At 42.2% G+C, this 131583-nt stretch overlaps 1 protein-coding gene and 1 pseudogene across 6 annotated transcripts; both read right to left on the reverse strand.

Moving 5' to 3' along the window:
• Nucleotides 1-1731: 1731 nt before the first annotated feature.
• On the reverse strand, nt 1732-119092 carry LOC139552199 (erbin-like). 6 transcript variants are annotated; one of them, XM_071363679.1, is made up of 27 exons: nt 118411-119092; nt 91895-91967; nt 59143-59340; nt 58400-58517; nt 53966-54044; nt 53097-53186; nt 49301-49357; nt 36144-36207; nt 35863-35937; nt 34822-34966; nt 33948-34020; nt 27245-27374; nt 26939-27054; nt 25072-25141; nt 22262-22361; nt 19327-19448; nt 18206-18379; nt 17520-17693; nt 17296-17398; nt 16806-16989; nt 14718-16254; nt 11693-11845; nt 9393-9449; nt 6938-7123; nt 5616-5708; nt 5285-5359; nt 1732-5124 (listed from the first exon to the last, which is right to left on the reverse strand). In XM_071363679.1, exons 3-27 carry the CDS (start codon nt 59329-59331, stop codon nt 5017-5019), a joined length of 4272 nt encoding a protein of 1423 aa, XP_071219780.1. In that variant the 5' UTR covers nt 59332-59340; nt 91895-91967; nt 118411-119092; the 3' UTR covers nt 1732-5016. The 6 variants fall into 6 exon arrangements, with proteins under 6 accessions (XP_071219780.1, XP_071219779.1, XP_071219778.1 ...); XM_071363678.1 differs by having other exon boundaries at nt 17281-17398; XM_071363677.1 differs by having other exon boundaries at nt 17296-17413.
• A 2213-nt stretch (nt 119093-121305) lies between these two features.
• On the reverse strand, nt 121306-127767 carry LOC139551693 (neurolysin, mitochondrial-like; annotated as a pseudogene).
• Between the last annotated feature and the right edge of the window lie 3816 nt (nt 127768-131583).

Genomic DNA, 131583 nt, shown 5'->3' on the forward strand with positions numbered 1-131583 from the left:
TCTCCCGAGTACGTACGGGAGAGGCAGCGATGGGACAAGACTAACTACCAATTGGGGAGAAAAAGTGGTAAAAAGTACCATTTTATATACAGTACCAGTCAAAAGTTTGGACACACCTACTCATTCAAGGGTTTTTCTTTATTTGACTATTTTCTACATTGTAGAATAATAGTGAAGACGTCAAAACTATGAAATAACACATATGGAATCATGTGGTAACCAAAAAAGTGTTTAACCAATCAAAATATATTTTATATTTGAAATTCTTCAAAGTAGCCACCCGTTGCCTTGATGACAGCAGTAAATTCACATTTCCTGCAATCCAAAATGCAAATTATACCTTGACATTCAGGGGGTGTCTATTTTGTTTTGTACGGGATCTCCTATGTGAACATTTTCTTTGTGTGCTTTATAGTAGACATGTAATTTCACTGTAAAATGGTATTACCTTTTAATGTGTTATAACCGCAACCAGTCATGCTTTCATCTGATTGTCAAACAATGTGGGTGTCACAGAGTAGGTTACTTGCGCACGTTCGTCTATTCCAAAATAAATCCACCATCCGAATGGTGCATTGTGCACCCGCCATTTGAATTGTTTATTTAACCTTCAATTAACGAAGCAAGTCAGTTAAGAACAAATTCTTATTTACAATGACGGCCTACCCCGGCCAAACCCGAACGACGCTGGGCCAATTGTGTGCCGCCCTATGGGACTCCCAATTACAGCTGGATGTGATACAGCTTGGATTCGAACCAGGGACTGCAGTGACGCCTCTTGCACTGAGATGCAGTGCCTAAGACCGCTGCGCCACTCGGGAGCCCAATGGAAAGGGACATCTATTACAAACACCATAAGTATAATGACATTCAGCCTACAAAGTGGCTTGTATTCATGGATGATGCCAAGAGAAGCCAGGCTCTGTGTTTTATAATTTTCCTTCAATTTGCAAGAGGCTGAATCTCTTTCACCAGAGAAAGCATCCAAGTGAGACAAACAGCGGCCCTCTGTTTTAGTATCTGTAGCCCATCTGTCTGATGTTGTCTGGCCAAAAAGCATATGATGGCATCAGATACATGGGCTAGACATTCTAAAACAGAGGGGCGCAGTTTCGCTCGCTCGGATGCATTCTCCGGTGAGATTGAGGAGTCTTGGTTAAAATTAGGGGGGGGGGGGGGGGGGGCAAATCAGATTTCAGGGAGGGTTACGTTTTGTGGGTGTCACAGAGTAGGCTAATACCTATGGGTCTTGAGTCCATGAAATGGGGTAAGGCTGTACATTGCAATAAGAACTTTTAATACGTACAATAGGCTGACTAGATGGAGCTGATTTCCCAGTTAAAAGTCCAGCAATCAGAGCTAAGACGCGTGGAAACTCTTCACAGTTGTGTTCAGTGGGTGTCACGGAGTAGGCTGATACCCCATTTCATGGACCCATGCAATTCTGAAGTCTAATACATCCACAGATCAATTTCAACTGATTTATTTGACTTGTGTCAAATTAACTACTTGTCCTCTGTTCAATTTATATAAACAGAATTCCAACCTTGTTTAGCATTATCTAGTCCAAATATATATATTCTTAATCCTAATACATGGCTATATTGTTTTAAGAAGCATTTCTTACAACTATCTTCAACATATTACTGTCACAGTCTGGAATGGGGAATTGCCGCATTCAAGACTTTGGGAAAGAAAGGAGAGAACGTCATTCAATGAAGGAAACAAATGTAAAGAGCATTAGTTTATTTCTTATTTTCCACAGGTTAACTAAGAAACAGTATTGTTATATACAAAATCTGGAATGTTGAATGAATGCATATCAATCATCTTACTGTAGCCGTTTCCAGAGAAACCTTTGAAATAGCTATACATTAAACGGGTTGTGTCTGCATTGCAATTTATTGCTGGTTTTACAAACTCAGTGACTAATGCCATGATTAATTGATTTCTTAACTTTTTTTAAAGTATTTACATTTTGATTAGTAAATGTCTAAAAAGTCACAGGAGACTGAGCTAAATAAATAAAAACAAGGTGAGAGAATGAAAAGACCAGTTAAACTTGGATATGGCAAACAGGTGACCCCCTAGGTTTTAGTCCCAGATTGTACAAGGTCTAAATATGACATTGACCCAAGAAATCTCATTAGATTGTTCCTATTCCCAGATAGAAAGTAAAATAACACAGTGCCCACAACAAAACAGCACAAAAGCATAATTACAATGTTCTAATTTAAAACATGATGTACTAACAGTAATCTTGCGAGGGGAAAATGCAGGAGAGAAACCTTAACACGTCAATATGTTATCTCTCTAGGCTAACATTGACCAATGACAAATATCTGCAGTTATGAGCGTGCCACTGGGTCTGCAGTTGCTAAAAAAAAACTATTAAAAAACGGGACAGTTTCATTTGGGGGCAATGTTCAGTTGGAATTCAAAATGGAAAAAAGGGGAGCAAACATCATCGACAATGTTTTCTATTCGAGTCACAAGTTGACAGTAACATAAGTATAATCTTTAGCTCTATGCATAAAGTAACAATGAATTACATGCATAACATTTGGAATTTGTGAAGGATTTGGATAACGACAACGCCATTAAATGTGTGGGGGAAAAAAACAATGATCAATCTCTGAAGTACTTTATATACGCTCTGTCACAATTCAGTGTTTGCATTACAACCGATTTACAAAAAAGGTTCAGTGGGGTCATAACTTGTAGAGATCTTTGAATTGGATCGTTTGCTTTCTATAGGAAATATTTCTAAAAGGTTTCATGGATTCAATTTTCAAAATAGACAATTCATTCGGTGAATTCATGCAAACAACACATACATCTATAGACTGTTGATTACACCAAGTGGACATAGCGTAAAAGCTTTTAAATGCATTTTTATAGCTTGACACTATTCAATTAGAAACATTACAAATGACTTTGCAGCTCGGATTGAGTTTCTTTTACACTGGGGTAAAAGTGATTCATGTTTGCACAGATACACGTAACCAGTTGGTTTGAACAGTTTTCAGAGCAGTCAAGTTTGGGAAAGCCTGCAACTCATATGTAAGCCTAGGGCTGAGTGACGCAAGAGCATTCACTATTATACAATGCAGACTTTTACATTTTACTTTCTTTGCTAAAAATGTAACTTCCCATGTTGTTTTTCATTAGAAAAGATTCTTTACAATATAAAATCCTGTATAACAATCAGCGATCACTAAAAGGGTTTCTTCTTGCGTTTTTTTTCTTTTATAGGTTTAAAAAATGCAATCGGATGTCTTTCTGAATGAAAATAAAGCCGCTGACTATTGCTATTAAACCATTGTGTCGAGTCACACGGGGTGTACTCAAGAAGAGAGCGTTTAGTTTGTTGTGAAGAGAAATATGTGAATATTGCTTGGGTCTCAGGGTAGTCACTCCCTCCACCCCCTTGTTCAAACAGTTCAAGGTCTATGGCACTTAACAGCTCAGTCCCCCCCCAGCGTAGAGCAAAGAGTTCATGCATGAAACACTATCCCAACACAAAAAGAGAGTGAAAAGCCTAGATTGATGTCTAAAAAATATGATTTTTATACACAAAAGGCAAACTATGGTTGTTTTCCCCCACTTAAAACAAAAATATGTTAGACAGACAAACCCTTTTTTAACCTCAAACCGTTTTGTGAGTGTTTTCTAGGTCACCAATGGCTGAGTTGAGGGAGAAGCCCTTTAGAATCTTACCAACATGAGTGGAAGGGGCCCAGAGACCAGGCCTAAACCTGCTCGGAGTCTGACACAGGCTGCATCTCAAATCACAGCCTATATCCTTTGTAAATAGTGCACCACTAGTATATAGCACACTTTGGGGAATAGGGCGCTACTCCCACCAGCACCTCCCCAACACCTGACCATGGTCTCAACAAATGTTTTGGTGACCTGGCATTACCACTCTGCCTCCTGACCCACTATCTCACATAACATCCCGGCTAGGCTAATTAAGGCCAAGCAAAGACATTCCTCTATTGTTACTCCCAGTCAGTTTCCACACAAAGAAATATCATGATCTGTTCCATATCCCAGTCCCAATTCCATTTCACATACAAAGAGTGTTTTACAGCATCCAAGTAGTCAGCAACCGGAGTATTGATTCAGTGACGGAGTGAGTGTCCTCGTCTGTCAGGAGTTCAATGCCGGCACAGGCAGGTCTTTTCAGGTGAGGGATATTCCAAGCCAGCGGTTCCACAGAGGCTACTATAACTGTTCTTAGACTGCGGACAGTATATAATGGATGTATGCAGTGTGTGGCTCACAGGCTTTATGGAGGCAGAAGCAAATTAATTGTCCTTCTCAACTATCCACCATGTACAGGACCTGGTCAAAAATTGTCACAATTGCAAGTAGGCAGGGGGGAGAATTCTTAAACATCGTTCTGAAAGCGCAACCCAGCACTACATTCATCTCCACAAGAAAGCACATAACATTGTCCCCCAGATCAAATGTCACCTAGGTCAAATAAGTGGTCTCAGCATCTATTAAAAATAATAATAATACATGATTTAAAAAGGAGGGCAGAGAGAGAGACAGAGGGAGCCCTGCCCTCTAGTGGTCAACTACAGTTAATGCTCAACTACAGCAACTACAACTCCGTAATGATGTAGGAATATTATTTTCTTCAAAAAAACAAAAGTCTAACGATACAGAAAGCACTTTTTTGTTGTTGATCTCTGTGTCGTTGGAGCACACGCCGTCTCTGCAGCACCCTCTGTGTAAAAAATAACCGGCTATCCCACAGTGACTTCTTTAAGACGACCAAGTCGACTACGCATGCTTCCTGATGTTTGCTCCCCCTCCCCAGGTCCCTCTCCTCCCTTACTAAGTCCACTTGATGCAGTGGTACGCCCCCCGTTATCCCAAAAGCTCTAGAAGGTTCTCTTCCCCATAAAGCAGTTCAGTTCTTCTATTTATAGACCAGGCTCCTCTGTATATAAAAACAAGAAGGATTGGAGGTCGTCGCTCCACAGTCCCGTCTGTCTCTCTCTACGCCGCCAACTCTCGGACGATGATCATATCCACAGTGGTGGGAAATGTCTTCAGCAGGGCCACGGCATTCCCATGGTCAACGTTCACAAAGCTATATCCGTTTGCCTGGGGGGAAACAAGGAGAGAGATAGCTCAACACCAAGATGGCAACTTTGGCTCTGATGTGTATGGTATTTTGTAGTAGGTAAACGTGTTCAGCAAATAATCGATACAGTATCGATTTACAGTGATGGGGAAATAGAGGGAATGGTATTATTGGGTTCACCTGGAGGATCTTGTCTCCAGGCTGGAGTATCTTAGAGGCAGGTCCCTCAGGCTGGACCCTTGTCACGAAGATGCCCTAAGAGAGAAGAGAGCGACGAATCACGCCCATCTGGTTAACACTAGTGACATTATTTACTGACTGATTGTTGCAAAATCCGTACAAATGCAGTAACAAGCTGAGTTGCTATACAGTGAACTACTAACATAATGCAATGCTTAACTTAGAGGCCTCCATTGTGTAAGTGCTTAGATTACATGCCACATGCAGTAGGCTGGAAAAATAGACAACACTATATTGCTATGGGAAAAAGAGGGCTGATGAGTGAACATACATTATCGTCCGGACGAAAGGGGTTTCCCCGTCCTCCTACTCCTCCTGATATACTGAACCCTAGCTCTGGGTTCTTCTCCACTTTCACACGGAACTGAAAAACAGACACCAACAGACATTACTACCTTCACAGGGGACGTTACATTGAATATGAGTTACATACAGTACATTCGGAAAGACCCCTTTCAACGTTGTTACGTTACAGCCTTATTCTAAAATGGATTAAATAATGTTCCTCAATCTACACACAATACCCCATAATGACAAAGTTCTTGACATTTTTGCAAATGTACTAAAAATAAAAAACAGAAATACCTTATTTACATAAGTAATTAGACCCTTTGCTATGACACTCGAAATTGAGCTCAGGTGCATCCTGTTTCCATTGATCATCCTTTAGATTTTTCTGCAACTTTATTGGAGTCCACCTGTGGTAATTCCATTGACTGGACATGATTTGGAAAGGCACACACGTGTCTATATAAGGTCCCACAGTTGACGGGCATGTTAGAGCAAAAACCAAGCCATGAGGTTGAAGGAATTGTACGTAGAGCTCAGAGACAGGATTGTGTCGAGGCACAGATCTGTGGAAAGGTACCAAAACATGAGTGGCCCAGCTAGAGCCCAGACTTGAACCCGATCAAACATCCCTGGAGAAACCTGAAAATAGCTGTGCAGCGACGCTACCCATCCAACCTGACAGAGCTTGAGAGGATCTGCAGAGAAGAATGGGAGAAACTCCCCAAATACAGGTGTGCCAAGCTTATAACGTCATACCCAAGAAGACCCGTGGCTGTAATCGATGCAAAAGGTGCTTCAACAAAGTATTGAGTAAAGTGTCTGAATACTTACGTAAATGTGTTACTTTATATATATATATTTTTTTATAAATGAGCAAAAAAATCTAAAAACCTGTTTTTGCTTTGTCATTATGGGGTATTGTGTGTAGATTGATGAGGGGAAATGTTTTTTAATTAAAAAAAAATCAATTATAGAATAAGGCTGTAACGTAACAAAATGTTGGGTCTGAATACTTTCAGTCTAGCCAGTTAATTGATGTAACAAACAAACCACCATTAACAACTATTAAGTGCAATGCTATGCATGCTTTAACCCAGTGGTCATCAACCCTATTCCTAGATGGTGTAGTTCAAGCCCAGCACTAAAACACACATATGTCTTTGACCTAATCATCATAGTTAATCAAGGTTTTGATGATGAATGAGGTTTGTAGCTGTGGGCTAAACACCATATAGCTCCAGGAGTAGGGATAAGGAGCTTTGTTGAACTGTAACTCTTCATCCATCCATTTCCCCACCCTACCTCCTGCTGCAGTTTGTCGTGGTCGGCCCGTGGTGGAGGGGGCCCCTGGGGCTGCTGGCCATGGGAGACCTTGAGCATCAGGTAGTCGATGAGCTGCTCTCTGGAGGGGTGGCGGGCCATGGGCGTCTGGCACGACGTCATCTGGCCACGCACCGGACCGCCCAGCTGACCGTTCATCGAAGGCACCTGGTAAAACACACAGACAGACACACACAGAGACAGACAGATGTTGTTATAGAGTTGACGTTCCAACAAAATTGATTACAAAAAAAGACATATCTAAAACGCTCACCAGACAATACACTTTGATGTTCAGCAGGGTTTGGGAATACACAGTACTCAAATTCATACTTCCAACAGCACTTAAAACAAGAGAACAAAATACTAGGCTATAATCCAGCAAGAGAGAAAGAAGAAAAATACAAATTTGGCCAAAGGGTAGGCTAAACTGCAGGCCCGGCATACAGAAGAACATGTGACAGAACAAGAGTGCTGATTTACCACCAGCAAGGTGCTCTGTCTAAAGCAGCAGGCCAGGGGGATTGGATCCACTGACTCATTGCCACTGCCCCCAAAGCAACAAAATCATGGAAATAATTGTCCTTTGACTAGTGTGGAGGATGAATTTCAGAGATGAATCAATGAGGTTTTATTAGATGGTGGTGGGGTTTTTGGCAGGTTCCACTGATGTAGGTGGGCCGGCAGGGGTTAGGCTTTCTTCACTGTGACTTAGGGCAAATCTGAAATGACATCCTATTCCCTATATACCATGTAATAGGATAGGCTAGGGCTCTTGTCTACAGAAGTACACTATATGTGCAATAGGTTCTTTACGGAGCGACTGAGGAGTCATTATCAATGCCGGGTCTGAAGGACCACGACAGAGTCCCACTTCATCTTGGTAAACGTCGAGGTAGAATCTGAAAATGTCGACAAGTTTTCACATTTGGTCAGAACTTGGAACATATTCAAATAAAAACAGTTCATTCGATATATAACCCCAGTTCAAAAACATTTGTCCTTAGTATTCCTATTCGACAGTGAGATCCATTTTCTCTCCGGATCTACATCCAGGCAGATAGACAGTAAGTCGAAGAACATTGACTAAATTGAACTCAAACTAAAAAATACATTGCGTTAGTGCGTTCGAAGGAGACATTTATATGAAAGGCCTCATCTAACGTCTGATAAGGACTTGCAGTCCGTATAATAAAATGGCTCTCTACGAGTCACGCTGTGGTTCTCCGTACGACATCTCTTGGAACAGACCATTTCAAATTCTACCAGACAGCCGACTGACCTCATTCTGCGGCTCTGTCTGAGCCGGTTACTGAAAAGAGACAGTTGCGGTACCACGGGAGAACCTGCAGGTGGCAGGAGGAACTCCCCAAAATGTCTAAATTTCTCTCAAATTCAATTCTCTCAGTGTAAATGGAATCGCAAAACATGGGCCTGTTCTAATTATTTCACAGGTCATGGAAAGGGAGAGATTTCTGGGTATCAAATATTTCAAATGAGCCTCTTCACATTCAGTCCTCAACTGAGAAGTTCATATAGAAACACTGTATACTGTACAAACGATAGAACTCTATTAATAGTCTCACATATTACTCTTTTAAATCGCAATCCCTCGACTTGTCCACGGACACCGTACCATACTGTATCTAGCCTAGTGATGAAGGTCAAGAGCCCACTGGGGACTGGACTGAGGAGCTTTACTACGCCGAGCTTCCGCCACCCGTATTCCATCCAGCATAGCTATTAATAATACCAGTATAACAGAAGCAGCGCTCCTCCAAACCTCACTGCGAGGCACCGGGGACACCGTGAGAATAGATGGGCCTGAACAATAATCTCTTTCAAGGCAGATCTTGTTAATTAGAACTCATTAATCACTGGTGGGGAGAAGGATGGTGCTTCTAGGTACTGCTACTGGGTCAATATCTTAATTCTCAGCTAGCTAGCTCTACTCAGGGTATCGGGCTGGGCAACGTTCTACTTATAGCGGTACAGAAAAAGCTATGGGTCAGTGAATGCATGTGCCGAGATGGGACAGTCAGGCACTTCTAGTTATGGTGGGGTTGTATGATCGATTTGTAGAATTATTGCCCTCGTTTTGTTAAACCACTCTAAACTGTACGGGCCTATGACTATTCCATGGGCTTTGTGGTCTGCATTTCTAATATATAGTAGGAAAACAAACCAATTTGAGCGGACCATCTTTTAGAAATGTGAAAATGATCAAATCAAACTATTTGCCACATGCGCCGAATACAACAGGTGTAAACTTCACCGTGAAACGCTTACTTACAAGCCCTTAACCAACAGCGCAGTTCAAGAAGAAAATATTCACCAAGCAGGCTAAAATAAAAAGTCATAATAAAAAGTAACACAATAGGAAGATGGTTGATTGGTTTAGGGGTATCCTCTACATATAGCTCTAGTGTGCACTTACTTTTCGGAGGGTGTCCATGGTGTTGCCCTGCTGCCCTTGAGGTCCAAACACGTCATCCTGAAGAGGGAACGAAGTCAGATGATTGTTAACAAAGCCCATGTCCTGACCGCTGTCTGTCTGTGACAAACACACCTCTCCTATTTTAGGCAAGTCCCTGAAACCGTGTACTATTAGGTAATGTTGAGGTAATTCTTCATGTCTAAGCTGAATTAGTTGACCATGTTCTGATCGAGGCTAATAATGTTTGTCGCATGTTCGGTTAACAAAAATGGAATATGTTGTGTTGACCATTCATTTTGACATTTCTCCAGGTAATTCCAACACCCATGAAAAGTACATCTATAGATAACGTTCTTAACAATGAGGATGATTATTCCCTACGTAGGGCACTAGAGCCGAAAGTAGTGTCCTTTAGAGAATAAACAGAGGAAAGGAAACAACGATTCATTAAATCATAAGACTACACGTTGAGTGGAAATCAGTAGGCAGCCATTTGACACCACGACTCAACCTAACACCACAACTACTTGCTCTTCCAACTACACCCCCCGTACTTACCTCGGACAAGCACAGTGCTCATCTCCACAGAGAAGTGAAAGGGTTATGAGGTGATTCTGAAGTGATCAACAGTGGGAGTGAAGAGGAGGAATTAAAGCAAGCTGATGATGATTGATGAGTCAACGTGTCGTTAAAAGGGGAGAATGAATTTGATTGAGAAGGGAGGCACGCTACCTGATTGGTGGACAAAGCACTGGGATAAGTGAATTATAGTTTGGGAGGGAAACCTTGTTTAAAAAGGGGCATTTTGTACCATGCAACATGCTAATATTATTAAACTAGTGCTCATGATACCAGGTGCTATTTATTTAGAACGTTTCGACCCGTAGGTCTTCATCAGGCATCCATATCCCAGGTGTGGGTGGAAGGTCCTGTATATAGGGGCAGTACAGTGACATCATGCCAATGATCGTTTTGAAGGACTAACACAGTTGGAAAGCCTAAAACCAAAAGAAAAAGCAGAACATGTCCCCCGTTGGGGAAGGCATTTAAGGACATTATCAGGAAGCACTGGTACAGTATTGATACTGACCTACAATTGAAACCCATTTTTAAATATCCCCCACGTATGGTTTTTAAAAGATCTCCAAACGTGAGAGATATTGTGGATAAATCTGAGTGCCCACCAGAGAAAGGGGCAAGGTTCCGGAGGGTAATTACAAATGTGGCCAATGTGCTCAATGCAGCTTTAGTACAAGTGAGTTTGCCTACAACTCCAGCACCTGCGAAAAGTCCCTGGATGTGCGTATGTTCTTCAGCTCTTTTACTACTATTAATCTACACATCCAACTGTACTATTCAACATGATGCTATTTCACATCAACATGATGGTATTTCACATGAGACTTGTAGCATATACAACTAATCAAAGGCCTCCGACGGAATGATGTCACTGGATAAATGAAATTCCTCGACGCCAAGCCAGTGAAACACCTGTTCAGTATCTCACTGTCAATTGCATCCTACCATATGGCCTATAATGACACAAAGCTACTGCCTGACAGAAAATAGGTTTTTGATGAGAATACCTTTATAAGGATAACAACACTGCTTCACCACTATTCAACCCTACTACTGTTTGGATAAGGTAGGCTACTTGTCTGCTGTAAATTGAGAGACTACAAAAATGTTCAACTAATACAACAGACGCAATGTGTTAGTTTAGCCAGGTCTCAATTGCTCTTTGAAAGATGCCCTTCTACAGCGCTAGGACTTTCCTCTAAACGAATCCTTGATAGACAGAGAGATTGTGAGTTTCCCTACAAACAGTTTGTGGTAGAGCGGACTAGTTTATGTGCACAGACAAAGGATGCCCCTTTCAAACAAGTTAGGTTGCGTCACACTACAGCAAGGAGCTATACAGTTCATAGGCCCTGTCCCAATAGGTTCTAAAATGCATCCTTCCTTGAATCCTTCTGTGAAGTCATCCCAGATCTGAGGGTTGAAGCGATGGAAGCAAACAAGGTGGAGAAAACTTGTTTCCATCCAGCACAGATCAATGACAACATCAAGGACTGAACATCACAAAAAAGGCCACGCAACAAAATTATCAATCTTAACTGAGGAAGGCATTGTATTCTGAATGGAATGACAAGGAAGCCAAGGATGCCTTTGAAAAGTATTGGAAAGGGGCCCCAAGCTGAAAAGCAGTATGAGGTAGGAATAAGATCTGCCTGGATAGGAGGCAGCTAGGAGCTAGGAGGCTGAACTGTAGTCTAGCTCCAGTCCAGTCCAGTACTCACACAGTGGCCCTGGGCTCCATAAGGCCGTCCGTCTGCGGCAGCACTAAAGACCAGAGAGCCATGGCTGCCTGAGTGGTGCACGTCCCGAGAGCTGCCGTAGTGGGAGCAGCTCAGCGGGGCGTAATTGGAATTATAGGACCGAGACAAGGCGTTCTGAACAGAGGAGGGCAACACACCACATTACATATACAGTAGGGTTTCCGTTAGCCGGTTATAGCCGGATTTCGTCCAAAATATATTTTTCAAACCGATAAATAAAATTGACCCGGCCAATTGTCCGGGAGAAGAAGAATAAATCCTATTGCAAAATAATGGCTTTTTAGCCTGTTCATTGATAGAAATACATTTGACTGGTCATTTTTTATAAATCTATAGGGCAATTCGCATAATTTTGTGGAATTAAGTTGGTTCGTGTATACAGTATATTCATTATGCATCTTATTTATCACATGCTTACAGCATACAGATACAGAGCCCTTGAGTGGAAAACCTGTCAGACAGCACAAGAGCTGCTGCAGCATCTTCTGGTGCTTTCAAGACAACTGGGAACTCTGAAGAATACGAGGTCAAATCATGAAGTCAGTGATCTTTAGGTCATGAAGTCGGAGCTCTAGAAAGAGGCCCGAGTTTCCGAGTTGGAATTGCAAGTCGTACGACAGTTCAAAAAATATTTTTCACAGTTGAAGCTCGTTTTCCCCCCCTCCGTTCCCAGTTGCCTTGAATGCACTGAAGTCGTAGATTTCCGAGATGTTTTGAGCGGGGCATTAAACGACAATGGAAGCCACACACCACTTTGCAATGAGCTGGAGGAAGTATGCATTTTGAAAACATATACTTAATTGTTTGAAATCTAAATGTTTTAATGCATATTATGAGGCCTAATAAAATACTTTGCTTCAAAGTAGCCTATTAGATCTCCTCTCTTTCTACATTTCGAATGGATATTTTCATCTCTGTCACATGGAAGTGCTCACATGTGCAGTGCCCTTTTGACAACGGTGTTTTCCAGCCAATTGCATTATAGAACAAACATTTGCGCGTAGCCTTCTGCGCATTGCTGCGCTTATAATGTGACGAAATAATAGTTTTAAGTTAGTTTTAACATTTTAAGCTTTCTGATATGTTGAATCAGACTCATTGCTTTAACGTTTAAAAACAAATGTAGCCTAGGCCTACTGGTTGTATGAATTTGGGATCTATCGTCCCACAACTGTTCCAGAGTGTATGGAAAAGGCAATTTCTTTCTCAACAAGCTGATCAATAGAATAGATAGCATAAACTTTTCTACTATAGTAAATTGACATAGGCCGGTCATTTTGCTGTTCTTTTTGGCTGAGGAAAAGTACACGTGGACAGTTATTCTAACTTGTTCAAAGTGTACATCAGAATTCGGTAAGAAGGACCGCAACGTCATTGCATCCTCGACTTGCGTGTCCTGTTAATACGAATGACCATAATCTATATGTGATTTCTGTCATTCTGAGCACCGTGGGTTTGGGATTTCACCAAATGTCCGGTAAATTAAAATGTTGTCGATCAAAATGTCCGGGCGCCACATTTTCCTAACGGAAACCCTGACATACAGCCAACACACACACATACAGGCAACACACACAGATACAATTGAGTGGGCATGCATTTCACTAAGTGGTTATGAATGATAAAACAATGGAAATAATATTGTTAACGTTAACATTCCACATGCTCTAACAGCAGGCAAGCATGCAGTGAATCACAACACATTTTATTTCATACATTGAGTTAGTAGCAGCTTGTTTGCTTGTTACTCCAAACATACTGTTGCAACATAGACATGCTTAAGAAACAATACATGTTATACGTAGACCCGGAATAAGCCCAGACAAGTGCAAACTGTTTACACTTCAAAATGTAGCTTTCCAGTACAAAGCCGTTCCATTTATCAGGAGTCGACTGCCATTGACTACATGTTACAGTCAAACTCAGACCACAGAATCTGTTAACGTGGTTGTGCTCTTTAAGGAGATTTCAGCACGTAGCAAGTTGATGCTCTACAATTTAATTAGGAAGGAAATTGAATAAAATTAGACAAATCTTTGCTTGTGAACAAGTGATTAAATGGCATCTCCCACTCATCATTTTCTCCTCTGTCTGTTCTGCTGGGCCTCTACTAATTAAGGATCAAGTGAGTAATCTCTCCTTTTCAAATCCAGGCCATTCATTCCACATTCTAAATCATATCACTGATTAAACCATGCGTCTGAGATAACATCAGGGCGGTGTTCTAAAAGGTGCCCACTGTGGTGATGAAGTGGACAGGGAGAATGCAGACTGTAGCCCCCCTCAACCTGTGGTACCTAGGGACCATAGAGGAGCCACATCTTCATTACTTGTCCCATTCCTTTGCATAATTCTGAACTGACGTCAAGGAATGGGACAAGTAACGAAGATAAGATAGTGAAACAAACACCACTATAATGTGGGTCATGAGGTTTCTGAATGGACGGTGTGAGGTCATCTCGGCAATGACGTGATCAAATCGAACGGACCTAATAACAACCTGGGCTGCTGACATAACGGTGTGATGATCTTAACACGTTCCCAATCAAAAACACAGGTGACTATTAGAGCTGGGACGATAAACCAAAAACTTAAAATCGGCACCACCCAAACCGACATTTATCGAGGACGTTTTACTGCTTTCGACAATAACAATAAGTAGCTTTTACTAGAAATGAAATGTCTGCTAATATGGGCTATTGCTTACAGAACAATTGATAACTACAACATTCAAAGTAGTAGTAGTTTTAAAGGTAATATAGACAACTGGTGTACTTAATGGTATTCACTTTTTATCGTTGCGATAATTCAGTCAATTTAGAGAGATGGATTTTTGTCCATATCACCCATGTTTGACCTCTTATCGTGGCTGTGCCTTTATATCATACTGGATTTCTCTTAGTGGCAATTAAGACTATTATTAAACATACTGAATGAAAAGTACAATCAAATGGATTGCTCATTAAATATTCATCAAATACTCTACCTTTTCTATCTTCTTGGCCTCGATGTGGCGCATCACCTGATCTCTCCAGTCCACCGGTACCCTTCCTCCTGCTCCCGGTCCTCCCGGCCCATCCAGCAACGAGTGCTCAGACTTCACCCTGGCGTTGGGCCTCTTGCTGGGGCTGACGTGCTGGTAGTTGAAATCGCTGACTGACATGGTCCTCTCGGGCAGCTCGTAGGGCTGTGGCCTGGAGCTCTGGGGCCTTGGGGTGCTGGGCCCGTCAATGCTGTAGGTACGGGCCGACAGAGGCCTCTGCATGGCCTGAGCCATGGCCAGCGGCCCCCGGCCCAGGGTGTGGATGTCCCTGTACGTCATGTACTCTCCCTCGGGCACCTGCATGCGCCGGGGGTCCCCCATGGAGGAACTGCTGCTGCTCTGCCTCTGAAGGGTGCCGCTCCGTGGCTGACTTCCGAGGGGCAGGTGTCTCTCCTTAGCCCACATGTCACCGGGCGTGGGCCCCGTGGGCGGGCCTCTCTGTTGGGCCTGGAGGAGGTAGGGAGGAGCCTGGTTGCGGTTGGAGTAGTTGGTGTTGGCCAGAGAATGCTGGGGCGGAGGAAGGAAGCCCTGGTTGGGGGGGACGGGGGTCCTCTGGGTCCACAGGCCATCTTTGGGCATGGTGCTGCTGGAGTACTGGACGTTGTACTGGGGCGGCGGGCCCATGGCCATGCCAGAGGGGACGGGGTAGCGGCCGGTGCTGACGGGGGGCTTGGAGGAGCTGGAGAGCAGGTCGGAGGAGGAAGCTGAGGAACCGGAGTAGACCTGGAAGGGCTGGTCGTTGAGCAGGGAGGCTGACTTGCTGCGGACGATGCTCTGGCCCTGGGCCCCCGGGCCGGCTCCGGCCATCCTGCCCACTACGCCACCCTCATAGGAGCCCCCCTCAGCGTCCAAGGAGTACAGCTTCATCCCCCCCGCCTCAATGTTGGTGATGCTCTGAGCCTTCGCCACTACAGGAGGGGAGCATCGTTTCTCCGGGGACAGCTCCTCGGTGCTGCGAGACAGAGACATGTTGCTGCTGGCCGTCACGCCCGCAGAAGCCGTCCGCACCACCGACGTGGCAGAGTCCACCCTCATAGGCGACACAGCCAGTCCCTCGCTGGAGTGGCTATTGAAGTGGTCGCCCAGCTGGTTGCCGTTCTTCAAGTGGTCCGTGATGGGCGCCGTAGAATTGTCATTGTTATACGGGGGAGGCAAGTGGTTAAAGTCCTCCTTGGCGCTCGAGCCGTTCGGGCGGTCGTCCGGTTGGACCACCATGTTGTCCGGCTGAGGTGGCAGCTTGGCCAAATTCATGTTGATCTGGTCCCACTTGGTGTAGGCGTCACCCATGCCGTTGTTGTTGCCCTTCTCGATGAAGGCCAGCCTCTCCATGGACAGGTCGTAGTCACCCACCATCTTCTCGGGCTTGGACTCGTAGCCCTGCTGGGTCTTCAGGAGGGCCTGCAGGGACGTGACCGAGCCATTGCCATTCTGGAGGAGAGGGGTGCTCTCCTTCCGCTGGTTCATGTTTACATCCTCTTGCCTGGAACAGGAAGCGCAACATATTGGTTTGTTGTTGTTGACGAGTATTGTGCCATACAGAGTATAAGGGGGCGGCAGGTAGCCTAATGGTTAGAGTGTTGGACTAGTAACCGAAAGGTTGCAAGATCGAATCCCCGAGCTGACAAGGTAAAAATCTGTCGTTCTGACCCTGACCCTGATAACCCACTGTTCCTAGGCCGTCATTGAAAACATGAATTTGTTCTTAACTGACTTGCCTTGTTCAATAAAGGTAAAAAAATAAATAAAAAAAATACAAATAAATAAGTAAACAAACCGACTACCACGCAGCTTAGCAGGAACCCCGGCCTACATCCCAATGACTAGGAAATCCCACCGGCTTATTTACATCGAGTATGAGCACACACTAAGGTATTTTCTGAGTTGAGCCAACATTTCAATGCAAGGGGGAAAATACTTATCTTTCACTAGGACTTTTATAGCTTCTATTTTCAAAGAAATCACATCCCTAATAGCAAGGAAATCACACCCTCCATCCTCAAGAAACCTAGAGAGGAACCATACTGCACCCACCTGCTTTTGGGTAGGAAGGGCATCTTGGCCTCTCTCTCAGGGGTGCACAGGGAGTTGTCCTGGCTGCTGTCCGTGGTCAGAGACACAGAGTCCGACATGCGCGACGGGGACGAACAGTTGCTGTTGTTCTGATTGCTGTTGGCCACCGTCTCGTCCAGCAACGAGTCAGCGTCTTTACCGTCATCTGTCAGACGAAGAGAGAACTCGGTCAGCGTGTACACATTGTTCTGACGGGGTTTAGGACGATTTCGGGGGGGTGTACTACCAAGCTGTGTACCCTGAGGACAGAATACACATGATGTAACGAACATGTCAATACTACATAGAACTACTTAACTCAAATTAGGATTTGTCCATAAGTAACAACTTTGTTACATATGGACAAACCCTAACTTGAGTTAAGTACCAGCGTTCTAGCCATGTACTACTTCTAGTGGTGGTGAATCCTGCAAGGAGCCGCTGGTCTGGGTGGTACCTTTTCTGTTCTTACTTAGGGCCACCACTTTGGGCTGGTTGATGGTGATCTCGATCAGAGGAGGCCTCATCTCCGCTATCTTCATCTCCTCCTCCTCAGACGAAAGCTCCTCGGAGTCCTGCAGAGAAAAAGACTTGACACAGACACATTTAATATTTTTTTTAAATCACAAAATAAATGTGCAAGGGTCAAAATGTGTATGGCCAACGAGGTGTGTAGCATGTTCCGTAGTAGCGTACCTCCAGGGTGTCCTCATGGTTCATGGTCCTGGTGTTGTCGGAGGTTCGGAGAGAGGTCTTTTGGGAGTTGTAGGATTCAGAGGTCTCCAGGGGTGCCGTGGAGTCCTGGACACAGACAGGCGCTTTGGGCTCCATCTCCACTGGCTTGCCGTTGGCACAGGGAGCCTCAATCACCTGGTTAAAACCCCGAACCAACAGAAGGTTATATAAAGGAGACGTGTTTCTATCACAAAAGAGTCATTATTAGGTTATGTTATTTGTTACCCATTTAACACAACCGCTAATTCCTGTTGATCTCAGGTTTATTACGGCTGATTGTGATTTCCAATATATTATGTTTAACATATCAAATTAAATGAAAATATTTGCAAATACTTGTGGACATGTGGAGCAGTCTTTATTTTCTCTCATGCAATCATCCAATACAATACCCCAGGGTTCCCCAACTGTAGGCCCGCGGGTGATTTTATTTGCCCCCCCCCAAGTTTTCTGAGCAAAAAAATGTATTTAAAAAAAATCGGCCCGCAGCTGAATCTAGTTGATCACTGCAATACACTGTATACAAGTTGTTTGTTGTATTTACGGAAAGTAGAAGAGTAGAAACTAGACTAGACAGTGTGTGTGTACACGTGCAGTTTGCACGTCTGCCAGTGTTTCCAGACAACAGGGCTCAGATGGAGGCCAACCTTGACTCCCACGTCCTGTACTCCCACATGGTTACGCTCGCTAGGTCTGGCATCCTTCCCTGACTCGTCGCCTGACTCGTCCTCCTTCAGCCTGTGGGCGACTGACTGGGCCGTCTTCACCATGTTCTTCAGCTCGTCTGGGTACGGTGTCGGGTAGCGCTTCAGGTTGCCCTCCTGGAAACACACACACAGTGGAGAGAGAGCGCGACACGCACATTAAAACCAGTGATCACAGAAGGTCCCTCAACTAGGGGGTAGGAGTTCGGTAGGGAGGGGGAGTTGGGTTTGCCTGCCAAGCGGAGGTGACGCCACCGCTCCTCAGTCAGACTGACCGTTTGAGAGGCGGTGCGCCTCTTCCCAGCAGGCCCGCCTTCTCAGTCTGCTGGAGAGACACTGCAGCCAGGTGGCCATATTGTGCCGGTGGAAGACGGTGTGAGACGGCACAATTGGTGGGAAGGAAATTAATCAGAACCACCGCACCATGAGCTTCCATTTCACAACGAGACGGTAGACACCAAACAACTAAATGGAAATTCTGTAGAACTTGGGTGCAGGCACACACATCTCTCTTGAATACGAGGGACAAAGGGAAAGGCCAATCTTTTATGGGTTGTAGCTTGAAGCACAAGATGACTAACAGATCTAGGCTGCATGCCAAATAGCACTCTATTACCCTATGCAGTGCACTACTTTTGACCAGAGCCCTATGGATTCTGGTCAAATACAGTGCACTATATAGGGAGCTATTTGGTACACGACCTAGATTTTCCATTATAACAAGAGGAGATTGAAAAAAAACTTGCTTTTGTGCCAGAAAGCCCATTTGTAACCCTTGCTCCAGTGTTTTAACAACCTTAACAACTTAGTAATGAGAACTGTGTAATGTGCAAAAGCAATGAGAGTAGAGAGCAGCGTTATTTGACCCTTGTTCTCGACGGGGCCAAATCGACATCGTTTTGTCATCTACTTCCATTAGCTTGCATTTGCATAGTGTCACCCTCAGTTTGTCAGCTACAATCTATAGCACAGCAAGTTAAGAGAGTTTGTTTTTCTTGGCTGTGTGCGTACATAAGTGTGTGTGCGTGTTCGTTTGTGTCTATGCATGTGTGTGGGGTACTGACCCGTGGAGGCGTCTCCCTCTCATCCTTGTCCTCGTCACACTCGAAGGCCACCTGGGCCCGCTGCTTCCTCTGCTCCTCCCACAGGGAGGGGTTAAAGCTCTCACTGTCAGAGCTGGGGATGTCTGGGGAGGAGAAAGACAACCAAATGTCAACCTTTATGCAGAATTCCAATGACATTTGTTAAACATACACCTAGAGATAAAATAATTGAATAAAATATGAAACCTTAGCAGTTATGTACCACTAATTAAAACATCGTCCCCTGCCTAGAGTAGGTTTTTCAGTTTCCCCCCCGAAACCATACGGTATGGGGCCTTAAATGTATGTTTGCGGTATCAATATCACTTGATATCCACAAAAATGTGTGTGTGAGGTAAATTCATAGTGTTGAAAAAAACTGGTGGGAATTCTGTTTGTTTTTGACAGCTTAGCCCAGTCATGTTTCCGGACCAGTTTTCTCTAAGCCTGGGCTGCGCTCGACGCAAAGATTCCACTTCAGAGTAGTACAAAAGTAGTGTTGCTAGGAAACAGGTTAAGACGTTTTAGTCTCTCTCCCTCCAGAATCTATTTAGTTTCAATTTTGGAGATTTACCTCTGTATAGGCAAACAATAGGAGCTAGTGCGTACAGCTCAGTACATCACCGGGGCCAAGCTTCCTGCCATCCAGGACCCGATGATTTGCCCCCCTTCTACACTGCTGCTACTCTGTTATTATCTATGCATAGTCACTTTACTAACTCTACCTACATGTTTTACATGTATATATTACCTCAATTACTTCGACACCAGTACCCCCTGTACATAGCCTCGCTATTGTTATTTACTGCTGCTCTTTAATTATTTGTTATTCTTATCTCTTCCTTTTTTTCATTTTGGTATTTTCTTAAAACTGCATTGTTGGTTAAGGGCATGTAAGTAAGCATTTCACTGTAAGGTCTATCTATACCTGTTGTATACAATATTTCCTTCAGTGGTAGGTTTTTAAATCCAAAAGTAACATCACTCCTGTGGCATATTTTCAGTATTTTCACGAGATTTAATTCTCCCTCCAACTTCACCAGACAGCCGCTGTCAGACTTCATGGTAATTTGATCCGACTGCTATTCGTGGTGCAAAAAATTATGAAATTGCCGCTATTGCGCTTGAAAAGGGCTCGGATTTCTTATGCGGCTTCCACAACACTTTTGACGACCCCTGGTCGTTCCACTTAAGCGGCTGAGTAGATCTGGCGGATGCCACAAAAGCAAATTGTAATGCAAAAGCAGTGCACAAATAACGGATTCACTATTTCCCCTCCAAGAGCTAGCACCTGTGCCTCTCCTGATCACTGATTCTGCTTGTTCATTATTTTAAAAAAGTCATAGGTGAGAAAGAGTCACTACCAGACGTGGATTTAAATAGTTTTTCCTTCTCTTTGCACTTGATCTAGCTTGCATGGCGCAAGGAAACAAATGGAGCTATCCCAAAAGTGCAAGCCTTGTCCACCCAGCCCCGTTCAAATGTCAAGCTAAATCAGCTAAAGAAAAGAAAATATCTAACCTGTAGTATCCTCGACCGACAGGAGGTCAGAGAGAGCAGGCTGGCTAACTGATGTAACAGTACACCTAGCGCCCAAGGTAACAGGTGCAGAGAGGGAGGGGTAACGGATAGTGTTTCTACACGGTCCTCCTCCTCCTCCTCAGAGTAGGCCGTGACTGACATCGATGGTGGCCCAGTTCTATTCGATTGATGAAAGTATTCGGAGGGGAAACATGGCATTCGTGTATCTAAACATATACTATATGTGATTATCTCGAGGAGAGATGCATTGTCAAGATGTTTGAACAGGACTGAGCCTACAGCAGATCTTTTTAGTATTAGTCTAAGTCAGCAACACGCTGCTCTTGAGCCGCATGCGCATCAACCACCTTGCAACTCCCTGGCTATTTATAGATGTAATATATACATATATATACAGTACCAGTCAAACGTTTGGACACACCTACTCATTCAATGGGTTTTCTTTATTTTTTACTATTTTATACATTGCAGAATAATAGTGAAGATATCAAACTATGAAATAACACAAAGAATCATGTAGTAACCAAAAAAGTGTTTAACAAATCAAAATATATTTGATATTCTTCAAAGTAGCCACCCTTTGCCTTGATGACAGCTTTGCACACTCTTGGCATTCTCTCAACCAGGTCAGGAACAAAGGGACAATGTATCCAAGACCCCTTGATAAAGTTGCTTGGATTCCAAATCTGAGTTGTTGACCAATAGCATTACTGTTGAGTTAACTTCCAATCAGATATCAGACCTACAGGATGTTATCACACCAGAACCTACCCAGAGGTGTTAGACAATGGAGGATGGCAAGAGCAACACAGAAGGCTGATTTTCTGAGAAGACAATAACACCTTTTCAATAGAGTGTAAAGAGTCACTTTGGGGGCTGGGCCACCCTACACAGTATAATAAAATATTGATTACAATCAAACCTTCTGTTTGATTATAATAGTTGTGTATCTGGGTTTCATTATTCAATGTCTTGCGGGGCTTGATGTGGGTATTTCAAATAATTACCGAAGAACAATATTTTCTTTGTTGTTAGGTTTTTAAATTAAAAAAATAACATCTCTCCTGCAGCATATTTACAGTATTTTCACGAGATTCAATTCTCCCTGCAACTTCACCAGACAGCCGCTGTGTCAGATTCTGTGGTAATTTGATCCGACTGCTATTCGTGGTGCTGAAAATCAGATATTGCCTCTATTGAGCTTGAAAAGGGCTTGGATTTTTATATGGGGCTCCCTTAATACTTTATCTGTTGGGGGGGGGACGACCCCTGGTCTAGGTTGTCTAGTGTAGGATGTATTGTAAAAGAGAACAGAGCCTACTCCACAGATAGTAGGCCTAAGTATTAGTCTAAGACTCGGTTGTCTAGTACTCACAGTCCTCTGTCCTGGTCTGCTGGGGGAACATGTAGTTGGTGAGTACCGTCTTGTGGGTCTCTGGATCGTCCTCCTTCTGCAGAGGGATGAGGGGCTTCGACTGTGGGGGGAGAGAGAAAGAGACAATACAAGACAGTGCTATAAGAGTAAATGTTGAACATCCTTATGGCTTATGAAAACTGTCAGGAAAACACAATTCCTTGCCAAGTAATAGTTTGTCAAATAAGCAAGGGAGAGGACAGTCATAGGAATCTTTTATGGATATGTATTCCGTGGGGTTGTCACTAGTTACCACAGCCACAAAGTCAAAACAAATATTTGCATTTTTGGTCTTCATTTAAGGTTAGGTATAAAATTTGCAGTGTGGTTAAGGTTAGGTTTCAAATCACAATTTAAGAGAAATTGTAGAAATAGGCGGAATTTATGATTTTTGTGGCTGTGGTAACTAGTAACAAACATTCACTGGTGGAAATAATCCATTTCATTTGGTTTCCAAACCTACTAAAGGACAGTAACATTAGGAGATGATCAGAGCTGTATTTCTTTGGAGGAGTCCTGGTGTGGCAGGGCTGGTCAATATCACATTTGAATGCATGTTTTTACGTGATATTCCAAATGCCTGTATCGCAAGAATCAAGTAATCTTTTGTTTTTATGAGCCTTTATGTCCGCTAGTTCTCGTGTTGTCTTTTTGGTCTCATCTCCTTCGCTCCTTCTGTGCCGTTTGCACCTTCCCATTTACACCAGAGATTTGTATCTAATGACGAGACGCTCATGTCTCCGCAGTATGTGAGCGGAGCGTGCCCAATTTGACTGGAGCGTGGAGCGAGATTCCCAAAGGATGGAGTGTCGGCCTTCTCGCCCGCTCCAATTTCGCTCCCTTCACGAGCTCAGGGCATGCCCGGCCCAGCATGCATTTGTAGTCTACTTGTGTGCTGCTATAGCCCCTTGCTTTAGCTACTGTCATGGAGTTCATAAATATTTTCATAACGAAACTAATAAAAAAAACAGGTGCTAAATCAAGGTGACTTGAGGACCAAGAGCAAGAGAGGGAGGCAAGAGAGGGAGTGTGGTGATGTGTCCACAACTAAAGAATCATTGTGGAATCTGAAAGTATCCCAAAAGCATGATGGTGTACTTACTAGATGCACATGCTAAAAGGAAAGGAACAAGGTGGGTAGATAACTAAGTGTGTCATTGCAGCAAAATATTTAAAAAAACGTTTAGTTCAGAATCTTGTTTCTCATGGTCAGAGTCTTTAGGTACCATTTGGCAAACTCCAAGCGGGCTGTCATGTGCCTTTTATTGAGGAGTGGCTTCCATCTGGCCACTACCATAAAGGCCTGATTGGTGGAGTGTTGCAGAGATGGGAGAACCTTCCAGAAGGACAACCAACTCTACAGAGAAACTCTGGAGCTCTGTCAGAGTGACCATCGGGTTCTTGGTCACCTCCCTGACCAAGTCCCTTCTCCCCAGATTACTCAGTTTGGCCGTGGTTCCAAACTTCTTCCATTTAAGAATGATGGAGGCCACTGTGTTCTTGGGGACCTTCAATGCTGCAGAAATGTTTTGGTACCCTTCCCCAGATCTGTGCCTTGACACAATCCTGTCTTGGAGCTCTACGGACAATGCCTTCAACCTCATGGCTTGGTTTTTGCTCTGACATGCACTGTCAACTGTGGGACCTTATATCGACAGGTGTGTGCCTTTCCAAAACATGTCCAATCAATTTAATTTACCACAGGTGGACACCAATCAAGTTGTAGAAACATCAAGGATGATCAAAGGAAACAGGATGCAGCTGAGCTCAATTTAAAGTCTCATAGGAAAGGGTCTGAATACTTATGTAAATAAGTAAAAAAAATGTTTTGAATTTTTAACACATTTGCAAGAAATCCTAAAAACCTGTTTTCGCTTTGTCATTATGGGGTATTGTGTGTAGTTTGATGAGGAAAAAAGTAATTTAAACTAGTTTAGAATAAGGCTGTAACGTAACAAAATGTGGAAAAGGGGAAGGGGTCTGAATACTTTCTGAATGCACTGGAAGCCACTCAACCAAGACATGCTTTTTTTGTTTTAGAGAGCGCTTCTCCCTCTCTGGTCAAATCTTCTCAGCACAGCGAACTATCAGCGGCTTTCACTTTTCAGCTTTGGAGAAAGGCCCTCTGTGCCATATGGTGTGTCTGCAGGATTAGTCGCCATGGAAGTGTTTTATTACCTTTAATCTGAGTTTTGGCGGGTTGTACTGTGTCCAATGGGATTAGTCCATGGCTGGCTGTCGGGAGCGGCGGGTTGCACCACTATACTTGGGTCGCTCGTTTTCTTGCCCCAGAAAATGACCACCAATCGCCATGCTTTCCACAATGACCACCATTGTGTGTGAGGTAACAGTGGGTAAAGCCATCAATGCCTCCGTCAGCATTGGCTGATTGTTAGGCCTAAATAATCACAAAATTAAATATGCCATGGCATGGTATCTGGAGTTACTGTAGGGGTTTGACATGGTTTTATTACGCCGTTTGAGAAGTAGAGCGACATGGAAGTGCACTGGCTCCCACACGTTTGAGAACATCTCAGAGACCACGTGTGTCTGTGTGTGTCAGACATTCAATTACAGATTACAATTACAATTCTCATGACACTGCAGGGAGGCTTTTGAAACAAGAGGGTCATACAACAAGCACCTTGATGGTCCATACAAACAATGAACAGAGATTTCCCCACGAGTAAATAAATAAGCCTATATGGAATACAGTACGAAGCACTGAAAGCCCCATAGTGGAGGTGAAAGCCAAGATGCTGTGTACACACCTGGTTCTCAGACAGCCACATAGCAGTCATCTGGTTGAGCTTGGTGAAGCTGTAGGGAAGATTCCTCAACCTGGAGACAGAGAAAGTATTACAGTTAAAGTCACCCTGCACATTACCGACCCGAGAAAGATATGGGACAGATATAAACTGACAACGAAAAGCACTATTTAGAGAATAGGGTGTAATATTACGTATCCATAACAACTTAAACAACACTTAATTTTACAGATACTGCTGTCCGATATTAATAACGGCCCAAATCTTTAAGTGCTATTGTCTAACGTCTACAGGATAACTTTTTAAAGTGCACAGAAAATCAGATAAACTATCCTCTTATGTTTGTTGTGTAGTAAAAATGTTCCAGTAAGATTTTTATTTGTTTCTTCCTGTGAAGCACATTGAGTTGCATTCCATGTCTGAAATATGCTGTATAAATAAAGCTTGATTTGATTACATCTTGAACAGGTAGGAAACAGGTGCTGTGTCAAATATGTCTCCAAGGCCAAAGTGGGAATGAGAAATAAGTGGTCCCGGGGTAATAAACAGGTCTCTTTCTCGCTGTAAAAACTGGAGGATAGGAACTCATTTACAGCAGGTTACAGGGTTACTGCTGAGTCATGGTAAAATCTATTTAGTGCTGCTGGCAGTGAGAGGACTGGAGCGGCTAGTGTGTGTGGCCATGCCTGGAAAAACACCTGGAAATAACCCCTATTCCTTCCTGATGGAGGTTTTGTGAGTGTCTGAAATCAATCCACTCAATCTTCCTGGTCCAAACGTTATCTTCCTGGTTCAAGGCTTTAACTCCTGTATCATTAATCACCAATGATTTACTTCCAGGGTCTCCGGGAGTTTGGGTAAATGTGTGCAAAGTGGGGGAATGCATTCTGATTATTTTTCTCCATTGTTGACACACACAGCCCGTGTGTGTTTTTTCAGCGCCTTATATAATCCACTTTGGTGGCGGACGCAGCAGAGAGAGATTGCTCTGGTGCCAGCGCTGGTTCCAATAAGCTGGATGGACATGTTTTACAAGGCACCGTGTGGCAACAGTAGAGTGGCTTTGCACAATAAAGGGAGCAGCTGGTAGACCGGTACCCATTTTAACTACTGTGTTAAACTTGTGTGTCGACTGTTCGAGCGCTCCAATGAAACCCTCTGAGAACACCAGAACCAATGGGAAAAGTTAGAGGAGATCAAATTGATTTGAGTGATGTTCACAGCAACACATAAGCGAAAGTTGCAATAATACATTGTGTCGTCAAGTTCCACGGATTAAAGATTGGGTTAACGTGATGCTGTGAAGCTTGGGCTTTTGCCATGGTACCACATATGGATGTTCAACCATTTGTTTTATCCATAACATCTCCATTTCAGCTGCATGTGAACCAGGCTAAGTAAAGTAAATACTGTGTGTGGAAATGTGTGACGCCTCCCTGGGGGGGGGGGGGTTTAGAGTGCATGCGTAGCCTCTCCTGCAGCGTCTGTGACTCTCCATTCAACCCTGACAAATGTGCTGCTTCCACCCCACTAGTACTACAGATTAATTTTCACTGCAGTCATATTTTCAACAATGCCTATACTCATTTGTAACCCATGTTTAATGTGATTAACGTTCCCCCATCTTAGCTGGGATAAGGAGTGTAGCGGGTTGAGATGGTAGTGACGAGGGGGGATGTGACATGGGAGAGTTGCGCCGAACCTGGATAAGACTGCGTGATGAAGAATGACAGACTTTCTCAATAAAAGAGGCCCCATCAACTCTGATCTCCTGCCTATCTGGCTGCTTTCCAGATTGCATCGACAATCTGACTGGACCCGGCTGAGACGGGAGGAGACGGGAGGAGTAGAGACAGGAGGCTAGACTCACTTGTTGTCACTGAGGTTGATGACCTTGAGCTTGGTCATGTCTCCCATCTCCTCGGGCAGAGACTCCAGCTTGTTGGAGTGCAGGAACAACACGGTGGCATTCTTCCAGCTGCCCATCTGATGTGCAGATAAGAGGGATAGGACAGAGGGATAGGAAATCAGCACACAGCTGGGGCCGGACACGATAAGTTGATGTGAAACACACACACACACAATTTATGTTTTGTACATAAGCACACAGCACAGCGTGCACATAATAACACAAACCGGCACTCGTAAACACACTGCGTGGGACTCCAATGCTCACCTCTGGGGGCAGCTGTGTGAGGAAGTTGTGGTCAGCGGCGAAGGTGCGTATGCTGACACACTGTCCGATGGAGGAGGGCAGAGCCTCAATCTCGTTAAAACTACAGTCCAGCTCATCCAGGGCTGCCAGCCTACAGAGGTGGAACAAGAGGAGGAAGAAGAAACAGAGGGAAAGGACGAGGAGAAGAGAAAATAGGTGTTTAGTGTGGAGAGGGCTTTGGTTGAATTATTCATTCTAGAGGCATTTTATCATGAGGGACAGGAGACAGCTTTATACCATAGTGAGGGAAGTCCTAAAAAATGTATTTTTCCTGCTCGAACTAGCCAACAGTCCTTGGAATCTTTATCCCCTGTCAAATGTCCTATTTTCTGACTGACTCAGCTGCCATAACTATCTCGGACTGCACTACATGGCATATCATGAAAAAAGAGTGAACGATTATTCTGTGACTGGAAGACTCGCTGGAGAAGAGGTTACTCTACATCCAAAACTCTTCCATACTGTATCTGGTTCTCACTATTCTGTTTTTCTCATGCTAGCATACACTGAATATATCTGGTGTTTTTATTCCAGCATTAATACAAAAAAGACATACTGCGTCTGCGGATAGATGTTTCACATGTGAAATTTAAGCTGGAGTTGAGCCAGAGTAGCCTCTGCTGAGAGAGCCTGTGACTCGACTTCCACTTTTGGACGTTATCAAGGCGACACTCAATCTTCACTCTTCCTCCACATTTACTGGATTGGATGAACAGTGCAGGAGAGAACCCCAAAAGTTTTTGTTTCCTTCTCGTCAAGACCAGTATGTGGGGGGGGGGGGGGGGCGAATCTAGTTTCAGACGTTTATTATATGCCAGCTACATTAGATTAAGCCAGAGTAAGCATATGCGACCAAATACGTTGCCATGCGACCAGCAGTTTCATGTTAGGAGCACTGTGCACCCAAAAGACCATCTCCCAGATAATAATTGTTGTAATGATAAGGCTTCGCTGTACCATTGTTTCCGAGTGCCCTAAAGGAAAAACAAAGTGCAGATTCGTTAGCATCATGGTTGCACAATTACTACAGCGAAAACAGCTTGCTTCTAGCCCAAACAGGGCAAAGGATCGGATCCATATTAACAAATAAAAACCTTCCTCTCAAAACCACATTTTACATTCATAAACCATGTCGTGGGCCGTTCTTAAACTACGTGCAAGCCGTTACCCAAAATCGTGATTTTACACAATGTAGAAACTTATATTGCACAAATGACTTCGTAATTTAAATGACAGGTATTCGCATCAACATTTGAGCTTTTATAATAAACTGAAGTATTTACAGTGTTACATATTGATTTCTAGAACACAACATGTTCTTCAAAAGTAGCTAGACTTCATATAGGCTATCTCAAATCAATAAACAATTTGCTACTAACTACAATTTGGGAGCACCAGTGATACCAATGAAAAATATTAATTTAGAACCCTGGTCACCGGTAGGCCAGAAGGCATTACAGGGGCGCTGCAATCAAATCAAATAATTGTATTTGTCATATGCTTCGTAAACAACAGGTGTAGACTAACAGTGAAATGCTTACTTAAGGGCCCTTCCCAACAATGCAGAGAAAAAATTGAATTGGAAAAATACTACAAAAATAATGACAAGGAATACACAATGAGTAAATATAACTTGGCTATAAACACGGGGTACCAGTACCGAGTCGATGTGCAGGGGTACGAGGTAATTGAGGTAGATATGTACATACACAGTAAAGGTCAAAAGTTTGGACACACCTACTCATTCAAGTTTTTTTTTGTTTTTTTATTATTATTTTCTACATTGTAGAATAATAGTGAAGACATCAAAACTGCCAAGAGTGTGCAAAGCTGTCATCAAGGCAAAGGGTGGCTACTTAGAAGAATATCAAATATAACATATATTTAGATTTTTCAACACTTTTTTGGTTACTACATGACTCCATATGTGTTATTTCATAGTTAGTTTTACAATGTAGAAAATAGTACAAATAAAGAAAAACCCTGGAATGAGTATGTGTGTCCAAACTTTTGACTGGTACTGTAGCTAGGGGTAAAGTGATTAGGCAACAGGATAGATAAACAGTAGCAGCAGCGTATGAGTAAAAAAGGGTCAATGCAGATAGTCCAGGTAGCTATTTGTTTAACTATTTAGCAGTCTTACAGCTTGTGGGTAGAAGCTGTTCATGGTCCTGTTGGTTCAAGTCTTGCTGTATTTATGTCGCTTCACACGCGGTAGCAGAGAGAACTGTCTGACTTGGGTGGCTGGACTTCCCGGTATAGAGGTCATGGATTTTTTATATATATTTTTTATATTTAACCTTTATTTAACTAGGCAAGTCAGTTATGAACAAATTCTCGTTTACAATGACGGCCTAGGAACGGTGGGTTAACTGCCTTGTTCAGGGGCAGAATGACAGATTCTTACCTTGTCAGCTTAGTGATTCGATCTAGCAACCTTTCGGTTACTGGCCCAACGCTCTAACCACTAGGCTAACTGCCGCCCCGATGGCAGGGAACTCGGCCCCAGTGATGTACCCAGCGGTCGGATACCAAGCAGTTGCAATACCAAGTGGTGATTAGCCAGTCAAGACGATCTCAATGGTGCATCTGTAGAACTTTTTGAGGATCTGATGGCCCATGCCAAAAACCCTTTCAGCCTCTTGAGGGGGAAGAGGTGATGTCGTGTCTTCTTCACGACTGTGTTGGTGTGTGTGGACCATGTTAATTCCTTAATGATGTGGACACCGAGGAAGTTGAAGCTCTCGACCTGCTCATCTACAAGCCCGTCGATGTGGACGGGGGCATGCTCATGCCTCCGTTTTCTGTAGTCCACGATCAGTTCCTTTGTCTTGCTGACTTTGAGGGAAATGTTGTCCTGGCCCCACACTGTCCGGTCACTGACCTCCTCCTATAGGCTGCCTCATCATCGTCGGTGATCAGGCTTACCACCGGCATGTCGTCAGGAAACTTAATAATAGTGTTAGGTGAACAGGGAGTACAGGAGGGGGCTAAGCATGCACCCCTGAGCGACCCCCCCGTGCTGAGGGTCAGCGTGGCGGATGTGTTGTTGCCTACCCTCACCACCTGGGGGCGGCCCATCAAGAACTCCAGGATCCAGTTGCTGATGGAGGTGTATAGCCCCAGGGTCCATAGCTTAGTGATGATCTTGGAGGGCACTATGGTGTTGAACGCTGAGCTGTAGTCAATGAACAGCATTCTCACGCAGGTGTTCCTCTTGTTCAGGTGGGAGAGGGCAGTGTGGAGTCCAATAGAGATTGCGTCATCTGTGGATCTGTTGGGGCAGTATGCGAATTGGAGTGGGTCCAGGGTGTCTGAGATGATGGTGTTGATGTGGGCCATGACCAGCCTTTACAAGCATTTCATGGCTACAGATGTGAGTGCTACGGGCGATAGTCATTTAGACAGGTTACCTTGGCGCTCTTGGGGACTGCTTGAAACATGAACGTATTACAGACTGGGTCAGGGAGAGGTTGAAAATGTCAGTGAACAGCTGGTCAGGGCATGCTCCGAGTACGTGTCCTGCTGCAGCTGACCCTGTGCCTCAGTGTGTGTGTGTACGCGTGTGCGTGCATGCATGGGTTGGGAAAAGGCAGAAAACAAATCTCAGAAAAACGGACAATAAAGCTCTATTGAAAACAGAGAAGATAGGAGAAAAGGCTGGCAGCTGGCGATTTCTGCGCCATTAAAAATGTAAATGCACGCTTTTCTAAAGGCAAAGTGAGATGGACCTGCTGCTTACTGGCCAGTCACCAAAGGCTGTGGGATAAAAATAGCTGATAGAGGAGAACAACTTGTGTTCTAGTATTATCATTCTCCATATTCTCTATGCAGTGGTTCCCAAACTTTTTATAGTCCTGTACCCCTTCAAACATTCAACCTCCAGCTGTGTACCACCTCTAGCACCAGGGTCAGTGCACTCTAAAATGTTGTTTTTTGCCATCATTGTAAGCCTGCCCCACACACACACACACACACACACACACACACACACACACACACACACACACACACACACACACACACACACACACACACACACACACACACACACACACACACACACACACACACACACACACACACACACACACACACACACACGATACGATACGATACATGTATTAAAACATAAGAATCAGTGTGAGTTTTTGTCACAACCCGGCTCATGGGAAGTGACAGAGCTCTTACAGGACCAGGGCACAAATAATAATATAATAATAATGAATAATTTTGCACTTTATTTAGCCATCTTACACAAAAATAGTGAATAACTCACCACAGATTAACGAGAATGGTGTGCTTGAAAGGATCCGCATAACTCTGCAATGTTGGGTTGTATTGGAGAGAGTCTTCGTCTTAAATCATTTCCCACAGTCTGTGCCTGTATTTAGTTTTCATGCTAATGAGGGCCGAGAATCCACTTTCACATATGTATGTGGTTGCAAAAGGCATCAGTATCTTAACAGCACGATTTGCCAAGAAACTCTGAGCGCAGCCCTATCCAGAAATCTGGCAGTGGCTTCTGATTAAATTACATTTTCACAGAACCACTTGTTGCAATTTAGATGAGGCTCTCTTGTTCAGATATCAGTAAGTGGACTGAGGCAGGGCATGAAAGGAATAATGAATCCAGTTGTTTGTGTCATCCGTTTTGGGAAATTGCCTGCGGAGTTGCACACCCAGCTCACTCAGATGCTTTGCTATATCACATTTGACATTGTCCGTCAGCTTGAGTTAGGGAGTAACTGCTTGCACACGCGTTACCACTCCACTATGTTTCCCTGTCATGGCTTTTGCATCATCAGTACATACCAACACATCTTGACCACCAAAGTCCATTTGATGTCACAAAGCTGCCCAGTACTTTAAAAATATCCTCTCACGTTGTCCTGGTTTCCAGTGGTTTGCGAAAGAGGATGTCTTCCTTAACTGACCGCCCATAAACGCAACGGACATATACCAGGACACGGGCCCGACACGTCTGTCATCCAGCTGTAACGCATAATATTCACTGGCTTGTATGCGAAGCAGTAATTGTTTCAAAACATCTCCTGCCATGACAGTGATGCGTCGTGAAACACTGTTGTTTGATGGCGGCATTGTCTGTATAGTTTTTTTGGCCTTTTCCCCAGCATTGTCCCAGCCATATCTGCAGCAGCAGGAAGAATTAAGTCCTCCACAATAGTATGAGGCTTGCCTGTCTTAGCCACTCGGTAGCTCACCATAAAATACGCTTATAGCCCCTTCTTATTAATGGTATCTCTTGCTTTTATACATGTCTTTATTCTCGCTCAGAAAACTCATGAGGCTTATTTTTCAAATTGTCATGTTTAGTTTCTAAATGTCTGCGCAAGAGTGAAGGTTTCCCGCGAGAGAGTAACGGTTAATGTTATTGGATCTTAATCATTTGACTAGGCTACCTGTATTTGACATTGTATTGTTATCTCGCTGAACACTAGATGGTTTAATTTTATTTTTGGCAGTGAAACGAGACTACTCAGGCGAGAAAAATACCTCATCCAAATGTATAGCCCCGTTGGAAAAAATAAATATACTGTTTGAAAATGTGAAGGAAAAAAAATAATAATACATTTTATTTTTTACAATGTGAATCACATTTGTATTTGGCGTACCCCCGACGGCATTGCACATACCCCAGTTTGGGAATACCTGCTCTATAGCAACCGAGTAAAGAGAGGAATCTGATTCCGCTGCTCAGAAGTCAAGACCAGGGACAAACAAGAGTGTAGGACATCGAATACAACTCAAGATCTAAAGCAAATTGAATGAAATACAAGATTAAATGCATTTACTCAGTTTGCTTTACAATCCTGGTCTGGGATTAAACCACGGTTCCCCTTGCAATCACATATTTATAATCCCGCCAATAAACTTTTCCTAATCCCGGACCAGGAAATACAAGCTAACATACAGGGTAATTGGCAATGTCGGGAAACAAAAACAAAAATGTACCAGAAGGGGAAAAAGAAAAGAAAAATGTCAACAATAAAACAGAAAAATTATAAACCAAGTTGCCAAGATCTTTAAATGCAAGTTGGCTACCACACATACTATGTTGATGGATTAAAATGTAATTTGTCCCTGTTGCTCCATACAGACGATCACGTCTGTAGTCAGAGTTCAAGTCTTACGTTGGTAAATTAGAGTGTGCGGCTTTTCCTTTTCTTCCACAGAGGTCAAATCTAAACTTGGTCAAGTCCCAGCCTGTATTGACTTCCGTGTCACCAGGAAACAGCAGTCAACTGCCAACAACTGGCCTAACCTATCGTAAGTAGTTGAGTATTGGCGAAGCAGACTTAAACGGCGGCTTTAATCTGTCAATACGGTTTTAGGAGGTTCCTGGGGTCGGGGATTACCATTGTACCCATCCACAATAGAGCAGTCAGGATTAGTTCACTCACCTAAATCATTGGGACTAACGCCTCAACCACTACAATCACTGACAACCGTGAATCGTCTCATATCGGGCACATGTGTAGAATGAGGTCGATGGGACAAAGGGCTTAGGTCAATTAATCAAACCTAGCCCTATATTGGTGTACTGTACTGCAGCGTTCTATGATATGATTGGATGAGGATCAATGTGAACCAATCAGGATGGGTCTGGTTGTTTTAAAACTATGGCTATAGTAAAACTCACCCTCCGACAGAGTCGGGCAGATACATGAGCTGGTTCTCATCCACTTTCAGGGCGGTTAGTTTCTTCAGGGAGCCTGAGAGGGAGGGAGGGATGGAAGGAGGAAGAGGAGGAGGGAGGGAAGGAGGAAGAAAGAGAAAAGAGGGGTAGAGAGAGTGAATAAGAGAGCGGTAGGACGAGAGAGATAAAGATTCATAATACATTAGGTAACAGCACACTGCTACAGTGCACACACAAATTGATTCTGATTATCAGCTGGATCACCAAAAGAGTATGCATTACAGTAATGCAACAGATTAATAATTAATACCACCAACAATACTGAACTGGCTTTACGGCCATCGCTTGGGGCTTAATAAATTGCTTACTGAATCCAGCTGTACGCATTTGCTTCATCTTATTTAATGGGAAAGCAGAGTATCTCTCATCAGAATGAGAGCTGAATGCTTAGAAATAAAATTCCAAGAGGGCTGCCATAAACACATATCCCCGTAAAATGTTATCAGATATTTAGATGTTCCATCCACCATTTTTTTTTAAATGTATACGGTGATATGGATTGAACGGAAAACTGCTTTGGTGAAGAAACATGCTTCTGGAAGTCCACTTCTTCAATATGCATCCAGGTGAGTCATTCATTCCAGAATGAGATTCAATTAAAGCCAATATTCCTCTTCTCCCCCAGAATAACAACCAACGATGTTCATTAGACACACATCAACAATGGCTTGGCAGAGGCCCCGTATCTGGTCACTGGGCTTCGTCATACAGCCTTTATCACGAGGTAAAGAGATGGGCACTGTTTGTGTATTCATGCCGGTCTTTGTCCATCTTTCGGGTCTGTGGGTATATACAGTCTGTGTGTGTAGCCACTCACCTATGGATCCGGGCAGCTGTGTGAGTGCGTTGTTAGAGAGCAGCAGGTCCTGCAGGCTCTCACAGCCACAGATCTGCTCGTCCACCATCTCCAGGTTGTTCTTGGACACATCCAGGTAGGACAGCTGCTTCAGAGTGCCCAGCCTCTGGAGAACACAAACATGCGTGAGTACACACACAAACACACAGCTATGTCTTACAATACCTGGGGACTTTAGGGGACCAAATATTGATTCCTATTATCCCTAACCCTGAAGCCTAAAATAGCAAAATGTCCTCACTTCAAATAATTTTGGTTGGTTTGTGAGGACTTCTGGTACTCACAAGTATAGTCAAACGTGTACACACAAACAAACAGATCGACAAAAGTACAACCTAATATGAGCCTGCTTTCACGGAAATGAACGAAAGACAAAAGGAAAGGAGAAATAATGGTCTGGCTGCCGTGTTTTGAGAAGCGTTTGGTTTCTTAATTAAACAGGTAATTTCAAAGTCATTATAACAAACATTAGCGCAGTGAAATGCAGTGTACATCGCAGCGTTCCTAGGCATGGTTTATGAGGCATTCTTTAATAATGTTCCACAGTGAGGCCAGGCAGTATTCAGTAATCCTAATCCAGGGACAGCCTGTGATTACGGGGTTGCTGTCGAAATGCTTGCGGCGCGCTAATGTTTTAATTATGACCTATTTACCAAACAAGCTGGCCATTTCCATGAGCGAAAGAGAGCGAGAGGCATTACGCAACACGTACTGATGACGACGAACCACAGCAAAACACAATCGTTTGGATCACACAATGACGTCGAACCAACAGATGAATTGGTCTGTGGATTCGTCATTAGCGACAAGAATCTTATGACGTTGGACAGGGAGCAAAACGTCTTTAATAATATCGTACTGTGTTGGCTTGAACAGTTTTGAGTTCACACACAGTTTGTGTCTCTGGGGAATGTTTTACCACCATACTGTAGGTAGGACAGGACAGACGGTGCACAGGAAGAATAAGCCTGTGGGCAGTTGAATGGCAGTTTATCATCTTACCCCTGGTAGGAACGTCAGTCTGTTTCCATCCATCCACAGCTCTTTGATTCCAGTGAGCTGCTCCAATACCTCAGGCTGGGGGTAGGGGCGAGAGAGGGAAAGAGTGGGGAGAGACAGTGAGAGAAAGAGTGGATGGAGAGAAAGAGTGGGGAGAGCGAAAGACACAGAGAGAGGGACAGAAAGGGAGAGAAATGAGAGCTCAATTAACTTACAACCATTCAGGAAGCCAATGACTTTAGACTACTGAGGTTCAGCCGAGGGCAGGACAGAGAGACACTCACCACTTCAGTGAACTCGTTACTCCCCAAGTCCAGCCTCTCCAACTGGGTGAGCTTGTGCATGCTTCTGCAGAGAGAGAGGGCGAGAAAGAGATTGATGTTGAGCTAAGGAGCTGGGAATAGTCAACCACAACAGCAGCATCAAAGGATTACCCTGCCATTCTGCAGGGTTACTTAGAAATCTTTTTTTATTTTTTTATACGGAGCCATCTCCGTACAGAGATCGAACAAAGCATACATAGAAAATGTATGACGAGTTAATTATTGAGTATTATGTGTGAGTGTGTATGCACAGTGCCTATAGAAAGTCTACACACCCTTGACATTTTTTCACATTTTGCTGCCTTAAAATTAAATCTAAAAAGGGATTAAATAAATAAAAAATCCCTACAGATCTACACAACCTACTTCACATTTTCAAAGTGAAAGAAAGTTATAGAAAATGTTTTAAATTACATTCTTTTATGACTGACATAATTGGATAAATCTCCATCCCCCTGAGATAATTGGTGGAAGCACCTTTGGCAGCCATTACAGTTGTGAATAATTTGGTTCTACCAACATTGCACAACTCTTAGGGCAACATACAGCCATCGTTTACGTCAAAATTGCTCAAGCACATTACATTAGGTTGGGAATCATTGACGGACAGCAATATTGAAACCTCGTCTCTGATTTTCAATCATATTTAAGTCAGGATTGAGAGTAGACCACTCAACACCTCTTGGTGTGTCTTTGGCATTAAAATATGCAGAATTGTCTTGCTGAAAAATACAACTATCCCAGGGTTAGGTTTTCAGAAAACTGAGGCAGGTTTTCCTCAAACTCCTTTCATATTACTTTTGATCCTGACAAACTTCCCAGTCCCTGCCGGTGACAAGCATACCCATAACATGGTGCTGCCAACACAATACATGAAAATAAAATAGGGTTTCACTCCGTGTTGTTGAATTTGACGCAACCCTGTAGTTTAGGCAAAAACGTTAAATGATTTGCTGTGTTGTCTTGCAGTATTACTTAACAGCCTTGTTGCAAACAGAATGGATCATTTGGATTGGATTTAAATAAAAAAATTAAACACAGGCTTCTTTCTTTTCACTTTGTCATACAGGCCAGTAACGGAGTGAATGCAATGTTGTTGATTGAGTATTTCCAAGTATCATGGTGGCAGCATCATGTTATGGGTATGTGAGGTCAGTACAGGTGCATCAAAGCTGGGAACAAGACTGAAAAACAGCTTCTATCTCAAGGCCATCTGACTGTTAAATAGCCATCACTAGCACAGAGGCTGTTGCCCTATATACATAGACTTGAAATGACTGGCCACTAATAATTGGAACACTAGTGACTTTAATAATCTTCACACATTTTGCATTACTCATCTCATATGTATATACTGTATTCTATACTATTCTACTGTATCTAAGTCTTTGTCGCTCTGAAATTGCTCGTCTAAATAGTTATATATTCTTAATTCCATTATTTTACTTTAGATTGTGTGTATTTTTAGATATTACTTGTTTAATATAACTGCACTGTCTGAGCTAGAAACACAAGCATTTCGCTACACCCGCAATAACATCTGCTAAACACTTGTATGTGGCATAACATTTGATTTGATGCTCGTCATCGGCAGGGACTGGGCATCAAAATAAATATGAAAGGAGCAAAGTCCAGGTAAAGACACGCCAGAATGGCTTTCCAAGAGATGTTGAGTGTTCCTGAGTGGTCTCGTCTCAGTCCTGACCTAAATCTGCTTTAAAAGAATATTGATGTCAATCAATTATTACCAAGCAAATGTAAATGAGCTTGAGCAAATTGACAAAAACAATGGATATACACAGAGTATCCAAAACATTAGGAACACCTGCTGTTTCAATAACAGACTTAACAGGTGAAAGTTATGCCTTATTGATGTCACTTGTTAACTCTACTTCAATCAGTGTAGACGAAGGGGAGAAAACAGGCAAAACAATTATTTTTAAGACAATTGAGACATGGATTGTGTATGTGTGCCATTCAGAGGGTGAATGTGCAAGACAAAAAGTTTAAGTGCCTTTGACCGGTGTATGGTAGTAGGTGCCAGGAGCACCGGTATGAGCGTGTCAATAACTGCAACGCTGCCTTCACGCTCAACAGTTTCCTGTGTGTATACAGAATGGTCCACCATCCAAACAACATTCAGCCAACTTGACAACTGTGGGAAACATTGGAGTCTCCCTGTGAAACACTGTTGACACCTTGTAGTCCATGCCCCAACGAATTGAGGCTGTTTTGAGGGCAAAAGGGGTGCAACTCAATATTAGGAAGGTGTTCCTAATGTTTTATACACTCAGTGTATGTTGCCCAATTTTTTTTGCAAAGTTGGTCAAATCTTATTCCAAATGATTCCCAGCTGCCAAAGGTGCTTCCACCAAATATTAACTCAGGGGGCGGAGACTTCCAATTATGATATTTCATTTTTATTTGTAATTGTTTTGTGGAAAATATTCATTCACTTTGAAAATGTGGAGTAGGTTGTGTAGCTCTGTAGGGGGGGAAAATCTAATTGAATCCTTTTTAACTTCTTTGGGCTGGGCCCCTTTTTTCTCCACTTCCTGTCTGAATGACATGCCCAAAGTAAACTGCCTGTAGCTCAGGCCCTGAAGCCTGGATGTGCATATAATTGGTACCATTGGAAAGAAAACACCTTTGAAGTTTGTAGAAACGTTAAAATAATGTAGGATAATGTAACATAATAGATATGATAGGAGAAAATCCAAAGAAAAAACAATTCAAACTTTTTTTTTTGGAAACCATCCTCTTAGAAATGCAAGAGTAAGGTCATATTGAAAATTAGCTCCCTGGATGCAATTCATATGGCTTCCACAGGGTGTCAGCAGTCTATGTTCAAGGTTTCAGGCTTGTAACTTCAAAAACAAATAAGAAATATCAGTTTTAGCATAAGGACGCAGTCTTGGAAATTCGTGTTTGCGTGCGACATGAAGACATTACGCACCTGCTAAAATCGTTTTCCTATTGAACATAGTTCTTTCCATAAAAATATTATAGTTTGATTACATTTTAGGGTTACTGAGGAGTAAATAGAAACGTATTTTGACTTGTTGAAACAAAGTTTAGGGGTAGCTTTTCGGATTCCTTTCTCTGCATGTTGAACGAGTGGATTACTCAAATCGATGGCCCCAACTAAATGGACTTTTTGGTATATAAAGAAGGATTTTATCTAACAAAACGACACTACATGTTATAGCTGGGACCCTTTGGATGACAAATCAGAGGAAGATTTTCATAAAGTAAGTGAATATTTAATCGTTATTTGTGGAATGCATGAAACATGTGCCAGTGGAAAAATATTTTGATGTGGGGCGCCGTCCTCAAACAATCGCATGGCATGTTTTCACAGTAATAGCTACTGTAAATCGGACAGTGCAGTTAGATTAACAATAATTTAAGCTTTCAGCCAAAATAAGACACTTACATACATAAATGTTTAAAATCCATAATATTTATGATTATTTATTTGAATTGCGCACCCTCCAGTTTCCCCGGAAGTTGTCCCACTAGCGGCAGCAAAATGTGAAAAAAAGTTAAAGGGTTAAAGACTTTCTATATGCACTGTATGTTAGTGATGTGCGGGTTGACTCATAACCCGCAGTCCCTGCGGTTATATCAGCGGGGTGGGCGGGTCTAGGGTCATGAAATATTGTGTGGATTAAGGGTGGGCTGGTTGAATACCATTTTAAAAAATCCATGAATGTATCATTCTTGCGCAAGTTCTAACTACAGGCTACATTGTGGTTCTCTTTCATTATTTTAGGTTATCTGTCATTAGTGCCTAAGCCTAAGCTTTAGGGCCTAACTGTACACGCGCCAAATAGCCTTCACGCCAATCACCAAATGCTTTTGGGAACCAAAGAGGCAAAAAAAAAAAAGACAATGTCAACTAGATTGAAGCACTCATTCTATCGATTTATGACGGCCTGGTGAGCAAGGGTTTATTTAGTCTTCTAGGGTAACATATGAGGACAGAAGAGGAGCTGCATGCATGTAATTATAGATTATACAAATTATAAGCAGAAACATATCTAAATCAGGCTAAATAAATCCTGCACCCCCTGTCAAAAAAACTAAACTTTCTGCCGTCTCTGACAGTACCTTACAGTGCATTTTCTATAATAGCGGGTTAGGGTCGGGACTCAGATTTTCACTTTATCACATAGTTGGTCGGCTGCGGATGGATTATTAGCAATTCCTGGCGGGTGCAGGTAAACCAACAGCTGACTCGCACACTACTACTGTATGTGCCTGCTCGCTGCGTACTCATCCATTTACAGTGCATTTGGAAAGTATTCAGACCCCTTGACTTCTTCCACATTTTGTTACTTTACAGCCTTATTCTAAAATTGATTAAATTGTTTTTTCCCCCTCATCAATCTACACACAACAGCCCATAATGACAAAGCAAAAACAGGTTTTTGAAATTGCAAATGTATATATATAAAAAAAAAACTGATATATCACATTTACATAAGTCTAAACACACTTTACTCAGTACTTTATTGAAGCACCTTTGCCAGTGATTACAGCCTCGAGTCTTCTTGGGTATAACGCTAGAAGCTTGGTACACCTGTAACTTGGGAGTTTCTTCCATTCTTCTCTGCAAATCCTCTCAAGCTCTGTCAGGTTGGATGGGGAGCGTTGCTGCATAGCTATTTTCAGGTCTCTAAAGAGATGTTTGATCGGGTTCATGTCCGGGCTCTGTCTGGCCCACTCAAGGATATTCAGAGACTTGTCCCGAAGCCACTCCTGCGTTGTCTTGGCTGTATGCTTAGGGTCATTGTCCTGTTGGAAGGTGAATCATCGCCCCAGTCTGAGGTCCTGAGCGCTCTGGAGCAGGTTTTCATCAAGGATCGCTGTGTACTTTGCTCGTTCATCTTTGCCTCGATCATGACTAGCCTCCCAGTTCCTGCCGCTGAAACAAATCCCCACAGCATGATGCGTTCACCACCAACCCTGTCATGTGCCTTTTACAGACAGGTGTGTGCCTTTCCAAATCATGTCTAATCAATTAAATTTACCACAGGTGGACTACAATCAAGTTGTAGAAACATCTCAACGATGACCAATGGAAACAGGATGCACCTGAGCTCAATTTCGAGTCTCATAGCAAAGGGTCTGAATACTTATGTAAATAAGGTATTTGTTTTTTATTTTGAATAAACGTGCTTTAAAAAAATATATATAAACCTGTTTTCGCTTTGTCATTATGGGGTGTGTAGATTGATGAGGAAAAAACTATTGAATACATTTTTGAATAAGGCTGTAATGTAACAAAATGTGGAAAGAGTGAAGGGGTCTGAATACTTTCCGAATGCACTGTATGTGTATGCAAACTTTCACCTAGTGTCCCTGTAGTCTAGTTTCTTAAAATAATAAAAAAGAAATACTGCTTTATATCACACAAGGGTGTTGTTATAGCAGGCTCACGCCCAGGTCTCCTTCTCATCCATTTAAGGCCGATTTCGTCACAGGAAAAAGCATCGCAACATTTGACACAGATATGGTTATGTTACACCAGGGGGCCATGAAAAATGTTATGACACAGGCCAAAGACATTTGTTCAAATAACGTCTGGAATTGATGCTGGTCTAACTTTCCTCCATATCCAGGCTTGCTTTTCATTCAGAGTTTTATCGATTTCTAACAAATTGGCAGAAATAGATTTTCAGGTCTGAGGGAATTCATATGCATCTAGTGACAGACTTGTGGCAAGATATTGATGGGCGATTTAACAACCATGAGATCATCTGGTCAACATCCATCCCACTTCACTGACAGGTGCTACAGACCCATGCTGTGTAGATCGATGCATATAGATACAGGAGAAAACTGGATGCTATACGACATAAGCTAAAACACCATTTCATGAGTATAACATAACGTGTTATTGCATGTGTTACTAAGACAAACAAAATCTAAACACGACTTATAACATGAGACAAAATGTGTTAGGCGATGGTTTCTCAGTGGGGATGAACCTCTAAGGGTGCGTCCCAAATGGACCCTATTCCCCTTATAGTGCACTACTTTTGACCAGAGCCCTATGGGGCTCTATGAAGGGATTAAGGTGCCATTTGGGACACGGCCCTAGTCCTCAAAACACCAGTCAAACCAAAACGCAGCTCGGCGCTAGGCTTGACAGTTACGATATAAAAACACGGCCTGTGTATTCGGACCGTGATATGGAGGAAGAAGGCTTGATGAAAGCATGTGTTCCTGCTCTACCAGGCTCTGTTTCAGAGCTGCTTTCAGAGACACTGGGGTTGGTACAGGGTCCCAGAGGAATAAGTGAGTAAGAAGAGGAACGCGTGACGGTGCTTCCTCCAAAAAGTGTCTGGGGTAAGATGCGTGTGGGTGCGTACGTGCAGCTGTGCGTGTGTGTGTGTGTGTGTGTGTGCCCTAGCATTTTTTGTGTATGTGTTTATTTATATCCAGGGATGTTTGTGCGTCTCTGGCATCCATCCTGCCATTAGGCCTTCTGTTTGTCAGAGCTCCAGTCCCTAACAGGCCTGGCTGCTGTCTCAGACACAGAACACAGAGGACCAGTCAGCTAGGGGACAACAGAAGAACTGGACCTAGATACACCGGATAGGCTTCAATTAGACAGAGATAGAGAGACACAGAGAGAGGGTAGAGAAAGAGAGCGAGGTAACGAGACTGAGCAGAGGGGAAGAGCGAGACAGAAAAGAGAAAAGGAGACTTCAAAACCACCTGTGGCACTCTGGATCCTCTTTATAATCATAGTTTTTTATATGAAAGAAAAGGCTTTCAAAAGATGAAACAGAACAGGAGCTACGGTCAGAATTTCATGATTTTTAGATGACTTCACGACTTTTAACCACATTTCCATGATCAACAAATAGGCGGCGTAGCTATGTACGTATAAAAAAGTAAGCATACATGTGGTATCGACACTGGGAGGCTAACCTTTGATCCCATGTACCATCTCCTGTTGCTGTGCAAGGCACTTAACCCCCCCAACAAAGTAGAATACATGTTAGGTAACTATATAAAACACATTGTGAGTCAGCTTGGAGAGCTACTGCTCAAACACATCAGTGTCATTTTATCAAGGTCTGGTTGAGCAGCTCATTTCTGAAATGTGGTTTGTTAGAGGGGGACTGGAAGGAAAAGCAGCACCCCCAGTAGCTCTCCTGGAGGATGGTTGACCACCTTCGTTGTAAAACATTGCAACATTACAACTAAATCCATTTTATGCCTTTATAAAATAATTTCTTCATTCAATATATCAAAGATCAAATGGCTACGGTAGGCTACAAATCTTTTTATACAGCTGAAGCAAGCCCACTATTTTCCTTCTTCCAGGAACTGCACCCTTATAGTACAGTCAAATGTATCTTAACTACCTTAGAAGTGTTTCGTTTGCCGGCTGACTAGCATCTACTGAGCTACAATGTTCCATACATTGGAAGCCAAAATCAACTGGAAGTATTGCTGCCACATAATCCAAAAAAGGCTACATCTAATATTTTCTAAAAATCCCTGTTCCTGATTCAAAAATTAGACTCAACACGATTGAGCAGAATCCCAAGGAATACAATGACGAAGTGAGTCGTTTGTTTTGTTGGTTTAAATTAATAATTTGAATCGTTCCAAAAAGGAAATCAACTTTGTATGGCCTTACAGTATTCGCGAGTGTCAGTGTAAAGTTTTTGCGGACATGACGAAAACATGAATACATGCTAACAATATAAACCGATAACTAGTCAGGCTACAACATACACAAAACAAAATTATAAATGCAACAATTTCAAAGATTTTACTGAGTTACAGTTCAAATAAGGAAATCAGTTAACTAAAATAAATGCATTAGGCCCTAATCTATGGATTTCACATGACTGGGAATACAGATATGCATCTGTTGGTCACAGATACCTTAAAAACAAAAGTTGGCTGTGGATCAGAAAACCAGCTAGTATCTGGTGTGACCACCATTTGCCTCATGCAGCGTGACATCTCCTTCGCATAGAGTTGATCAGGCTGTTGATTGTGGCCTGTGGAATGTTGTCCCACTCCTGTTCAATGGATGTGCGAAGTTGCTGGATATTGGCAGGAACTGGAGCACACTGTCGTACATGTCAATCCAGAGCACCCAATGGGTGACATGTCTTGTGAGTATGCAGGCCATGGAAGAACTGGGACAGTTTCAGCTTCTAGGAACAGCGACATGGGTCCGTAAGGACGAATAGCACAACAATGGGCCTCAGAAACTCGTCACGGTTTCTCTGTGCATTCAAATTTCCATCGATAAAATGCACTTATGTTAATTGTCCATAGCTTATGGCTGCCTATACCATAACCCCACTGCCACCATGGGGCGCTCTGTTCACAGCGTTGACATCAGCAAACCGCTTGCCCACACAACGCTATACACACTGTCTGCCATCTGCCGGCCCCAGTTGAAACCGGGATTCATCCATGAAGAGCACACTTCTCCAGTGTGCCAGTGGCCATCGGAGGTGAGCATTTGCCCACTGAAGTCAGTTACGACGCCGAACCGCAGTCCGGTCAAGACCCTGGTGAGGACGACGAGCCCCCAGATGAGCTTCTCTGTGACGGTTTCTGAAGTTTGAGCAGAAATTATTTGGTTGTGCAAACCCACAGTTTCATCAGCTGTCCGGGTGGCTGGTCTCAAACGATCCCGCAGGTGAAGAAGCCAAATTTGTAGGTCCTGGACTGGCGAGGTTACACGTGGTCTGTGGTTGTGAGGCCAGTTGATCAGCTTTAATATTGTTGATAGAAGCCACAGTGTAATTGTCTGCATAATTTCCAATCCCCTATATACTTTTTGGTAAATATATATATTTAAAAGTATTTTCCCAGTAACCCCATCATCCCTAATTGGAGTAAACTAATGGACAAAAATACTTAGGCTTCTACTACCTGGTTATACATACTATATACAGTGCAATCAGAAAGTAGTCAGACCCCTCGACTTTTTCCACATTTTGTTACTTTACAAATTCTAAAATTGATTAAATAAAAAGGGTTTTCCTCAATCTACACACAATACACCATAATGACAAAGCAAAAACAGGTTTAAGATTTTTTTCTCAAATGTATTAAAAATAAATATATCACATTTACATAAGTATTCAGACCCTTTACTCAGTACCTTGTTACAGCACCTTAGGCAGCGATTATAGCCTCGAGTGTTCTTGGGTATGACGCTATAATCTTGGCACAACTGTATTTGGGGAGTTTCTCCCATTCTTCTCTGCAGATCCTCTCAAACTCTGCCAGGTTGGATGGGGAGCGTCGCTGCACAGCTATTTTCAGGTCTCTCCAGAGATATTAGATCGGGGTCAAGTCCAGGCTCAGGCCGGGCCACTCAAGGACATTCAGAGATGTCCGGAAACCACTCCTGTGCTGTCTTGGCCGTGTCTGAGGTCCTGAGCGCTCTGGAGCAGGTTTTCATTAAGGATCTCTCTGTACTTTTCTCCATTCTTCTTTTCCCCAATCCTGACTAGTCTCCCAGTCCCTGCTGCTAAAAAACATCCCCACAGCATGATGCTGCCATCAGCATACTTCACCGTAGGGATGGTGCCAGGTTTCCTCCAGACGTGACGCTTGGCATTCAGGCCAAAGAGTTGAATCTAGGTTTCATCAGTCCAGAGAATCTTGTTTCTCATGGTCGGAGAGTCCTTTAGGTGACTTTTGGCAAACTCCAAGCGGGCTGTCATGTGCATTTTACTGAGGAGTGGCTTCCGTCTTGCCACTCTATCATAAAGGCCTGATTGCAGCACTCCACCAGAGACGGCTGTCGTTCTGGAAGGTTCTCCCATCTCCACAGAGGAACTCTGGAGCTCTGTCAGAGTGACCATCGGGTTCTTGATCACCTCCCTGACCAAGGCTCTTCTCCCCAAATTGCTCAGTATGACCAGGCGGCCAGCACAAGGAAGAGTCTTGGTGGTTACAAACCTCTACAATTTCTGAGGCTGCTAACACTAATGAACTTATCCTCTGGGTCTTCCTTTCCTGTGGCGGTCCTCATGAGAGCCAGTTTCGTCAAAGTGCTTGATGGTTTTGCGACTGCACTTGAAGAAACTGTCAAAGTTGTTGAAATGTTCTGGATTGACTGACCCTCATGTCTTAAAAGTAATGATGGACTGTCATTTCTATTTGCTTATTTGAGCTGTTCTTGCCATAATATGGACTAGGTCTTTTACCAAATAGGGCTTCTGTATACCACCCCTACCTTGTCACAACACAACTGATTGGCTCAAACGCATTAAGGAAAGAAATTCCACAAATTAACTTTTAACAAGGCACACCTGTTCATGGAAATGCATTCCAGGTGACTACCTCATGAAGCTGGTTGAGAGAATCACAAAAGTGTGCAAAGCTGTGATCAAGGCAATGGGTGGCTACTTGAAGAATCTCAAATATAAAAAATATATTTAGATTTGTTTAACACTTTTTTGGTTAATATATGATTCCGTGTGTTATTTCATAGTTTTGATGTCTTCACTAGTAAAAATAAAGAAAAACCCTTGAACGAGTAGGTGTCCAAACTTTTGACTGGTACTGTACAGTTTATCAACCACCATAGAGAAGCTTCTACTCATTTGTCTATTTTTTTTTTTTTATGTTGGGTAAAGTATTTTCCTTCTTTCTCTGATTTCTTTAGGGAACTGGTCGTTCATTCCATAGTTTGTGCCTTTGAGCTGACTTCCTTTTCTTTGTACCCTGATTTTCTGCTGGAAGTCCTCAAAACAAGCTATTATGGTGCACAGGCCATGGTGGGATGTGCTTCCTATTCTATGTACTTGCGAAAATGTAATTCATTGTAGCTGGTCTTGTGAAATTGTCAGATTAGTAGATATGAACTCGCGCACAGACGGTTTCTAGATTTAACCTTTTCAGTACCAGAGAATATTAAGTTATCCCGCATACTGCGTATCTGTGTATCCAGCACGGTCTCTTGAAGGACTCTGTTGTCACGGTCAACATTGTTTACTTTGATTTCCAATTTATCAACAGTGCCCCTTAGCGTTTTATTCTCTTTGCGCATATCCAAGTTTTTTGTTATTGAAAGCGATGGCGATGTTGAGGTCAGCCAGGTTCTTTCTCATTTCATCTAAAAACAGACAGCTTTTGAGTTATGGAGACTATGAACACTTTGGAAGCGTTGACGTCATCGCCGGTGGAGTTGTTTAAATCAACCGTGTCACTGGATGAGTTCCTAAATCTTTTGGCAGGCTTTATGGCAGAGATCCCGGTGTCTTGGTTCTTATGGCCAGCCTGAGTTAAGGAATCCCCGCAATCCATATCGCAGCCGGAATGGTAGTATTGGTCAATGAAAGATTCCAGATCCCACAGGCTGTCATGTGATGGATCCAGCTTCTCCAGTTTGGGTAAGCTCATAGTTGTTAATAGCACATTTTCTGGAATTTTTTGCACACCACACCGCAAGGTATTGGTAAACTTTCACTAGTAGGGCTTGCAGGAGAACAGCCTATTGCAATATAACATATTTATCAGAAATGTTTGTATTTTGGAGCGTCGCTCCGCCACGCTGCTTACCTGCTCATGCTCCTCCCATCCGGTTGTACGTACTGCCAAATTTTCTAAAACGACGTTGGAGATGGCTTATGGTAGAGAAATTGACATTAAATTCTCTGGCAACAGCTTTGCAGTCAGCATGCCAATTGCGCGCTCCCTCACACCTGTCAGGTGGATGGATTCTCTTGGTAAAGGAGAAATGCTCACTAAAAAGGGATGTAAACTAATTTGTGCACAACATTTGAGAGAAATAAGCTTTTTGTGGCTATGGAACATTTCTGGGATCTTTTATTTCAGCTCATGAAACATGGGACCAACACTTTACATGTTGCTTTTATATTTTTGTTCAGTACAGTTCGGAAGGCAAAAGGCTATTGCTGTAAAGAGAAGACAACTAAAAAGATGGACTTTACATGATCAACATTCTCAACTTAATTGAGCGAACAGTAGGCCTAAAAGCCTATCTTATTGGCACCAGCTGAGAGCATCGGCCATATCCCCGGTGAGCGCGCACTGCGCATATCCACTATCATTGTTGGGTCAGTGCCACTTAAAAGTTAGTTTTCGGACAATCATTTCCTCCTCCAGTTTAGATGAACGTCATTCTATGCGTGTCTCTCCTCATTGGGCTCTTATATGGACATTGTTTTTATTGATCTGTTTGTCAGTGTCAGCAGAGTAGGCTACCCTGTAATTTGCCATAATAAAAACAGATTCTGCTTATGTCTCCAGTCATATAAAGTGAACTACAACTGCATGAAATGTGTTTTTCCTGTGCAAAGAAAGAAACTTCTGATATAGCCTATAGCCCAGGTCTCTACGCTATACACGCTCAGCCATGCATTGAACAGTCTTTTTCGCAAACAGTGATTGAGTTCTATTATTTGCCTAAATTATGAGTTCTATTATTTGCCTAAATTATGACTATCCAATCTACTCATCACATAAGTCTGCAAATGTGATGACGCATGGAATGCTTTATTATAAAAGGCAAAAAAAAAATTATGGTGAAAATGTACTCCCCCAAACTTTAAACTCACGCTCCGCCTGCAAAGGCTAGTGATTTAGCTGTTCGTTACTCGTCTTGTTGGCTGAGGAAAAGTAAATGTGGACAGGTATTCTAACATCTTCCATGTGAGCGGTAAGGACACACGGCGTTGCATCCTCCACTTGCATGTTCTGTTAAGATGAATTACCATAATCGAAATGTGAGTTCGGTCATTCTGAACACCGTGGGTGGGCGCCCTAATCCGGTTATGCACCCAATGCATATGGGTCCGGTAAATTTCTCAAATGTCTGGTAAATTTAAATTCCACACGGTGAAATTCAATGCCACAGAGAAAAAGTGAGAGAGACTGAGAAAGCAAGAGTCTGTAGGGTAGAGAGGGAGAGAGAAGAGAGAGAAGAGAGAGCGAGCGAACAATAGAAAGGCACTTGTCCTTTTTTCTCCCTCCCACAATCATGGTTGCTCACGAAGAGCCACCTCTTGTTCGTCTGTGGACTGTGAGCTGTGAGGTCTGCAAGGGCTTTGATGTGGGGAAAACAACATGTGAAACAGAGACAGAAAACTTACTTTGGCAGCATCTTTAACTGGTTCTCTCTCAGCTCCAGGATCTGCAGTTTAGTCAACCTGAGGGAGAGTGAGAGAGGAAGAGGAGAGCGAGAGATAGAGGTAGAATACAAGTCAATGACATAACACTCACTGTGTATACTCAAAGTGAAATATATTGACCAGTCTTCAGGGACATGGGATAGTGTTGTTTTACTGGATGGTTTTGTCTAAAAACAAAGGCTTATCCTGGAGCTGGATCACTGGGGCCTGACCAACGATGTGAGCCATACTGATATGTAATTCAAGATTCCACATGACTCCTGCTAGTTTGAAACCCAGCTGTGATTCAGCTGTAAAGTGGGGAAACTGAGCCCAAGAGAAAGCTACATAAGGTCAGTAGCAAGGTTTCCTCCCATGTCATAAACCTATATGATCTAGCCATGATTACATACTATAGCTTACAGTAAGTTCGGAAAGTATTCAGACCCCTTCCCCAAATTTTGTTACGTTACAGCCTTATTCTGAAATTGGTTACATAAAAAAATGTTCCTCAATCTACACACAATACCCCATAATGACATAGCGAAAACAGGTTTGTAGATTTTTTGCAAAAAAAACTGAAATACCTTATTTACACAAGCATTCAGACCCTTTGCTATGAAACTCAAAATTGCGCTCAGTTGCATCCTGTTCCCATTGATTATCGTTGAGATGTTACTACAACTTGATTGGAGTCCACCTGTGGTAAATTCAATTGATTGGGCATGGTTTGGAAAGGCACACACCTGTCTATATAAGGTCCCACAGTTGACAGTAAATGTCAGAGCAAAAACCAAGCCATGAGGTCAAAGTAATTCTCCGTAGAGCGAGACAGGATTGTGCTGAGGCACGGATCTGGGGAAGGGTACCAAAACATTTCTGCGGCATTGAAGTTCCCCAAGAGCACAATGGCCTCCCGAGTGGCGCAGCGGTTTAAGGCACTGCATCTCAGTGCTAGAGGCATCACTACAGACCCTGGTTCGATTCCAGGCTCTATCACAACCGGCCGTGATTGAGAGTCCAAATAGGGCGGGGCACAATTGGCCCAGCGTCGTCCGGGTTAGGGTTTGGCTGGGGTAGGACATCATTGTAAATGAGAATTTGTTCTTAACTGACTTGCCTGGTTAAATAAAAGGTTAAATAAAATAAAAAATACATTCTTAAATGGAAGAAGTTTGGCACCATCAAGACACTTGCTATAGCTGTCCTCACGGCCAAACTGAGCCATCAGGGGAGAAGAGCCTTGGTCAGGTAAGTGACTATAATGGGAGAAACTCCCCAAATACAGGTGTGCTAAGCTTGTATCATCATACCCAAGAAGACTCGACGCTGTAATCACTGCCAAAGAATAATGGGAGAAACTCCCCAAATACAGGTGTGCCAAGCTTGTATCATCATACCCAAGAAGACTCGACGCTGTAATCACTGCCAAAGAATAATGGGAGAAACTCCCCAAATACAGGTGTGCCAAGCTTGTATCATCATACCCAAGAAGACTCGACGCTGTAATCACTGCCAAAGAATAATGGGAGAAACTCCCCAAATACAGGTGTGCCAAGCTTGTATCATCATACCCAAGAAGACTCGACGCTGTAATCACTGCCAAAGAATAATGGGAGAAACTCCCCAAATACAGGTGTGCCAAGCTTGTATCATCATACCCAAGAAGACTCGACGCTGTAATCACTGCCAAAGGTGCTTCAACAAAGTACAGAGTAAAAGGTCTGAATACTTATGTAAATGTAATTTCAGTTAAAAAAAATCTACAAAACAATTTTTGCTTTGTCATTATGGGGTATTGCGTTTAGAGTCATGAAAAGAAGAAAAAAAACAATTGAATCCATTTTAGAATTAGGCTGTGTAACGTAACAAAATTTGGATAAAGGAAAGGGGTCTGAAAACTTTCCGAATGCACTTTACAGTTGTGATCACAATACAGTTGTGATCTTCACCGTGGGAGAGATGAGTTATATGATAAAGAGTTAGTCTCTATAGAGACAGGGGAGTGTGGAAGTTGAAGCAATTGAAGAAGAAAGAGGGTTGTAGCAGTTGATTTTATCTCAAACTTTCACATCACACTGCATTCATACACATACTGGTTCCTCTGACTTCTAACCTCACACTGCAACACACACACACGCACAACTGCAACGCACAACTGCAACTCAAACCTGCAACGCACGCACGAACAACTGCAACTCAAACCTGCAACGCACGCACGAACAACTGCAACTCAAACCTGCAAAGCACGCACGAACTGCAACTCAAACCTGCAACGCACGCACAACTGCAACGCACGCACAACTGCAACGCACGCACAACGCACAACTGCAACGCACGCACAACTGCAACTCAAACCTGCAACGCACGCACGAACAACTGCAACTCAAACCTGAAAACTTTCCGAATGCACTTTACAGTTGTGATCACAATACAGTTGTGATCTTCACCGTGGGAGAGATGAGTTATATGATAAAGAGTTAGTCTCTATAGAGACAGGGGAGTGTGGAAGTTGAAGCAATTGAAGAAGAAAGAGGGTTGTAGCAGTTGATTTTATCTCAAACTTTCACATCACACTGCATTCATACACATACTGGTTCCTCTGACTTCTAACCTCACACTGCAACACACACACACGCACAACTGCAACGCACAACTGCAACTCAAACCTGCAACGCACGCACGAACAACTGCAACTCAAACCTGCAACGCACGCACGAACAACTGCAACTCAAACCTGCAAAGCACGCACGAACTGCAACTCAAACCTGCAACGCACGCACAACTGCAACGCACGCACAACTGCAACGCACGCACAACGCACAACTGCAACGCACGCACAACTGCAACTCAAACCTGCAACGCACGCACGAACAACTGCAACTCAAACCTGCAACGCACGCACAACTGCAACGCACGCACGAACAACTGCAACTCAAACCTGCAACGCACGCACAACTGCAACGCACGCACGCCCTTTCCCAGTTTAAATAATTTCCATGGGGAGGTTAAGGTCCCCAACTCTGAAGATGAGATAAGTAAACGTGGATTTATGCCCGTCATTCCAACATCACTATAAGGTAACGGCTTCCTGTCGAGGGAATAACCTACAGTACCTTGTCATGCTATTTTTTGTGACTGAGGAGACAAAATTTCACCCCTTGAACCCATTTTCAATACCTGCCTGCTTCCTTGCATGTGAGCACTTGTGTACTTTAAGGCCAACAAACGCAGTGTATTTGCTTTTGGAGATTTGCTCCCCTTATGCCCTCAAAACAGCCTCAACTTGTCAGGGCATGGACTACAAGGTGTCGAAAGCGTTCCACACAGATTCTGGCCCATGTTGACGCCAATGCCTGTCACACTTGTCAAGTTGGCTGGATGTCCTTTTGGTAGTGGACCATTCTTGATACAGACGGGAAACTGTTGAGCGTGAAAAACCCAGCAGCGTTGCACTTCTTGACACACTTAAACTTGAGCGCCTGGCACCTACTACCATACCCCGTTCAAAGGCACTTAAATATTTTGTCTCGCCCATTCACCCTCTGACTGACACACATACACAATCCGTCTCAATTGTCTCAAGGCTTAAAAATCCTTCTTTAACCTGTCTCCTCCATCTAAACTGACTGAAGATTTAACAGGTGACAATAATAAGAGATCATAGCATTCACCTGGATTCACCTGGTCAGTCTATGTCATGAAAAATTGCATGTTCCTAAAGTTTTGTACAGTCAGTGTATCTGAATTGTGATTGATTGATTGTCTGATGTCTTACCTGCCGAAGCTGGCTGGAAGGAACTCGAGGAAGGCGTCATTCAGGTAGAGCTGTGACAGGCTGAGGAGCTGGGTGAAACCCTCTGGGAGCCTGCAGGGGAGACAGGAGCAACATGATCACGTCACTAACATAAATCACTAACATTATAAATGCAGAGGAAATAAAACCGGAGATGCGCACAGGAGCCGGACGAAACAATATAGGCCATTAGTTGTAGGATAGTGTTATTATTCTATTTTTAAAAGAAGCGTAAAAATGAGACAAATTACTGCATCTACGCACATCTCGGCTAAATGTGGCACAGGCTTCGGGCAGAAAAATAAATCAATAAAACTCAAATCAAAGTTTATTGGTCACGTACACCGTTTAGCAGACGTTATAGCAGGTGCAGCGAAATGCTTGTTACACTAGCTCCTAACAGTACAGAAGAAAAATTGAAAAAGTAGACAATAAGAGGTTTTATTATTTTACAGAAAAGTATTGCGTGTCCAGTATCCAAGACAATTTTCCCTTTGGGAACACTAACGTTTATCTTATCTTTGGAATGGAAAGTATATGTCTGCCAACTTTTTGCTGTTCCCAAGAAATATCATTTTTTGAACCATCTTGCTTTGAATATGATCTTTACCCATTGTCAGTGGTAGCATTAGCTCAAATGACAATTTCATTTGGCAAGAGCAAACATTCACTTAAGACAATGCCTCATAAGTCAGTGAGAACAATGAACACAAGGGACCTTATCCTTCCATTTCGTGACTGGTCTAGCCGAAGGGGTTTACGAATTAACATTTCAAGGCCGTAGTCATATCCTTCGGCGTGTGTAGGTAAATACACAGGTATGGCTTTTAAAGTATTTGAACAAAACTTACTTGGAGATGGGATTCACACTCGCTTCAACGATAGCCAGGACTTTGCAGTTCTTGATATTTTCTGGAAACTCCTGGATACCTAGAACATGAAGCAGATGTACAGTTACATCATGTCAACATTTAGGGGGTTTAATTATTTAACTGTGTTACAATTCCTGGGGGATATTTAACAGAGCAGTATCAAACATCTCCCTATCTAGATCAAAAGAGCAATATCGACTTGATCGTATAACTTATTCAATATTTTCAATATCCCACATTCAACTCCGGCTTGTTTTTTTTTAATAAACTGGAAAATCAACCGCTTCTACAGTAGCCTATACACAGGCTTCAGAATGTATTCATACCCCTCGACTTATCCCACATTTTGTTGCCTTACAGCCTGAATTCAAAATTGATTATATTCCTCACGCAATACCCCATAATGACAAAGTGAAAACATGTTAAAATAAATGTACTGAAAATTAAATCTAATTTATGTAAGTATTCACACCCCTGAGTCAATAAATGTTTGAATCACCCTTTGGCAGAGATTACAGCTGTGAGGTTTTCTGGGTAAGTGTAAGAGCTTTGAACACCTGGATTGTACAATATTTGCACATTATTCTTTAAAAAATGTCTTCAAGCTCTGTCAAGTTGGTGGTTGATCATTGCTAGACAGCCATTCTCAAGTCTTGCCATAGAGTTTCAAGAAGATTTAAGTCAAAACTGTAAATAGGCCACTCAGAAACATTCAATGTCATCTTGGTAAACTACTCCAGTGAGTATTTGGCCTTGTGTTTAAGGTTATTGTCCTGCTGAAAGGTGAATTTGTCTCCCAGTTTGTTAGAAAACAGACAACCAGGTTTTCCTCTAGGATTTTGCCTGTGCTTAGCTCTATTCCATTTATTTGTATCCTACAAAACTCCCTAGTCCTTGCCTATGACAAGTATATCCATAACATGATGCAGCCACCACCATAATTGAAAATATGAAGAGTGGTACTCAGGACATTGTTGAATTTCTTTGCCACACTTTTTGCAGTTTTATTTTAGTGACATATTGCAAACAGTTTTGGAATATTTTTTATTCTGTACAGGGTTCCTTCTTTTCACTCTGTCATTTAGGTTAGTATTGTGGAGTAACTACACAGTTGTTGATCCATCCTCAGTCTTCACCCATCACAACCATTAAACTAACTGTTTTAAAGTCAACATTGGCCTCATGGTGAAATCCCTGAGCCGTTTCTTTCCTCTCTGGAAACTGAGGACACCTGTATCTTTGTAGTGACTGGGTGTATTGATACACCATCCAAAGTGTAATTAATAACTTCACTATGCTCAAACGGATATTCAATGTCTGCTTTTTTTATATTTAACCATCTAGCAATAGGTACCCGTCTTTGTGAGGCATTGGAAAACCTCCTTGGTCTTCATGGATGAATCTGTGTTTGAAATTCCCTGCTCGACTGAGGGACCATACAGATAATTGTATGTGTGGGGTAAAGAGATGAGGTAGTCATTAAAAAAATCATGTTAAACACTATTATTACCTACAAAATGAGTCCATGCTCCCGAGTGGCGCAGCAGTCTAAGGCACTGCATCTCAGTGCTTGAGGCGTCACTACAGACACCCTGGTTCGATTCCACGCTGTATCACAACCAGCCGTGATTGGGAGTCCCATAGGGCAACGCACAATTGGCCCAGCATCGTCCGGGTTTGGCCGGTGTAGGCCGTCATTGTAAATACGAAATTGTTCTTAATTAACTGACTTGCCTAGTTAAATAAAGGTTAAATTACAAAAATAAATTGAAACATTTAAGCAAATGTCTTACTCCTGAACTTATTTAGGCTTGCCATAACAAGGGGTTGAATACTTACTGACCAAAGACATTTCAGCTTTTCATTTTTAATACATTTCTAAAAGCATAATTCCACTGACATGTGTTGGCCAATGACACAACATGTCAATTTAATACATTTTAAATGCAGGCTGTAACACAAGAAGGGGTATGAATACTTTCTGAAGGCACTGTATATGATTGTATGTGAATATTTATCAAAAATAGTAGGCTAACATATTGATCTTACTTTGTGAACAGCCTATCCCTCAGAACCTACATCTAATGTGTTGACACAAAACAGACAGATGTACTCCATCATTTTCCATTTAGACCAGGGATGGTCAACTGGCCCCCACCCCCAAATTTTGCCTATCCCTGATTTAGGCCTACTTTAAAAAAATATTCCCTCCAATCTTTGTAAAGCATGTTGACAAATGTTTCAATAAGTGGTGGGCATAGGGAAAAAAAAAAAAATGTGTTAAGAAAACATTTAATTATTATGAAAAGGGGATCATGCTAGCATTTCTGTTTTCAACAGCAGGAGAGTGGCGTAGACTAGTACCAGCCAGCCAGTCAGTCAGTCCTCTGTGAGAAGTGTCTGGTCTTAGCTCTGCATTAAGGCGCCTGGGCTGCACCTTTCCTCTGTAAACACCCACAGGGCTGAGTGCTCGAGGAGTTGACACATTAGCAGAGAGAAGCTGACAGAGTGTGTCTGGCAGTTCTCATGGAAAACATCCGCTCGACAGTGGCTCAACTCGAGGGGGGCGGTTCGTGAGCACGTCTCAAGGTTTATTTCCGTATACTTTGATTCGTGTTCACAACACTTAGCCCTGAGTACTAGGTGAAGGAGGGTAAGCTTCTATTAAGTAAACAGATGTGGCCTTAAGTCACTAAAAACTCCCCAGATGTTCCTTACTCTGTTTGATTAGTCTGGTACGGACTCCACTGTGGTGGATGGACACAAAAACCAAGTGGAGATCAAGAAACAATATGGTGCTACTTTACTTCCTTTGCTACTTGTTTATTTAGCTGCCTGTCACTCAGTGCACTGGAGCAGTAGAACAGAAAATGGTGTGCGTATGTAGCAGTGTGTGTTTGAGAATGTCTGTGTGCACCAGTCAACTGAGGATGGACTCTGATCTTTCAGTTTCCATCAGAGATCATGTAATAACTGTAATAAAGGCAGTACGAGGCATTCTCTCAAAGCACAGCAATCTGAGAGGACTGGCCATTACAGCATTTCTATCAAACTCAACAGTGCTCAAATGAACAGGTGCCAGATTATTTGGGAATTGGGTTAGGGTTAGGTGGCCTATATGCCACGCCATTTTACAGCAGTGGTAGTGTTCTAGTTGTTTTTCAGATATTATATTTTTCCCAATCACTGTAGCTAGATAAAGTGAACAAACTGAAAAACTAAATGTCACTCAATAGTAAACGTGTGCTGATGCAACTCTGCGATTTGAGAATCTTGCTTAGAGAACGTCTGTGAGGCCCTTATTTGGTGATAATCACATTTGATCAATCCAGAAGCCATCAACACATACACACGCTTTCTCTCACACTGACAACTAGCAGTGAGCGGCTCCTCCATTAGACTGGAGATGAGAGACAGCTCTGGGGCGCTTCATTCACAATTGGCACCGGTTCAGCCTCAAATGACACCCTACGTAGTGCACCACTATTATATACATGAACTAGGATGTCATTTCTATTTTGGCCAGTTGTTGTAAGGTAGTGCTAGGCCTATGTATTCTAGTGTACAGAATCAGTTGCAGGCCTCAGCTTGTCCTGTCATAACTTCCTTGTGTTTTTTTTATTTATTTATTTTTTTGTATTTTTTTTTTTTACACAAGGGTTTGTCAGCGGTGTGATCTACTGTTGGGTGTAAAAAATGTGGTAAAACAGCACTTCTGTGTGTTATTGATACTTTTAAGGGTTTTCTTTGTTTTAACTTCTCAATTTAAAAATGGAGGGTTGATGGTTTAACCGACACAGACACTTTTTACATAATCTAATCCACTTTATGTTTCAGTAATTTTCTTTGACAACAGAGGGACACTAAGGGGCAATTAGTTAAGTAGTCTGAACATCCCACTGCTGATAAGACACTGACTTGCACACAGACTTAAAACTATGATAATTCAACGGCAGGGCTTTTCCACTTCAAGCTGGCAGGTATTGTCTAGTCTCTTTCAGTCTAGCACGCGAGTCTAGTCCAGCGACAGTAGAAACAGTCTCGAACTATTATTGAACCATCCATCTCTGACTAGCCATTGCCAACTTTAACATTCTTTATTCACACTGCACAAATATGGAGAAGTGGGCTGGCTCTTCAGTCAAAATCCACTTTTCAGAATGAGTGACTTGATAAGTGATGTAGAGTCCTAAAGTAAAAGTTGAATGGGAGTCATTCTAAACATAAACAACGTACCCAAAGGGGCAGGCTGCAACTCCTTAAAGACCTCAACAAAATTATATTATGTTATTGATCTGGTCATACAGTGCTTTTGTATTGAACGAATGGTCATTCTTGTCATATTGTTTTTGAAAGTGGTCATTCTTGTCATATTCTTATTGAAAGAGTGGTCATTCTGGTCATTGTGCTTACTGTTCTTGCTGACGTCCAGCTCCCTGAGATTGACGAGGTTGGCGATGGCCGCAGGCAGCACTGTGAGGTCATTGTCTGGCATGCTCAGCCGGTGGAGCAACTGGCAGTTGAACAGTTGCTATGGAGGGAGGAAGAGAGAGAACAGGAAGAAGAGAGAGAGATAGGAAGAAAGAGAGAGAGGGCGGGCGGGAATAAGACAAGTTGACTTCGCAGCATGACTCAGCCAGGACTCTGGTTTGTAAAGGAAGCTGCATCTCATTCACAGCCAAGCATCAAGTCGCTGGGCCCCAACAGCCACCCGATGCGGACTTCGTTACAACACACTTGGAGAATTATAGACTGATTGAGTGTGTGGGGAAAGGGGTAAGAACAGGGCAGCACTGTGGATTGGCGCCGTTCTAACGGCAGGATATTCTCGCCTTACATAACCACTACAATCATCCCTTGGTAATGTACTCCGTGTTGTAAGCAGCAGGAGGAAAAAGGCCCGACTGAAATCAGAGGCCGCAACTTGATCAAGTCCTACAGCCTTCTCCTTACGGACTGATTTCATTGTGTCACTCTACTGAGATAGTGTTTGCCAGGGAGTGGTCACTGCAACTTGGAAAGGTTCATGTTTCTAAACCATTATATACATTACAGGACCACCTTTGTTTATACAAAAAGAAATGATCAGGGTATTTGGGTGTGTATCATTCTGAACTTATTATGAACACATCCATCTGTGTGTGTCTGCGTCCTACTTTGGGCAGCTCCTCGATCTGGTTGGCGTCCAGATAGAGCTCCTCCAGGGTCTTCTCCAAGCTGAAGATCTCCTTAGGCACTGTCTCCAGGCTGCAGTGGGAGTAGTCCAGAGACGTCACCGCCTCCTCCTCCCCCCGCAGGCAGCGGCACGGCACCAGACGCACAAACAGGTTCCGCTTGCTCGACATCCTCAGGCACTGCAGAGAGAGGGAGAGGAGAGTCAGGTGTCAAGACAGCTCAGTGAACTACTGGTGCATCTTGGAGGCTAAAGCTACTACAGCTAACGTCCTAAGGCAAGAGAGAAATGTCAGAGGGAGAGTGTCAGATTGAAGAAATTGAACTAGTGGGCAGGTAAGGCAGTTTTTTTTGTGTGTGATTACCTACCAGATATGAAACAAAAACGACTAACATTTTGAAAACAGCTACTGCAGAATTTATTTTGCTATAAATGTCATATTTCTATTTTTATTCACAAATGCGAGTGAAATGCTTGCACTCTGGAGCCCTGACTAATCGCCAGCCTGGGCGCTAGATGTTTGAGTGACCTTCCCTGGTATGGCTCCACTCGGTGCTTCAATAACAGTCCAAGACGTTTTACCAAAAGTTACAAAAGACGATCTAAGGGCGAAGGCAGCATCCGTTATGATCTGATAGTTTTCCACAGCCGCCCTGAACTATCGGCATAAATTGCTCTGTAAGCAGTTACATAACAGGGCTGGCACAATCGTATAATCGACAATTATTGACAACCGTGAGCTTACATTTTATTTTGTCATAATTGCCTTAATACATTATTTGAGTATTTTTATATTCAATTTAATAGTTTACTCACGTGTACCCATTTTTACATAAAGTGGGTACACGTGGTAATAGTTTTACAAGCAGAACGGCACAGTCAGGAGGAGATGCTTCATTTCCAAAAGTTCCAAGCGGTCAAAACCATTCGGTTTCGAGACAGGGGCGTCACCAAATCTGTGTTGTATTCACTAGGTATGTCTTAGCAAATTTCCTAAAAGATGCATTAGTGGCGCAGCGGTCTAAGGCACTGCATATCAGTGCTTGAGGCGTCACTACAGACACCCTGGTTAGAATCCAGGCTGTATCACAACTGGCCGTGATTGAGAGTCCCATAGGACGGCGCACAATTGGCCCAGCGTCGTCCGGGTTTGGCCGGTGTAGGCCGTCATTGTAAATAAAAAAATTGTTCTTAACCGACTTGCCTAGTCAAATAAAGATTGTTTTCTATTTTACAAAAACATTTCGCAAAAAATTACAATTATGACGATAACCATGGCCATTTGCTTGACAATCGTTACCCAAGATCCCATAATCGTCACAACCCTATTACATAGCCTAATCGTTTGTTCTCCGAGACCATATTGACACATAAGCAGGATCTGCAACGCATTATCATTTACATCTGTGTTGTGTTGAAAGTGCCGGAGCAAAGGGCCAGCTATCATCAACACAATGCCCTCTGAGCATTGTTTAGTATGGAAACACATTACAGATAAATGGGCCCCTTTAAAATCTCTTCAGAAAGAGAGCTGTGTACATTTTGGTCCAGAACGTCACTGGATAATAAAAACAAAGCTCTTCAACAGGTTTCACATTACTTTCAATAAAGCTACAGAGCCACAGCACAGTAGTGGCACTCATCTGGCCCAGAGAAGAGACCTATCTGGACAAACAAAGCATACCTCATGGATATGCCTCCCCACTCCCCATTATTTTACCTGAGGTATAAACAGTGAGCTGGCACTTGAATTTGCATATAGATTACTCTGTTGCTCGTCAGTGCACTGACAATGCATCTCCATTCAGACACTAAGCCTAAGGCAAACATATGAAAGGTCAGGGCAGTGTTTTCTACAAGCACATGGAGTAGCCAGCCAGACAGGCTCCCTGGGTTAAGACATTTTTGTCAAACAAACTATATTTTGGTTTCCTCAGGTACATTCTAATGCCTAGATTCCATCCGAAACACAGAGCAACATTTTGGAATACTTCATTGAGTTTACCTCCCAGATTGGAGAAAGGAGTTGTGGTCTTGTGTTTACAATTTAAAATGACAAATTGTGACGGCAGTTTTTCAAACCGACAAAATGGGTCTCTAAAATAAACAGAACAGATGTTCAATTAAGTTCTGGGTCAATACGTGTTAAAAGAAGAGACAGAACATCAATTAAATTCCTGAAAGAAGTTCAACAAGTGTTTTCAACTCTGTGAATTGCAGTACGTCATTTGATTTGATTAAAAAGACTTGTTTTGCAACTGACCCACAGATTTCTTATTAAAGAATCCTGTAAGAGTCTGCCAACTTCCACAGGCTTCAAGCTTCCTTTTAAGAGGCATTTTCTCAGCTACCTGTGATACAGGTATGATTGAAGAATGAAGCAGGTGTTAATCATGGGCTTTGCTACCCAGAAAGCAGCAGTTGACGGCTCCATTGTCAACACTTTGACCAAATCAGTAGATCTATATCAATATCTTTGAAAATACCATAGGCCTATAAGTATAATTAGCTTTTAAAACAATTCAATCTGTTTTCTTTGATCATATTTTGGACCAGAGTGAGGCTCTCTCCACTAGCCTACCTATTGTTCCTGGAGTGAGGAGGATATACCATCTTCATCGAATGTTTTTATAATGTATATGCAGATAATAGCCAAAAAGCCTAATCGGTATGCAAAATAGGGAGCCAAATGAACAGCTCTTACAGGTGCGACTCGGAAGGCTACTGACGAGTCACTCGCTTTAACGTCACAGTCTGGCAAGTCCTGATGAAGTTCATATCGAAAATCTTTAGTTTACGTGTCCCAATGCGATACCAAGTACATAACTACGTTGCATGATTTATGAATGGCAAGGACGTGAGATCGACTTTATTCAGTTAGTTTGAAACCTTTTATAAAACTTGTCAAGCTTGTTGTTCGTCAATCAAAGCACAGTAAGCCTATGAGCCACCACTCTGTGGCTGCATATGAAATTAATGTGCCAGAAAACAACAGGCTAAGTTGATTTCGACTCATCATTACCACATTATATGGGACATGCAAATTCACTCCGAGACCATGAAAGAGTAGCATGGGCCAGTAACCGAAAGGTTGCTGGATCGAATCCCCGAGCTGACGAGGTAAAAATCTGTTGTTCTGCCCCTGAACAAGGCAGTTAACCCACTGTTCCCCGGGCGCCGAAGACGTGGATGTCGATTAAGGCAGCCCCCGGCACCTCTCTGATTCAGGTTGGGTTAAATGCTAAAAGACACATTTCAGGTGAAGGCATTCAGTTGTACAACTGACTAGGTATCCCCCTTTCCCTCTCTCCTCCATGTAGAAATTTGACTGAAACAGCGAGCGCAGCAGCGTACATAGCTGAAATGCAATCCAGGTGACTACCTCATGACGCTGGTTGAGAGAATGCCAAGAGTGTGCAAAGCTGTCAACAAGGCAAAGGGTGGCTACTTTGAAGAATCTAAAATATATTTTGATTTGTTTAACATTTTTTTGGTTACTACACGATTCCATGTGTTATTTCATAGTTTATGTCTTCACTATTATTTGACAATGTAGAAAATAGTAAAAAATAAAGAAAAACCCTTGAATGAGTAGGTGTGTGCAAACTTTTGACTGGTACTGTATGCTTGACATTTGTATCTAAAAGCATAATTAAGAAATATTTAAAGTTGGCATATTCATGACATTTTGGCCTTACCTAGGCCCCCTTTAAGACTCCATAATGTTCCATATGTAGGTGCTACAAAGCAAAAACTGGTGTCATATGAAGCTTTACCGCTTGCGCTGAAATACGAGTGGTATAAAAATAAATAAATGTCAAGATTTGGCTTTTTTATATATATTGTTTAACATAATATATTCCATGGGCATATCAAAGTTCACGAGTTGGCTCTCTACCATATTCTTGCTTTGTAGCACTTACATATAAACATTGTCGTCTTAAAGATGAACTGTGCAGAAATGGCTCTGTCATTTCTTGGCTGTTAAAATCCAAATAGTTAGCCTAATTTCAGTTTGTGACAAAACAATCAAGTATAGTGTAGAGAATCATTGGACCATCTAAACCGCTGTGAAATATATTTTCCATAACCAAAAATATTGTATTTTCAGCTGTTTGAAGCTGGTCTACAAAACCGAAAATAAAAGCCGCAAAAACTAAACGTAAGAACGGGAAGCATAGAAATAGCACACAGAACAGATCTACCGCTTCTTAGATTTCCAAAATGTCATAAATGTGCCTCCTTTGATTAATAGTGTTTTTATTATGCTTTCAGATACAAAATGTCAAATACATATCAACAATCCTCCAAAAGGACCATTCTATGGATTAAATGTTGTGAAAAATCTAAGAAAAGTCATTTTTGTCCTGGTTTTGTGAAGAATCAGTGCCTTCCTCCTTGGAAAACTGCTTAGGCTAGGTTTAACAAAACAGCACTTGAGAACGGACTAAATTGACGCCAGCTAACCATCTGAGGGACTGCTCAGAATCATCTCCGGGACCAGTGTCGTTCCGAGGACCTGAGATTGAGGAACATCTAGCAGGCGAAGGTTGAAAATAGCGCCGTCAGCTCATTGAGGCCAGATGGCAAAATCAAAATCTCAGCTATTTCTTCCTCCACTAATGGCTGTATTATTGCAAACTCTGCCATTGTGAGAGCCTCTTGTTCGAAATGTTTTATTATAGAGCAGTTCCTGTTGGAAGGCGTCCAAAGAAACTCCACTTTCAGTCAGGCATAGCAAGAAGCATCTACAGCAGCTCAATACGGCAGAAGGCTGCAGGCTTAATTGTGTTGTATTGAAGAATGAACAGAAAAAACGTTGTGATGCAAGTCATCCTCCAGAGAATCCAGTCCTTGACTATCGTACTTTGTCATGAAACAACAGTCAGCCCAGGTACGAAATGGCTGACGCTCAACTACTCCTCAAATCAGGAAACTAAAAGGAAACTGCTGGGCGGATTGGAAAGAAACATGTGAACGGCTTACGCTTTCTTTCCAATGCGCACTCTGCACTCGCTTCTTTGAAGGGGCCACGAGATTCACAGTGGATATTATTGGTCTGATGACAGAGTTGGCTATGGCTGGGTGCTTTATGGCAGTCCAGAATTTCAATATGGAATGTGCCTGGTCAATGGAGGCCTTGTTCACTGGAGTGCGTAGAGAATGTGACTTACTCCCGCTTTATCTTCATCAGCGCACCGCATCGTAGCACAACATGTCCGACTCAGTCAGTCAGTGAGTGAGTGAGTGAGTGAGTGATGTAGGGCTAGTGCATGGCCATCTCTAATAGCCTGTAGAGACATGGGGCTGTCAGCCCACCATGCTCTCCTGGGTTAGAAACTGAACAAGACTTCCACTGCCACCACTCCTCACTGGATTACCTACAATCACACTAATAGCCACATAGCTCAGGGGGAAAAGTGAGCAGAACATAGTTAGTGAAAGAAAAAGTGAGAGAACTAGGCGAGTTAAGAGAGTTAAGTTGCACGTGCACAATTTGGGAGAAGGGAGGAGAATCGTAGCCAATGAGTGCGTGAGTACAAGTAATAGGCTAGTACTCAAGTCTGAGAGACAAGAGACAGAATTGAGTAGCCTATAATAAGCGGGAACAAGAAGGCCTAAAGGAGTGAAAGCGGGCCCGTCTCAGGGGGCCTCTCCTAGAGCTAGGCGATACGGACGAAAATCGATAAATCGCAATAAGTGTAGCTATTTTTTTTTAAATATTGCTAAAATCAGCAATCAGTAATTGTTTGGTGAGGTGCTAGAGCTTGGCGATACGGACCAAAAGTATTATTGTGATAACTACCAATTTTGCACAATAAAAATACGTGTTTTTTTGTTTTTGTTTTTTATAAACATGTTTTAAATGGACAGTTACTTTAAATTAACAGTAGGGCTCTAGACCATTTCCCCCCCAGTAAGACAACGGAGATGGTAGCCTATGATTCAAAAAGTAAGCTAATTCATCTAACATATTCAGGGAATGCATAATTGATATTTTGATGTGCAGCCTGTCAAAATAGGATCCAGATGTATTTTTGGCTTTTCAGAGAATTTGCCGACATCGGGTTATATATTACTCACCACCTGAGTAAGTGGGAACTCAAAACACTTAGCTAGATTGCTAACTCTAAATATGATATTGTTGCTATATAGCCATGTAGGCTAATTGACTAATCTATCAGTAAATGTACACTCTAAAAATGTGGGGTTCAACAAGGGTTCTTCTAAGATCCTCAAAGTTCTTTGAAGAACCTTAGGGTTCTTGGCATTGAAAATTGCCCCCAAAAAGGTTCTTCCAAGAACCTCATAGGAGGTGGGGTTCATCGAGGAACCTCGTTAGTTGGTGTCGGTTCTTGCAGGAACCTAACAGCCCAACTGAAACATTTGGATTTGAAACGACAGGTGGCGGCACTTAAATGAAACATGTAAAGATATCCTCAATTTAAGGTAAGGTTTGTCCCATATATGATATAAATTGTTATTGTCTTGTGATGATACCATCCATCTTTTCATATTTGTGCAAATATCCTCTGCCCTTACCTCTTCAAAGAAAATCCCATAGGCCTCTACATTATGGTATGAGTATGAAAACCATTATCGAAATGTTTTTTTCATGACCACAAAAACCAAGGTATGAATACTGTTGTGTGCATGTTTTGTTAAACATCTGTATAATTACTGTTTGATGAATATAACAGGAAACCTGTTCGATCACCATGCACTGGAAAATCATTCTGACTATGGATAAGGAGAACCTCAACACATTAACATCAACACGCCAGAGGAAAGGGAAAGGGGGATACCTAGTCAGTTGTACAACTGAATGCCTTCAGGATATACCCGTTATTATTAGGGCGGGGTAGTTCAAAAATTAACCCCATAAGGTTCTTCAAAAAGGTTATTCGAGGATCCATTGAGGGGTTCTTTGAAGAACCATTTTAAAGGGTTCTTCCAACTTATAGGGGTTCCCCCCAGTTTCAATTTGAAGAACCCCTAAAAGGATAGTCCAAGAACCTTTTCTTTTTAGAGTGTAAGAGGTGAGAAATACATGATACACCTCACAAAAAGCTGTGACTCTCCTTTCTCTAACTAGAACTGCATGTTGAGCAACGGTCAAATGCTTGTGCTTCTCAGAATGCTTTTCTCCCTCCGTGCGCAGTGATAAAAGGGAGTAAGAGATGCTCGCTCACGCAGCAGCCAACAGCGAAACAGGGACGGGCAGATATTTTCGTAGCAGGAATCAACATAATGCATAGGCTATTACCGTTGACCAAATAATCGTTTTAGAACAATCTACAGGAACGTTGTGTAGCAAATTCACAGACATACGCAAAATGCTTCGGTAAAAGGAAGGCAATGTCGGTGTCTGTAATTTTTGGTTTATTGCTCTAGCCTCTCCTTATCAGTCATAATAACACACACACACACGACTGGGCCTCTGACGTCTGCACACACTGAGGGCCAAACAGAGGAAAATTATTGCGTGCCTCAGGGATAAGAGGTCAAAATACAAAATGTATGCATGCATGACCAAGCCTTGGATAAAAGTGTCTGCTAAATTGCATATATGATTCTATATTATAAATGCATTAAATGACTAATGTTACCGGGGTTTTCCAGGGAACCCATGCACCAGTCTGTACTATCCAGATACTAATCACCATGCCTCGCTCCACACACTCTATCGCCTTTTGTAATCTCTATACTGACATCTAGCCGTATCATCATGGTTGTTATTTACCAGGGGCTTTCCCAGATAAGTCGGCTTGTCAGGACCCAATCATTGGAGGACCGAGGCATATTTACTATAAGACTGTCAGCCATCAGCAGCTGTTGCGTTGATTTCACACACGAGCACACACACAACCCTAAGGGCCTGTCAGCATACTACATTGTGAGTAATCAGGTATATCAGAGGAGAACAGTGTGTGTGTGTGTGTGTGTGTGTGTGTGTGTGTGTGTGTGTGTGTGTGTGTGTGTGTGTGTGTGTGTAGGTCTGGACTCCATTCACTTCACAGCAAGATGGAGTAGCTGGCTGACTACTTAAAAGGTTATTCATGACGCAGAGAGCCAGTAGGAGGAGAGAGGGATAGGTGTTGCAGATGAGGTGTATGAAGGGAAGGGTGAATGTGACCGATGTGAGGAGGAGAGGGCGACGTGAAGAAGAGAGGAAGAGGGATGCGTGTGAGCGGCAGAGCGAAGGAAACATCATGTCAAAAGGAAGGCAGCGCGCGAAGAGATGACAAACATACTTCAATCGCAGAGGTGAGACTGGACTTCAGGAGGGACGAGAGAAGGACGGATACAGAAACTAAAGCAGGAGAATGGAGGATTAGGTTACATACAAGGCGAGAGCGCGAGAGCGAGCGAGAGAGAGAGTGCAGTACACTGAAGAAGAGCAGGTGGATGCGGGAAGGGTGATTGGGATAGGAAGGATAGGCTAAGGCTAAGCTACAGTGTAAGCATAGCGAGAGAGCCTTAAATCGGAGTTAGTGCTAGCTAGCTCCCTGAGGAGATATGCTGCCTGATAAGCTGCTCTCATTAACAAGAAACGTACGCTGCCTGTTGCCTCACCACAGTGCAACATACGGTTTAGCTAGCCTCTGGGAGCTAATGCAACCTTCAATACCTGCTCCAGCCCTAGTCCACAAAACTTTCCCCAGGCCTTGCCTTTGGCACGAGCCTTCATGTTCAGAGCATTTCCAGACATGCTAAGTTCTTGGTATTAACCAATTTTCCCTCTACATACTCATTTACATGTCTACAGTAGCCCTCATCCTCCACACCTACTGCAGCCCTCATTGTCCACTAACAACACCCGTTCTGCCAGTCACATTCTGTTAAAGATTCCCAAAGCACACACATGCCCGGGGTCGCTCCTCTTTTCAGTTCGCTGAGGCTAGCGACTTGAAAAGAGCTGCAACAAAAAACAGTCCAGTTTTTGAGTGTTATCTCAATCTCTTCATTCAAAGACTCAACCATGGACACTGACAGTTGTGGCTGCTTCGCATGATGTATTGTTGTCTCTACCTTCTTGCCCATTGCGCTGTTGTATGTGCCCAATAATGCTTTGTGCTGCTACCATGTTGTGCTGCTACCATGTTGTGCTGCTACCATGCTGTGTTGTCATGTGTTGCTGCCTTACTATGTTGTTGTCTTAGGTCTCTCTTTATGTAGTGTTGTGGCGTCTCTCGGCCTATTTTTATCCCAGCCCCCGTCCCTGCAGGAGGCCTTTTGCCTTTTGGTAGGTCGTCATTGTAAATAAGATGTTGTTCTTAACTGACTTAGTTAAATACAGGTTAAATAAAACAAATATATAATAAACAAACAAAAATTTTTAAGTAGTACGTGTGTCAATAATAACTGCATTAAGTAACAGTGGAGTGGCTAAAGTGAGAGGTGTGTCAATGGCTTGTGGCTTTAAAAAGACACCATAGTCATATAAACTCCTTGCAGGCCTCTGCGTGTTGGTTTGTGTTTGTGTCTGTATGCGTGTCTGTCACTGGTCCAGTGTAATGGTGAATGAACTGGGTCAAAGGGCAGGTCCTTAGTCTCCCCTATCTCTCCTCCTCTCCTCGGAGCAGTAACAGCTCTTCCCCTTCAGACAGTAACCCACCGTCTCGCAGGTCAGTGGCGTCGTCATGGCAACTGCTGTTAGGGGCAGCTAAAGAGACCCCCACCCCCCCACGAGTCACACATACACAGTGTGGTAGAAACCTGCTCTGTGTTGAAGGAGTGAGATCCTTCAGTTCACATTCTTCCAACCTACCCTGGTGATGTTGAGTATTTTCGGTGTTAAACACAGTCAATTATTTAAGCTAGGACACGCACATATACAAAACGCACACACAAAAATTGGCACCTGCTGTAGTTGTCTTATCCAAACATAGCTCAAGTGGCCAATAAAGCTGGTGAATTAGAAAAGGAGGTAGCTAGGTGAGAGGCAGGAGGAGGAGAGAGCGGTTATCTCCCACTGCAGTACATGTCCCCGGAGCCAGTCAGTGGTCTGGACAGAGAGGGCGGGGTGATAAAGGAGGCAGGAGGGGCTGCAGCTGACCTGGAACCTGAGCAGATCGAGAGAGCTTCCTGTCTCCAGGGCTACCATTCATCTCCCCATCTCTCACTGTCTGTGTGTTCATGTTCACACGCACTCTGGGCATGTGCAGATCTCCCAACAGTCTCTGCCGTCCAACTGAGACTCGCTGACCCACTTCAAGTTCATCCACTGAAATACACTGGGAACCAATTACAAAACACTCCGGTTAGCTCTCTCTCGCGCTCTCTCACCTAACCTTAGGGGGAGCTAGGGGTTAATTTTCGACTGGGTGTCCCTGGCTGTTTCCCGAAATGGCACCCTATTCCCTTTATAGTGCCATACTTTTGAATAGGGCCTATCAGGAATATGCTGCCATTTGGGACCCAACTGAGCTGTTCAAATGAGAGAAGGGAAGTAGTTGGTGAGTAGAGCGTGTTTGTGTGTTGAGCGGAAATGTGAGGCACACAGTGTCTGATGTGACAGGATAGCGTTATTTATAGAAGGTAGTAGCACTTATCTGGTTAATATGCTAGAATGTGATTAGACTATAAGTATTGCAGTCTTATGGAAGGAGCTTTTTGATCCTGATTCTGTAGGCTGCTGCAGGAATGCTGCCTGCCTGCTGGGTCAATGACAAAACTCGTCTCCCAGAGAATTAGGTCCAAAGAAAAGAGAAAAAAATCCTACGGTGGGAGGGAGCCTGCTGGAAGAAGAGACGAAAGAAAAGGCTGCTTCCTCAATGTGAAGGAGCAGCGGCGGGCCAATGGCTAGGAGGCCTGGCTAGCTGCCATGTAGTTTCAGGATTTCACCGCAGACAATGCAGTCTTCTTGATAATGAACTTGTTCACAAACACTGTAGTACACCTCCGTTGAAACGTCTGTCATGCCAAACAATTCCTTAGAAGATGGCTGAAGTAGAAACAGTATAGCAGCCAGGTTAAAGCCAAGCTGATGTTGCAAAATGCAACTAATGTTAGGTGACATTAGATCACCCCGGTGTGTGTCACCTCGGTCGCCCGGTGTGTGTCACCTCGGTCGCCCGGTGTGTGTCACCTCTGCACTGGATTCACCCCCAGCGGGCACCACAGGAGAGGTGCAGGCAGCTCCTCAATAATTCAGGGGATGATATTGGGTTAGGGAGGTCCACACACACACACACACACACACACGGTAGGCCTACTACAAAACACACGGTACTAACACACATCCAGCTCTTCCTCAGCTTATCACTCTGGCCAAGAACATGACTGCACTCAAGTCTCCACTGAGGCACTTGACAACGTGGGAATGCACTAGAAAGGCCCCAGAGTGGAGAAAATAGAAGTGACTTTCAATGGAAATGGGTGGAAAAATGACACTGTTGTAGGTATCAGTGGCAGCAGCATGGGACCAAGGGGAACCGGCTCTTCCAGTTTCCAAGGTTTTGGTTCTCACCAGTGTCCTCGATTCTCTGCGGTCTTATGGGACCGGGGAGAACAAAACCATGATTGTTTTTCTTTGAATCTCTGGTGCAATGAGGCTTAGTAATCTGATCTTGGTGACAAACACAAAGGGCGGGGGGCGAACTGAAATGAAATCGAAACTGTAGAAATGATAATGGACGTATATTCATAGAGTTTGACTGCTCTAATAATCCCTGTGCACTGTCAATGGATCTACATTTATCCTGCTTCTTGATTGTCCAGCGCTTTAATAATCACTAGACAGTCAGGGAACATAGGAAATTCCAAAAAACGTTGACAATGCGGCCCAGTGGAAAAATGAGTTCCGACACCCCTACTTTAAAAGCATCTTCCTCCCCCTCTATAGTTCACATACACACTAACCTTCTCACGCCGGGCTAGCTAGAATACTAGATTATCTCTCCCTCACACACACAGACACTTGATACATGAGCATATCTCTTTATGATTGAGTTCTCCGTTGGAATGTTTTCACTAACACCATGTCTTGGTTCTGTCACTCACTGGCACAACATGTATCTCTCGTTCGCTCTCTCCCCTTCCTCCCTTCTCCTCCCCCTCGGTCTCTATTGCTAGAATCTGGCAACGGTCCTTCCTTCAGTATCAGAAAGGTCTTGGAACACTCGGTTTTAACTGAGGATGTAGTCGGCCGGCTACTGCAGGACTGATCATTATGAAAGCAGAATCCACAGGCTAATGTTGCAGCACACATCACTATGGGCCATCCTTGATTATGCCATTCCATATGGCCCAATTAACAGCCATCCTCATATAACACTACGTAGCCTACCTTACAAGATAATAATGATGGGGGAAATCTACACAGTTCCATATTGGGATATTTTTGACAATATATCGTATTGTTTTGACAATATCGCAAAATGTCTGAGCTAGATTGCTGCACCAAAACAAGGCACTTTTATTTCCATGACTGATTTATTTCCATGACTCTCTCGTCCCTCTGCAGCAGACATATGGTGAGAAATATGCTTGTGACATCGAATCTTGTATATAAAAAAAATCTATAATAATTCACAGTATCGAATACATATAGAATCGTGAGAGTCGCAATACGTATCGAATCGACACTGAAATATCAGGATATAATTTTCTCGCGGTCGCTGGCAATTCCTAGTAGAAGATAAGATTTTCAATACTGCCTAAATTGAGCAGCAAATTGACCTGGGTACGTCTTCATTTCAATTCCCTTTGAGATGCCTATCATAATTATTCTGTTCAATAACTCCCAGTACGGTAACGCTGCTTTAGACATGCATGGCCCCGGGCAGAGGAATGCAGCCTTATAGCTTTCACCTTATTGGTTCAGTCCCTCAAAGCTCTGGGGTCGCCAGGATGTCATAGCAGCCCCTGAGACTGGTAATACACAGGCACAGGATCGGCCAATCAAACATAAACACTGCATGTTTGATTGACAGCCTGTCAGGCTTTTTTGTAGGCTTAGAATGCCCACAAATACAGATTGAATTCCAATGCTCAAAGCACTTCACATTGCAATGGAGAGAATTCACCTCATCCACCACCACCTGAAGCCACTCAAACTGGCTAGTCCAAGCCACATCTTTATTAGCAACACAGGAGGATTTGCCCACTACCCAGTGGGTCCTTTTGACTGACATTTGGGGAAACACTGGCGTCAGTCCTAAACCAAGTTAGAGGCAAAATAACAAGACCATGGTAAACACATGGTCTTGTTATGCTCACTTAGTAAAGAAAATGTGTGTGTGTGTGTGTGTGTGTGTATGCTTGCTTTCTAAATGGCAGAAACATGAGAGCATTGGCCAATCACACCATGTCCAAAGGCCAAAGCCACAGACAAAAATATGAGATAAGAGAGCACGTTATATCACACTGGATATCATCCACAGATCTAAATGTCAAAGTGGAGTCTAAACTGCACAGATAGCCTACTCCTTCTGCACAACACAAACTGAGCCCTTCATTTGTTAGAGCAATGCAATATGAAATGCAGCTTTTAAAAGAGCATTAAAACGACATTAAAAACAAACAAGTAAACGACAAACAAGTAAATACAAAAATCATGAGGCGGCCACCAACTAGGACACACCTTGGTGACCACAAGACCAGTGTTTCTTAATTGTGGTCCTGGGGACCAAAAAGGGGTGTACACTACCGTTCAAAAGTTTGGGGTCAGTTAGAAATGTCCTTGTTTTTGAAAGAAAAGGTCATTTTTTGTCCATTAAAATAACATGAAATGAATCAGAAATACAGTGTAGACATTGTTAATGTGGTAAATGACTACTGTAGCTGGAAACGGCTGATTTTTAATGGAATATCTACATAGGCGTACAGAGGCCCATTATCAGCAACCATCACTCCTGTGTTCCAATGGCACGCTGTGTTTTGCAATTATGTTAGCACAGCTGAAAACTGTTGTTCTGATTAAAGAAGCAATAAAACCGGCCTTCTTTAGACTAGTTGGGTATCTGGAGCATCAGCATTTGTGGGTTTGATTACAGGCTCAAAATGGCCAGGAAAAAAAATTATTTTTCTGAAACTCGTCAGTCTATTCTTGTTCTGAGAAATGAAGGCTACTCCATGTGAGAAATTGCCAAAAAACTGAAGATCTCATACAACGCTGTGTACTACTCCCTTCACAGAACAGCGCAAACTGGCTCTAACCAGAATAAAAACAGGAGTGGGAGTGAGTGCACAACTGAGCAAGAGGACAAGTACATTACAGTGTCTAGTTTGAGAAACAGACGCCTCACAAGTCCTCAACTGGCAGCTTCATTAAATAGTACCCGCAAAACACCAGTCTCAACATCAAAAGTGAAGAGGTGACTCCGGAATGCTGGCCTTCTAGGCAGAGTTCCTCTGTCCAGTGCCTGTGTTCTTTTGCCCATCTTAATCTTTTATTTTTATTGGCCAGTCTGAGATATGGCTTTTTCTTTGCAACTCTGCCTAGAAGGCCAGCATCCCAGAGTCACCTCTTCACTGTTGACGTTGAGACTGGTGTTTTGCGGATTCAAATGATCAACTCATCAAGCCTTTGGACCTGGGTCTGGGTGGAATCAGGTGTGCAACGCTAGGGCAAAAACAAAAATATACATCGCTTTGGGTCCCCAGGAGCAGGATTAAGAAACACTGACATAAAGTTGAGCAAAGCCACTTGGGAGTGTGAATCTGTGACCACTTCCTATGTGAGACGAGCAGACAACGACGAGAGCGCGAGCTCCGGTGAGCAAAACTAGGCTAAGCATGCAGCATGGGAGCTCAACCTTTAGAACGGTTTCACTTTTGTTCTCAATCACAAAATACCAGTAACAAATGCCAGTTTCAAAAGAAAAACGGGTGTGTACTAGGGATGGGTATTTGAAAAAAAATCTGTATTCCAGTACTCTCAATAATTGAGTACTCAAGTACTCACATGTTAGCGTGAAAAGGGGATGAAGCCTAAAATGCTTGTGGGATGCTATTTGTTGTTTCAATTACTGGTTGTTCAGATACACAACTAAAAACATAACATTTTCACTGGACTTGACATAGCCTAGCCCAGGGGTAGGCAACTAGCCACGGTCGGGGGGCCTGAATATAATTATAATAATTTGTACACTGCAAATTGATCACCACTAAGCCGAAAAATAGATTATATTTTTGAAATACAATATATTAATTACATTGAGACATGATCACATCATCTCTCTTTTTTTAGTCATGGGAATATTTGGGAATATTTCCTCAACAACAAAAAAATGCTGAATTCCTGGTCATGTTACAGACCTTTCTGACCTAAAACTAAAATAAAAACAATTACATTTTCACTTAAAACGTTGAGGCCTGGCTGTTGCCGACCCCTGGCCTAGCCTACTCCAAACCAACACATCTTAGAGTTTGAGATTTTGCCATTGCTTATAAATTAAACTGGTTTACTAGTAGCATTTCTACATTTTGAGTAAATAATTCTTTAGGGGGGGTGATACAGCGGCTTGCAAAAGTATTCAACCCCCTTGGCATTTTTCCTATTTTATTGCCTAACAATATGGAATTAAAATTCTTTTTTTGATGGTTTGTATCATTTGATTTACACAATATGCCTACCACTTTGAAGTTGCAAAATATATTCCGCAGCAATTACAGCTGCAAGTCTTTTGGGGTATGTCTCTATAAGCTTGGCACATCTAGCCACTGGGATCTTTGCCCATTCTTCAAGGCAAAACTGCTCCAGCTCCTTCAAGTTGGATGGGTTCCGCTGAAGTACAGCAATCTTTAAGTCATACCATAGACTCTCAATAGGATTGAGGTCTGGGCTTTGACTAGGTCATTCCAAGACATTTAAATGTTTCCGCCTAAACCACTCGAGTGTTACTTTAGCAGTATGCTTAGGGTCATTGTCCTGTTGGAAGGGGAACCTCTGTCCCAGTCCCAAATCTCTGGAAGACTGAAACAGGTTTTCCCTCAAGAATTTCCCTGTATTTAGTGCCATCCATCATTCCTTCAATTCTGACCAGTTTCCCAGTCCCTGCCTATGAAAAACATCCCCACAGCATGATGCTGCCACCACCATGCTTCACTGTGGGGATGGTGTTCTCGGAGTGATGAGAGGTGTTGGGTTTGTACCAGAATTGGCATTTTCCTTGATGGCCAAAAAGCTACATTTTAGTCTCATCTGACCAGAGTACCTTCTTCCATATGTTTGGGGTGTCTCCCACATGCCTTTTGGCTAACACCAAACATGTTTGCTTATTTTTTTCTTTAAGCAATGGCTTTTTTCTGGCCACTCTTCCGTAAAGCCCAGCTCTGCGGAGTGTACGGCTTCAAGTGGTCCTATGGGCAGATACTCCAATCTCCGCTGTCGAGCTTTGCAGCTCCTCAGGGTTATCTTTGGTCTTTTTGTTGCCTCTCTGATTAATGCCCTCCTTGCCTGGTCCGTCAGTTTTGGTGGGCGGCCCTCTCTTGGCAGGTTTGTCATATTCTTTCCATTTTTTAATAATGGAGCTCTTTGGGATGTTCAAAGTTTGGGATATTTTTTATAACCCAACGCTGATCTGTACTTCTCCACAACTTTGTCCTTGACCTGTTTGGAGAGCTCCTTGTTCTTCATGGTGCCACTTGCTTGGTGGTGCCGCTTGCTTAGTGGTGTTTCAGACTCTGGGGCCTTTCAGAACAGGTGTGTATATATACACTGAGATCATGTGACAGATCATGTGACACTTAGATTGCATACAGGTGGATTAATATTTAACTAATTATGTGACTTCCGAAGGTAATTGGTTGCACCAGATCTTATTTAGAGGCTTCATAGCAAAGGGGGTGAATACATATGCACACACCACTTTCACGTTTTTTCATTTTTTGAAATATTTTTTTTCTCATTTTTTTCCCACTTCACCAATTTGGACTATTTTGTATATGTCCATTACATGAAGTCCAAATAAAAATCAATTTAAATTACAGGTTGTAATGCAATAGGAAAAACACAAAGGGGGGTGAATACTTTTTCAAGGCACTGTAAGCTGACATATGGAATTGTTTTAAGATGGTCATACTATGAATCATTTTGCTATTTGATTTTACATTTTAGGACCCTTTTAGGTATCAAAATATTATATACAATTATTTGATCAAATAGAATTTGGCCTTTATTACTACAGCCAGAGAAATACATTGAATAGCACATTCAAACATGGAAAAAACATGCATCATAAGAAACAAGGTTTTGAAGCGTCTGTCCTATATCTAGGAGATATTAGAAAGATCAGGAAATATTTTTGTTTTTTTACACATATACTACATGCCCAAAGTATTTTGACACCTGCTTGCTGCTATAACAGCCTCCACTCTTCACGGGAAGGCTTTCCACTAGATGTGGGAACATTTCTGCGGGGACTTGCTTACATTCAGCCACAAGAGCATTAGTGAGGACAGGCACTGATGTTAGGCGATTAGGCCTGGCTCGCAGTCGACGTTCCAATTCATCCAAAGGTGTTTCAATGGGGTTGAGGTCAAAGCTCTGTGTAGGCCAGTCAGCTTCTTCTACACCGATCTCAAACCATTTCTTTATGGACCTCGCTTTGTGCACGGGGGCATTGTCATGCTGAAACAGGAAAAGGCCTTCCCCAAACGGTCGCCACAAATTTGGAAGCACAGAATTGTCTAGAATGTCATTGTATGCTGTAGCGTTAAGATGTCCCTTCACTGGCACTAAGAGGCCTAGCTACTCCACCAACAGTTGGCACCAACATTGGGGCGTGACACACACGCGAGCACACCCATCTCTCACTCCCTTACGCCACCATCCTTTCTCTGTCACTCTTTTCTCTCTCACCGGCTTCCCTCTGTCTTTGAGACCCAGGCCTGGGCAGAAAGAGAGAGCAAAGCGTGGTGCTGTGCTCTTGTGCTATATTGGATATAAATAACAGCCTGTTTAAAAAAGCCCTCCTGCCAGGAAGTCTTTAATTAAACATGAGATGAAGTTAAAACGCCAAGCGATGAGCGGGGTTCGTACAGAAACAAACACCTACGGGCTCAAGTGAGACTCCCATAAACAAGGACCTCAGCTGCTTTCAACAGCAAGGTCATCATAACATAAAGGGCTTTCGGGAAACTAGTACTTGAGTCCATTTTCAGGGGAAGTTGTGTGAGAGCAGTGAAGGAGAAACATCTTTCACCAGCAGCTATAGAGGCAGACAGTACGTCAACATGAGACAAAATGGACTACCAGAACACTGCCGATGGCTTGAATGCCAGAACGTTTGTCCTGGCTATGGCTCTTCTTCAGTTAAAAACGTACAGCATGCATTACAGCAGGGTTCCCCATCTGGCCCAGTTCTCTCAGTATTTTTTATTATTATCGTTGGACATAAAAGACTGGAGTTTTTACACCAGCAAATCAACATCAAGTGATTTACATTTTGGATATCTGTTGCAAAGTATTCCCGACACAGAGTCATATATGTGATTGTACAAAGGTTTGAAATGATTATGTTTTAGTCAAATATATCTGTTTGGGCTTCTTGTAGTCAATTTGCAGTCTACAAATGATTTGTAATTAAGGTCCGGCCCCTGACCATATGCTCAAGAAAAAGAAAGTTGATCCCTGTCCCACATTTTCTGTATTTTTAGTGTAGACCTCCAAAACACTAATATATGAGTCACATTCAGGTAGCCTAGAGTCACAGAGCAAGCAGACATTAATAACCCCGAGATGACCAAACAAACGAGGGTCAAGAGAGAAAGTGACATTTCAAGCAGAGGGACCAGCACCTCGCCTGAGGTCACTGTGTACTCCCTGGGACCTGACCTCCCAACATCCTCCCAGCTTAGATATTACGACTGCCTACACATGATATGACAGTCTCAGACCTTGCCTGGCTGGCTTGTTTTGAATTCCAGCGCAGGAGGGCAGACTGCTGTCAGTGTATGAGTGCCACCAGTCAGGGATATGAGTGGGAGTGGTCAAGAGCTCAGTGCGGAATACAGACAGGCAGTGACATCCTAATCATCTGGGTAGAATTATAATGTGGAAGAGTTACCAGCAGCGTGGGAGAGAGGGGCCCACCTTGCCTCAGGCGTCACTGATTACCTGAGGAGCTCTTATCTGATGATCCACTCCTACACAAGGGAGAGAGGTGTGTGTGTGTGTGTGTGTGTGTGTGTGTGTGTGTGTGTGTGTGGATCTCTGCATGTTGGCAAGACTGAATAAGATCTGTAAACCAGACAAAGGAGTCACTTCCCCACCAATCAAAACATCCCAGAACCCTGTACTGTTGCTCCACCTTGTCAGAGCTAAGGCGAGACTCGACTACCCCGGGATGGATCGAAATTTGAAAGCAGCTTCCCCTGTGATGATGCCTTGTAGGTGAGTGAGAGCGAGATGCAGTTCAGAAGTGTGTGTGAGAGAGAGAGTGAGAGAGACATAGTTCCCCCAGTCTTAGTAGTTAGGTCAGACACATTTAGATCGAGCCAACGTTTACAACATCACACAAGAATCTTGCAGAGTAGAAGACCAGAGAATGGCTTATATATCCCCCAATGTCTAGTTTGAAATCACACAGGCTACTTTTCAAACGCTTGATGAAGCACTGACACTGGCGTCGTTTTGCCTGATCGTCGACAACACAAAGCGCTACAGTAAATAGCCTAGCATCTGTTGGAGCAACACAGTGAATATTTAACGACCAAATCGAATGAACCGCTCCATGTGAGACACCAAAACATGGCACCAAACACACAACTCTTCTCCCATCAATGGCTTTATAAACAAGGATTTTACTGTTGACTGTCAACACACCTACATTGAGACATCTCCCCCAATCAGGCCATTACACTGAAAAGATAACAAATAACACTCAAAGCTTTAAAAAGGGCTCTTTGTTTACGGCCATCAAAGCGGTGCAGACAGAGAGATATACTTCATTTATCCCTCTGTATCCACTGAAATGCATTCATTATCCAAGCCATTATTCCTTGCCTTCTCATTCCAAACTCCGGCCTTCGGGAATGTGCTGCATTTGAAAAGCAGCTGTGATACGGTCTGTATTCTTAATATCCCAGGGTGCATTTGCATGACACGGTTTGTATGGGCGTCAGGTTGCATCGTGACTTCCCATGGACTCAGCGTCTCTCAATACGGATAAGCATGAGGTTTATCATTCCTTTATCATTTGGGTGACGACGGTAAGTCAAGTAGCCCAAACGAATCCTATGATAAGCATTGCTGTGTGAATGAGGCGGGTTAAGTCCTGTAATTGTCTCCATGTAGCTACAGCCTGTGGCCTGTGTTTGCACAGCTCTGTAATCATGTGCTAGCCCTGCTGTGCCACAGGAGTGAAAGGGGCCATTAGACCACAACGAACACTGTACTCAGGGGAAAATGGCTGGAATGTACAGACAGGGGGACTATTTTCCCTTTTCAAGGAGGGAATCCCTGTTCTAACTAGAGTCTGAATCTCTCTGCGTAGCGAGGATCGAAATCTAGGCCAAGTCCAGTGGTTCCAAATTAATCAGTTGATTACAGCATGGTGTTTTGCAACAGTTGCCGTGCGTTGGATTCCTACATGGGTCGTACTGAACTCAATACATGTGCAAGGTGCTTTGGATAAAACAAACAACCATACCTCGGCTAATGCTTTGGGGTGGACAGAACATGATTCAGCTACCTTTTCTGTGAACTTGTGTGAGAGATCGAGGAAATCCCTGTGATGTTACAGGGAGAGAGTGACGTTACAGGAAATGAGGGATTAGGCTAGGTAATAACCCAGAGCTTTAGAAGCAGTTCGCTAAGAACCAAGGATCAAGTTTGAAAGCTTGCCTGGCTACCCAGACTCCTTGCTCTGGCCAAACGCTATGCCACGCCCACAGACGTTAGTTCCTTCTCTGCAATGAGTCTGTATCCGAGCACATGTCCGACCCGACCCACCAAATGCAAATACATTCAGGGCCGTCTGATTGGTCCAGAAACCGATGGGTTGGGCCTGAGGCCAAACACACGAGGGTAAAGCTTGACACTGATTGGTTAGAGACCACCCCTCGTCACCACAAACGACTAAAAGATGGCAGTCTCAGACTAAAGTATGTAGCGAAACACAGAGCAGCAGAATTTAGTGTGAGGAGTCAGGCTTCTGGAAAGCCTAGGAGGTTAGAAAAAGTTACGCAATTAAAAAGAGCCCAGTAATAGGGAATAGGGTGCTATTGCCATTAATAAAAGTGAGAAGTGGGTTGTCCAAATCACGAGGGTTAATGGAACATCATTCCGTCTCGCTCTGTCATGTACAGTACAGTGACAAGTGCTGAGGCCTGAGACTGATGTCAACAACTTGGTGTGGGGAAAAAAACGTATGCTGCTACCACTAACAGGAAGTGAAGGCAGAACAGATCTTCAGATGTCTCCTGTCTGACTGTAACATGCAAAAGAGTAGCAGAGCCCCTTAACCAGTAATAACTGGTAAGTCAGATATTTATATTAATCTGCCTAATCGTCAAGGCAGGTTTTCCTTAGCAATGGGTCGGGACCCAAAGTGGGCCCTGGGCATGTGATAGGTGGGTTGCGAGTAATGAGAATGCATCTATAAATCACACTAATTCCTTCTTAATGTGAGTTGTTGGAGGACAATTTGGGTCACAGCAGGACAGTACATTTTTCATTTGGGTATTAATCTAAAAAAGTTCAAACTATTAAACTATTTAAACTATTGGAGGCTGTGTAATCTGACCCTAGTTCTGTGTTTAGAACCTCTACCGTGAGCAAGTAGTAAAGATTGAAAACATGAGCTTCGGGCCGGAGTCCTGATTTGTAGAGGCGCACCAGTAAAGATGTGGAGAGGAGTAGAGCAAGATACTGAGCAGCAGAGAGGAGAGTAGGCAGTTCAGTTAAGGCAGAGGTCAAGGAAAGGCAGAGAAGATTAGCTAGAGGAGGAAAGCATGAATGACAACAGCCATAACACTAGGGAACACATTCTCGGTCTCGGTCTCTTTTTCTTTATTTCTTGCAGTCTAACTTTTTCTTCCTGTTTTTGCTTTCCCTCTCTGCCGACATGGGTTTGATGACAACTCTCTCACTATGTTCAGTGACTGGTGTGGGTAGGCTATATGCTACCTGAACTAGTTGTGCAGGGGTTCCCAAACTTTGGGCCGTAACCCCATTTTGATATATATATATTTTTTAAATGGTTTGCACCCCACCATGTAAAATAATTGATGTAATCAAAAGGCCAATGTAAAAAATATAATAATTGGGGCTATGACAGTCTATTACAAATCAGTCTGGCAGTACTTCAATCTGAAGGAAGTATGGTTTGATGTGACTGAAATGCATCCGAAAACCTATTGGAAAGAAGATCAGCAAGCAATAATGTTGTATTATATTCTGTGCAAAAAAATTATAATGATTGATGTTGTTTTTTCCCCCAGTCTGATTTAGTGTCTGGTCTGTCCACTCTGTCCTAATGAGTCTTGCACGGCTTGAGGGAAACAGAAGACAAATACTTGTTCCTGAGAGCCTCATCTTTCAGTGATGGGTTCATAATATTTTGTAGCTTAAACCATTCAAAAGATAGTCACATTTGTAGGAAGAAACCAGAAACTCTGGTTATTACAACCACATTTAGCGGCTACCAGAGGTTACTAACGTAACCCTGTATTTTTTTGTACGATCCTATTTGCTAATCAGGTGACCCCACATGGGGTTGCGACGCTTAGTTTGGGAAACGCTGTATTAAGGGGAGGGATCATTATTTCCTGGTTGGCCATGAGTCAAAAAGGAAGAACAATCATCACAGGGATTCACTTCCTTGTTTGTCAAAGGGCAGGCCTTCGGTCTGTCAACATAAAACTAGTGATAAAACGACCTCTGAGGTCAAGCAACATGACCACCAAGTTTACATAGAAGCAGCCCAGAGTGGTTTATGGATGATATGAAACTTCGACACTATTCAGAGCAGTAGGAACAGAGACAAGGGAAGGCCTAGACAATATCCATGTAGGCACTGCTAAAAAAAGACAAAGTAGGGAAATGTACAGCCTAACGAATGGCATCACCACCATATTCTGTCGTGACACATTTCTCTTGTCAATTAGACTATATGGGAAAATAACACACACTGACCTACACCTGACCTCTGTTGGGAGTCTGGCTTGGACACATACTTCCGTAAAGTCCACGGCATAGCTCCCCCCACACCACACACACACACTAGCAAGCAAGCAAGCAAGCAAACGCAAGCATCAGCAGAAACCAAATCCGGGGACACAGAAAAGCAGACTTCCAGTGGGAACAGATTCACTGCTTCAAGTTCATTTAGCAGGGTAAGGAAAGACACTTGCAGTTTGCACAGTCGGAATCTATATCAAAGTGTCTAAAAAGCCCTCACACTAATCCATCAGGCAAAACGGACACAAACGAATTCACCTGAAATGTATCCAGCCTGTCCACTACACGCTATTGCTGGCCAGTTGACACATTCAGTTTGGACATTCATGCATTGATTCAAATATGTAAATATTCAACATACAGATAAGTCTTGGGCCTAGTATAAAATGCAAGATAAATAACATGGCACCTGGTTTTTGCCAGTTCCTTCCAGATAAGCAGCACAACTAGCTCAGTCTGTCGTCTCCCATTGCATGTAGCCTCGGCCTTATCAACCGTGTATACAGTGACAGAGCACAGTTCATTTGTGTATCACCCATGTTCATGCATTCAAACAAGAGGCCTCAATATTGGATGCAGATTAGGTTACACTAAACAAAAGTAACTCAGCAAAAGAGTCAGGCTAAGACATACATAGGCTAGTTCTAACTTCACATTCCTGCTGTGTGTTGCTTGCTGGATGTGATTCAAGCAATTGAAAAGCCGTCTAACAATTACGTCGGCAATTCACACCTGCACACACACTTTATCTTGGCACGTTTCTTCCATCCACTGTTTGGCGTACCCTCCCCCAATACATTTAATGTGTTTCAAGCCCAGACATTGAAGCTGCAGGGAAAGCGATCGCTGCAGGGAAAGAGATCCCTCTATAGGACAGAGCTCAACAACATGGCAGTCAAAAAAATAAAATTAAATAAAAATTAAAAAAGCCACAACGCCACATCTGGTTAATATCGCACAGTGTTGAGGCTAGGCCAGGCACCCTCCTGCAATGGAAAATGCACTGGAAGGGAGCATAGGGAAGAAGTGTGTAGGGATTAATGTTGTCATCACAGAGGAGCTGCTGCTGTTCTGAAGCTTATTATGCACAGGCAATCATCAGCACAGTGCACCCCCAGCATTCAACCTGGATCTCAACCAGCCCTTTTCTCCATTTCTTCCTCTACCACATGTTCGTTGCGTAGGTCTTTTTCGCTCCTCTCCTTCCATTTCTCGCTCTGCCTCCATTGTCCTTTTCTGGCACTCTTTCATCTCCCGCTTTTTCCCCCCTCTCTCGTGCTTTTCCTCGTTGCCCTTTCTCTGCTCTTTCTTCCTACCTTTCTCTCCCACTATCACTCTCTCTCAGCAGACCAGCACTTAGCCAACAACGAGGCTACACTTCCCTGTTTGAAGTTAAACAGTGGCTTAAGAGGATTCATTCATCTCTGGAGAAGCCGGCTGCGTTTGATGTTCTGTTCTACACTTGATCCAAGCAATGTAGTGCAGGTATTTGTTGATTAAAAAAGGGAGAGAGAGAGCCAGGAGTCTAAAATGTGCTATTGAAACACCAACATTTATGAAAAGGACACGGGAACTCTTCAACCAACCAACCATCCAAATGTTATTTATTTATAAATCTTCTCTTGAAGTGCTTCACAGTGACCCGGCCTACATGAGTCTTCCTTCCTCATATAGGCCTGAGCCATGAGTCTACTCTTTTGCCAGAGTGTTTGATCTCCCGTACAGCCTCATTCATTAGTGCTGGTGGGGCTCTGGAGAGGGGCTGACTGGCAAGCAGTCCCAGTCCAACTGGGCACTCTGGAACAGGCCTACATGGAGAACCTCTGGCCCGGGCAGACAGGCTAATTTCAGCTGCTGCCCCAGTTACAACAGTAACAGTTCTGTAGTGTAGACTACAGTACCATCTGCCTGGATTAGACTCCGTGGGCGGCAGGGAGAGAAAGGCAGAGAAATGTTGCATACCACATAATCCTGTTTTGGTCCAAAAGAGAGCCTGCTGTTTCACTTGGAATGGGTCACAATAATAGAAATAGCCTATGTCCAGACCTCAGATACATGAATCAGGCCTGTTACCAGAAAAATAACTGTTTGGTCAGTAATAAATGACAGGTTTGGACCAGTTCTTGACAAGCTGTCAACCAGGCAAGTTAGACTAAATAGATGTTTAAAAAAATAACAAAAATATTTAACCATTAATTAACTAGGCAAGTCAGTTAAGAACAAATTCTTATTTACAATGACGCCCTACCGGGGAACAGTGCCTTGTTCAGGGGCAGAACGACAGATTTTTACCTTGTCAGCTCGGGGATTCGATCTAGCAACCTTTCGGTTACTGGCCCAACGCACTACCTGCCGCCCAATGTAATACCTTTGTTACTGATGCAATCTTTCTATCGCAATGTGCAATCTGCGTATCCCTGTACAAGCATACTAGGGATAGCACAATTACTGTATAACCGTGTAACCGACGGTTACGGATGAAGACTCATGACAATAAAATAACCGTCATAACCGTTTTTATTTTATATTTTATAAACAGCTGTCTGAAGACGGGACGGCCGGGCATTTGAGGTAGTTTTTGCAATAACATGGACTCTACTGTGATGAACCTTTGTTGCAACAAGCAAGGTGTTGTAGCAAACGATGATAACGTAGAATGTTCATTTAAATTATGTTAACCAGAGCCACATACTTACGGGGTGTTCGTAAATTCACTCTGGTTGTCTACTCCAATTTCAGAGCACTCTCTCGCCCGAGTGTGGCAGAGCGCAGAATTAACTGATGAATTTACGAAAGTTTAACACCCGTTGAATATGACTGGTGTCAGTAAATGTTGGCAAAAACACTATTAAATTGTTTCCAGCAGCACAGTTACAGTCACTAACGCTCTAAATAACATGAAAACAGCCTAACCAGCAATGCTAGGGCGAAGAAAATGGTTAGAGTGAGGTGTTCCTCTCATTTGTGTCTGGAAGTAGGTAGCAAGCTGGCCAACATTAGCCAGTTAGCTTGGGCGCTTGACTGCCGTTGAGGTCAGAACGCTCGGGTCAACCCTACTCCTCGGAGAGAGCGTCCAGTGTGCTCTCTGAACGCTCCGAGAGCGAAACGCTGTGCATTTACGAAACATCCAATCTGACAACCCTGAATTTACAAACGACCAGAGTGCACTCTGGCACTCCAGATTGAATTTACGAACACACCCCTAAACACTCAGTTTTAGTATTAAAAGAATATACATTCCCCATGGCTGCCATAGAATGTTGAAGTGTCATGCAACTGCCTCATAACGCAGAAACTGCATTTGCCCAACTCTCTAAATACATGGCAATGCTGTTAACTGATGTGGCTAATGCAATAGAATGTATTTTTTGTAATGTCAGGTGAGTTGAATCAACAAATCACAGCACATATTGATGGGTACAGCGCCTTTTACTTCCTGCTTTGCTCCTATGGGTACACTCACAATGGCCGCCAGTCCACCAATTATACCATCAAAACTTCAGGGTTTTGTGCCATTTGAACAGTTATTATAGAAAGCTTGGTCATTTGGCTGGCAAATCACCGTCATCCAAAGTTACACGACCATCACAGCCCTAAAGCATATGTGTTTCCCCTATATCTACATACAGCTGCTGAATGCATATATAGGTTTGTGTCTGTGTCCTCAGACAAGTTTGCTGTCACTCAGTCAGAACGCTTGTTAGATATTATGGACATTAATAGCTTGACGATCATCCAATGGTCCTCAGACACTTGATCTAAAGATATACCTTACATGAATAGCCAATCCCTGCAAACGGTTAATGATAGTGCTAAGAGAAGGCAACAACAACAATCTAAATGATCAGATCAAATCATGTGAGAAGTGATCGGGTAAAATGATGACGCAAAGTGAGTAGATGGAGAAATTGTATATCAGGAAAATTGCCCATATCCGTTACGATACTTGTCCTACTACTCGCCACACCTCTAGTAAAGAAGTTGGGTGACCCAGTGTGGATGAGTGCATTGAATGATTGATCTCCATCAATATGACCTTTTTGACTTGGGCTGGCGTCATCGCCTCGCTATTACAGCCGTTAACAGCCCTTCGACCCACTGACTAATAGGCTACCATCTCACTAACTATACAGAGGCTTATAAATCAAGAGTTCCTCTTGAGCCACAGCTATAAACAGTACAGTTCACAATCATGCAAGGACGGAGAAGGACGACAAGACATGGTCTGCTGTAACCATTTTCTCACAGGGCCTGAGAGGCTACAGTACTGTACATTTTTTTACATTTTAGTCATTTAGCAGACGCTCTTATCCAGAGCATACATTTTATTACATTTTTACATACTGAGACAAGGATATCCCTACCGGCCAAGAGCAGACGCTCTTATCCAGAGCGACTTACAGTAGAGTGCATACATTTATTACATTTTTTTTTTTTTTACATACTGAGACAAGGATATCCCTACCGGCCAAACCCTCCCTACCGGCAAAACCCTCCCTAACCCGGACGACGCTATGCCAATTGTGCGTCGCCCCACGGATCTGTAGCATGGTACATTTGTTGAGTATATGTACTCAACAAATGTAACCATGCTAACTTCAGCTAACTTCAGTTGAACATGAGGCAGGTGCTAGTTAACCTGTCAACCACCAAACAGACTATTGTCCATAGATTACACCTCTACATTCGACTGTTACCAAACACAAATCACCCCCTGCTGCCGACCAGTGGGGCTTGACACTACACAGAGTCAAGGTGACAGTAATCAATAGGCTTTAGATAGTGAATCGATAAATAGTCATTGTGGTGTTTATATACAGAGGCTTACAGAGATTCCCATCCACGTCAAGTCACAGTGACCATTGATTTGGTGATTTACCTTCAATGCCACTGGCTCCCAACAAGTCAAATGATCATACAAATAGACATCCTTATTTCTAACGGAGAATCAGTGTTATATTTCAAAGAAACCCATCGAATGGTCTACTACAGAAACACATCATGCAAAAACGTGGGATGGGGTCAGTTCGCAATTAGGTGGTATGGCTCTTGAAAGCTTTTTTAAATCTCTTGCGACACTAGGTTTTCTGAAACAACTCGGCCTACATCGCAAAGGTTTTTATGCAACAACAGTATAGCATAAGCACAGGTTCTCCTTGAAATATGTCTACCCTGGTCTTGGTTATTAGCAGAGCGCTTAACCCCCACACTGTGTGTTGATTGAAGAGTGTGTAGGCATGTATTAAGAGTGTGTAGGTAGGCCCATATTTGCATTCGAGTGGTTACATCCTCTTCCTCTTGGTGATGTTACAGATCCATGACGATCAGTTTTCACTACCTGAGAACAGTAGACTGATACTCCCAGAGGGCTGCTTTTTCTGCTGGTGTGTTCATGCAAAACATGAGTAAAACCTGACAAGCGTCAACAAGAGCAGTAACCCACCCTGTTCTCCTGGCGGCCAAAAGATAGTGCACATCTGACACGTTGGCCGATCAAACACAGGGTAGAACAGGGTAGCAAACACAGGGTAGGAAGCTCTTCTGCATCACTCAAACCAGCGTCATGTTTCCTCTCAGAGAGGGGAGAGGGAGAGCGTAGTTTTATCTAGGCCCTGATTGTGTTGATCCACTTTTCAAACGGCTGCACGCATCACAAGTGGTGGCGGAAATGAAAGACTTAGCAGCCGTGAGTCTTGAATCAGACCTCTTTAGGTGAGCCATCACAGAAACTAGAAAGTCACCCTTTCCAGGACTTGTTGCATATTCCATATGCTTGACAAAGCTAAAGTTAGACCAGTAACCAAGCAAGGCTATCTAGGGTTATATAATCAGTATTTTTGATTTTTGCCCGATTCAGTTTAGTCTTTTCCCAAATATCTCTGAAGCTGGATTCTTATATCTCCCTCCCTAACTTTAAGCATTAGCTGTCAGATCAGTTTACCGATCACTGTACCTGTACACAGACAATCTGTAAATAGCACACCCAACTACCTCAACCCCATATTATTACTTAACCTCTTGCTCTTTTGTGCCCCAGTATCTCTACTTGCACATCATCATCTGCACATCACTCCAGTATTAATGCTAAATTGTAATTATTTTTGTCTCTATGGCCCATTTATTGCCTACCTCCCTACTTTTCTCCATTTGCACACATTGTACATAGATTTTTTCTATTTTTCTTTTCTATTGTGTTATTGGTCTGTACGTTTGTTTATGTGTAACTCTGTGTTGATGTTTTTGTCGCACTGCTTTGCTTTATCTTGGCCAGGTCGCAGTTGTAAATGAGAACTTGTTCAACCTGGTTAAATAAAGGTGAAATAAATTATTTATTTTTTAAATCTGAGTTCTGCGCTCAGCTCTTTTGCCGCCAGTTTCTCTCGGTGTATCCATTATAGCTTAGTGGGTGTATCATAAAATGTGTCCATATGGCAGAGGGAGACAAATTCATAACTAGACTGCAGAGGCCTGCCTTCTGTCCAGCCATAGATGGAGCCCCATCTGTGCAAAAGCCCGCCATTCGATCCCATTGAATCTGTTTTTCGTCAATATAGCCAAGCAGCACATTAACATCACCAGTGCCATTTCATGCACGGTTATCATGAGAACAATGTGTTCTCGTGAATAGAATCCCATGACATGTAGCGAACAAAAGTCAATGAATGGGCATCTCGGCCCTCACAGCTAACGTCCATTTGGAGAGCATCAGGTGGGGAGATTGAGATGTTCAGTCAGAGTTTCCTCTTGATTGCTAGCTAGAGCATAAATTCTTAGTTTAACAGTGTTATCTGACAACAGTATTGCTGTGAGTTTCTGCGTCTCTGCCTCCCCACACATTGTTTACACCATATTAATTGCGGACAGTAATATCAGCCTCTGCAATAGTGTGTGGTTTCATAGCGTAGTGGGCTTAGCCAATTACCGTGGGAATGATTCAAGTGAAACTGTCAAGTGCCGTCTTTTCCCCATGATCTAAGAACGCTCTCTGGTTTAATTTTTACTTTTGGATTTGAATAATTTTCATTTAGATTAAGGTTAACCACATTACAATGCCTGAGTCAAAAGACGCTATAATATTAAACCAGGATTTTGGAAATTCTCCCTTGACCCTATTTTCATATCAGATGACCCCACATTGGGTCTTGACCCCTAGTTTGAGAACCGCTGTTCTACACACACGTACTGCACACCCAAGCTCCCATAAGCCTATATAAATGACTGCATAAATGACTGCCTATATAAACGTTTTTTAAATGAAGGTATACACAAAAACTGTAGACAAGCTACATTGCTTGCCAAATCACAACAGCTTTATCACAAATTCAAAATGGACTGGTTGATTAAAGTAGGGAACATACAGTGGGGAGAACAAGTATTTGATACACTGCCGATTTTGCAGGTTTTCCTACTTACAAAGCATGTACAGGTCTGTAATTTTTATCATAGGTACACTTCAACTGTGAGAGACGGAATCTAAAACAAAAATCCAGAAAATCACAGTGTATGATTTTTAAGTAATTAATTTGCATTTTATTGCATGACATAAGTATTTGATCACCTACCAACCAGTAAGAATTCCAGCTCTCACAGACCTGTTAGTTTTTCTTTAAGAAGTCCTCCTGTTCTCCACTCATTACCTGTATTAACTGCACCTGTTTGAACTCGTTACCTGTATAAAAGACACCTGTCCACACACTCAATCAAACAGACTCCAACCTCTCCACAATGGCCAAGACCAGAGAGCTGTGTAAGGACATCAGGGATAAAATTGTAGACCTGCACAAGGCTGGGATGGGCTACAGGACAATAGGCAAGCAGCTTGGTGAGAAGGCAACAACTGTTGGCGCAGATATTAGAAAATGGAAGAAGTTCAAGATGACGGTCAATCACCCTTGGTCTGGGGCTCCATGCAAGATCTCACCTCGTGGGGCATCAATGATCATGAGGAAGGTGAGGGATCAGCCCAGAACTACACGGCAGGACCTGGTCAATGACCTGAAGAGAGCTGGGACCACAGTCTCAAAGAAAACCATTAGTAACACACTACGCCGTCATGGATTAAAATCCTGCAGAGCACGCATGGTCCCCCTGCTCAAGCCAGCGCATGTCCAGGCCCGTCTGAAGTTTGTCAATGACCATCTGGATGATTCAGAGGAGGAATGGAAGAAGGTCATGTGGTCTGATGAGACAAAAATAGAGCTTTTTGGTCTAAACTCCACTCGCCGTGTTTGGAGGAAGAAGAAGGATGAGTACAACCCCAAGAACACCATCCCAACCGTGAAGCATGGAGGTGGAAACATCATTCTTTGGGGATGCTTTTCTGCAACGGGGACAGGACTACTGCACCGTATTGAGGGGAGGATGGATGGGGCCATGTATCGCGAGATCTTGGCCAACAACCTCTTTCCCTCAGAAGAGCATTGAAGATGGGTCGTGGCTGGGTCTTCCAGCATGTCAACGACCTGAAACACACAGCCAGAGCAACTAAGGATTGGCTTCGTAAGAAGCATCTCAAGGTCCTGGAGTGGCCTAGCCAGTCTCCAGACCTGAACCCAATAGAAAATCTTTGGAGGGAGCTAAAAGTCCGTATTGCCCAGCGACAGCCCCGAAACCTGAAGGATCTGGAGAAGGTCTGTATGGAGGAGTGGGCCAAAATCAATGCTGCAGTGTGTGCAAACCTGGTCAAGAACTACAGGAAACGTATGATCTCTGTAATTGCAAACAAAGGTTTCTGTACCAAATATTAAGTTCTGCTTTTCTGATGTATCAAATACTTATGTCATGCAATAAAATGCAAATTAATTACTTAAAAATCATACAATGTGATTTTCTGGATTTTTGTTTTAGATTCCGTCTCTCACAGTTGAAGTGTACCTATGATAAAAATTACAGACCTCTACATGCTTTGTAAGTAGGAAAACCTGCAAAATCAGCAGTGTATCAAATACTTGTTCTCCCCACTGTATGTATCTACCTCTACCACTCCAGTATCCTTGCACATTGTAAATATTGTATTTGCACTGACCCCAGAACTGTATATAAAGTATATAAAAAACATTTTTATTTTTAAACACACACTTTAACTCTACCTATATATACATGGCTACCTCAATTACCTCATACCCCTGCACATCGACACCCCACTGGTATATTTAGAAAATGTATTAATTTTCTAATAACTTCAATACAGTGGATTTCCTACTAAGTTCAACAAATACTTAAATATTGTTGAATTCTGTTTTAATGTCTGGATTCTGTTACCACTGATTTTATAAGGCCCTAGCTATGCAGACTAGGCTATGGAGAATCCCTGGATTGCATTGTTACAGGAAGGATCTGGGAAAGGTAGGAACTCAGATAACAAATGGAGGTTGTCCAAAAAACGCTTCTTTATCATTCAATGCCACCATTGTTCAGAGTCACGATGTTATCCAGAGCCATGTTGTACAGAGCACGGATCAAAGTCAAGCCCAGTAGGTTGCTTATCATCTCTGTATGACTTACAGTAGCCACACATGGCTTTAACCATCAAATCGGAATGTTGACTATAGTAAACAGGAAAATATAAAAACACGGGCGGTCTACACGGCAATGCTTTTCTTACCTTGTCATTTACCTAGGCCCCTGGATCCCAGCTGATGGCAGGTGAGAGACCCAACAGCAGCACAGGTGCTTATCTGGAGAAGGGAATAAGCAGATTCGCTGTGTTAAGTACAGATGCACTTACGGTAAATCTTGTCAATCTAAGCGTTAAAAGACTAAATGACCTGTTATTGGCCCATTACCCATATCTTATTAGTAGGGTTTTTACATTTTAGAGGCACCCGTTGGCCGTAGTGACAAAATGTTGCTTTTTTAAAGCTACTTTCATGCAATTCTACACATTTTGTCATAGGGTGGAGAGAAAAATTAACAATTTTAAAGCTAATTTCCTGCAATTCTACAGTTTAGGCTATCTGAGTGACTCAAACATTAAAACAAAATCAACGGGGGCCCCATGCCATGAATTTTTGATTCTCCCTGGCTGTCTAGCTTTTCTTTTAGGGATTGCTAGTTCTCAAAGATAATCTCATAAAAAAATATAGAGGTCCATTATCTTTTCTACATATCTGGTTTTAGTCATTTAAGTTTACAATTTAGTTGTTTTTTCTATGCAGAAAAAAACCCTGATTACGCAGGATTATCTGAGCCAAGTTATCTTTATCTACTTAAACCAATATGGAGAAAGATAGGGGAGTCTGATGTAAGGCTTTTGAAAAAGAGCTCATAGTAACACTAGGTGTCCAGGATTTCACCATCCCCCACTCTGAAGCTGGGGCGGCAGGTAGCCTGGTGGTTAGAGCGTTGGGCCAATAACCGAAAGGTTATAACCGAAAGGCTGGATCAAATCCCCGCGCTGACAAGGTAAAAATCTGTCGTTCTGCCCCTGAACAAGGCAGTTAACCCACTGTTCCCTGGTAGGCCGTCATTGTAAATAATAATTTGTTCTTAACTGAAAGCTCTGAGGCAGTGCATAGGTCTACATTTCATTTGGTGTCGTTTTGCATATTGACTTGTGACCCCCCCAATTGAATTTCTACAATAAACTTAAAATATACAAAATAACCTATATCTTGGGCAACAATTCCATTTATAAAACAGAAAGGTAAGCTGTGTTTACAATTTGATTCAATAGTCAAAGTAACCTAATAAGCTATCTTTAATGGATGCGAGCTAAATGGAAATTTAACTAGCCCATTATTGTATTTTTGTAAGGACATGCATGAATAGAGTATTGGTGAATGAAACATTTGTGAGATGTCAGATGGATGACAATAGCTGTATTATTATGACTAAGGCAGGGAGCGGGATGAGAAATATGCATGACATTGTAGGCAACCAAAAGGACTGCGCCATTATTTTAACTTGTCACAAAGAAATATATCCTGTTTGACAAAGAACCTCTAGTTCAAAACGAATCAGAACCTTTTATTCTGAATAAAGCATATCGCAGTATGATAATCCTCCACTGTTGTTGTGGGCAAATGAATGATACTATCCTATTCCATTATGGTGGAACAACTAGGCTTGTTTAGGCTACATCTGTTCTTTGTCGTCTCAAAAACATTGCTAGATTAGCTGTATGTTTTGTCAAGATTGGGGCTAGAGGATGCTTTATCCTAAACTACATTATGAAAAGATATCCAAACACCTCTTGGAAAGCCACAGGAATAAAGTAGCATTAAAATACACAGCCTAGTGTAGACTAGAGTGTAGCCAGTGAGGCCCATACTGTGGCTAGACACTACACAGTGTAGAACATCCACACAGGATGGGGCTCAACAGTACACAGGGATATTTCTGCCATTGAAAGTCTATATTTTGGGGGGTGGAAAAACCCTTTCAGTGTAAACTTAAACCAGATATTAAGTATGTAGAAGATATAGTGGACCTATATATTTGTAAATAATATAATCGTTGAGAACTAACAATCACCAAAATAAAGAATTGAAAAATTCCCATAACAATTTAGCAGAATTGATTGTTAGAAAAATAACAGCATTAGCCATTGCAAAATGCATAGAATTGCAGAGAATTCGCTTTAAAACAGCTACATTTTCTCAGCTCCATGGATAAGTCTGTAGAATTTAAGGAAATTGGCAAAAAATATATACAAAAAAAACCAGGGGGGGCTTTAAAATGTTCTCTAAAATTCAGGTGTGCCAACTGCGCCCATTGCCACACCCCTTCCTACGCCGACTACCTAAGCCCCTTCTTGATGCAGACAAAACCCTGGGATAATAATGATCATTCCTCTTAGCCCAGTGTAGCATGCCCTACATCAGGCCAGTATTGTCTGCCTGTTCATGTCATTGCGGCCCGTGGCCTTGCCAGCTGATCTGACACAAACCCAAATCAGCCCTGGGCTCATCCCCACCCCCCGACTGTCCCTGTGCCGATACAGCACAATGGAGCTACAGTGCAGCCCAACGCAGTGTGTATGTGTGTAAGGGGTTTTAATTGCACACAGGCCCTGACTCTCACAGTCAGCTGAGCACACTATTGGGCTGCATCATCGCCACTTATTGCTTTCTGCTCCACTTCCTCCGGAGGGCTTTTATGTCTGTCATGTATTAAGGATGTACTGTGGCCACACACACGCAGCATCCATTTATAGGCCTACAGAATTCACACAGTACATATATATGCAAAAACACAAGAACTCACACATGCACCACTCACACAGGGCAGAGCATTAGGCAAGACTGGAGCAGTGGAGGACACAGTGTGGTGAGGGGAAGAGCAGGAAATAGCCTACCATTACAATGGACGCAGTGTGTACTGCATAGGCCTGTCTGTCATTCCTGGCACGTGTTTCGGCTACATGTAATATTGTGGTGTGCTTATGCATAAATATGCTCCTAGATTGTCTGTCTGTGTAGGCACTCCATATAAAATAAGGATTTGGGTTTGTGAATATGTAACAGCCATGCAGTAGTAGTGAAAAGGGGAGGAAGGGAGAGAGAGGGAGTGAGTGAGACAGATGTTCTCTAAAGTGGGTCACAGAGGCAGGCAAATTAGTAGGGAGAGGCAGAGTGCACAGATGTGAGTTCAATTTGACAGACTGGCATGTCAAATGTTACACAAACTGACACCTCCCAACAAATATTAGGGTTATATTATACAGTCAACAAAATCTTGCGAATCGCCTACCAAGAATGGGTTTTTGGATGATATTAAACGGGCTACTGGCTACTTTTCAAAATGCGCATTGAGGCATAATCGGATGGTGTGGCGAGCGATGGCAAACAAACAACCAGCACATCAAACAGAATATTCAGCACTAGATGTTGAATTCAACATCACTGCACACAGTCTATTGAAAATAAGAACATGCACAGATTCAGAAAGGTGTGAGATGATAAGAGGAGGAATGGAACTAGGAGTCATCACATCAATCTAATGGTTAGTTCTGACACTGTCATCTGTGAGATAATGGTTTATTTAGCCCAACACAGCCAAGTGAAGGGGATTTTGTGTTGCCTCTTTCAACAACAACTTGTGTACAGCTACCAAGGCTTTCACCCCTCTAACACACATCATTATCTTCTACAAACCGACGTAAACAAATCTCTCAATGCCTCGGGCTCATTTCTGTATACAAACAAATCAAATGCTCTTCTCCATTATTGTCCCAGTATCACTCTTTGAAATGTCTTACAAAGACACTTACGGTAAAGCACACCCAAAGGAAGCCCAGAATTGCGAAATGGGCCGCCATTTAACGTGACCATCAATATTTCTGAGAACACTATAGTGCTAATCGGCCGCTTTTCACTTATCTGCTCAGACATAGGCCTATCAATAAAACGTACCGTTTTTTACTGTATAGAATCCTGCTGTTGGCCATTTTAATCAAACAGCCCAGTCTCCTCAGCAACATACAGGTCAATGTCTGTAGATGACCTGTCCTGGTCTGACCCAGGGCTTCCGTTGAGTCTGAGTGGAGCGACCGGTGTTTAACACCATCATGTGTCCGAGTCCTACAGAGAACAAGGCTCTATCCTCACTAACTCAACACCCGTTCCCATCACTGCTGACTTGGCACACAAAATGAAAACCTTTTTAAAATGTTGATTGCTCTTTCCTCCTTCGGCAACCCGAAAACAACCACCCGCCCACAGCAATGAGAAAATAGCATTCCACAAACTCCAGTGAATTACTGCCCTGGTTTAAAGACACCCTTTGCTCCTACATGGGGTGGGAGTTAAGTTAGGGAGCTGGAGCTATGAGGTTTCCATTTACACCAGCCAGCCATCAAGTGAAACTGGCCAACTGCCATTCTCTTGACTCAAGGACAATAGCAGTAGACTTACAGTATGTACTTCAAATCGACGTGGGGTTTAATAGGCTGAACACCTTAAAGGGCATTTGTTTACTCAGTGCAGAGTGTACTCTCAACTAGTGATGCACTTGTATGACATTTTTTGGCCGATACCCGATATTTTCCTTGCAAAAAAAATTATACCGATAACAGATATTAAACATTTTAGCGGCCTTTTAAGCATTCTAGTACAGTTAAATAGTTAACACGCACACAGACGCAGCGGTCTAAGGCAATGCATCTCAGTGCAAGAGGCGTCACTACAGTCCCTGGTTCGAATCCAGGCTCCATCACATCCGGCCGTGATTGGGAGTCCCATATGGCAGCGCACAATCGGCACAGCGTCGTCCGGGTTTATAAAAATTTATTTTGTTGGCATTTACGTATGTCCCCATTACCATTAAAAAAATCAAAACCTATTTCTTTCACTTACTTGCTGTGCTGTTTCGTTGTTCATTTCTTCAGTCGTTTCATTCTCAATCAGGATTTTTATAGAATGCCGTTTGGGTCTTTGCGTGTCAAAAAATATAATTTTATTTTGAAGGCAAACCACAAATTCCACTATTGTGCCTAATCCTTATTGTGGCTAGCTTCACAACAGATAACCCGGTCCGGTCGAGCCTCACTAGGCAGATGACGCTAGCTGGCTGCTTATAACGTTAGCTTTGGGCAACAGGATTAAGTAGCTGGCTAGCCATTTATTTTCATGAACTGAAGTTCAATTTCAATAGGCGAACAACAAGTGCCAACCTAGCTAATACTTACAAGGATTCCTAAATCATTGCTAAGAATAATGAAATGACTGCAGTTTCTACTGGTCATTGTTTTCAGGCTGGTCGTATTGGTGCTAGCTAGGTACCAAGCTCTACCCCAGAAGTTGCGGTCGAACAAAAGATGCTTTATTACCAACTCGGAAATTGTAAACACATAGTTCGTGGCCGGTGCTTGCTTGCAGACTTTTTTGTAGCTTTGACAGTGCTACTGTATCTTTTTTGACACGCAAAGACCCAAATGGCGTTCCATAGTATGCATGTCGTGAAGCTAATAGCAGTGACGCTATTACTGTGCAACTCTGTTAGGGCAACATCGGACTAAATAGTGTACTTGGTAGTGTGTACCGGTGCTCGACCAGTCGGCGAAAGCCAACATCACCCACGACAGAGAACGGTTGATTGTCAAGGGCAATGAATTCCATTATCTTGGCTTTAATGGATTTCGCCTTTGAGTTGTCTCGCTGAAATGTTACTCTTTCAAATGACTGCTCGACTTGTTGACTGCTTGATCCACACAGCAGACATTGTGGGCTAGTTTAGGAATGCTGTGTTGCACGTATAGCGCAAAATCTTACGTGGCGTCATTACGTCATGTACCTACGTTATATAAGTACGCATGTCGGCTTTGACATCTGTTTTGCACATCGGGCGTTAAACTAGACATCGGCCGATACCGATGTTGGCATTTTTTAGCAATTTCGATATGTTCACCAATATATCGTGCATCTCTACTCTCAACCCTGTGAGTGTATGCAGGCTTTTGTCCACGTCGAGCTTAGCGCTAGCCTATAACACCCGTTTTTACTAATCAACTAATTGTTGAGACCTAGTGCTGGGGCTGGGACAAAATCCTCCACGCACACTGCAGCCCACCGAGAAAGGGAGCAAAAAGTAACTGTCATGGTGTCACACTATGCATATGTATTGGTTTTGTTGACAAAGCCACACAACCCAATGAACATAGAGATAAAAGCATTCTCTTGGGCATCCTGATGACTTCCAGTTTATAACTGTCAGTTGACTGGCTGTTGATGAGTTGAACAAAGGGCAGATGTAAGGGGAATCAGTGAAAGGGGTGGACAGTGAACTTGACAATGTCAAAGCCAAAATGACTGAAATAGGCCCCATTTCTAGAGAGGAGCCACAGGGGAACAGTCACTTTGATGTGCTACAGGGGGGACATTTATACATTAGCAGTCGAAAAGGCCAGACCCTACTCCCCATAGATGATGAATGGGGTTTCAATGTCATTTCTAAAGTGATTCAGATTAAAGAGAGAGGGAGTATGGGAGAGAGAGCAGACTTGTGCTTATTCTTAAGGACGCAGATAGAAAAATCCAACGGTTCCAAAGCTGCTGTCACAGGCAGCAGATAAATGGGTAATAGATACACTGAATCAAAATATAATTTGTGCACAAAATTTGAGGGAAATAAGGTTTTTGTGTGTATGGAACATTTCTGGGATCTTTTATTTCAGCTCATGAAACGAACACTTGATATGTTGCGTTTATATTTCAAATGTTATATCTTTTTTTGTTATACAGTACCAGTCAAAAGTTTGGACAGCTACTCATTCAATGGTTTTTCTTTATTTTTACTATTTTCCACATTGTAGAATAATAGTGAAGACAACAAAACTATGAAATAACACATATGGAATACTTCCATTTTTGCAGTAATGCTGCAATTAGTTGGTTGTGATTTTCAGTTGAGCAGACATTTCCATATATTTTTGTTTGCTGCATGTGTGACATAATTCCACCAGTCCTATTTATGATATAATTTCCAAAGATACATAAAAAAAAAAAAAAAACATCGGTATATTTGAGTTTAACCACAATATTTTTTTGTTCTGTTTTTTTTTCTTGGATTATATTGAAATTGCAACCAACTTTCTATGGCTTGTTTTTAAAAAAGCTATATTTGGGAGATGATTTCCTTCCTGAAAGTATAATCTGAATAAAGGGGAAAAGTCCATTCTTGAACATGGGGTGAGACATTTTCAAGAGAACCAGTTCAGATTTAAATTGAGAGTTCTAATGCTTTAATATTTAATAGTTTCTGCCCTCTGAATTCATATTAATTATAGAAATAGGCCCGTTTAATTTTATCTGGCTTGCCATTGCAAATAAAATTGAATATTTCTTTTTTCGCATAAAATTTTAATAACTGTTTGCTAGGTGTAGGAAAATAAGAAAATAGGTCAAATGGGATATGACTAAATCAGGGTGATTTTTCCACAAATAAAAAGGTATTTTACTTTCCATGGTAGCAAGATCTTATCTATTTTTGCTAACTTTCAATTCAAATATATTGGAGTGAGATCATAAACTTATTTCGGGATATGGATACAGAATATGTCCACATCACCATCAAAACATTTTATTGGTAAACTTCACAGTAATGTAAAGGTTGTATTTTTATGTGATCCAATACGTAATATAGTACATTTATCATCATTTGGTTGTAATCTAGATCCTCTGAGGCTGTGGAGGGATCCAAATTACAGATTTAAAAGAAAACATGAATCATCAGCGTACAATGACACCTTTGTTTTTAAGCCCTGGATTTCTAACCCCTTGATATTGTTGGATCCAATTTTAATAGCTAACATTTCGATGGCCATAATAAATAGATACCCCGATAATGCACAACCTTGTTTTACTTCGACAGTTTAAAACTTTCTGAGTAGACATTATTTACTATTTTACACCAAGGGTTACCATACATGACTGTAGCCCATTTTATAAGAGATTCTCCAAAATTGAAATGTTCCAGGCATTTATATATCAACTCCAGTCGTACTTTATCAAAAGCCTTTTCAAAGTCAGCTATGAATAGCAGGCCTGGTTTCCCAGATTTTTCATAGTGTTCTATTGTTTCCAGTATTATTTTATAATAACTTCAACGTATCGTCCATGTAAAAAAAAAGGTATAATATCCGACAATTCCATTTTAATTTTATGCGCTATACATTTTGCATCACAACACTGAAGTGTAAGGGGCCTCCAATTTTTTTAAATGGACTGGATCTTTATATTTACCACTTGTATCCCGTTTCAATAATAATGAAATCAGACCTTGTCGAGTGTCCGATAATCTACCATTTACAAAGGAGTGGTTAAAACATGCTGTTAACGGTCCACTGAGTATATAAAAAAAAAGTTAGATATACCTCCACTGGTATGCCATCGAGGCCTGTTTTCCCGGACGTAACGGCTTTAACTGCATCAAGAAGTCCCTCCTCTGTAAGGCCAGCATCCTGGAGTCGGCCTCTTCAAGGTTGACATTGAGACTGGGGTTTTGCGGGTACTATTTAATGAAGCTGCCAGTTGAGGACTTGTGAGGCGTCGGTTTCTCAAACTAGACACTAATGTACTTGTCCTCTTGCTCAGTTGTGCACCGGGGCCTCCCACTCCTGTTTTTATTCTGGTTAGAGCCAGTTTGCGCTGTTCTTCATTTCTCAGAACAAGAATAAACTGACAAGTTTCAGAAGAAAGTATTTTGTTTCTTGCTATTTTGAGACTGTAATCGAACCCAGAAATGCTGATGCTCCAGATACTCAACTAGACTGAAGGCCAATTTTATTGCTTCTTTAAATAGCACGACAGTTTTCAGCTGTGCTAACATAATTGCAAAAGGGTTTCTAATGATCAATTAAAACTGATAAACTTGGATTAGCTAACACAACGTGCCATTGGAACACAGGAGTGATGGTTGCTGAGAATGGGCCTCTTGACGCCTATTCCACAAAAAAAGATATATAATAATAATCTGCCGTTTCCAGCTACAATAGTCATTTACAACATTAACAATGTCTTCACTATTTCTGATCAATTTGATGTTATTTTAAATGGACAAAAAAAAAGTGTTTTTCCCTTTCAAAAACAAGACATTTCTAAGTGACCACAAACTCTTGAATGGTAGTGTAGAACTTGAACGTGGGTCATCATTATTTGGTCCGTAAAGGTTAATGAGCCATATCCGTTTATGGCTCAATAATATATTTTAAATAATCCATCTACCATTCGGATCTGTTTGGACAATTCGCACATTCTGATCAAAATTACTGTTAATTAACATCACCCCTTTAGAGTTTATTTGCCCATGGGAGAAGTATATTTCATCCCCTAGTCCTTTTTCCACACAACTTCATCTAAAATTGTTGAATGAGTTTCCTGTAAACAATAGATATTACTTCTTTAAGCCAGGTAAACATTGTTCGTCTTTTCTTACTATCTCCTAAGCGATTACAATTACAACTGGCTATACTTATTTCACCAGTTACCATAATGAGATACAAGTTTCAAATCTATTTTTCATAATATATGTTTGTAAACGTACCATTAAAAAGTACCACACTGTAGTGATTGGCACCCCAATGGTGGAACAAACTCCCTCACGACGCCAGGTCAGCGGAGTCAATCACCACCTTCCGGAGACACCTGAAACCCCACCTCTTTAAGGAATACCTAGGATAGGATAAAGTAATCCTTCTAACCCCCCCCCCTTAAAAGAGTTAGATGCACTATTGTAAAGTGGTTGTTCCACTGGATATCATAAGGTGAATGCACCAATTTGTAAGTCGCTCTGGATAAGAGCGTCTGCTAAATGACTTAAATGTAAATGTAGTGATTGAGTGTCCATATAGCTGTACCATATTTGCATTGCTACTAAGTAACCCTCCAATTGTTCTCCACTATTCCACCCCCTAAAGCCCCTTCCCATCCCAGGTTGGGATGTCATCCCAGTGACCGGCAAGCTACCCCCGTCCCCCCGGATCCCTAGGCCCCCCCCGAGAGGCCAGGACACATCCTTCAAAAAGAGCACACAGTGCCACCCACAGAATAGAAGCAGATCAACCGCTAAAAGCATTTCCAATGCTCTCACCTCAATTTGCTTTATAGTGTTCGTTTTTAACTCTTTTATTTATATCCTGACAACTAGGAAAAGCTCAAACCAAGTTTATTCACCCACTGGGTCAGACAGCTGAACAGATAGACATATGCACACAAGCAGTTATTTAAACCTTCCTCATATGCTGAGTCTACTTACACATCTGGACAGCCAATGCATCTCTGATGCTAGACAGGACTTTAGTGATGCATGTTCTTTCTCACTTCATCTGACCTCAGCCCAAATTTGTCACTCCTCCCCAACTCATGGCTGTCCTGTTGACTTGTACCAGACTGTGGACCTTCTCCTTTCCATAGGAAACCTGATGTCTAACAATAACATGTTCGGACAGAATGTAAACATTCTGCATTCCCTTCTCTCCCTCAGTACCACGAACAAGGATATTTTAAGTTTAGAAGCCAGAACCCATCAGTAGCGATTAAAAAACTATACGCAAGATGTTTGAATATCTTAATATCCATCATTAACAATTAATATGCGTAATAATGTTGACCCGTAGCACTAACATCTGTAGCCATGAAGTGCTTTAAAAACGGCTGGACATGGCTCACATCAACACCATTATCCCAGAAACCCTAGACTAACTCCAATTTGCATACCGCCCCAAGAGATCCACAGATGATGCCATTTCTATTGCACTCCATACCGCCCTTTCCCACCTGGACAAAATGAACACCTACAGTTGAAGTCGGAAGTTAACATACACCTTAGCCAAATACATTTAAATCAAGTAAAAAGTCCCTGTCTTAGGTCAGTTAGGATCACCACTTCATTTTAAGAATGTGAAATGTCAGGATAGTAGTAGAGAGAATGATTTATTTCAGCTTTTATTTATTTCATCACATTCCCAGTGGGTCAGAAGTTTACAAATACATAATTAGTATTTGGTAGCATTGCCTTTAAATTGTGCAACTTGGGTCAAACGTTTCGGGTATACTTCCTCAAGCTTCCCACAGTAAGTTGGGTGAATTTTGGCCCATTCCTCCTGACAGAGCTGGTGTAACAATCAGGCTTGTAAGACCTTGCTCGCACACACTTTTTCACCTCTGCCCACACATTTTCTAGAGGATTGAGGTCAGGGCTTTGTGGTGGCCAATCCAATACCTTGACTTTGTTGTCCTTAAGCCATTTTGCCACAACTTTGGAAGTATGCTTGGGATCATTGTCCATTTGGAAGACCCATTTGCGACCAAGCTTTAACTTCCGAACTGATGTCTTGAGATGTTGCTTCAATATATCCACATCATTTTGCTTCCTCATGATGCCATCTATTTTGTGAGTCCCTCCTGCAGCAAAGCACCCCCACAACATGATGCTGCCATCCCCGTGCTTCACGGTTGGGATAGTGTTCTTCGGCTTGCAAGCCTCCCCCTTTTTCCTCCAAACATAACGATGGTCTTTATGGCCAAACAGTTCTATTTTTGTTTCATCAGACCAGAGGACATTACTCCGAAAAGTACGATCTTTGTCCCCATGTGCAGTTGCAAACCGTGGTCTGGCTATTTTATGACGGTTTTGGAGCAGTGGCTTCTTCCTTGCTGAGCGGCCTTTCAGGTTATGTCGATATAGGACTCGTTTTACTGTGGATATAGATACTTTTGTACCTGCTTCCTCCAGCATCTTCACAAGGTCCTTTGCTGTTGTTCTGGGATTGATTTGCACTTTTTGCACCAAAGTACATTCATCTCTAGGAGACAGAATGCATCTCCTTCCTGAGCGGTATGATGGCTGCGTGGTCCCATGGTGTTTATACTTGTGTACTATTGTTTGTACAGATGAACGTGGTACCTTCAGGAGTTTGGAAATTTCTCCCAAATATGAAGGAAGAACTAGACTTGTGGAGGTCTACAATTATTTTTCTGTAGGTCTTGGCTGATTTCTTTTGATTTTCCCATTATGTCAAGCAAAGAGGCACTGAGTTTGAAGGTAGGCCTTGAAATACATCCACAGGTACACCTCCAGCTGACTCAAATGATGTCAATTAGCCTATCAGAAGCTTCTAAAGCCATGACATAATTTTCTGGAATTTTCCAAGCTGTTTAAAGGCAGAGTCAACTTAGTGTATGTAAACTTCTGACCCACTGGAATTGTGATACAGTGAATTATAAGTGAAATAATCTGTCTGTAAACAATTGTTGGAAAAATGACTTGTGTCATACACAAAGTAGATGTCCTAACCGACTTGCCAAAACTATTTGTTGACAAGAAATTTGTGGAGTGGTTGAAAAACGAGTTTTAATGACTCCAACCTAAGTGTATGTAAACTTCCGACTTCAACTGTATGTGAGAATGCTATTCATTGGTTACAGCTCAGTGTTCAACACCATAGTGCCCTCAAAGCTCATCACTAAGCTAAGGACCCTGTGACTAAACACCTTCCTCTGCAACTGGATCCTGGACTTCCTGACGGACCACCCCCAGGTGGTAAGGGTAGGTAACAACACATCTGCCACACTGATCCTCAACACGGGGGCCCCTCCCCTCCTGTATTCCCCGTTCACCCATGACTGCATGGCCAAGCACGACTCCAACACCATCTTTAAGTTTGCTGACCTCACAGGTGGTAGGCCTGATCACCTACAACGACGAGACAGCCTATAGGGAGGTCAGAGACCTGGCCATGTGGTGCCAGGACAACAACCTCTCCCTCACAGTGATCAAGACAAAGGAGATGATTGTGGACTACAGGAAAAGGAGGACCGAGCACGCCCCCATTCACATCGACGGGGCTGTAGGGGAGCAAGTTGAGAGCTTCAAGTTCCTTGGTGTCCACATCACCAAACTATCATGGTCCAAACACACCAAGACAGTCATGAAGAGGGCATGATAATGCCTATTCCCCTTCAGGAGACTGAAAAGATTTGGCATGGGTCCCCAGATCCTTACACCACAGGGGCCAAGCTTCCTGTCATCCAGGACCCGTATGTCAGGCGGTGTCAGAGGAAGGCCCTAAAAATTGCCAAAGACTCCAGCCACCCTAGCCATAGACTCTATGCTACCACATGGCAAGCGGTACCAGAGCGCCAAGTCTAGATCCAAAAGGCTTCTTAACAGCTTCTACCCCCAAGCCATAAGACTCATGAACAGCTAATCAAATGGCTACCCGGACTACGTTATTCTTCTTACTTTTTTTTTTTAAGGCATTTTCTTAAAACTGCGTTGTTGGTTAAGTGCTTGTAAGTATGCATTTCACTGTAAGTTGTATTCGGCGCATGTGACAAATAAAAATTAGATTTTATTGTTACCTATAAATCAGGATTGCCATTGTATTACATTTTCCTCAAGCAGATATTGTCCCTAACATCCTTACCCCCTAGCAACAGATGTTGGCTACACACACACACACACAACCCCTTTCCCCACAATCAACTACAAGCTCAGATGCTCAACGGTTGTTACATACCAGAGCCCAACTCAAGGAAGGACTTGATTTACGAATGCATATACAGTTACAGCTGTTTGAGAAAGCACGCAGGATTGAGCAGAAATGGGGAGATTTGATTTACTAATGTCAAGTCCTAGGTGATGAGATCAGATACACCCCCTTCCCCTGAAACAAACACAGGCCCCCATTGTAACCATTTTCCCAAGCCTCTCAGATCTTTGATTATTTTGTGCCACCAAGGTCACAATAATATGCCCCTTCTCTGATTGTCCGAGTGTGACCACCTCCCCATAGGTTCCTGCAGCCAGTGTTGCCAGCACTGCCACTACCGGAATCCCCACCGGCCAGGTACAAGGTTGTCATTAGCAGCTTTGAGAACGTCCTTGTATATTATGCTCTCCCATCAGAGGGATCTGGCTTGGTAGAACCAACCCTGCCAGGCAGGCTCAGAATCTTGAGGGGGCTGTGCTGCCCAGTAGGCCTCTGTCCACATCCCTCTTTTGGCTGCATATAGCAAACTTACAGGAAGTTCATAAAACGGATAAGGACTTCTCTTTAGTGTATGGGTCGCTCAGGTGGGTGTCTAGGGTATAGGGTTGTGGACCGTTCCATCATGAGAGGACAACAAAATAAATAAAATTAGATGTATCATTTATTTAAAAATGTATATCCCTCAGCTGCACAAAATTGATAGCTCTCTCTCGCAACCCCTGCTCAGACACACATTCATTCTGGGATATGCAACCATTTCCTTTTAATGCCACAATTTTCCAACACAAAAACATACCACACCTTCCATCACAATACATACACACATACTGTGCTCTTCTATGTCTGTTTGCTATGTTTTTTTATCTCCACCATGTTGTTTGAGTACTTGTGTTCCAACTCGTTATATTTGAAGATGCATTATTTACCAAGTTACCAATCATTATTTACCAATCTTTTTTTCTAACTGTCTTATCAGTTTATAAAACACAAAACATTTCAAGTTAAATAATTATTTTACAACATTCCCTATCTTGAATGGTATAGTGTAGTTTATTTAACTTAATTGCTGTATTTGTTTTGGTATTATTACAATCCCCACCATGGCTAGTATTTGGTGTTCCATTATTCGACTCTGAGAAACTTTGTAATTTTTAGAATAGCCATGGAGTAGTCTGTGTGTCTCGGAATATTTGGTTGTCAATATACAGTTTATCGACTACGAGAGCTCCACGCTTCCCTTTTAAACCGATTCTCCTTGAAGTGTACAGAACTTTGCGCCGTTCTGCAATCTATCTCCCCCAGGGACTGATCATTCATGCCTATTTTCATGCCAGTGGGTCTTTTACCCATTACTTTATCCTTAAAGAAAGCAAATTTGGCAACGATTGGGCGCTTCGATAGATATCTCTCTCTGTCCGAAATGGTGTACACATTCAAGTTGGATTTTAAAATCTACAGCATCGAATGGGATTTGAAGCGCTGTAAGAAAGAAGTCCTTCACTACTCTTTCAGGAACTTCTCTTTCTTGAATACCAGTAAGTACTAGATTCTCTCTCATATATCTAGTCTGTCAAGTAACACTTCTCTCAGAAAGAGGTTTTCCTTTTTAAGTTCATTAATGTCCATTTCTATCGTATTGACTGTCCCTTTTAGGTTGTTTCCTTCTCCATTGTCGCAGCTTATTGGTCACTCATTTCGAGGCTTGGATTCAACTTCTTTATATAACTTTACTGACTAATTCAAGTATGCCCAGTTTGTCATTTAGCGACTTTAACAGATTGCTTTCCACCCTTACCAGTCCCTGTGGTGAAAAGCATAAATCGTCTGTATGCATCGAGGAGTCACGTTTTCTTTAGGAGATTGATTCTCCTTGTTAACTCTCCTACATGTTTGAGTGTTGCCTGTTTTCGTAATATTTAAAATCAATACATTTCTCAAGCCTTATGATTTCTTTATTTATTCAGATTGAATGTTACGAGTATATGAAGTGCTAATATATAGTCTAACTTACAGATATTGAATATTACGTTTTTATCTTGAGGAAATCTGCACCGCTGTGTTCAGTCCGCCATCTCTATGAGAGCCAAGTCTGCCTACGGCCTACCCTAGTACTTTGTGATAATATGCAAACCATAACTCAAAATATGTTGATTGACACAAACTTTATTAAAACTTTAGGGATAGGGGGCAGCATTTTCACTTTGGATAGCGTGCACAAATTGAACTGCCTCCTACTCTGTCCCAGATGCTAATATATGCATATTATTATTACTATTGGATAGAAAACACTCTGAAGTTCCTAAAACTGTTTGAATGATGTCTGTGAGTATAACATAACTCATATGGCAGGCAAAAACCCAAACAGGAAGTGGGAATTGAGGCTGGTCGATTTTTAACTCATCGCCTATTGAAATCCCAGTGGAATATTGATCTGTTTGCACTTCCTACGCCTTCCACTAGATGTCAACAGTCTGTAGAACCTCGAATGAAGCTTCTACTGTGATGTGGGGCCGAGTGAGAGGGAAATGAGTCAGTGGTCTGGCAGAGCCAGGTCCTGGTCACGCGCATTCCAAATGATATCGACTTGCGTTCCATTACTTCTACAGACACAAAGGAATTCTCCGGTTGCAACGTTATTGAATATTTAGGATAACAACATCCAAAAGATTGATTCAATAGTTAGTTTGACAAGTTAATTCGACCTGTAATATAACTTTTTTAAGTTTTGGTCCGACGTTCGCCTGGACCTGCACGAGCGTTTGGATGTGTTAGTGCTAACAAAAGTAGCTACTTGGACATAAATAAATGGACATTATCGAACAAAACAACAATTTATTGTGGAACTAGGATTCCTGGGAGTGCATTCTGATGAAGATCATCAAAGGTAAGGGAATATTTATAATGTAATTTCGTATTTCTGTTGACTCCAACATGGTCTAGAAATGTTGTTTATATCTGAGCGCCGTCTCAGATTATTGCATGGTTTGCTTTTTCCGTAAAGCTTTTTTTAAATCTGACACAGCGGTTTTATTAAGAACAAGTGTATCTTTAATTCTATGTAAAACATGTATCTTTCATCAAAGTTTATGATGAGTATTTCTGTTATTTGACGTGGCTCTCTGCAATTTCTCCGGATATTTGAGGCATTTCTGAACATGGCGCCAATATAAACTGAGATTTTTGGATATAAATATGCACATTATCGAACAAAACATACATGTATTGTGTAACATGATGTCCTATGAGTGTCATCTGATGAAGATTATCAAAGGTTAGTGATTAATTTTATCTCTATTTCTGCTTTTTGTGACTCCTATCTTTGGCTGGGAAAATGGCTGTGTGTTTTTTGGACTTGGCGGTGATCTAACAATCATATGTTGTGTTTTCGCTGTAAAGCATTTTTTTATTATTTTTTTTATTTTTTTTTATTTTTATTTTTTTTAAATCGGACACGATGGGTAGATTAACAATATGTTTATCTTTCATTTGCTGTATTGGACTTGTTAATGTTTGAAAGTTACATATTTCTAAAAATATTTTTGAATTTCCCGCGCTGCCTTTTCAGCAGAATGTTGTCGAGGGGTTCCGCTAGCGGAAAGTGTCCTAGAAAGGTTAATTTACTTAATTGTGCCCTCTTTCACATCTCTCCCAAAGATGATCTTTTGCCAGCAGCGTCTGAAATGCATACTCCTCATGTCCCCTCCTTAAAAAAAAGGTCAGAAGGGAGGGACCTCTGGCTTTCTCATCCAATGGATTTTGAGAATGAGGAGGCTGCAAGGAGTATGCATTTGAGATTCTCCCTGTGTGTATGTGTGTGAGAGAGAGAAAATAGGACTCCGATGGGCCACACTCTTGCCTCGTTAATGATGTCATTACCGGTTACAGCGCACACTTAAAAAAAAAAAAAAAGCTTCTTCTATGCAAAGGTTGTTGATCAGTACATTCAAATAAGTCCCAAATGGAAGAAAAAATTGATTTTCATGGGGAAACAGATGACATCAGCCAAAACAACCTCAATAACTCAATACATGCACACTCCTATTGAATATGCATTCACCTGTATTGTGAATAGGCCTAGGCTACATCTTGATTTACCCAGTTTATCAATAGAGATTTACCATTATGTTAGATTGTATAATTGATTCATTAGGCTAATGCATACATCAAAGTGAAAAGTCTGGTATCGTGACAACACTAGTCTCATGTAACAATGAGTTGAAATCCACTTAATTGTTTTGTGGCACATTATTTTCTTCTGTTGTGTTTCATAGGCCTATAGCCAGCCACGAAGTCATACGCATAGGCCATTTACTGTTCTTTGATTGACGACAGCACAGCTCGTGTTTACTAGTTTATAAAAAGGTGTCGATCTCCTTCATCCCTTTGCTATTTATAAATCATACAGCGTAGTCATATGTCCATGTAATCGCATTGGGACAAAATAAAACCAAACGATCTTGTTTGTATTTTCCTAGGATTTGAATCCCATGTCAAGACTTGCCAGTGACTGCTAAAGTGACTCGTCAGTGTAGCCTAGTGATGAATAGTTTGCGAACTAACGTCTCCTTCTGAACAGATATTTTCGATGAACTGAACCGAATCGCATTGAGAGAGCCATTGATTTGGCTCCCTAATAATTTATGAAAACAGATGAAGATGTTGAATCTGGAGGTCTCCCGAGTGGCACAGCGGTCTAAGGCACTGCAGTGCTTGAGGCATCACTACAGATCCGGGTTCGATCCTGGGCTGTGTTGCAGCCGGCCATAAACGGGAGGCCCATGAGGCGTTGTACAATTGGCCCAGCGTCGTCCGGGTTAGGGGAGGGTTTGTACGGTGTTTCCTCCGACACATTGGTGCGGCTGGTTTTCGTGTTAAGTGAGCAGTGTGTCAAGAAGCAGTGCGGCTTGGCAGGGTCGTGTTTCGGAGGACGTATGGCTCTTGACCTTCGCCTCTCCCGAGTCCGTACGGGAGTTGCAGTGATGGGATAAGACTAACTACCAGATGGATTTCACGAAACTGGAAAGGGGTAAAAAGTAATACAAATTTTAAAAAATCAAAAAGGAAGATGTTGAATCCTCACTGCAAGAACAATAGGTAGTGGCGAGCCGCATTCCGGTCCAAAATATGATAAAAGAACAGATTGAAGGTTATAAATGCAATTGTCATAATACTTTATGGTACTAAATAGTTACTTTGTCTTGATTGTGAACCCTTTGGGATTACCTGGATTTCTGCATAAATTGGTCAAAATGTGATCAGAACTTCCACAACAATAGACAAGCAGTGTGCTTAAACTAATAAACACACAAATTGTATTTGTCTATATTGAATACATCATTTAAACATTCACAGCGTGGGTTGGGAAAAGTATGTGAACCCCTAGGCTAATGACTCAAACATCCTGCCCCATTTTTTTTTTTTACAAAAGTAAAAATTTCCCCAGAAATGTCACTTAACAGAATGCTAACAAGTACTAAGGCATTCTCATAGTGGATGCTAGGTAAATGCTAATGAGCGCATGTAAACATTTACTGTTAGGACAGACAACCCAGCTCATAAAGTTATGCAAGTATCTCAAACACACAGTTTGCAGCACACACTCAAAACAAACATTAAGCAGCAGGGATCTTAATCCAGGAGGGGATTGTCTTTGCTGCTGTTACCAAGAAGCTTAAACTGGCAGGCTAACAGAAACCAGATGGAGAGAATTTTATTTGGCACATCTTAGATAGCTAACTTAATAGTTATAATCTATATAGCTGACAAACAGTAGTGAATTTCATACAAGTGTAAATTGATCACCTCACTTAAGTTCTGCTGCAGGAGTGACTTACCGAAGCTCCCATTTTGCTCGTTGTGCTTTTTTGTAAACAAACATGTGACTGGCTCAAATCGCTGTTTTGGGAAACTATCCCATGTCTTTTTCCAAATACCCTGGTATATACGGTATACCGCCCAAGCCCCATTTTTCTGAAATTTTAATTGCAAAGTCATGTCTTTCTAGTCAATATCACAACACATTTTACCAATCTGTGAGGTAAAGTTGTTAAAATATTCAATAATTTAGCAGTGTATTTTAGATGGAATCAAAGTATTGGAATGTACCAGAGGCCACCAAAATAGAGCTCGTTCTGCAACCCCCCCCCCCAGTGAATACACTAGCACTCGAGAGAAAGGGTTCCGTACATCTTAATAGAAACATTCCATAGCACTTACACACTGACTCAGACCCGACGCATTGCTCTGTAGTAATGGATCTGGAGGATGCGTCTAAATATTTCCTTTCCAGGGGGAGGAAAGGATCAGGTCATTGCGAAGAAGATGGCTCCATGGAAAATGCCATAAATCACTACGGTAAGGTTTGACTGGTGAGAGGGGCCTTAACTTCTATGCATCATTGTTGCCTGCCGTGTCAGCTTTTTGCCATGCTGAGGAAGCAATGAATCTAGAACTATTTGTTGAGAGAGCGAGTGCTAAAATAGTGGCACAACAACCGATTACATCCAGAGATAGAAACACTGAGCAAGGCAAAGGGAAAATACATGGGGTGTGCTTACAACAACATTGTCAGGGACATAACATCTTGTTTTCAGTGTCTAGCTTTGTATTGCGCCACCGATATCCTATTTTGTAAATGCCCTTTGATATTCTTCTGTGTTGTTTTGCAACTATTGAGTGACACGCATGGGTGGTTAGAGCAATACGGCCCATCACTCGTTCTTGGTCATCAAACAAGACAATATCAACATCTTCCTCAAATCAGAAATGTGCGAGTCTGCCAAGAATATCTTCCATTGGAGAATAGTGTGTTGGGTTTAGTGGAAAATCTGAGGTCTTGGCGAATTCAAGTCAATTTCACATGAAATCTCTCTACATAATCCTCTTACACAGCTGGTTATTTGCACAGGCGAGCCAGTGGAACTGGCATGATCAAAGATGGGCTTACATCCATAGAAATAGAATGAATAGAGTGGGCGTCCCCATTCAAGTCAATGATAGCATAATGGTTGGACTGGTGGCCATTGTGAGCAGAGCCATATAAATAGAGTTAGGCCAGGTTTTAGAACAGCCGCCATGTTAGAACCAATATAAAACTTTATTCTTGAAATGTTGGTGATGTAACAATACGAGAGTGCGTCTGACAGTTCGCTAAGAAATGACCCGCTGTAAACAAGCAAAACAGAGCAGCGAAATTAACATACATTTGTATTGATTAGCATTCGGGATAATGCATATCCAAGTCTTTACTGTGTTGTAGTGTCAACAAATTGCATATCTGGGTCTTTCTATAAATAAAAAAATGGGGCCAACGTGTTGACATTGGGATCAAAATTTCTAAAAATGGGTTGAAACAACAAAAAATGATATTTTCCATGCAGTACCACGTGTATTTAGAGGAATAAAATGTAATATATGCAAACTGACCCATAACTCCACCTATACACATAGTGAATAGTCCAGAGCCTGAATACACAAAACATTAAAAACACTTTCCTAATATTGAGTTGCACAATCCATGTCTACATTTTCTCAAGGCTTAAAAATCTTTATTATTAAACCCGTCCCTTCATCTACACTGATTGAAGTGGATTTAACAAGTGATATTAATAAGGGATTCACCTGGTCAATCTATGTCATGGAAAGAACGTGTTCATACATACATGAGCAAGTCAAATTCAAGGACATTTTCAAGCACTTATTTGTAATTTTCAGGGACCTCATGTTATACAATTGTATAATTTATATAATTTTACATAAGGCCTAATATAGAACCCCTCCATCCCCACAAAAAGCATGAAAAAAAGTGTAAAAGAAAAAGTAGGCCATTACCACTAAGAATAAATAATGTTTTAGACCTTGACAATGCATTGACAATCAAATTATTATTACGGTCTAAAATATGTGACAATAATATGGACATTGGCTACAGAAAGATCGCCATGCCTGCATCCAATGTGGCCAACGCAGGCACACATAATAAATTCATGAATAGCGGTAGAATTAATCTCGCCATCACTGTTTTTATCATGTGAAAGTGACCAAAAACCAGGTTCCTTTTTTAAATGGAAGGATTTGTACGGAAAGCCAAGGCGAAGACAACAGATGTTGTCGTCCTCATAACAACCACACGTGATTTAACCGCAACAGAGTAGCGCAACACCCTCCAATTAAAGCGGCGAGAAACAATCTAAAGCGGCCACATCTCACACAAAAACGGTTTAAAATTGTTTTTAAATCATGGAGCAAGATAACTTCTAAATTGGCTACAATAATTACAATGACTTTTCAAGCACCAAATTGAGGAAATGTCTGATTATAAAGGTAGGCCCATTCCAGTAAACTACTTCAAGCCCTGTATAGCAGGTCTAACATGGAAAACAAAATGTCATGTTATTTCATTACCAGATCATGTTGTGAATAAGCCCACTAGGCTATGTAATCAGTATATCCAGAATAATTAATAGGAATAGCGTTGAGTGTTGCTCAATAGTCTATTTTACACAATTGCGCAGTGTCCAATCCGAGACACAAAAACATGATATCATTACCTTGATATTTTCTCTGTTAAATCTAATGACACCCTGCTGCAAATCAAGCAGAAAACAGATTATCAACAATTGGCTAGGGATATTAGATCCAACGTGGATCCAGCCACAAACCGCCTTCACCGGCATAATGAACGAGACACCAATATATTCTGGACATTCCTCAACGAACACCTTTTTTTCAGCACTTGAATTGTTGTTGCATCACATGCGCTATCACAACAGCTGTTCATCACTTGACAGTAATTCGGAAAATTGCTTCCTAGATCTGATGACGATGTGTGAAAATATCACAACGTAACTAATCAGCTGGACACCAGCTACGCATCCAACAAGTATTATGCATAAGTATTGAAGTACCAATTTATTGTTAGTATCAATATAGGTTTTAAATATCAAGGTGACTCTTTCGGTTAGAAGCATTCGATTTTGCAATCCCATTTATTTTTGGGGGTTTGTGTGCCCATGAAAACTGTTTTCACCGTGTAACATATGACAGGAAACGTTAATTACACTGCATTTGAGAGCTCGATACAAAGAAAAAAAATAACTGTCCTACAGCTAGATCCAGGATTCTTAAAGGGTTCAAGCGCAATGTCTAATTTAACTGATTAATGCTTAATATATGATTAACGATAACTTACACTGCCATAAATGCATGGACAGAAAAGTAATGTTTTGTCACACGATTTTGGACAAATCAGTCAAGACACCAACCATGATAAAGGATTAAAGATAGGTTTTAAATCAACTCGTACATTTGATTGAATATAAATCACCCATATACAGTATAGGTAGGCCTACAGCACATATCCCCACAACATACTGCTGCTGTGTCATGTTGGGCACATGATGAGCATGAGGGGTAAGGGAAAATATATAGTACGCATGGAAACCATCCTAATTATCTAATGTAAACGTGCATTATGCAACACTTTCACCTACAATAGCAATTAGCCTAATGTAAGCCCTGCCTATGTCTTCAAAATCTAAGTGGAAGTTGAAATAATTATAGAAATCTTTCAATTGTAATAGGTAGGGCCCTAAGGAGTTCATTTTCAGAGACAAAACGGGCTGAATCACTGAGTCAGCCAGGTGTCGGGAACATATCCTCTTTGTTCAACACCATCAGGACAAGACATCTTGTCTCGTGGAACATGAAAACAGGAATAGTGATACAAATTAGAAATACAATTTAAATTGATAGTTACATATTGGGATATTATTTGACGATATACCGTATCTTTTTGACAATATCGCAATATTATTTTTGAGCTAGTTGACTGTAACTGCACCAAAACTCAGTATTTCCCCTTCCTTTTCCCCTTTTTTTTTACATTTCGAGCCAATCCGTTGTCATCACTTTTATTACCATGACTGATCAAAGCCATGAGAAAACAAGTTCTCTTGTCCCTCAGGAGAAGACATATGGTGAGCAATATGTTTGGAATATCAAAAGACAAAAAAATCACATTCATGAATTGCAATACATACCATATTGGCACCTAAGTATCGTGATACTACTGTATCGTGAGGTCCCTCGCAATTCCCATCCCTAAGCAGGAAGTAAACAAAAAAGTGAACAAAAAAGTTGATGGGGGAAGAGTACTTCCATATTGAGTCAGTGTGGATGTATTGGTTCTATTCGAATAAAAATTAATGAGAGAGAGAGAGAACAGATGATTATTTTGTTTAGGCTACATGTGGCTTTGGCTATCATCTAGAGCAGTGGTCACCAACCGGTCGATCGCGATATTCAAAGCATTCCTAGTCGTTTACCAAACATTTCTGTAGAAAAGCCAATGATAAAGGCATTAAAGGCCTGCGCTGTTGGCAGTAGGTGCACTTGATTCAAAAGCCCTGCACATCGGGAAGGCAGTGTTACCATTTTGAATCATTTAATTTGTCTGAAAAGAAGATGAGAAAAAAAAGCCTACCCGGCAGACCGGGAGATCTGTGGCTAAATCGAATGGCCCACGCAGTAGGCAGAATCAGATAGCTCAAATCACTGTCAAACCACTGTGCCTACAGCTTCCACGACCCCGGCCACAGCAACGTTTGATACCAGCCTACATGAGATTTCATAACTTTTAAAACCATGACCAGAGTGACTCAAAGAATACAGCAAAGAGCTACAGTTTTTATGAATGAGTTCATGTCTAAGTTTTTATTCAGCACTGTCACTGTTTTTATTCGACACTATTACAAAACATGCCTCTCCCTACTTCCACTCGCGCTGCAATGAATGAGTAGTCAAGTGTATCGACAGCCCTGCGTTTTCATAAGGAAGATGGTGTTCCCTCTCTCTGGTCAGCCTCACCGGAAGAAAGGAAGGAGAGAGCAGGGACCATGAGAGGCGGACCCTCCGCTGCTCTCTCCCTCTCTCCGCTGAGACTTATTCCGTGTTCAAAACAACTGGGAACTAGGAAATATCAGACTTCAGTGCATTCAAGACAACTGGGAACTCCAAAAATAAAAAATAAAAGAGAACCAGTCATCCATCTCGGAAATCCAAGTCGGAAACTGGCATCTTTCTAGAGCTCCGACTTTCTGACCTGAAAAGCACTGATGTCATGATTTGACCTCTTTCACTTTACCTCAGTCATTTTCTATTAAAAAAGGTATCTTTACTTTTACTAAAGAATGACAATTGGGTACTTTTTCCACCACTGCCAAAATACAAGTGGGCTACTTCCTTATAGCAAGGCTTGGTTGGTCAAATCTGACTATACAATCAAATCACCCTCACACACTTTATCTTACTAAACCTTGCATTAGTAACCGGTATGAACATGCCAGGAAAGGAAATGCTACAGCCTACACTTTGCCTACAAGACTTCAACAAAACCATGGTCAGTCTCAAACCAAAAGCACAATCAATCTTACCAATAAGCCTAGTAAAAGAACAAATAATTCAACATGGGCCAAATTTTAATTGGCTGTTCTACAGGACTGCAATCAGAGGGAGCCGAGGACCATTGTGTGTAATATGCTCACTCACGTCTACTGCTGTACATTGCTATGAAATTCTAACATGTGACTGGCTCAAATCGCTGTTTTGGGAAACCATCCCATGTCTTTTTCCAAATACCCTGGTATATACGGTATACCGCCCAAGCCCCATTTTTCTGAAATTTTAATTGCAAAGTCATGTCTTTCTAGTCAATATCACAACACATTTTACCAATCTGTGAGGTAAAGTTGTTAAAGTATTCAATAATTTAGCAGTGTATTTTAGATGGAATCAAAGCATTGGAATGTACCAGAGGCCACCAAAATAGAGCTGTTCTGCAACCCCCCCCCCCCCAGTGAATACACTAGCACTCGAGAGAAAGGGTTAAAAACAGACCCTGTTAATGAGGACTTGAGCAGCGTTACTTGAACTGTGCCTTGCCTTGCATTTTCCATTACCAGGATGGCTCAGGATGTCAAATCAACAGGATCACCTTTGGACAGTTCTAATAGCCTGAGGTGTTAGTTTGGCCTGGGTAAGTGTGTGTGTGCTGGTGCTGAGTAGTCAGCCTGATAATCCAGTGAAGATTAGCCTGGCTACCAAGAGCCTACAATCCCCTGAATCAACCTTATCTTGTTAGCTAGATTCATCACCTGCTAATTATCTAAACTTACTAACCACAAAAGCTACACAAAGCAGTCATTAAAAAAAAAAAGACAGGTTTTACTTGGCATAGACAAAGCATATGGTGACTCACAGGTAAGGCTTGTAATAGCCTACTTATCCAGGGTAAATACAAAATCATAGATGTTTACATATTAAATAGAAATTCACAGCTTCATGGTTTTATAAAATGTTCACCTCCCATTTTAAAATCCCAGAGTCATTGTAGGGTTCCGGTCTAGCTAGCTAATCATTCTAGAATGAGAATGTCATTGGATAGCTCCATTTTTACCACTAAGGTTACCATATCAGATAAATCCGTCGTGAGATTAGCCTCACTGGCTTGCATTAAAATACATGATCAAAACCAGCAGATTGAAGTTAGCCTGGGATTCTAGCTAATCGTATTAGTAAAGGTGAAAGCTAATGAAAATGCCAAGATATCGAGTACAGGTCAAGACATCTGTCCTAAAACACGAACTGAAGGTATTCGGCACATGAAGTGATGAACAACATGCATTTAACCTCGTTATTTACAGTTCTTTGTCCTCTTATTTCCTTCCGCATTATACTGATTGTCAATAAAGAGGAATCGTGCCTGTATCTGTGTCACGCCTATGGAACGACTGCATTATCCAATATGTTAGCCAGCATGAAACATTGTCAGATAGCAATTCATTGGGTTGTTGGTCGCCTACTAGCTAGTAGGGTTACCTAGTTAACACAGAAAGTACACGGTAGATTTGACATTCCAGTTCAGGAAAACAAAACAATAGTAATTGTCAGATTGTGATATTCCAGTCTGTAAAACGAACAACCTATCTAGTTTGCTATAACAAAATATAGCTAACTAGCCAAAGCCATTCCATTAGTAATTGTGAGCTTGCCAACACTTTTGTAAGGAAATCCACCTGTGAAGAGTGCAAGTTAACGAGAACACACACACCAACCGCTAGTTTGCTAGCTAGCTAACGCGTTACAGCAAAGTGGTTATGGTAGAACAAGTGTCGTTAACTGACTTCACTTACCGTAAAATGATGTCGAATTAGTTATATAGTCCGGAAATTGCTTAAAAACCAAGAAACTTTTAAACTATATAAATTCGCTGGCCGACTACGTTTTCCCCTTCAAGCATCCACTCAAAGTACACTTAGCGTTAGCTAGCTAGATAACTGGCTAGCTATCCAGTTAGCAAACGCATTCTTTCGCGAGAGACCAATCCCCTCGAAAGTTGTTTAGCATTCCGAGTTTGCGTCTCGCTGAAAAACAGTGTCCAGTGTGTCAGACAATAAACAAAAAGTAATGATTAAAATAAACGGGGGACACACAAGTATTCGATTTGATAAGATATTTGGGTTAAAAATATAAAAAGGAACATTAAAATGAATCCAAAATGTCCACAACAGCCAATGAAATTGCTACAAGCAACAACAAAAAAATCCACCACCACGAAAGAAGAATCCTTTGCTTTGAAGAACGCCGCGACGAAATGTTTTCAATCCTAATCTCCCGTTCTTTTTGCCATTCAAAAAATTATACATACATCTTGTTTGTAGCAAAAACACGCTACAATTCACGACGAAACATAGAGTTGGCCACAGACTGTCAAACCAACACCAGTGTATGCTGCTGTATCGTTGGCCCAGTCAGTAAATCCAGTGGTGGCAACGACAACCCTGCATCTGATGGGCATGTTGATGTAACCAATGAAATTGGTGTATCAGTCGTTTGTAAATTATGTTCACCAATACGCGTTGTGGAGAGGTAGCTAGGACATATTTTACAGTATATTTTTCGCTGTTGTGATACTTACTGCTCACAATTACTTGGAAGGTTATTTTATATGTTTTTTTACAACAGAAAACAATGTACATTTGTTGTTGTGTTAACAAGACTCGCATTAGGTCCATTGAGGGATATGCACATGACAAAGGGGTACAGTCACTCAAACAGAGTAAAGTGATGATAGTGATGGAATGTGTCACTGATGCATAATAACAATCGAGTTATTTTCTCTCCCTTCTTTGATGTAATAACCGCTGATACCATTTGAATAGATTAAAGTAATTATCCAATGATCCCCTGTGAAGATACATTGGGAAATAAGCGTTGTTTTGACATGACATAAATAATTACTCCAAATACAACAGAGAGACTGAAGAACATCAATGTAGCTACAAGTGCAATAGCATATACTGCATTTGAACGAATATGAACTGGATTTGAAAGAATATGTTTTAGACATCACCTTGTGAGCAAATTCGATTTCAAATGGTGATTTTTCTATGATGTTCCAGCCTTTAGCCAGAGAGTGGTTTCTCAGACCAGGATTGCATCTACCTCTGGACTGAAAAGGATGCCCAACTGAGAATATCCATTGAAGTGCTTTTTAGTTAAGGCTTAATCTTGGTCCCGACCCTGGAAACTGGCCATAATGTACAATGGTCAGTGTAATGTGATGATGTATAATGTTTTGTCTCCCCCATGTGGACACATACACACACACAAAACAGTATTTGTATTAATTAAGGATCCCCATTAGCTGCTGCCAATCTTCCTGGGGTCCAAACACATTAAGGCACATAACAAAAATAACAAAAAACAGTACATCATATAATGTCATTACACCACTCCCTGTATACCAAGACTGCGTGGCATCACACAGTTCCCACTTCATCATCATCAAGTTCGCTGACCCCTTACAAAAAAGATTGCAGTTTTGAAACTGTAGTAAAAGTGCTGTAACTGCAGTTTACTGAGGTATTTTGGATGCAGTAATTGCAGAATACTGCACCCTAAGTGCAGATACACTGCAAAATTACAGCAGAATTTTTATTTTATTTTGGACGCAGTATTTTCAGCTCTACTGCACACTAACTGCCGTTAAGCTGTACTCTGACTGCAATCTTTTTTCATAAGGGACAACATGATTACCAACAACGACGAGAGAGCCTAGGCACTCTGACGGCATGGTGCCAGGTAAACAACCTCTCCCTCAACGTCAGCAAAACAAAGGAGCTGATTGTGGACATCAGGATGATCCAGGCTGGGCATGCTCCCATCCTCATCAACGAGACTGCCGGTGGAGACGGTCAAAAACTTCAAGTTCCTTGGCATACACATCTCAGAGGAGCGGAAATGGTTAAACCACACAGACACTGAAGAAACTCTGCCTGTCGTCGAGGGCCCTCACAGTGTTCTACAGGAGCATCATTGAGAGCATACTGTCGGGCTGCATCACAGCCTGGTACAGCAACTCCACCACCGCTGACCGCAAGGCTCTTCTGTTGGTACGTTCAGCCAAATGAACCATTGGATGCACACTGCCTGCCCTCCAGGACACCTACAACACCAAGTGCCGCAGGATGGCCAAGAAGATCATCAAGGACATCAGACACCTGAGCCACGGGCTGTTCTCCTCACTTCCATCACTCAGATGTGGGCAGTATAGAATCATCATGGCAAAAACTGTCAGAGTGGCCAGTAGCTTCTACCCCCAGACCATCAGGCTGCTGAATAGCCACTAGGCATCTAGATACCTGCTCTCCCTGACCCCCTCCTGCCCCCCGGACTTCCTAATAATCTATCTACAACACAAAATGTATGTCTCTTCACATTCCGCGTTATTCCATAACGTGTAGTTAATCTGTTTTATTTAATCGAGGTTGTTCCGATAGTCTTACCAGTGAAAAGACAAAAAGCAGGAGGATTGTTATTTTATTAATTCAAACAGCTTATTTTTTATTTAACCTTTAACTAGGCAAGTCAGTTAAGAACAAATTATATTTACAATTTACAGCTTAGTGGTAGTAAGAAGGGTTATTATGATTAAAGTACTTTTCACTGAAAATATAACACACGTATTGTTATCTTTTTGAGATACCTTTTTCACAATGACCAAGTCAAAATAACCACACGTATTGTCATCTTTTTGAGATACCTTTTCATATTGACCAAGTAAAAATAACCATACTTTTGCAGTTGCCTTTTCTGTTCCAAGCTTTGTCAGTATGTAAGACTGAAAATATAACATCAAATACCAAGGTAGCACAGCATTTCTCACACAAAAACAAGCCGTTTCAAGTGAGTGAAAACTCCCCCACCTTACTATTATAGTGCTCAAACAATTAACACAATACAATATGGCAACTCCAATACAATAACAACAGGTACATCAACTGTATAAAAATAAAAACATATTGTCATCTGGAGTGAGAGCGAGAGGGGGGGAGAAGTCAGTGATGACCATTCATTGTTCCCTCAGCTTTGGCCAATCCCTTGCAGTGAAAGAACGCATCCTGGCAAGGGTCACGACCCAGGCATGTCCCTTCCATTCACAGAGCCACCAGCCTCCAGAATCACCCTCTTGAACTCCGTCACCACCTGATGATAAGATGGGCATACAGAACATGTCACTCAAAAGAAACTTAAGGCTTAAATTCAAGTTATTCTTCTCTACATAGAGTGTGTGGGTACATAAGAGTAAATCATGATAAATTGTGTACAGTGCCTTGCGAAAGTATTCACACCCTTGGCATCTTTCCTATTTTGTTGCCTTACAACCTGGAATTAAAATTCATTTTTGGGGGGTTTGTATCATTTGATTTACACAATATGCCTACCACTTTGAAGATGCAACATTTATTGTGAAACAAACAAGAAAAAAAAACAGAAAACTTGAGCGTGCATAACTATTCTCCCCCCCAAAGTCAATACTTTGTAGAGCCACCTTTTGCAGCAATTACAGCTGCAAGTCTCTTGGGGTATGTCTCTATAAGCTTGGCACATCTAGCCACTGGGATTTTTTACCCATTCTTCAAGGCAAAATTGCTCCAGCTCCTTCAAGTTGGATGGGTTCCGCTGGTGTACAGCAATCTTTAAGTCATAGCACAGATTCTCAATTGGATTGAGGTCTGGGCTTTGACTAGGCCATTCCAATACATTTAAATGTTTCCCCTTAAACCACTTGAGTGTTGCTTTAGCAGTATGCTTAGGGTAATTGTCCTGCTGGAAGGTGAACCTCCCAGTCTCAAATCTCTGGAAGACTGAAACAGGTTCCCTCAAGAATGTCCCTGCATTTAGCGCCATCCATCATTCCTTCAATTCTGATCAGTTTCCCAGTCCCTGCCGATGAAAAACATCCCCACAGCATGATGCTGCCACCACCATGCTTCACTGTGGGGATGGTGTTCTCGGGGTGATGAGAGGTGTTGGGTTTGCACCAGACATAGCGTTTTCCTTGATGGCCAAAAAGCTACATTTTAGTCTCATCTGACCAGAGTACCTTCTTCCATATGTTTGGGGTGTCTCCCACATGCCTTTTGGCTAACACCAAACGTGTTTTCTTATTTTTTTCTTTAAGCAATGGCTTTTGTCTGGCCACTCTTCCATACAGCCCAGCTGTGTGGAGTGTACGGCTTAACGTGGTCCTATGGACAGATACTCCAATCTCCGCTGTCGAGCTTTGCAGCTCCTCAGGGTTATCTTTGGTCTCTTTGTTGCCTCTCTGATTAATGCCCTCCTTGCCTGGTCCGTGAGTTTTGGTGGGCAGCCCTCTCTTGGCAGGTTTGTTGTGGTGCCATATTCTTTCCATTTTGTAATAATGGATTTAATGGTTCTCCGTGGGATGTTCAAAGTTTCTGATATTTTTTTATAAACCAACGCTGATCTGTACTTCTCCACAACTTTGTCCTTGACCTGTTTGGAGAGCTCTTTGTTCTTCATGGTGCCGCTTGCTTGGTGGTGCCTCTTGCTTAGTGATGTTGCAGACTCTGGGGCCTTTCAGGACAGGTGTATATATACTGAGATCATGTGACAGATCATGTGATACTTAAATAAAGTCCACCTGTGTGCAATCTAACTAATTATGTGACTTCTGAAGATAATTGGTTGCACCAGATCTTATTTAGGGCCTTCATAGCAAAGGGCTCCCATATACATATGCACACACCACTTTTCAGTTAAACATTTTGTAGAATGCTTTGAAACAAGTAATATTTTTCATTTCACTTCACCAATTTGGACTATTTTGTGTATGTCCATTACATGAAATCTAAATAACAATTAATTTAAATTACAGGCTGTAATGAAACAAAATAGGAAAAACGACAAGGGGGTGAATACTTTTGCAAGGCACTATAATATTACACATGCGGTAGCATTCAAAGATGCTTGCCAATCAAAGGGAACTTGCAGGCTTAAATTCTCTTTCTTCTTAAAACTATAGATGCATAAAAAAAGGAATATGGTAACTCAAGATGAATGGTGAGTGGAGTGGATTGACTGTGCCATACCTTAGGGTTCATTATTCCTCTCTATTTTAAAACGACTGACGAAGATGCCCATGGAGTAGACCTCGCTCCACAGGTAGCCATAGTACTGGCCAACGTAGCCCCCAGCCAAGTGACTGAAACTGGTTGTCATATTAGTGCCTGGAGGAAAAGTAATAATTTTGTATTCTTTGAGAACAATACATCCTTACAGGAGGAACATTGCTTTAAATTGTTCATTCATATTCTAATTAAAATGGCATTATATTGTCACTGGTGTGAGACCTGGAGTAGCGGGGATCCCCAGGATGTCTTGGTAGTGCTTGGCGAACACCTTGGCAGTGTCCGCTTGGGACTTGGTGTGCAGAGAATGGTCCACTTTACGAAGCACTACCTGACACTGGTTCATCAGACTTGAACAAGACAGACACAGGAGTGGGAGTATATTGGATGTCAAGTTATTTTATGGTATTTTAACAAATATTTTAGATTTGAAGGGAACAGACATGCATGCTATCCAGTAGATATATACAGTACAATAGACCCAGTAGGATAGATCCAATAGGATAGATGCATTGCTTATTTCTTAGTTAACTTATTACATATGAATGGGTGAATTGGTGGAGAGGTTACTGTATGTGTGACATCTGACCTGTGTTGGCGACTCGGAAGGAAATTAGTTTGTTGAGCAGATTGTCAGATGGGGCTCCTTCTCCCATACCCAGTTTTCCAGTATCTGAAATGACACCTCCACAAAGTCTATCTCTCCAAGGGTCCCACTGAACCCTGAGAACGTCATCTAGGGAGGGATTCATGGAGATTAGAAAACACTGTAGCTTTTCAGGACCAGGCTGGTGATTATTGCGTCGAGGTTAGTGTTCAATGTGCACCCAATGAAACTTGAGTTAGCAACCCATTAAATGGATGTGTGCTTGACTTCATACTGTATGCTACTGGATATCCTACCCCTCCCCCACCCCTCCAGCAGAGCAACCTACCCTGGAGCAGAGCTTGTACATGATGTGGCCAAACTCATGGAAGAAGTTCTACACCTCGTGGTGCTGCAGCAGAGAGGGCCAGCATTTCTTAGGCTTGGTTAAATTGGCCACCACGGCCACTGCCGGCAGCCTACGTTTCCCATCAGCCCACGACAGCCCGGCTGGAGCCCGCAGAAAGGACACAAGATCAACGATTCAAAATCAAGCACGGTGTGAATCATGCTCTGGACCTTATAATTAGCCACAATAGTATGATATCTGCTATGGAAGCTTCAACGAAGCAACTAGCTCTGCATCCCTACCAGGAGTGTACAACTATAGCCCCATACAGTCCTGCTGTTCATTCTTCCGTGGCCTTTCAGCTGGACTATCTGGGATGCAGGTTCAAGTAGAACTGGCCGATCTTCTCCTCGGTGGCCGAGTCCAGTACGGAGTAGAGGCTGACGTTGTTGTATCACACGTGAGCGTTGTTCACCCTCTTAAAGGTGAGCCCCAGCAGGTCCTGTTAGATACTGAGCAGCCCCTCTGTCACCACCTCGGAAAGAAAGTACTTGATCAGCTTGTCCTTGTCCGAGGCAAACTTCACCTGCTCCACCTGGTTCATGTAGTCGGGCATGTCCCAGGCATTGATTTGTCCATCAAAGGCTTTTCACCACATGGCACAGTCCCTGTTCTTCAGGGCCAGGAGGTACTTCCTTTCCTTCAAGCACACCGGCTTCAGTTTCTCCTAGAACTCACCTGTAAAGTAGAGGACATGGAAATTATATCAAAATGGAGTGGATGCCACCTCACCTCAATTAGCTGTTTTATTTTCAAGTTTCTTTCCACAATTTGTGATTATAGTGCTAGAAAAGTTATTGAAGCACAGAGGCTGCTGACTCATAAACATATTCCGGATCTGACTATTGGTAAGACATTACATATTTATTAAATATCTATTGCATTTATATCTGAATACTTTGTAATACAGTTCTACATTGATTTATTGATAGGCCATGAATACAGAAAGCATGCCACATGTTGGTATTCAAGTACATTCTTGGCGTGGGTACTCATTGCCAGTAGCTGTGCCACCTTTGACCTCAGCTCAATCAGCTGCTCCAAAATGACTGTGTTAAACCTGCAACAAGACGGGAAAAAATTTAACTTTCAGGAAGTCTGGCACATGGTCATAAATACTGCATGTTGACTTCTATGAGAACTCTCTGAACTCTATCAATACATTTTTGAGACTTGAGAACAAGGGTATTCAACAGCATAAACTTGTCGTGGGGATAGAAATAGATGGTCCTGAAATAGATGGATAAACTTACTATGTTATTTAATTTTTTCTAGGGTGCCTGGATTTCTGAAGGAACTGCACCCCTTGGCACCCTTATAATTCCAAACTTTGTTATAGTAGATGCCAAGTGGCATACCAACATTGCAGATTTAAAAAAAATAATCAACCAACCAAACAATAAATCAATTAATAAAACAATACATTAATCAATTATCAATATGATTGGTATAGCACTTTTTATAAGTACAAGTGGACCAACAGCAAGAGGTTGCCTCCTTACACCTGCTGTGGAAAGCATCTTCCATCGTCTCCATCTTCCTTTTCATTTTTTTTATTTCACCTTTATTTAACCAGGTAGGCTAGTTGAGAACAAGTTCTCATTTACAACTGCGACCTGGCCAAGAATAAAGCAAAGCAGTTCGACACATACAACAACACAGAGTTAAACATGGAATAAACAAACATACAGTCAATAATACAGTAGAAAAAAAGTATATATACAGTGTGTGCAAATGAGGTAAGAGATAAAGGAGGTAAGGCAATAAATAGGCCATGGTGGCAAAGTAATTACAATATACCAATTAAACACTGGAGTGATTGATGTGCAGAAGATGAATGTGCAAGTAGAGATACTGGGGTGCAAAGGAGCAAGATAAATAAATAAATACAGTATGGGGATGAGGTAGTTGGATGGGCTATATTACAGATGGGCTATGTACAGGTGCAATGATCTGCGAGCTGCTCTGACAGCTGGTGCTTAAAGCTAGTGAGGGAGATATGAGTCTCCAGCTTCAGTGATTTTTGCAGTTCGTTCCAGTCATTGGCAGCAGAGAACTGGAGCGTACAGGTCGCAATGGTGGGTAGTATATGGGGCTTTGGTGACAAAACGGATGGCAATGTGATAGACTGCATCCAATTTATTGAGTAGAGTGTTGGAGGCTATTTTGTAAATGACATCGCCGAAGTCGAGGATCGGTAGGATGGTCAGTTTTACGAGGGTATGTTTGGCAGCATGAGTGAAGGATGCTTTGTTGTGAAATAGGAAGCAGATTCTAGATTTAATTTTGGATTGGAGATGCTTAATGTGAGTCTGGAAGGAGAGTTTACAGACTAACCAGACACCTAGGTATTTGTAATTGTCCACATATTCTAAGTCAGAACCGTCCAGAGTAGTGATGCTGGACGGGCGGGCAGCGATCGGTTGAAGAGCATGCATTTAGTTTTACTTGCATTTAAAAGCAGTTGGAGACAACGGAAGGAGAGTTGTATGGCATTGAAGCTCATCTGGAGGTTAGTTAACACAGTTTCCAAAGAAGGGCATCAGAGGATAGTGGTGAGGGTATGCCAGTCACCTTGTAACGCCTGTCTTCTGTCTTCTCCAGCCCATTCAGATAGCTATCCGCTAAAAATCAAGAGTCAAAACCCAAATATTCTGAGAACATGGTAAGGATATATGAAGAATAATTGACAGGGATATATGACTACAAGGATATACACTGAGAGAACAAAACATTAGGAACACCTTCCTAATATTGAGTTGCACCCCCTTTTGCTATCAGAACAGCCTCAATTCATCGGGGCATAGACTCTACAAGGTGTCAAAAGCGTTCCACAGGGATGCTAGCCCATGTTGACTCCAGTGCTTCCCACAGTTGTGTCAAGTCGGCTCTGGATGTCCTTTGGGTGGTGGGCCATTCTTGAAACACACACGTATTCTAAGTCAGAGCTGTCCAGAGTAGTGATGCTGGACGGGCGAGCAGGTGCGGGCAATGATCGGTTGAATAGCATGCATTTAGTTTTACTTGCGTTTAAGCTCATCTGGAGGTTAGTTAACATGTGTAACGAATGTCGTCGGGAGAAGGAGAAGAGGACCAAGGTGCAGCGTGGTAAGTGTTCATTTTTTTATGTTATAAAATAAACTGAACACTGAAATGACAAAAACAACAAAGAGAGAGAACAAAACGAAACAGTTCTGTAAGGTATACACACAAAACAGAAAACAATGTGGGGAAACAGGCTACCTAAATATGGTTCTCAATAAGAGACAACGATTGACAGCTGCCTCTGATTGGGAGCCATACCAGGCCAAACACATAAATACAAAACCTAGAACAAAACATAGAATGCCCACCCCAACTCACGCCCTGACCAAACCAAAATAGAGACATAAAAAAGAAACTAAGGTCAGAACGTGATAACATGTGTTAATATGTGCCGACACAATCCTGTCCTTTGACCTCATGGCTTGGTTTTTTCTCTGACATGCACTGTCAACTGTCGAACCTTATATAAACAGGTGTGTGCCTTTCCAAATCATGTCCAATCAATTGAATTTATCATGGTGGACTCCAATCAAGTTGTAGAAATATCTCAAGAATGATCAATGAAAACAGGATGCACCTGAGCTCAATTTTCGAGTCTCATAGCAAAGGGTCTGAATACTTATGTAAATACGTTTTTTTATTTGTAATAAATTTGCAAACATTTCTAGAAACCTGTTTTTGCTTTGTCATTATGAGGTATTGTGTGTAGATTGATGAGGGAAAAAAATATTTCATACATTTTTTAATAAGGCTATAACGTAACAAAACGAGGAAAAAGTCAAGGGGTCTGAATACTTTCTGAATGCACTGTACCTTGAAAACTTAATTGCTAAAATGCTAAACATTTTGGGCCTATATCAGCAATGGACTAATGAAACAAATACCAAAAGATAGTTTATTGGTGGAGTTTTCCTTTAAGTACAAAGGGTAATAAATAGTCTGAAGAGAACACTGTCTCCTCTCAGTGTTTTGGCAGTACACCCTCTTCCAGATGATTCATCCAAATCAATTGATTGATAATGAAATAACATTTCATTATGTTGATGACCAGTTGAGTATGTATGATATGTGAACATGATAGTCAGTGGAGTAACAGTGGTTTTAACCAGGATCAAGCCACTTGGCATCAGCTGCTGCCAGACCATAATCAGGTCAAATTACAACTGTAGGCTAAATATGAACCAGTGGTATCAAATTAGGGCACATTTAGAATGAATGAACTCTCGCCAAAGCCAACAAATTTATTACGTAACACCTCAAAATAAGAATTATTTTACTCCTGCTCCATTTTTTATCATAAATGATTTTGGCCATGTGTGTATGTGTATATTGTACTTATAATAGTTAGTTAATAGGTACTTAAGATCCTTATAAATAAAGTAGTCAAAAGTTGAGTATTTGGTCTCTAAGCTTGGTACTCTACAAACAAGCCCCCACTGTATATGATGAAACACTTCTTTCTGGCCAGTATTGCAAGTTGTTATTAACTACACTGTAACAACTGTCAGTGTTTCCCTAGCACTACACCGCTGATTCAAATAATGAACTCATCATAAACCTTTCATTATTTGAATCAGCTGTATAGTGCTAGGGAAAAAAACGTCCACCCCTTGGGATCCCCAGGACCGAGTTAGGTAAGCCCTGATGTAAGTAGTAGCTCCACAATGTTGGGAGGGATTAGGGGTCCCCCCCAATTCTCAATAAGAGATCTGAAAGTCTAGGTTTGAGAAAATATGTCACTAATTATTGTGAGAAAATGTTTATTAAGAAAACACATTTCTCAGATCTTTTACCTAATGGTGGCGCTCTAAACATGTGCAAATTCCCATTGGAACACAACCATTTAAAAGTGCAGGGCTTGTGCAACGTGTCATACCTTCATTCCTTTTTCATCGTACAGTAATGATATACAGTACCAGTCAAAAGTTTGGACAACCACTCATTCCAGGTGTCGTGTATGCGTAAATGGCTGTAAGGGAGTCAGGTGCAGGAGAGCACATATTTGGTAGCCAACGGAGCCTTTTATTTAGACGAACCAAAAACACACGGCAAAGTGAACACGAAATAACAATACGGGTTAACATAACCCAGCGCAACAGACTAACGTGCGCATAACATCAAATCAAATCAAATCAAGTGTATTTTATATAGCCCTTCGTACATCAGCTGATATCTCGAAGTGCTGTACAGAAACCCAGCCTAAAACCCCAAACAGCAAGCAATGCAGGTGTAGAAGCACGGTGGCTAGGAAAAACTCCCTAGAAAGGCCAAAACCTAGGAAGAAACCTAGAGAGGAACCAGGCTATGAGGCGTGGCCAGTCCTCTTCTGGCTGTGCCGGGGTGGAAATTATAACAGAACATGGCCAAGATGTTCAAATGTTCATAAATGACCAGCATGGTCAAATAATAATCAGGAGTAAATATCAGTTGGCTTTTCATAGCCGATCATTAAGAGTATCTCTACCGCTCCTGCGGTCTCTAGAGAGCTGAAAACAGCAGGTCTGGGACAGGTAGCACGTCCGGTGGACAGGTCATGGTTCCATAGCAGAATAAACAATACCACACAAAGACATGGGGGAAACAGAGGGTTAAATACACAACACATAATGAGGGAAATGAGAACCAGGTGTGTGGGAAAACAAGACAAGAAAAATGGAAAATGAAAAATGGATCGGCGATGGCTAGAAGACCGGCGACGTCGACCGCCGAGCACCGCCCGAACAAAGAGAGGCATCGACTTCGGCAGAAGTCGTGACACCAGGTTTTTAAAAAACAACTATTTTCTACATTGTAGAATAATAGTGAAGACATCAAAACTGTGAAATAACACATGTAGTAACCAAAAAAGATTTAAACAAATCCAAATATATTTTATATTTGAGATTCTTCAATTTAGCTACCCTTTGCCTTGATGACAGCTTTGCACACAGTACCAAAGTATGAGTCATAATACCTAGCAGTCAAACAAGGAAATGGTTCCAATGGTTTTTCCACAGGTCATTCCACGGATTTCAGAACTCGGTCCTCCAGAAAGTGGAAAGCAACACTTTTGCAGTTCTACTACTTGATGTCTTTCAAAAAAGCAGCGTTAGAAAGGATTACCTACACATAATGACCAACTCATGTTATAGACAGAAGCTTGCTACATGGCAGATCAATCCGAACTCATCTCTCGGCATGTCCAGCCCATCCATTATCTCAGCCAATCACGGCTAGCGGGAAGTTTCCTGCCTTTTTCCATGGCTAAACCAACTTGGCTCGTAATTTAACCATTTTATTCGTATTTACAGATGGCATACAAGTTTGTTATTAAGGCCACATAAGGTTCACAAAAATAGAGTACCACAGTATCATAATACCCATAAAACCTAGCAGTCAAACAAGGAAATGGTTCCAATAATTTTCCCACCATAAATTTTTCCCATCAGGCATTATAGAAACGCTTAAAATAAGGGCTTCGTGTTGGCTTACACTGGAGTGATGTTTTGATAACCGTGTACATCTGTCTAGGTCAAGGTGACTTTTATCAATATATTTGCCTGTATTTACCCCCCCAAAATGAAATGTTAATTAGCTGCTAATGTGGCAATCATAAAGAACTACAAATTCCATGATGATCTGGACGAGACTGCTGAATCGAGGCAAAGGGAAGAATCTCTGGATTACCTGTCTGTTAGCTAAATTTAGTGATTAATATATTGGCTAAAATGTATTTAACAGTACAATTCTGTGAACTGTCTTGAGCAAATGTTAAATTGACACAATACCTGTTAGCAAAGTTATCAGCTAGAGATGACGTGCAGAAGCTTGCAGGGATTTGTAGTCTTGC

This window comes from Salvelinus alpinus, chromosome 24 (assembly GCF_045679555.1).
Source record: "Salvelinus alpinus chromosome 24, SLU_Salpinus.1, whole genome shotgun sequence".
Lineage (NCBI taxonomy): Eukaryota > Metazoa > Chordata > Actinopteri > Salmoniformes > Salmonidae > Salvelinus > Salvelinus alpinus.

Excerpts from the sequence above, each read along its gene's own strand:
- LOC139552199 (XM_071363676.1), bottom strand. The coding sequence starts at position 59,331 with ATGTCGAGCAAGCGGAACCTGTTTGTGCGTCTGGTGCCGTGCCGCTGC. Across the intron at positions 58,518-59,142 it reads AGATCGAGGAGCTGCCCAAA|CAACTGTTCAACTGCCAGTT; the intron begins GTAGGACGCAGA and ends CTCCCTCCATAG. Across the intron at positions 54,045-58,399 it reads GCTGGACGTCAGCAAGAACA|GTATCCAGGAGTTTCCAGAA; the intron begins GTAAGCACAATG and ends TTCATGTTCTAG.